A 144,179-nucleotide genomic window follows, 5' to 3' on the forward strand; every position below is an offset into this window, starting at 1 on the left:
CCCGGGCTGGAGTGCAGTGGCCAGATCTCAGCTCACTGCAAGCTCCGCCTCCCGGGTTTACGCCATTCTCCTGCCTCAGCCTCCGGAGTAGCTGGGACCACAGGCGCCCGCCACCTCGCCCGGCTAGTTTTTTGTATTTTTAGTAGAGACGGGGTTTCACCATGTTAGCCAGGATGGTCTCGATCTCCTGACCTCGTGATCCGCCCGTCTCGGCCTCCCAAAGTGCTGGGATTACAGGCTTGAGCCACCGCGCCCGGCCCAGACTGCTTCTTTAAGTGAGTTGCTGAACTGTTTCTCCTCACTGGGCAGGACCTCCTAACTGGGGCCTCCAGCCACCCTGCCAGTGTTCTCTGGCTAACAGAGATTAGAAAACTTCCTAAGACAAAGCTCCTAAAGGGAGGGGTGAGTTACCATCTTTGCTATTTGGGAGACCTAACCATTCCAACCTCTAGGCGTTGAAGAGCCCAAGCCAACTGGGAGTGGAAGTATATCCCAGCACAGCATGGCTGCTCTATAAAAGCGTGGCCAGACTGCTTCTTTAAGTGGGTCCCTGATCCCCTTCCTTCTTACTGGGTGAGATCTACCCAACTGGGGTCTTCATCCACCTTCTACAGGTGTGTTTGAGCCAGCAACAGGTGTGTACCTCCCTGGGATGGAGTTCTCAGAGGAAGGGACAGGCTGCCCTCTTTGCCGTTTCACAGCCTTCACTGGTGATACTTCCAGGTACTGGGAAACCCAAGGTGACTAGGACCAGGCTGCCAGCAAACCACAGCAGCCCTACAGAAAAGTTGTCAGGTTGTTAAAAGAAAAACAAAAATAAAAACAAAAACCATTCAAAGGTCAGCAACCTCAAAGATTGAAAATAGATAATCCCACAAGGATGAGAAAGAATCAGCACAAAATGCTGAAAACTCAAAAAGCCAAAATGCCCTCTTTCCTCCAAATGACCACATCACCTCTCCAGCAAGGGTTTGGAACCAGGCCAAGGCTGTGATGGCTGAAATGACAGAAGTAGAATTCAGAATATGGATAGGAACAAAGTTCACTGAATTAAAGGAGGATGTTGTAACCCAATGGAAGGAAGCTAAAAATCATGATAAAACATCACAGGAGCTGACAGACAAAATAGCTAGAATAGAGAAGAATGTAACCAACCTGATAGAGCTGAAAAGCACACTACAAGAATTTCATAATGCAATCACAAGTATTAATAGTATAATAGACCAAGTAGAGAAAAGAATCTCAGAGCTTGAAGACTCTGTTTCTGAAATAAGACAGGCAGTCAAGAATAGAGAAGAAAGAATGAAAATGAATGAACAAAACCTCTGAGAAATATGAGATTACGTAAAGAGACTGAATCTTTGATTGGTAAAGAGATGGGGAGAATGGAACTAATTTGGAAAACACATTTCAGGATATCATCCATGAGAACTTCCCCAACCTAGCTAGACAGGCCAACATTTAAATTCAGGAAATGCAGAGAACCCCAGGAAGATACTCCATGGGAAGATCATCCCCAAGACACATGATTATCACATTCCCCAAGGTCAAAATGAAAGAAAAAATGTTAAAGGGACCTAGAGAGAAAAGCCAGGTCACTTACAAAGGGAAGCCCATCAGACTAACAATAGACCTCTCAAAGGAAAACCTATAAGCCAGAAGAGATTGGGGACCAATACTTAACATTCTTAAAGAAAATAATTTTCAACCCAGAATTTCATATCTGGCCAACTAAGCTTCATAAGCAAAGGAGAAATAAGATCCTTTTCAGACAAGCAAATGCTGAGGGAATTCGTTACCACCAGACCTGACTTACAAGAGCTCCTGAAGGAAGCACTAAATACGGAAAGAAGGCTGCGCGTGGTGGCTCACGTCTGTAATCCCAGCACTTTGGGAGGCCAAGGTGGGCACATTACTTGAGACCAGGAGTTTGAAACCAGTCTGGGCAACATGGTGAAACCCCATCTCTACTGAAAATACAAAAATTAGCTGGGTGTTATGTTGCACACCTGTAATCCCAACTACCTCAGAGGCTGAGGCATGAGAATTGGTTGAACCCAGGAGGCAGAGGTTGCAGTGAGCTGAGACTGCACCACTGCACTCCAGCCTGGGCGACAGAGTGAGACTCTGTCTCAAAAAAAAAAAATTACATATATATATGGAAGGAGAAGACTGTTACTAGCTACTGCAAAACACTGCAGTACACAAAGCAGTGACACTACAAAACAACCACATAAGCCGGGCACGGTGGCTCACGCCTGTAATCCCAGCACTTTGGGAGGCCGAGGTGGGCAGATCACAAGGTCAGGAGATCGAGACCACAGTGAAACCCCGTCTCTACTAAAAATACAAAAAATTAGCCGGGTGCGGTGGCGGGCACCTGTAGTCCCAGCTACTCAGGAGGCTGAGGCAGGAGAATAGCATGCACCCGGGAGGCAGAGCTTGCAGTGAGCCGAGATCGCGCCACTGCACTCCAGCCTGGGCGACAGAGCGAGACTCCATCTCAAAAAACAACCACATAAACAAGCCTGCAAAATAACCAGTTAACAACATCATCATGACAGGATCAAATTTATACATATCAATAATAACCTTAAATGTAAATGGGCTAAATGACCAATTAAAAGACACAGAATGGCAAGCTGGATAAAGAACCATAACCTATTGGTATGCTGTCTTCAAGAGACCCATCTCACATGTAATGACACACATAGGCTCAAAATAAAGGGATGGAGGAAAATTTACCAAGCAAATGGAAAACAGAAAAAAGCAGGGGTTGCAATCCTAGTTTCTAACAAAACAAACTTTAAGCCAACAAAGATAAAAAAAAGACAAAGGGGGCATTATATAATGGTAAAGGGTTCAATTCAACAAGAAGACCTAACTATTCTAAATGTACATGCACCCAACACAGGAACACACAGATTCATAAAGCACATTCTTAGAGACCTTCAAAGAGACTTAGAGTTTCACACAATAGTGAGAGACTTTAACACCCTGCTGACAATATTAGACAGATCATCAAGAAAGAAAAATAACAAAGATATTCATGACCTGAACTCAGCACTGGATCAAATGGGTGTGATTGATATCTACAGAACTCTCCACACAAAAACAACAGAAAATACATCGTTCTCATTGCCACATGGCACTTACTATAAAATCAATGACATAATCAGAAGTAAAACGCTTCTCAGCAAATACAAAAGAACTGAAATCATAACAATCTTTCAGACCACAGTGCAATCACATTAGAACTCAAGACTAGGAAATTCATTCAAAACCGTACAATTACATGGAAATCCTGCTCCTGAATGACTTTTGAGTAAATAAATGAAATATTTTTTTTTTTTTTTTTTTTTTTGAGACGGAGTCTCGCTCTGCCGCCCAGGCTGGAGTGCAGTGGCCGGATCTCAGCTCACTGCAAGCTCCGCCTCCCGGGTTCACGCCATTCTCCTGCCTCAGCCTCCCGAGTAGCTGGGACTACAGGCGCCCGCCACTGCGCCCGGCTAGTTTTTTGTATTTTTTAGTAGAGACGGGGTTTCACCGTGTTAGCCAGGATGGTCTCGATCTCCTGACCTTGTGATCCGCCCGTCTCGGCCTCCCAAAGTGCTGGGATTACAGGCTTGAGCCACCGCGCCCGGCCTAAATAAATGAAATTAAGGCAGAACTCAAGAAGCTCTTTGAAATTAAAGAGAACAAAGATACAACATACCAGAATCTCTGGGACACAGCTAAACACCCTCATCAGAAAGTTAGAAAGATCTCAAGTTAACAACCTAACATCACAGTTAAAAGAAACAGAGAAGCAAGAGAAAACAAATCCAAAAGCTAGCAGAAGACAACAAATAACCAAAATCAGAGGTGAACGAAGGAGATAGAGACACGAAAAATCATTCAAAAGATAAGCGAATCCAGGAGGTAGGTTTTTTTTAAAAAAAAATTAATAAAATAGATAGACCGTTAGACTAAGAAACAAGAAAAGAGAGAAGATTCAAATAAACACAATGAGAAATGATAAGGGGAATACTACCACTGAACCCACAGAAATACAAGCAACCATCATAGAACAGTATGAATACATCTACACATATAAACTAGAAAATCTAGAAGAAATGGATAAATTTATGGACACATACACCCTTTTAAGACTGAGCCAGGAAGAAATTCAGTCCCTGAACAGACCAATAATGAGTTCTGAAATTGAGGCAGTAATAAATAGCCTAACAACCAAAAAAAGCCCAGAACCAGGTGGATTCACAGCTGAATTCTAGCAGATGTACACAGAAGAGCTGATATCATTCCCACTGAAACTATTTCAAAAGATTGAAAAGAAGGGACTCCTTCCTAGCTCATTCTATGAGGCCAGCATCATCCTGAAACCAAAACCTGGCAGAGATACAACAACTACAAAAAAACTTCAGGCCAATATCCTTGATGAAAATTGATGCAAAAATCCTCAACAAAATACTGGCAAACTGTATCCAGCAGTATATCAAAAAACTCATTCACCACGATCAAGCAGGCTTCGTCCCTGGGATGCAAGGTTAATTCAACAGACACAAATCAATAAATGTGATTCATCACATAAACAGAACTAAAGGCAAAAACCACATGAATATCTCAACAGATGCAGAAAAAGCTTTTGATAAAATTCAACATCCATTCATGTTAAAAACTCTTAATAAACTAGGTATTGAAGTAACATATCTCAAAAAAGTAAGAGCCATATATAACAAACCCACCGCTAACATCATACTGAAAGGGCAAAAGTTGGAAGCATTCCCCTTGAAAGCAGGCACAATACAAGGATGCCCTCTCCCACTGCTCCTATTCAACGTAGTATTGGAAGTTCTGGCCAGGGCAATCAGGCAAGAGAAATAAATAAAAGGCATTCAAATAGGAAGAGAGGAAGTCAAACAATCCATGTTTGCAGATGACATGGATCCTATAGCTAGAAAACCCCATCATCTCAGCCCAAAAGCTTCTTAAGCTGATAAACAACTTCAGCAAAGTCTTGAGATACAAAATCAGTGTGCAAAAATCACTAGCATTCCTAAAAACCAACAGCGGTCATGCCAAGGGCCAAATCAGGAATGAGCTCCCATTCACAATTGCTACAAAAAGAATAAAATACCCAGTAATACAGCTAACTAGGGAGGTAGAACATCTCTACAAGGAAAATTACAAACCACTGCTCAAAGAAATCAGAGATGACACAAACAAATGGAAAAACATTCCAGGCTCATGGAAGAATCAATATCATTAAATTGGCTATACTGCCCAAAGCAATTTATAAATTCAGTGCTATTCCCATTTAACTATCATTGATATTCTCCACATAACTAGAAAAAACTATTTTAAAATTCATGTGGTACCAGAAAAGAGTCTTGCTCTGTTGCCCAGGCTGGAGTGCAGTGGTGCAATCTCAGCTCCCTGCAACCTCTGCCTTTCAGGTTCAAGTGATTCTCATGCCTCATCCTTTCAAGTTGCTGGGATTACAGGTGTGTGCCACCACACCCGGCTAATTTTTGTATTTTTAAAGTAGAGATGGGGTTTCGCCCTGTTGGCCAGGCTGTTCTGAAACTCCTGGTCTTGAGAGATCTGCCTGCTTTGGCCTCCCGAAGTACTGGTATTACATATGTGAGCCACTGCACCCAGCCATCAGTGGTTCTCTCTTATATCCAGAGCTTCAGGGAACTTGCGTGGGGCCTGCCAGTCTCCTGGTGGCCGTAATGTAGGGTGAGAAAAGCAGCTGTCCTTTGCCAATACCACTTCTAGGATTATATTTACTAAAGTTACCTTTTCTTAGGAAAGTAGGTAATTGGTTGTTTTTTTCTCTGGTTTTCATGGTATTCATTCAATTAGTTAATTAAACAAATATTTATTGAGCAGTTACAATGTGCCAGGGATTGTTCTACATCATGGGCATATATCAATGAACAAAATAGACAAAATTCCTGCGCTCAGAAGCTTACATTTTAGTGGCAAAAGACAGATAACAGAATAAATCAGATTATATACTGTAGTATGTTGTAAGAGGGTATTATGGAAAAAAAGAACAAAGAAGAGAACTAAGGAAAAGCTGGGGGATGGGGAGCTGCAATGTCAAATAGGGTGGTCATGGAGGGATTCACAGAGAAGACTTTTTTTTTTTTTAGAGTCTAGCTCTGTCACCCAGGCTGGAGTGCAGTGGTGTGATCTCGGCTCACTGCAACCTCCGTCTCCTGGGTTCAAGTGATTCTCAGGTGCGGGCCATCACGTCCAGCTAATTTTTGTATTTTTAGTAGAGTCAAGATTCCACCATGTTGGCCAGGATGGTCTCGATCTCTTGACCTCGTGATCTGCCCACCTCAGCCTCCCGAAGTGCTGGGATTACAGGCATGAGCCACCATGCCTGGCTCACAGAGAAAACATTTAAGCAGAGACGAGACTCTGGTGAGAGGAAAGTCGTGCCAATATCTAGGGGAAGATCATTCCAATAAGTACAATGATCTTAACTGTGCTTTCCTTGTTAGTTTTTAGTTTGCCATTTTCCTCTCTTTAGATTTGGTAATGATGGGGAATGGGAAACAATTTTGAAGTACTTATTAATTTAGAAATGTTGAATGTCAATAACCTATTGTTTTCTTGGTCTCTTTTTTCCCTTCAGCTCACCTTGAGTTTCTTTATCTATAATTCCTGATAGAGATTCCCTAAATGAGAATAGTGCTGAAGACTAATAGTTAATCACATCTCTTCTTAGGGGGCAGAGATAAAAAGGGCTGGGAAGCCAACTAAAAAAAGAGACCCAATTTCAGTGTTTACTCCTCTGAAACTCCTGCTTGTTGCAAAGTTTGGCATATGAAGGAGGACTCAGAATTCATTGAATGCCAGGGACAATAGGGAAAAAGACCTCAAAAAACAAAACAACAGCAATATAATAATAAATTCTACTCTCATTTCATACATTTAAACACTAAATGGTAACAGTAGTCATTAATATAGTTATAAAATCATAAAATAATATTTCCAGTATAATTTAAAATTCTGAATACCTAAGTGAAAAGTACAACTTCTGCTTATCTCATATTAACTCCAGTTTCAAAAAGGGCCCTTTTATTGCTGTGCTGGTGTCAAGGTACACCAGATTTCTACCTGTAGGGTCAGGCTCTATTATGAAAGTGCCTTGGAAAACAAAACTGTGCTAAACAAACACGAAACACCGCTGTTGTTCACCAGGTGTGTTGTTACTCCTTTTGGAAGTGTGGTCAAGTATTTAATAGCGTTTCACTAATATATATTCATCCATCATGAAAGCCAGACACTTTATGAAAAGTTCACTTTATTCTTTGTGAATGGACACATTATTTAGCCTCTCCGTGCCTAAGCTCCCTCAGCTGAAAAGTGAGAATAAAACCACGCTTATCTGCTTTATTGGGTTAAAGTGAGGATTAAGTGGGATAATTCATGCACATCTCTAAGAACAGTGCCTGACATACAAAAAGCGCTGAAACATGTTGCCAATTATTAACTTCACAAAAATATCTACAGTGGAGCGGCAGCTCCAAGTTCTATTGAGGTCTGGTGTAAGATACATCTCTCATGGTCTCTTGTAAATTTTTGATTCTACCATCATCAAAACTAGCTCAATTAACGTATTAGTTCGGTCATCTCAAGAACATTTATTAAACACTCACTCTGGTTACATCTTGTATCAGGGAATTCGTTGATTTTAATCCAGTGCTTTGTTTTTCACTGGAGGAAATAAGTTCACAGCGTTATTAAGTCCTAAATATTTGCCAGGTGTTGAGAGTTTTAGAAAGCTTATTGTCAGAGACTAAACTAAGAAGGCTTTTGAAGGCGCTCAGATCAGGTGGGAAAGTGAGAAGGGCTGGTATTGTGTTCCAAGTATGTCAAGAAGGAGAGCTCCTGGCCTGGGCCTATTGATGGGCGTTTAGAACCCTCCCGGGCATTATTTCTAGCTGGCGGCTGAATAAGAGGCAAGAGTCACCCTCTTTTTGAGTTAAATCACGTGCTTAATTAAAAGTGAAGGTGGCGGCGGCTGCTGCGCCCTCCCCCTTCGGGCTGCTGGCTGCTTCTCGACGGCGTTCTGGCCACGTCCTGCGCCTTCTCGCGCACCGGAGAGCGCTCTGGGTAGAGGCTGGGCCCCGGCAGCAGGTGGCTCCAGGTAGCTCAGTGGCGTGGCCGTCTCCTCGTCCAGTCCGGAGCGGAGGGGAGGGGTTCAGGTGCGGGCTCTGGGGACGCCCGGGCACCTCGGGGATCCAGAGCCCGCTGGCGCCGCGCCCGGGAGGGCACCCCTGGCGAGGACGAGGCCGCGCCTCCTCCCGGAACTGGCCGGCGCCGCGAGGCGGGAGGAGCAGCGGGAGCCGGGTGGCCGCGCCTCGGGGACCATGGACGTCCTTCCCACTGGCGGGGGCCGCCCGGGGCTCCGGACGGAGCTGGAATTCCACGGCGGCGGTGGCGAGGCGAGGCTGGAGAGCCAAGAGGAAGAAGCGATTCCTGCAGCGCCCCCAGCCCCGCCCCTCCGGGGAGCGGCGGAGCCGCCGCGGGGCTCCCGGGACTCGTGGGACGGCGACGAGGACACGGAGCCCGGCGAAGCGCGCGGCGTCCGTACTAGCCGCACGGCGTCCCTGGTGAGCGGGCTGCTCAACGAGCTGTACAGCTGCACAGAGGAGGAGGAGGCGGCGGGCGGGGGCCGCGGGGCTGAGGGCCGTCGGCGGCGCCGCGACAGCCTCGACAGCTCCACCGAGGCCTCGGGCTCCGACGTGGTGCTGGGCGGCCGCAGCGGTGCCGGCGACTCCCGCGTGCTACAGGAGCTGCAGGAGCGACCTAGCCAGCGGCATCAGATGCGGTACCTGCGGCAGAAAGGTGAGGGCCGGGCGCAGCGGGGTGCGGGGGGCTTCCTGGAACCGGACTGTCCTCGTCCTCTGCCCGCGCTCCAGCGCGCACCTGGGCTGCTCGGCAGAGCGCTCAGATACTGTCTCTTTGGATCTGACGCTGGTACCCACCGTGGCACAGATTTATGTCCACATTTAGTTCTTAAGTTCTCCGGAGTAATTGAATCAAGCATCGTTGATGGAGTGGGCAGTTTCCCCGCTTTTCCCTCCTCCCATCTCCCCTCTCCCCGTGTGTTCGCGGAGGCCCCAGGGGAGAGGCAGCCCAGATTCTAATTTCACCTGAACAGCTGTTAGGACAGGGTTGGAGGTTCTGATACGTATACCCGACCTACCTAGAGGGCGCTGCCAGAATCGAGCCGAGTCCTAGGGGTGTTCTTTCCTTTTTTTTTTTTTTTTTTTTTTTTTTTAAGTCCGCCTTCCCTGGTCACACCACTTAGATAGTGTTTAACTAGTGAGGCAGAATAATTCGATAATGCGGTCTCGAAGCAGAGCGTGTGAATTCTATTTCTGCCAGAACGTACGGTTCCAGGCAGCTCACTAGGATTTTTGTTTGTTTGTTTTCTTTTTTTCCTTCTCGGTGGCAGGTTAGTGGAGGGCCCTAGAGTGTTGAGGTTTATTACAGAATTTAACTGCTGGTAACCTTCAGTTGGCATGGAGAGGTCGGCCTGAGAAAATGGCCTTGGCTTTCAGGAGAGAGGCTAATTTGGTGTTTCTTTTGTTATGAGACTCTGATGCTCGTGCCTTCGTGTCGAGTCACACTTTTTTTTTTTCATCTGGTCATAATAGCTTGCCTTTCAGGCAGCAACACAGTTATTACAGGTGTGTTTTTTTGTATAGAAATATCAACACCTCCATTTACAAAATGAGGTGAGGTATGGAAAACAGATGTCGAGCCACCATAACATTTCTTGACAGTAACGTCCTTGTGCTAAGTTACCAGGGGAGGAAGACAAGACAGTCTCCCAGCTCCCACTGTAAAATTTGGAAAAAAAAAAAAAAAAAAAACTAGGAAAAGAATAAATCTGTCTGCTTTCTCAGACCTACGTAAACAGCTTTTAGCTTCCTCTTTTGACTTCCTAGTGAAGATTTTTTTTTTTTCCCAGCTGATTGTTACAAATGGCTTCCAGGTTCCTCCCCCTGCCTGGGACTTTAGCTGTAGCTGTGCCATTTCATTTTATAGAATTATTTGGTTGTTCTCAGAGTGTCTGTGTATGCCACAAGTCCCATAGGGCAATAGTTCTTTCAGACTCCAACAGAATCAGTTTTGAAGAATTATGATTTATCTTTTTACAAGATTTTACATTTTTCATCACCGAGGGAATTCTGGGAATTAGTAATTTCCTTTTTGAAGAGGAAAATTGGCAAGCTAAAGTTTAAAGAAGTAGTAACGGTACAGTTAACTATGCAAGTGGATTTCGTATGAATGGCCACACAACTAATCATCCACAAGCCCTATAATAGTTCGTTTTGCCTGTTTCAGTCTTATTGCATGGCTAGTTGCCTGTTAAACCTTTCTTCCCTTGTAGTCAACCCTATTAAGATAAACAAAATGCCGTATCATAATAGTCCTATATACACATATGCGTGCTTACGTGTGCACACATACACACACACACTCCCTCTCCCCTTTCTTGATAACATTATTCGTGTGCTAAGATTAAAGTATCAGGTGATGATACAGCTGTCTGCATAAACAATGCTGCTTTTTAGGTTATTTGATCTTTTTCTCAGGTTCAAAAAATATTCCCCTCAATATAACTACTCTGCATTCAGTAAGAATCTCATACAATACTGATAGCCTGTGTATTGTCTCCTGTCACTGCTAGGGATTTTGCTGTAGCACTTATTTAGCTATATATTTAACATGTGTAGGTCCTTTAGGTGAGGCACCAGAATGGTTTCTCAGGACATCTGGACTCTCTTCAGTATTTCCATGGTTAAGGGGATGAATTTTGGAGTCAGACTCCTGGGTTGATATCCGGCCACAGTTCCTTACCAGCTGTGTGACCTTGGACAAGCTATTTAACCTCTCTGTGTCTCATTTTTCTTATAAATAGGGATAATAATAATACCTCAGAGGGCTGTGGTGAGAATTACATAAGTTAGAGTGTGTGACGTGCTCAACAGATGTTAGATACAACTTTTTATCATATACCCTGGAATTCCTTAGGACACTGAGCACAGGCTGTGAGTTGACAATGTCTTTATTTTTCCTGTTAACACCCTGTAAGAGGCTGTGGCTGATGCCATGGAGCATTCAAAGATGAAAGAGACCTGTTTTCATCCCCAGGAGGCTTCTATATCAGCAGATATTGCTATAAAATACATTTTCACCCTCATCTCTGGAAAAATTTTCCCATATTGAACAATAAATGTAATTCAGAGAATTGGAGTTGTAGGCACCTTAGGGATCACTGGAAATGAGATAATGTAAGAACCCTTTTTTAGAGGAAAAGTATAATTTAAATGTTTTGTGATTATATTCCTACCACTTTTATTTCTAGAAGGAAAATATTGATTTGGTTCTTTGTTTTTTTGTTTTGTTTTGTTTTTTTTTTTTTTTTTTTTTTTTTGAGACGGAGTCTGGCTCTGTCAGCCTAGGCTGGAGTGCAGTGGCCGGATCTCAGCTCACTGCAGCTCTGCCTCGGTTCACGCCATTCTTCCTGCTCTCAGCCTCCCGAGTAGCTGGGACTACATGCCCACCACCTCACCAAGTTTTGTATTTTTAGTAGAGATCGCTCGTGTTAGCTGTGATGGTCTCTGATCTCCTGACCTCGTGATCGCCTGGCCTCGCCTCCCAAAGTGCTGGGATTACAGGCTTGAGCCACCGCGCCCGGCCTTTGTTTTTGTTTTGACAGAGTTTTGCTCTTGTTGTCCAGGCTGGAGTGCAATGGCAAGATCTTGGCTCACTGCAACTTTCTCCTGGTTTCAAGTGATGCTCGTGCCTCAGCCTCCCAAGTACCTGGGATTACAGGCATGTGCCACCATGCCTGGCTAATTTTGTATTTTTAGTAGAGACGGGGTTTCACTATGTTGGTGAGACTGGTCTCAAACTCCTGACCTCAGGGAATCTGCCTGCCTCGGCCCTCCGAAGTGCTGGGATTACAGGCGTGAGTCACTGTGCCCGGCCCAAAATATTGAAATATTCAAAGAAAAATATTTCTTCTATCTGAAGGCATCTAAGAATGAAGAGCCTCTGGTCGCCTCTTGTAGGCTTTTTCTCATATTTAGTCATATTTTCATTTAACTTAAATGTTTTCTTTTCTTTCTTTTTTTTTTTTTTTTTTTTTGAGACAGAGTTTCGCTCTTTTTGCCCAGGCTGGAGTGCAATGGCGCGATCTCGGCTCACCGCAACCTCCGCCTCCCGGGTTCAAGCGATTCTCCTGCCTCAGCCTCCCAAGTAGCTGGGATTACAGGCATGTGCCACCACCCCGGCTAATTTTGTATTTTTAGTAGAGACAGGGTTTCTCCATGTTGGTCAGGCTGGTCTTGAACTCCCGACCTCAGGTGATACACCTGCCTCGGCCTCCCAAAGTGCTGGGATTACAAGCGTGAGCCACCGCGCCCGGCAAATGTTCTCTTTTCATTATTTCCTACTATGTTTAAAATTAGGGGGAGAGGAAGAACTAGCCTTTGCCTTCTTCTTTATGGTCATTCCTTATTCTTACTTAAAGCGTTATTTATATTAGTGTTTATAAAGACCATTCCCATTTGTTTGTCAGCATAATCTTTATGCTAGGCATAATTTGAGACTTGGAGCACACTTCCTTGCCTAAAATCACTCAGAGTTGGCTGATCCAAAAGCAATCCTTTTTAACTCAAGGCCAAATGCATTTTCCATGGTGAGGTCAGGTTTGAGAGCCCTGCATTTCTTTGTTACAGACCCCAAAAGTTGACTTTGACTTCTAGAGTACATTTCTACTTTTGAGCATTTCTGTTCTTCCCTTCTGATTCTCTTTAGTTTCTCCAAATCCCTTTAAAAACGAGTAGATCCAAATCCCACAGAGAACCTCTAATGAGGGGCTAGCTAAGGTTAAGTTGAGTGGGAGACTTCACCTGCCTACCAGATCTTGCTCTAGTGACTAATGATATCAAATGTGACCAAAAGAAACCTCCTCCCACATTGTAATGATCATTTATATAAAGACAGTAGACAATTCTGGTTCCCAAATTTGTTTTTACCTGTAGAAAAACTGCTGTTAAGGGGAGGGAGAGCATTAGGACAAACACCTAATGCATGCGGGGCTTAAAACCTAGATGATGGGTTGACGGGTGCAGCAAACCACCATGGCACGTGTATACCTATGTAACAAACCTGCACACTCTGCACATGTATCCTGGAACTTAAAGTAAAAAAAACCCTGCTGTTGGGAATATTAATTTTATGAATGTAGAATTATTATAATTTATCTGTTTAAAGGAAATTTATTTTCTACCGTATCTGAAAAATTGCTGAGGCTCTAAGATGAAATATTGTACCTCTAAGACGAAATGTTTTTAGGCTATTGGAAGACTGGATATTTAAAACAAAACCAGTATTGCCACATTCATCTACTTTACAAAATGTGGTAAAATTATTTACTTTTAGCTCATCATTTATTAACATAGATGAGTACTTTAAAGACTTTTTTGAGATGGAGTTTCACTCTTGTTGCCGAGGCTGGAGTGCAATGGCGTGATCTCGGCTCACTGCAACCTCCTCCTCCTGGGTTCAAGCAATTCTCCTGCCTCAGCCTCCCGAGTAGTTGGTGTCATACGTGTCCGTGTGAAGAGACCACCAAACAGGCTTTGTGTGAGCGACATAGCTGTTTATTTCACCTGGGTGCAGGCGGGCTGAGTCCGAAAAGAGAGTCAGCGAAGGGAGATAAAGGTGGGGCCGTTTTATAGGATTTGGGTAGGTAAAGGAAAATTACAGTCAAACGGGGGGTTGTTCTCTGGCGGGCAGGAGTAGGGGTCACAAGGTGCTCAGTGGGGGAGTTTTTGAGCCAGGATGAGCCCGGAAAAGGAATGTCACAAGATAATCTCATCGCTTAAGGCAAGGACCTGCCATTTTCACTTCTTTTGTGGTGGAATGTCATGGGTTAAGGCGAGGCAGGGCATTTGCACTTCTTTTGTGGTTCTTCAGTTACGTATATGTGCGAGTCACGGGATGCGATGGCTTGGCTTGGGCTCAGAGGCCTGACATTCCTGCCTTCTTACATTAATAAGAAAAATAAAACAAAATAGTGTGAAGTGTTGGGGCAGCGAAAATTTTTGGGGGGTGGTATGGAGAGAGAATAGGCGATGTTTCTCAGGGCTGCTTCAAGCAGGATTAGGGGCGGCGTGGGAACCTAGAGTGGGAGAGATTAAGCTGAAGGAAGATTTTGTGGTAGGGGGTGATATTGTGGGGTTGTTAGAAGAAGCATTTGTCGTATAGAACGATTGGTGATGGTCTGGATGTGGTTTTGTATGAATTGAAAAACTAAATGGAAGACGCAAAGTCTGAATAAGAGGAGGAGAGAAAACAGGTATTAAAGGACTAAGAATTGGGAGGACCTAGGACATCTAATTAGAGAGTGCTTAAGGAGTCTCAGCATAGCCTTGCTAGCAAAGATTATTTATTTACTTTAAGAGGGAGTTAAGAGTGGTGGTTTGGGATAGCACCAGGAGATATCAGCTGTGATGGCTTGGAGAAACAGTGTAAACTAGCAGTGTAAACACGAGCAGGGCATTTATGAGTAGTTGAGAACGGTGAATAGGAGTATGACTAGACAGAAGACAGTAGGAATGACAAGTTTTTTGGGGTGCAGTCCAAGTTGGTCTGGTGTCTGGAATGAGACTGGGACTTAATAAAAAGGAGTGTCCACACAGGAGCTCAAATGGGCTGTAGCATTCCGAGGACAGGCCTGAATTCTGAGAAAGGAAAGTGGTAAAAGTATTGTCTAGTCCTTTTGAAGTTGGTGACTGAGCTTGGTGAGGTGTGTTTTTAAAAGACCGTTAGTCCACTCTACCTTTCCTGAAGATTGAGGATGGTGAAGGATATAAAGGTTTCACTGAATACCAAGAGCCTGAGAAACTTTTTGGGTGATTTGACTAGTAAAGGCTGGTCTGTTATCAGACTGTATAGAGGTGGGAAGGCCAAACCGAGGAATTATGTCTGACAGAAGGGAAGAAATGACTGCGGTGGCCTTCTCAGACCCTGTGGGAAAGGCCTCTACCCATCCAGTGAAAGTATCTACCCAGACTAAGAGATATTTTAGTTTTCTGACTCGGGGCATGTGAGTAAAGTCAATTTGCCAGTCCTGGGCAGGGGCAAATCCCCGAGCTTGATATGTAGGGAAGGGAGGGGGCCTGAACAATCCCTGAGGGGTAGTAGAATAGTAGATGGAACACTGAGAAGTGATCTCCTTGAGGACAGATTTCTATGATGGAAAGGAAATGAGAGGTTCTAAGAGACTGGCTAGCGGCTTGTAACCTAGATGGAAGAGGTTATGAAATGATGACAGAATAGAACGGGCCTGTGAGGCTGGAAGGAGATAATTTCCTTGGTCTAAGAACCATTTGCCTTGTGTGGGAAGACATTGATAGGTGGAGGTTTCAGTGGGGGAGTAGGTGGGAGTAGAAGTTGGAAGCTAGCCGCTTTTTTAGCTAACTTATCAGCATAAGCATTGTCCTGAGTGATGGGACCTGATGCCTTTTGATGGCTGCTTTTTTAGCTACCTTATCAGCATAAGTGTTGTCTTGAGCAAAGATCGGGGGGAAGAAAATAGATTTTGGAAGTTATGAGAACTGTAGAGAGTTGAGCATAGTTTGTGATTTTTGGGGCCTCTAACAGTATTAAAGCGGTGGCAGCCGCTGCATGCAGACATGAAGGCTAGGCTAAAACAGTAAGGTCGTTTGGACAGAAAGGCTACAGGATGCGGTCCCGGCTCTTGGGTAAGAATTCTGACTGCACTAACCATGCTTAGGAAGGAAAGGAGTTGTTTTGTAGAAGGGATTGGGGTTTGGGAGATTAGCCGAACACGATCAGCAGGGAGAGTAAGTGTGTATTTATGATAATTATGTCGAAATAGGTAACAGATGAGGAAGAAGTTTGGGCTTGACTGAAGTAATGGGGGCTGTCCATGAGGCCTTGCAGCAGTACAGACTAGGTAATTTGCTGAGCCTGATGGGTGTCAGGGTCAGTCTAAGTGAAAGCAAAGAGAGGCTGGGATGAAGGGTGTAAAGGAATAGTAAAGAAAGTATGTTTGAGATCCAGAACAGAATAATGGGTTGTGGAGGGAGGTATTGAGGATAGGAGAGGATATGGGTTTGGCACCACGGGGTGGATAGGCAGGACAATTTGGTTGATAAGGCGCAGATCCTGAACTAACCTGTAAGCCTTGTCTGGTTTTAGGACAGGTAAAATGGGGGAATTGTAAGGGGAGTTTACAGGCTTTAAAAGGCCATGCTATAACAGGCTAGTGATAACAGGCTTTAATCCTTTTAAAGTGTGTTGTGGGATGGGATATTGGTGTCGAGTGGGGTAAGGTTGATTAGGTTTTAATGAGATGGTAAGGGGTGCATGATCAGTTACCAAGGAGGGAGTAGAGGTATCCTATACTTGTGGGTTAATGTGGGGGGATACAAGGGGAGGATGTGAAGGAGGCTTTGAACTGGGGGAAAAGGCAGCAATGAAGTGTGGCTGTAGCCTAGGAATAGTCAGGGAAGCAGATAATTTAGTTAAAATGTCTTGACCTAATAAGGGAGCTGGGCAGGTGGAGATAACTTAAAAGGAATGCATAAAAGAATGTTGTCCAAATTGGCACCAGAGTTGGGGAGTTTTAAGAGGTTTAGAAGCCTGGCCGTCAATACCCACAACAGTTATGGAGGCAAGGGAAACAGGCCCTTGAAAAGAAGGTAATGTGGAGTGAGTAACCTCTGTATTGATTAAGAAGGGGACGGACTTACCCTCCACTGTAAGAGTTACCCAAAGCGTCTGTGATGGTCCAGGAGGCTTCTGAGGCAATGGGGCAGCGTCAGTCTTCAGCCGCTAAGCCGAGAAGATCTGGAAAGGAGTCAGAGAGCCTTAGGCCGGAGTTCCAGGGGCTCTGGGAGTGGCTGCCAGGCGAGTTGAACAGTCCGATTTCCATTGGGGTCCCACACAGATGGGACACGGCTTAGGAGGAATCCTGGGCTGCGGGCATTCCTTGGCCCAGTGGCCAGATTTCCAGCACTTGTAGCAAGCTCCTGGGGGAGGAGGTTCTGGAGGAACCCCTGGCAGCTGTGGTTCAGGTGTTTGGAGTTGTGTGCTGGAGATATGGCTGGGGTTTGTCTCACAGTGAAGCAAGGAATTGCAACTCAGAAATGAGTTGTTACTTGGCTGCCTTTATTCTATTACTGTACACCTTGAAGGCAACATTCATTAAGTCGTGTTGTGAAGTTTGAGGGCCGGAATTTAATTTTTGGAGCTTTATTTAATGTCGGGAGCAGATTGGGTAATAAAATAAAATGCATATTAAGAATAAGACAGCCTTGTGACCTTTCCGGGTCTACGGCTGAAAAGCGTCTCAGGGTTGCTGCTAAACAGGCCATGAACTGGGCTAACGTTTTCATATTTGATGAAAAAGAGCCTAAATGCTAACTGATTTGGGAGAGGTCGGATAAAGAAACAGGAACGTTAACCTTGACTATGCCTTTAGCTCTAGCCACTTTTTTATTTTTATTTTTTATTTATTTATTTATTTATTTATTTATTTGAGGTGGAGTCTCGCTCTGTCTCCCAGGCTGGAGTGCAGTGGCCGGATCTCAGCTCACTGCAAGCTCCGCCTCCCAGGTTTTCGCCATTCTCCTGCCTCAGCCTCCCGTATAGCTGGGACTACAGGCGCCCGCCACCTCGCCCAGCTAGTTTTTAATATTTTTTAGTAGAGACGGGGTTTCACCGGGTTAGCCAGGGTGGTCTCGATCTCCTGACCTCGTGATTCGCCCGTCTCGGCCTCCCAAAGTGCTGGGATTACAGGCTTGAGCCACTGCGCCCGGCCTTTCTAGCCACTTTTTTAAGAGGAAATTGCTGGGCAGGTGTCGGAGGGCTAGTCGAGGAACAAAACTGTAAGCCAGACCAGGTGTGAGGAGGGGAGGTGATAAAAGAATTATAGGGTGGGGGAGCAGAGACTGAGGAAAAGTTGGGACCTAGCTGGGCCTGGCAAGGAGGGGAGAGGTCAGGCATGTGCTACCACGCCCAGCTAATTTTGTATTTTTAGTAGAGATGGGGTTTCTCCATGTTGGTCAGGCTGGTCTCCAACTCCTGACCTCAAGTAATCTGCCCACCTTGGCCTCCCAAAGTGCTGGGATTACAGGTGTGAGCCACTGCGCCTAGCCTTTAAAGACTTTTTTTTTTTTTTTTTTTTTAAATCAGCTGTTAGGTTTATTATTAATGTTACAGACTAAAGAAGATTCTTTTCTAACAAGCTTACCATCTGAACACTTCAGTGGTACAAAATATACACGCCAGTTTTCAGGCAATGAAAGGTAAGTTTGCAGCCAGAACTAGATATGGTAAAAGCAGGAGTCTTTGCTTACATGTTACAGATAGGCTTAAGGATATATTTACCTTACTGTATCTGTTTCATGGACAGGGCAGATAAATGAGTGCCATATTTGATCAGTATGCCCTAGCTGAATACATGTACATGTAATCTTGAGTGAAAACCTAGAATTAGTTGGTTTAAATGGATGTTCTATTTATCTTTGGACTAATATCACATTGGAATTTGTATTCCTCTCAAGGTATTAATCGTTATTCTTATTTTTCTTTACTGATAGACACTAATGAACTGAAGGCGATCCTTCGAGAGCTAAAGTACAGAATTGGCATCCAGTCGGCCAAGTTACTTCGGCATCTGAAGCAGAAAGATAGGCTTCTGCATAAAGTGCAGAGGAACTGTGATATTGTGACTGCCTGCTTGCAGGCTGTGTCACAGAAGAGAAGTAAGTATTGGAATAGGGTTACTTCTTTTGCCACATGCGACTAGAATGTTAGGAAAGCTGAGCCAACAGTCTGTGTTTTTGAATATATTGAAAACTTTTAAATGCAAGCTTATACCCTCAGAACTAAGAACAAGGAACAACTCAGACAGCTTCCTATTTTTCAGTTAAAATGTATACTTCATGTCTAATGTTACAACCTTAGATTGATTATTCTAGATTTGAGGTAGTACTTTACTTTGATAATATTTTTACCTCATGCTGAATAATGATTAAAATTTTATTTTATTTATTTATTTTTTGAGACAGAGTCTCGCTCCGTCGCCCAGGCTGGAGTGCAGTGGTGCGATCTTGGCTCACTGCAAACTCTGCCTCCCGGGTTCAAGCAATTCTCCTGTCTAAGCTTCCCGAGTAGCTGGAACTACAGGTGCCCACCACCAGGCCTGGCTAATTTCTGTATTTTTAGTAGAGATGGGGTTTTACCTTGTTGGTCAGGCTGGTCAGGCTGGTCTCGAACTCCTGACCTCAGGTGATTCACCCTTGGCCTCCCAAAGTGCTAGGATTACAAGCGTGAGCCCCTGTGCCCAGACAAATTTTTATTTTTATTTTTATTTTTATTTATTTATTTTTTTTTGAGACGGAGTCTTGCTCTGTCGCCCAGGCTGGAGTGCAGTGGCCAGATCTCAGCTCACTACAAGTTCCGCCTCCCGGGTTTACGCCATTCTCCTGCCTCAGCCTCCTGAGTAGCTGGGACTACAGGCGCCCGCCACCTCGCCCGGCTATTTTTTGTATTTCTTAGTAGAGACGGGGTTTCACCGTGTTAGCCAGGATGGTCTCGATCTCCTGACCTCGTGATCCGCCTGTCTCGGCCTCCCAGAGTGCTGGGATTACAGGCTTGAGCCACCGCGCCCGGCCACAAATTTTTATTTTTAAAACAGCATCACTGGCTGGGTGCGGTGGCTCACGCCTATAATCCCAGCACTTTCGGAGGCTGAGGCTGGTGGATCACCTGAGATCAGGTGTTTGAGACCAGCCTGGCTAACATGGTGAAACCCCATCTCTACTAAAAATTAGCTGGGCATGGTGGCTGGCACCTGTAGTCCCAGCTACTCAGGAGATTGAGGCAGGAGAATCGCTTGAACCCGGGAAGCAGAGGTTGCAGTGAACCGAGATCACACCATTGCATTCCAGCCTGGTGACAACAGTGAAACTCCATCTCAAAATAAAAATAAAAATAAATAAATAAAACAACATCACACAGACATAGCCTAAAAGGCATGTCCTTGTTCTCTTATTCTGTGTGTTGCTACAGTAAGTGAATTAAATAATTGATTTAAATAAATAGATTCTTGTAACAGGACCTTAACAACTTGCTCTGAAATCTGAAGATGGCAAAATATTTTAGCAAATGTAACCTATTTCTTGCATACTCATAACTAAGAACTGTGTGGGAGCTGTGTGGTTTGTTAATCAATTAAAAATAAATTGCTAAATTGCTGATCCATATTAAATACTAGGTATAAAACCTCGTGAATTAATTTAAAAATTCTCCATGCAATAGCCTTATGTTTTATTCTGCTAATATTTACCTATTTTTGTTTTGCATTCTTTATTAACATGCAGCATGGCAGAACAGTATGCTAAGGTATGGTAAATATAGGCACAATGATGTTTTTGATAAAATGCCTGACAGCTTTTCAGGTGATTGTGGAAGTTGCCTTTTGTTGCTCTTTTACTCTGTCACATTTTATATGTAAATTGACATGTGCTAGAGTGCTTTTTTTTCATAATTGCAAATTAAGATGTGTTTGTTTTCATGAAAAAATTTTTGGGGTTTGATTAGTTTCTGGTAATGAAATTAATTGCTTAAATTTCATTCTTATGTTTATTATTAAAAATCCTGTATTTTCTTACTTCTATTATATTTCTGTTTGTTATCCCTAAAGTATTATTTATGCTGTTTATTAAAGAAGGTTTTACCTAATGAATATTAACAGATTGCTGCAGGCCAGGCGTGGTGGCTCACGCCTATAATCCCAGCACTTTGGGAGGCCGAGGTGGACAGATAACCTGAGGTTAGGAGTTCAAGACCAGCCTCGCCAACATGGTGAAATCCCATCTCTACTAAAAATATAAAAATTAGCTGGGTGTGGTGACACATCTGTAATCCCAGCTACTCCTGCCTGAGGCCGGAGAATCACTTGAACCTGGGAGGCGGGGGTTGCAGTGAGGCAAGATTGTGCCGCTGTACTCCAGCCTGGGCAACAGAGTGAGGCTCTGTCTCAAAAAAAAAAAAAAAAAGAGTGCTGCTTGATTATCGTAATATCACTATGGTTCATACCAAACAGGAATGCGATTGAGTAGACTTTGAATAGGCTTTTCTCCAGAGTCAAGCACTTGTCTGACATAGCTAGAGAAGGGTGTGTGTGTGTGTGTGTGTGTGTGTGATTTGTGTGTAGCTATTGAAAGTTGGCGTGTATTATAAGTATTTGATAGTTTTCCATTAATTCTGATTGATTTACACGTCAAGTTAAAAAATGTTTTCCCCTTCTATTATGAGATACCTTGGTTTTGAGTTTTCTCCTTTCAACTATGTTTGTATCCTACTCATTATTATTGTTTGTAGCAGCAGCTAAAAGCACAGAATGGTAAATGCATGGGTTTTTGATGTGTGGGAAAGTATAAGGGAGGGTGGAGCAAGTTCAGGAGACAGAGAGGAATGTCAGGCTAGTGCAGGGCCACAGATTGGTGGATTCTATTTGGTAGTTACTAGGGACTGATCATCATTTGGAATTGAAATTTGCTTGATTTATGGAAGGGCTGGCATTTATGTTATTTTAGAAAAATGTGCCCACAAGCTCTCAGCGTAATTCACGAATTTGTCAATGCATCCTTCCTGTGTATTTTAGAGTTTGTCTCTTTAATTACAGCCAGGGTTTTGCATTTCAGAGAATACAGGGCTGTCTGGCACCTTTCCCTGAGAGTTCAATTCTCTCTTTGCTAATAAGACCCTATTTAATGGAACAGAATGTTTTTTGGTAAGAAATAACTGCATTAGAATTATTACTCTCATCATAGGATACTGTATCTTGATATAGACACTGTCAAAAATTTGACTACATGGTTATTTACCTATCTTAAAACGCCAGAGGTTAGATGTTTCATGACTAAATCCCTGATTCCAGTAGTTGCATGTTTTGCCTCTTTCCTCAAAGTCAACTAATTCTAAAGAATTGAGATTTTTTAAAAAGTCGAGATTTTACTATCACACTGAATAACATATTGAGTTTCTTGTATTTAGTATGCAGAAGTTCAGATAATCCCCATTTTGGCCTCCACATAGATTTGATGTTTATAATTCTTTGCATAAGTGATTTTTCCCCTTCTTTTTATTCTTCTTCTTCTTTTTTTTTTTTTTGGAGACAGTCTCATTCTGTTGCCCAGGCCCAGGAGTGCAGTGCTGCAGTCTTGGCTCACTGCAACCTCTGCTTCCTGGGTTCAAGTGATCCTCTTACCTCATCCTCCCAAGTAGCTGGGACTTAAGTGGGTGCCAGTATGCCCGGCTGATTTTTGTATTTTTTGTAGAGACACAGTTTCACCATGTTACCCAGGCTGGTCTTGAACTCCTGGGCTCAAGCAATCTGCCCTCCATGGCCTCCCAAAATGCTGGGATTACAGGTTTGAGCCACCTCACCTGACAGGTTTTTCTCCTTCTATAATATGCTATAGAATAGAAACTATTTTATTGTTTTATTAAATTGGGTTATTTCTTGTTAATACACAAAAGGGACTATAGTAATTTTGAAATAAGAGTCAAAAGTAAATATAAATTATGAACCAAAATGGCTAGATCATTTTTATTTCTAACACAAATGATATAGCTACTTACATTTTATGGTTTCCTACACCAAGCCTTACAGTAGTATCTCCTTGTTTTAAAACTGGACTGGGAATAAGAAAGACAAGATCAATATTGTGTTATAGAAGAGCATACCTTTTCCCCCCCATTGTCATGCACGTCCATGTGAAGAGACCACCAAACAGGCTTTGTGTGAGCAACATGGCTGTTTATTTCACCTGGGTGCAGGTGGGCTCAGTCCAAAAAGAGAGTCAGCCAAGGGAGATAAGGGTGGGGCCGTTTTATAGGATTTGGGTAGGTAAAGGAAAATTACAGTCAAAGGGGGATTGTTCTCTGGTGGGCAGGAGTGGGGGTCACAAGGTGCTCAGTGGGGGAGCTTTTTGAGCCAGGAAAAGGAATTTCACAAGCTAATATCATCGCTTTAGGCAAGGACTGCCCATTTTCACTTCTTTTGTGGTGGAATATCATCAGTTAAGGTGAGGCAGGGCATTTGCACTTCTTTTGTGATTCTTCAGTTACTTCAGGCCATCTGGGCATATACATGCAAGTCACAGGGGATGCGTGCAAGTCACAGGGGATGCGATGGCTTGGCTTGGGCTCAGAGGCCTGACATTCCTGCCTTGTTATATTAATAAGAAAAATAAAACAAAATAGTGTTGAAATGTTGGGGCGGCAAAATTTTTTGGGGGGCGGTATGGAGAGAGAATGGGCGATGTTTCTCAGGGCTGCTTCAAGCAGCATTAGGGGCAGCGTGGGAACCTAGAATGGGAGAGATTAAGCTGAAGGAAGATTTTGTGGTAAGGAGTGATATTGTTGGGTCATTAGAAGAAATATTTGTCGTATAGAATGATTGGCGATGGCCTGGATGCGGTTTCGTATGAATTGAAAAACTAAACGGAAGACACAAGGTCTATAACAGAAGGAGAAAAAACAGGTATTAAAGGACTAAGAATTGGGAGGACCTAGGATATCTAATTAGAGAGAGCCTAAGGGGGTTCAGCATAATGACTTGGTTGGTGAGTTTTTAGGCTCTAAGTTTTTGGGGTGCAGTTTAAGTTGTTCTGGTGTCTGGAATGAGACTGGGACTTAATAAAAAGGAGTGTCCACACAGGAGCTCAAATGGGCTGTAACCTGTAAAATTCCGAGGACAGGCCTGGATTCTGAGAAAGGAAAGTGGTAAAAGTATTGTCTAGTCCTTTTGAAGTTGGTGATTGAGCTTGGTGAGGTGTGTTTTTAAAAGACCGTTAGTCCATTCTACCTTTCCTGAAGATTGAGGACGGTGAAGGATATAAAGGTTTCACTGAATACCAAGAGCCTGAGAAACTTCTTGGGTGATTTGACTAGTAAAGGCTGGTCTGATATCAGACTCTATAGTGGTGGGAAGGCCAAACCAAGGAATTATGTCTGACAGAAGGGAAGAAATGACTGCGCTGGCCTTCTCAGACCCTGTGGGAAAGGCCTCTACTTATCCAGTGAAAGTGTCTACCTAGACCAAGAGATATTTTAGTTTGCTGACTGGAGGCATGTGAGTAAAGTGAATTTGCCCATCCTGGGTGCGGGGCAAAACCTCCAGCTTGATATGTAGGGAAGGGAGGGGGCCTGAACAATCCTTGAGGGGTAGTAGAATAGCAGATGGAACACTGAGAAGTGATCTCCTTGAGAATAGATTTCCATGATGGAAAGGAAATGAGAGGTTCTAAGAGACTGGCTAGCGGCTTGTAACCTAGATGGAAGAGGTTATGAAATGATGACAGAATAGAACGGGCCGTGAGGCTGGAAGGAGATAATTTCCTTGGTCTAAGAACCATTTGCCTTGTGTGGGAAGAGATTGATAGGTGGAAGTTTCAGTGGGGGAGTGGGTGGGAGTGGCCGATATGAAGGAGGAAAACTGCCGTGAGGGATATAAGTTGGAACCTAGCTGCTTTTTTAGCTAACTTATTAGCATAAGCATTGTCCTGAGTGATGGTTGGGGGAAGAAAATAGATTTTGGAAGTTATGAGAACTGTAGAGAGTTGAGCATAGTTTGTGATTTTTAGGGCCTCTAACAGTATTAAAGCAGTGGCAGGCACTGTGCGCAGACATGAGGGCTAGGCTAAAACAGTAAGGTCAAGTTGTTTGGACAGAAAGGCTACAGTATGCGGTCCCAGGTACAGTACGTGGTCCTGGCTCTTGTGTAAGAATTCTGTCCGCACTAACCATGCCTAGGAAGGAAAGGAGTTGTTTTGTAGAAGGGATTGGGGTTTGGGAGATTAGCCGGACACAATCAGCAGGGAGAGCACGTGTGTTTTTATTCGAGAATTATGCGGAGATAGGTAACAGATGGGGAAGAAATTTGGGCTTGACTGAAGTAATGGGGGCTGTCCATGAGGCCTTGCAGCAGTACAGCCTAGGTAATTTGCTGAGCCTGTTGGGTGTCAGGGTCAGTCTAAGTGAAAGCAAAAGAGAGGCTGGGATGAAGGGTGTAAAGGAATAGTGAAGAAAGTATGTTTGAGATCCAGAACAGAATAATGGGTTGTGGAGGGAGGTATTGAGGATAGGAGAGGATATGGGTTTGGCACCACGGGGTGGATAGGCAGGACAATTTGGTTGATAAGGTGCAGAGATCTTGAACTAACCTGTAAAGCTTGTCTGGTTTTAGGACAGGTAAAATGGGGGAATTGTAAGGGGAGTTTACAGCTTTAAAAGGCCATGCTATAGCAGGCGAGTGATAACAGGCTTTAATCCTTTTAAAGCGTACTGTGGGATGGGATATTGGTGTTGAGTGGGGTAAGGTTGATTAGGTTTTAATGAGATGGTAAGGGGTGCATGATCAGTCACCAAAGAGGGAATAAAGGTATCCTATACTTGCGGGTTAAGGTGGGGGGATACGAGGGGAGGATGTGAAGGAGGCATTGAACTGGGGGAAAAGGCAGCAATGAGGTGTGGCTGTAGCCTAGGAATAGTCAGGGAAGCAGATAATTTAGTTAAAATGTCTCAACCTAATAAGGGAGCTGGGCAGGTGGGGATAACTAAAAAAGAATGCATAAAAGAATGTTTCCCAAGTTGGCACTAGAGTTGGGAATTTTAAGAGGTTTAGAAGCCTGGCCATCAATACCCACAACAGTTATGGAGGCAAGGGAAACAGGCCCCTGAAAAGAAGGTAATGTGGAGTGGTAGCCTCCGTATTGATTAAGACGGGGACGGACTTACCCTCCACTGTAAGAGGGTCTGTGATGGTCCAGGAGGCTTCCGAGATGTGGCAGCGTCGATCGTCAGCCGCTAAGCCGAGAAGGTCTGGAAAAGAGTCAGAGAGCCTTGGGCCAGAGCTCCAGGGGCTCTAGGAGTGGCTGCCAGGTGAGTTGAACAGTCCGATTTCCATTGGGGTCCCGCACAGGTGGGACATGGCTTAGGAGGAATTCCTTGGCCCAGTGGCCAGATTTCCAGCACTTGTAGCAAGTTCCTGGGGGAGCAGGTTCTGGAGGAACCCCTGGCAGCTGCGGTTCAGGCATTTGGAGTTGTGTGCTGGAGATATGGCTGGGGTTTGTCATAGTGGAGGCAAGGAATTGCAACTCAGAAATAAGTTGTTACTTGGCTGCCTTTATTCTATTATTGTACACCTTGAAGGCGATGTTCATTAAGTCGTGTTGTGGGGTTTGAGGGCCGGAATTTAATTTTTGGAGCTTTATTTAATGTCGGGAGCAGATTGGGTAATAAAATAAAATGCATATTAAGAATAAGACAGCCTTGTGACCTTTCTGGGTCTACGGCTGAAAAGCGTCTCAGGATTGCTGCTAAACAGGCCATGAACTGGGCTAATTTTTTCATATTTGATGAAAAAGAGCCTAAATGCTAACTGATTTGGGAGAGGATAAAGAAAAAGGAATGTTAACCTTGACTATGCCTTTAGCTCTAGCCACTTTTTTAAGAGGAAGTTGCTGGGCAGGTGGCGGAGGGCTAGTCGAGGAACGAGGAACGAAACTGTAAGCTGGACAGGGTGTGAGGAGGGGAGGTGATAAAAGGATGATAGGGTGGGGGAGCAGAGACTGAGGAAAAATTGGGACCTCGCTCAGCCTGGCGGGAGAGGGGAGAGGTCAGATGGGTCTGTAGAAAGGAAGATTAGAAAGACTCCGCGACGCCTGGGGTTGGGACTGAGGGGACAGGCGGGAGGGAAAGAAGGAAGATTTGGGACGAGTTGCATTGGGAACAGAGACTAGGGAGGGAACAATGTGTAAAAGAACGCCTGGATGGCAGGCATCTCAGGCCATTTGCCCGTTTTACGATATGAATTATTTAGATCTTGTAAGATAGAAAAATCTAAAGTGCCTGTTTTCTGGCTGTTTAGAGCCATTGTCAAGTTTGTATTGGGGCCAAGTGGTGTTGCAGAAGATGATAAGGTGTTTAGGTTTTAAGTCAGGTGTGAATTGAAGAGGTTTTAAGTTCTTGAGAACACAGGCTAAGGGAGAAGAAGGAGGAATGGAGGGTGGAAGGTTGCCCATAGTGAAGGAGGCAAGCCCAGATAAAAGAGAGTAGAGACACAGAGAGGAGTTCGGGGGTTCTTGCCCTCCAGAAAAGTGGGAAAGGGGTCGGTGCGCGGAACTAAGTTATTGGAGCGCAAAAATAAGAGATTGGGGCTCAAAAATAAGAGGGGGTGCCGGGCGTGGTGGCTCAAGCCTGTAATCCCAGCACTTTGGGAGGCCGAGACGGGCGGATCATGAGGTCAGGAGATCAAGACCATCCTGGCTAATACGGTGAAACCCCGTCTCTACTAAAAAATACAAAAAACTAGCTGAGCGAAGTGGCGGGTGCCTGTAGTCCCAGCTACTCGGGAGGCTGAGGCAGGAGAATGGCGTGAACCCGAGAGGAGGAGCTTGCAGTGAGCTGAGATCCGGCCACTGCACTCCAGCCTGGGTGACAGAGCAAGACTCCGTCTCAAAAAAAAAAAAAAAAATAAGAGGGGGTGTAAAAATAAGAGGTTGGGGTTCTTGTCCCTCCCCCAATAGAGCAGAGAAGGGGTAGAAACAGGGAGAGAAGGGGTCAGGGTGCTTGCCCCTCCCCCAGAAAACCAGAGAAGGGGTAGACACAGGGAAGGTAGGGGTTGGGGTGCTTGCCCCTCCCCCCGAAAAGCGGGACTTGCCACTTAGGGTGAAGGACCAAGGCAGGTGTCCCTGCAGCGTGGTCAGACACCTCTAAAACGTGGGTGAGTAATCAGAGAGGTGATCCCTGCAATGATTAAACACCAAGGGAAGGCTGCCTTCCCCAGTCTGTGACCGGTGCCGGCGTTTTGGGTCCACGGATAAAACGTGTCTCCTTTGTCTCTACCAGAAAATGAAAGGAATTGAAATTAAGAGAAGGGAGAGATTGAAAGGTGGTGCCAAGATTGAAAGGAGAAAGAGGTCGAGGGATAGTGAGAGAGGTTGGAGAAGAGAGTCAAAAGAGGCCGCTTACCTGATTTAAAATTGATGAGATGTTCCTTGGGCTGGTTGGTCTGAGGACCAGAGGTCATAGGTGGATCTTTCTCACAGAGCAAAGAGCAGGAGGACACGGGATTGATCTCCCAAGGGAGGTCCCCTGATCCGAGTCACGGCACCAAAATGTCATGCGCATCCATGTGAAGAGACCACCAAACAGGCTTTGTGTGAGCAACATGGCTGTTTATTTCACCTGGGTGCAGGTGGGCTGAGTCCGAAAAGAGTCAGCTAAGGGAGATAAGGATGGGGCCGTTTTATAGGATTTGGGTAGGTAAAGGAAAATTACAGTCAAAGGGGGGTTGTTCTGTAGTGGGAAGGAGTGGGGGTCACAAGGTGCTCAGTGGGGGAGCTTTTTGAGCCAGGATGAGCCAGGAAAAGGAATTTCACAAGATAATATCATCACTTTAGGCAAGGACTGGCCATTTTCACTTCTTTCGTGGTAGAATGTCATCAGTTAAGGCAAGGCAGGGCATTTGCACTTCTTTTGTGATTCTTCAGTTACTTCAGGCCATCTGGGCATATACATGCAAGTCACAGGGGATGCGATGGCTTGACTTGGGCTCAGAGGCCTGACACCTTTATTTAACCATTTATCTAAGGATAACCATGGTATAAACAATTTAATACTAAAAATTGATAATAAGAGTAGCAGCAGCTGTTACCATTCATTGAGTACACACTTTTTGCCAAACTTGCTTTTATTTCTCATAGCAACTCCAAAATGGTATGTAGCTCAGGCATAGTTTATTAGGAAATTGATTCAGAAAGGTTAAGTAATTTGGCAAGCATCACACAGCTGGTAAGTGTTTGAGATGGGATCTGAAGATAGGTATCTCAAAAGTCCACACTTTCCGTTATAAACTGTGACATGAGAGGGTTCTACTTTTTCTTGGCAATTAGATAGATAACTGTAATGTTATTGGAATACAACTGAGCAAGAAAAAATTTATAACATGAGTTATAAATACAGAGTTTCTGGTTTATTAGAATGTGCAGCTTTAGCATAGTTTGCATATGAAATCAGTACTTTATCTTTCCTGGGCCAAATGGATTATTGAACAAATGTAGCTTGGTGTGCAGGAAAATACACCTAAAAGCTTCAAGGCACAATTAGAAGAATACAAAGAGTATTTGGTCAGGATTTCTACCCAAGAGAATTGAAGACATATGTCCCCACAAAAACTTGTTGATTTTGATGTTAGGATTTTTAAGTGGTTTGCTTAACCTGTTTCTCATGAAAGCAGAAGGAAGGTCATATTAATTATTAGCATTGTATAGTTTTGCTATTTCCTGCATTGGTATAGTAAACGTTTAAGTTATGCTGGTTGAATTTGTGAAATAGTTTTACAGATCAAGTGATAAAATCTAGCTGTCACTTGAAAACTGAAAAAAAAAACATGAACAAAATGTGAATATATGCAGAAATATTATCTTTATTTTAGCTTTGCTGATAAATATAAAAATTTTAGACAGCTTATAGTCTAATTTTGTTAATGTGTCCACTCTCACATCCTGATAATAATGTGATTAACTCTTACTATGATAAATACCTAAAATGCCTGGTAGAGACTGATGATTTGTGAAATAGGTGAGTAATCTTTTTCTTTTCATAATGAGTGTCTTCTCTTCATTAATACCTTGTCCTCTGTGGCAGGAAAAGAATTTGTGTGGTCCCGAGTTTGATGGCACTGAAACTCAACATTTTCCACTAAAAAACAATTCTCTTTGTAAAATTATAAAAATAATCTACCCAACCGGCATTTTGAGTCCTAGATTTCTACGCAAGAGAATTGAAGACATATGTTCCCATAAAAACTTGTACAAAAATGTTCATAGCAGCATTGTTCATAATAGCTAAAAAGTAGAAACAATTCAAATGTCTATCAATGGATGAATGGATATATCAAATGTGATTATTATTCATATAATTGAATATTATTCAGCCATAAAAGAATGAAGTATTGACTCATGATACATCATAAACCTTGAAAACATTATTCTAAGTGAAAGAAGCCAGACACAAAAATTACCATATTGTATGATTCCATTTGGCAAATATGTAGAGACAAAAAGTAGATTAGTGGTTGCTAGAGGCTGGGGGTGGGGGAATGGGCAATGACTACTAATGGAATGGGTTTCTTATTGGTGTGGTGAAAATGTTCTGGAATTAGATAGTGGTGATGGTTGTACAATTTTATGGCATGTGAATTATATAAAATATGATAAAGTGTTAAAAATGTAATACACCCATGGAAACTTTGGAAAATACAGAAATGTAAAAGGAAGAGAAAAAATTATTTTTAAAAGACAGTCCCTTAGAATATTGAAGTGGTGGGTTTTTTTTTGTTTTTTGTTGTTGTTGTTTTTTTTTTTTTTTTTTTGAGACAGGGTCTTGCTGTGTCACCCAGGCTGGAATGCAATGGTGTGATCACAGTTCATTGCAACCTCTGCCTCCTGGGCTCAAGTGATCCTCCCACAGCCTCCTGAGTAGTTGGGACTACAGGTGTGTGCCACTACACCTGGCTAATTTGTGTGTGTGTGTATATTATATATATATATATATATTTTTATTTTTTATTTTTTATAGATATGGGGGCATGGAGGGGGTGATGGGGGAAGGTCTCGCGATGCTGCTCAGGCTGGTCTTAGATTCCTGGGCTCGAGGGATCCTCCTGCCTCGGCCTCCCAAAGTGCTGGGATTACAAGGCGTAAGCTAACATACTTGGCCTGTAGGAAGGTTTTAAATTATCGATCCAGCTTTTAAAATAACTACAGGATTATTTGTATCTTCTGTTTCTTCTTGCATCATCCCTGGTGTATTATATATAATTTGCCATAACTTTTCTTATTTGCAGGCATAAAATTATTAAGAATATTTTGGGTGATCCTTTAGTTTTTCAAGATGTTAAAACAATTTCACTGATTTTAAACAGGAATTCACTTACTACTTAAAATATCTTTTATTATAGAATGTATCATAAACAAGAGAATGTAATACATATATGCATTTTTTAAAGAATAAGTGAACAAAGGTGTATACATGTGGATATTCACCGGTCAAGGTTGAGTAACAAGTATCACTGGCATGTTGAAAGCTCCCTGTGTGCTCCTTCCTGGTTGAAATCTCTCTCCCCCACATTTGTGTTAACCATTACCTTGCTTTTCTTTATACTTTCTCCACTTCCTGTATAGGTTCCTAAGCAATATAGGGTTCTGGAAAATAGAGTAGCAAGCACAAGCCTTGTTATGTAGGGAAAGGGTAATGTTGCTCTCTTAGATAAAACCTTTCAGAAGATAAACTGTGCTGTCTCTGGGTCCCAACCTGGTTTTAGGTTCCCTTCTGGAGAAGTCAAAGGGCAAGGTTATAAATGAACCATGTGACTTCCACCAGGCTATGCTTTAGGCTAGTATTTATTTATTTATTTATTTATGAGATGGAATCTTGCTCTGTTGCCCAGGCTGGAGTGCAGTGGTGCGATCTTGGTTCACTGCAACCTCTGTCTCCCGGGTTCAAGCGATTCTTCTGCTTCAGCCTCCCCAAGTAGCAGGGATTACAGGTGTGTGCCACCACGCCCAGCTAATTTTTTTTTTGTATTTTTAGAAGAGATGGGATTTCACCATGTTGACCGGGGTGGTCTTGAACGCCTGACCTCAAATGATGCACCTGCCTTGGCCTCCCAAAGTGCTGGAATTACAGACATGAGGTACTGTGCCCAGCCTAGGCTAGTTATTGAATAATCAACTAGGTTGGGGGAGAGGCTTGCTTTTTATTTTTTATTCAAAGCTCACCATGGCCTTTCCATGCTCTCCTCTCCATTCCCACAGAAGTATTGTGCTTTGGCCTACTTCTAGGAGCAGGAGCAAGGCCATGGTGAGCTTTAAATAAAAAATAAAGAGCAAGCCTGCTGGGTGTGGGGTCTCACACCTGTAATCCTATTACTTTGGGAGGCTGAAGTAGGAGGATTGCTTGAGCTTTCGAGTAGAAGACCAGCCGAGGCAACATAGTAAGATCTCATCACTACAAAAAATAAACAAAAATGCACTGGGCGTTGTGGCATGCATCTGTAGTCCCAGCTGCTCGGGAGGCTGAGGCATGATAATTGTGTGAGCCTGGGAAGCAGAGGTTGTAGTGAGCTGAGATTGTGCCGCTACCCTCCAGCCTGGGTGACAGAGTGAGACCCTGACTCAGTAAAATAAAAAATATAGGCTGGGCGCAGTGGCTCACATCTGTAATCCCAGCACTTTGGGAGGCTGAGGCAGGAGGATCATGAAGTCAGGAGTTTGAGACCATCCTGGCCAACATGATGAAACCTCATCTCTACCAAAAATACAAAAAAAAAAAAAAAAAAAAAAAAGCTGGAAGTGGTGGCACGTACCTGTAATCCCAGCTACTCCGGAGGCTGAGGCAGGAGAATTGCTTAAAATCTGGGAGGTGGAGGTTGCAGGAAGCCAAGATTGCACCACTGCACTCCAGCCTGGGTGACAGAGCAAGACTCCATCTCTAAAAAACAAAAACACAAACAAACAAAAACCACAAGTACAGATCAAAATATGGGCGAGTTCTCCTGGGCATTCTGTCCTTAAGTTAGAAAGATGGTCCGGCAGCAGGAAGCCTCTTGTGTTGACTTCCCTCACACGACTGTTGATACTGTTGATTGAGACACGCAGCTCCACTCCCGACTGGCTGGCTCCATCTGCCTGCATTGCCATCCTGGGTGCCTCATTGTGGAGGCTTTCTTTGTCTCTTTCCTGTGTTGGATCTCTTGTATCCTGGCTCTTATATTTCTTTCTTGATTATTCTTTTTATTTTGTTTCCCATATCCCCTTGAGAGAGAGGGCTTGTGAAGTAAATTTTTGGTAACTGTGCACGGGTGAAAATGTCAAATGTCTTGATTCTGTATAGGCGCTTTGATCGACTATTCCATACTTGCTTTATTGCCTTCTCACTTGTCTTGTTGCTCTTGAGAAGGCTGAAGTTTTTCTGATGCCCGATCCTTTATCCGAGACTGTTTATTTTTTTTTCCCTTTGGCTTGTGGAATATTCTCCTTGTTCTTGGTGTTCCTGAAATACAGTGATCATGTTGCTTGGAGTGGGCCTGTTTTCACTCAGGTCATTGTCACTGGGCCTAGACAGGCTCTTTCAATCAGGCAACTTTTGTCATTCAGTTCTGGACATTTTCTCTGAATTATTTCTTTGTTGTTTTTTCTCCCTCCTTTTTCTTTTTCCTTTTTCCTTTTTCTGGGGTTCTATTGTTTGGCTGTTGGAACTTATAGACTAGTTCTGTAATCTATCTTTCTTTCTTTCTTTCTTTCTTTCTTTCTTTCTTTCTTTCTTTTCTTCTTTTCTTTTCTTTTCTTTTCTTTTCTTTTCTTTTCTTTTCTTTTCTTTCTTTTTCTTTCTTTCGACAGGGTCTCGTCTGTTGCCCATGTTGGAGTGCAGTGGCACAATCATGGCTCACTGCAGCCTTGACCTCCTGGGGCTCAGGTGATCCTCCCACGTCAGCCTCCTGAGTAGCTGGGACCACAGGTGCACACTACCACACCTGGCTACTTTTTGATTTTTTGTAGAGATGGGATTTCAACCATGTTGCCCAGGCTGGTCTCAAACTCCTTGTCTCAATCAAGTGATCCCCCATCTTGGCCTCCCAAAGTGCCAGGATTACAGGTGTGAGCCACTGCACCTGGCTGTAACGTTTTCTCTCTTTCTCGCTTCCCAACTCCTTGTTCTTTTTGATTTATTTTCTTGGAGATTACCTCAACTTTATTTTCCAGTCCTGTTATTGAGAAATCTTTTTGGGTTGCTGTTTGAATGTTTCTTTTATATGGTATCCTGTTCTTGTTTCATAGATGCAATATACTTTCTTATTGCTCTAAGGATATTATGATAGAGACTAAAACAGACAAACAGAAAACAATTTGGAAGAGATAAGATTATACAGGGAGGAAAGAAACTTTCAAAACTGTATTATATTTAGAAGATTTCCTTACATGTCTGGTATTCCTTGGCTGTCTGCTCATAATTAGGTGTGGGAGTGTAAACGCTGACTTGAACTCTGGGCTCCCTGGCAGGGCTTATTGACTTTGAGCTTCATTGAAGTGCCATCTGGATGGTCCCTTTGCTGTGGAACCCCTCAGGTCAGTATCTTCAAGTCTTTCTTGTGGGCTGGTCAGATTCTTCAAGGAAGAGTCTTCTGATCTCCTGCTTGAAGAGTGAAGGTCTGGCTCCTGGTATTTTGGGAGCCGAGGTGGGTGAAGAGACCTGGGAGTCTCTGCATTCAGTATGCATATGGCCATTGAGTCCCTGTTTTAGGTAAGGTACTCACCCTCCAAGGACTCTGTTATCACTGTCTTAAAAAATAAGACTCAAACTTTTGCAGGGGTGGGAAAGGGGTAGTTGCCAACCTTATGAAGAGAGGAACGAGGGATCCAACTATTTCTCAACAACCTTCTCCCCATATTCCTTGTCAAGCCTTCTGGGGAACTGGTTGCCAATCCCCAAGTCTCTTGTGGACTATGTGGTATAACATAAGTTGGATTTCAGCTTTCCTGTTAGTTTGGGATTTGGCTTTCTAGGATCCTCTGTCAATTTATGTTTGCTTACTTTTCCAGCTTCAAAAATTCATTGCTATTCTCCATGCTCTTTTTTTTCCCCCTTACTCTGGTCCTTGTGGGTTATGATTTAAAAATTATCTTTACAGCCGGGCGCGGTGGCTCACGCCTGTAATCCCAGCACTTTGGGAGGCCGAGGCGGGCGGATCACGAGGTCAGGAGATCGAGACCATCCTGGCTAACACGGTGAAACCCCGTCTCTACTAAAAATACAAAAAATTAGCTGGGTGTGTTGGCGGGCGCCTGTAGTCCTAGCTTCTTGGGAGGCTGAGGCAGGAGAATGGCGTGAACCCGGGAGGTGGAGCTTGCAGTGAGCTGAGATCACACCACTGCACTCCAGCCTGAGCGACAGAGCAAGACTCCGTCTCAAAAAAAAAAAAAAAAAAAAAAAAAAAAATTATCTTTACAATATTTTTAGTGTGATTTTGGTGGGAACCAAAATTAGATGCATTTTTTTTTTTTTTCAATCTTCTGTCTTACCTGAGATGTGCTTTTTCCTTTTTCATAAGCTCATTTCTTTTGAGAGACGAAAAGCAGTTATTCAGATTAGGGTAGATTTGCCTTAAATTTGGAATTTGCCTGCAAAATTGTGAATTTTTATACATTTGTTAATATTGATAACCGTGTTAGGTATGTTTTTGATATATAATTAGCAGCCTGGTCTACCCTGAAATAACTTAGAACATGACTAGATGAAAGAAACTGATTGAGCTTGCATACAGCATATTTTAGCAACAGTTTCCCCTGATTTTCTTTAAGCTCTTTAGCATCTTAAAGTTAAGAGTTGTTTTTTTTTTTCGTTTTGTCATAATTTACTTGTGTTTCTTATGACCTCATTATAAAGGGGTTGATTTGTAGGAAAAAAATCTGAATCTTAGTCATGGTGATTGAGAGCTACTAGAAATTTTTAAAAAATGGTCTCCATTTACTCACAGGCTTTGGCTGAGCAAAGGGAAACTTGGAAAAGGTGAACTTTGCTGAAACTCACTCAGCTGGTTAATGACTCAGGAGTTTTTTGTTTGTTTTCTCTTGTCAGTTATGGCAAGAGAAAACTATATATACAGCCAGCAGGGGGAGCTCTTTCTCTTAAGCTTTCATGAGAGAAGTATTATACTATTTATGTTCTCTGTATTGCTACAAGGGTAAGACAGCCTATAAGACTAAAAGTGATACAACATAAGATAGACACCATATGAAAGAAATACAGGGAAACTTTGTTGGAACTACTATATATATGTATTGTGACCACTTTTGTATTTAGTTATGAGAGAATACTTCTAGAAGTGGGGATATTTTGTCATTTATAGTTTAAAAAGGGGCATTTACATTAAACCATTTTTATAGGCTATCAAGAGTATTATTCATTTAACAGATATTCTGTGTTTACTATTTCCCACACATGATTGTAGGTGCTGGGAATACAGTAACAAGTAGCATATCAAGATTAAGACCTCACAATTTGAAGTTCTTTTATATGAAGTATAAATACAAGCCTAAAAGAAATACTTTTTCCCCGAAAGAATTGATTCTTTAATTTGGTAGGACAATCAACTGCATTTTTCCTATGTCAGATCTTTAATCAACAGCAAAATAAATATAAGATGATAATATAACTTATACTGAATGCTTACTTTTAGGAATTTCACACAAATCTTCAAATACCATTGTCTTCTGCAAAAAAAAAAAAAGACTATTCCAGTGTTCTTAAGCTTTGCTGCATATTGGAATCACTTGAAAGATTTAAAAAGGCTATTAATGCATGGCTCCCCAGCCCAGACATTCTGGTTTAACTGGCATGGAGTGTGGTCTGAACATTGTGATTTTTAAGCTCCCTGGGCTATTCTAATGTACAGAAAAGTTTGGGAACTGTTGGACTGTTTCCTAATAGTGACAGCTTCCTGAAGACAAGCTCCTTTGAATCCCTATTCTTCCTGTTCTGTCACTTTGCACAGCGTATTTGACCTAGCAGTGATCAATAAACATCCAGTGCTTGGTTTCCTACTAACTCTGCTTCGAGTTTTTGGTCATCAGCATAACGACTCACTTGTGTACTTATTTAACTTATTTATTCCACTCTTCGTCATTTTCACCTTGCAAAACCCCAAGCCTGATTAAACTCAAGTCTCTGCACATTCTGTCTCTGCACCTACCTAGCTGACTGCAGCTGCAGAAAGACATATCATGGGGATGACTCTTTAAATATGTGACCACCAGCCTCACAGACACCCTTGGTGCCACCAGCAATCCTATTGTATTTCTTCAGTCTGTTCTTACACCTCTCTCTCTCTCTCTCCCCCTCTTTTTACATCCTGTTTTCTCCCATCACTCTCAGCTGGTGATTTTTTTTTTTTTTTTTTTTGAGACGGAGTCTTGCTCTGTCGCCCAGGCTGGAGTGCAGTGGCACGATCTCGGCTCACTGCAAGTTCCACCTCCTGGATTCACGCCATTCTCCTGCCTCAGCCTCCCGAGTAGCTAGGACTACAGGCACCTGCCACCGCACCCGGCTAATTTTTTGTATTTTTAGTAGAGACGGGGTTTCACCATGGTCTCGATCTCCTGACCTTGTGATCCGCCCGCCTCGGCCTCCCAAAGTGCTGGAATTACAGGCGTGAGCCACTGCGCCCAACTCAGCTGGTGATTTTTGCTGTGTATTTTAACAGAGAAAATGTAAGCAATCAAAAGTGAATGTCCTCATGCTCCCACCTGTGTAGGTGACATTCCCCCGTAACTCGAGATGAACTGTTCAGCTCTTCTGGGATAGCCTGCATCCATCTTTTCTTCCCCACTCAAGGAATCACCCTTCTTCTTGTCTGTCTTTCTTCATCAGGTTTTCCATGTCTGCTGGATTACTTCAACCAGGATAGAAGCATGCCATTTTATCCTTAATCTAAAACCAAACATTAAAGTCTTATCTCCACACCTCTATTCAGCCATCATTCTGGTTTTCTGTGCCTCTGCTTTTTACCTGTAAAATGGACAATAATATTGGCCCTACTTATCTCTTAGGAATGTTTTGAAGACAGAATTGAAAGTACTTTGAAATGTTAAATGTGTACATGTATATATGTATTTGTTTATAAATTCAAAAGTTCTGCATTGAGTACCTGCTGGGTGCTAAGGTGCAAAGAAGAAGAAAAATATGCAGCATCCTCAGTGAGCTTTCAGAATAAAGTCAGAGAAGCCAATAAAAAATTACAGTATAATAGTTCTAATGGAGGTTGTGGTATATTGAAATAGATTTTTTGACAACTCCCATTTTTACACATCATGTGTTGACATTTTGAAGTATTCTGAATCCATCTTTCCAATATGATCAGCTAACGAATGGTGGTTTTAACTGTACCAGGTTTCAGCTTGACATTCCAATGAGTCTTATACTATTTCAGGATAGAATTATGTATTTTTATGAAATTGGAGGAAAATGCTTAGGAGAAGGTGTTGCTGACAGAGGAGAATTTCAGGCAAGTCAAGGCTGATTTGATATTCTCAAGACAAGGACTTGTTTGAGTGGTATTAGACTACCGGAAAGACCTCCTATTGTAAAATTTAAAAACCTTGACGTTTGCTCAGTTATGCAACAGAGTTATTCGGGGGATGAGTGGTAGAAAGATGGAATGGGAGCTCAGAGTGTTCTCTGTGTGTACAGATCCCCTTCTCTTCTTGCTCCTCTTTCCTTGGACCACTTCTTCAGGGTACAGACTGGGCCCCAGCATCTGCCAGGCTGGAGTCTGGCTTCAGGCACCTTTCTTAAGAGCGGGAATGGAGAAAGGTGAGAGAAGCCTGGGCTTCTGAGGATGTGCCTCTGGAGAGCTGATGGGATGTGAGACGGGCGCATTGGTTGAGAACATGGACTCTGGAGCCATGTCCCCTGGGCTGAAATCCCAGTTTTGCCACTTACTAGTTCTACAGTCTCTTTTTTTTTTTTTTTTGAGACAGAGTCTCACGCTGTCGCCCAGACTGGAGTGCAGTGGCGCGATCTCGGCTCACTGCAAGCTCCGCCTCCTGGGTTCACGCCATTCTCCTGCCTCAGCCTCCTGAGCAGCTGGGACTACAGGCGCCCGCCACCGCGCCCGGCTAATTTTTTGTATTTTTAGTAGAGACGGGGTTTCACTGTGGTCTCGATCTCCTGACCTTGTGATCCGCCCGCCTCGGCCTCCCAAAGTACTGGGATTACAGGCGTGAGCCACCGCGCCCGGCCTAGTTCTACAGTCTCATGCAAGTTCCCAACCCCTCTGTGTTTCAGTTTTCTCATCAGTAAAATGGGAATGATGATGATTTCACTTCATAGGATGGTTATGTGAATTAAGTGAGTTAAAGTATGTAAAATGTTTAGAACACTGTCTAGCTGTAGTATTTACTGCCATTGCAATAATTCCCACCGTGGGAGGTTTAGAGGTTGCCTTTGCCATCAACATTTGCATCCTAGCCTGTGTAAGGCAATTATAAAGGTTGCTGGGCTTCTCGCTTACAAAAAATTGATGAGATGGGTTATTTGAGGAGCAGGTGTTGAATAATCAGTTAGGGATTATATAATTTTTTAACTCTTCGGGAAAGGATTGCTTCCTCTTCTCCAGTAACATGCAAGAAGAGTGCTCTTCCTCTACGTGTTTCCATTGAGAATGTGATAGGTAAATGTGTCTTGGGGATACATGTTATATCTGATGGTCAGCCTTGTGTGCACAAAGGGCAATAGGAGCAAAGGTGGGAACCACCCAGATCTTCAAAGCACTAGGGAACATGGGGAAGTGCGATTAGAAAAGGCTGACAGAGGCTGGGCACGGTGGCTCACGCCTGTAATCCCAGCACTTTGGGAGGCCGAGGTGGGTGAATCTTGAGGTCAGGAGGAGTTCAAGACCAGCCTGGCCAGCATGGTGAAACCCTTTTTCTACTAAAAATACGAAAAGTTAGCTGGGCGTAGTGGCAGGTGCCTGTGATCTCAGCTACTTGGGAGGCTGAGGCAGGAGAATCACTTGAACCCAGGAGGTGGAGGCTGCAGTGAGCCGAGATTGCATCATTGCATTCCAGCCTGGGTGACAGAGTGAGACTCCATCTCAAAAAAAAAAAAAAAAAAAAAAAAAAGGCTGATAGAAATGTGCCTTGTGGACAGGGTTAGGAGGGGTGGCAGACATTCCAGGCAGAGATAAGGGCACAGAGGCTGAGGGTGCATCAGGTATTTGGGATACTCTTGGTAATCAACAAGTGCTAGACACAAAACTGGAGGCTGGAGGGAAGTGGCAGAAGTTGAGACTGGAGTTTAGATTGTGTGTTCTGTAGCAATATCTCCCTGAGCACAAGAGTGACGTGACCGTGACTGGATTTTCATGTTTCAGAGGTCATTTTGGCAGCAGTGAGGACAGGCTGGATAGGGTGAGTGGATGTGAGGAGTATTGGGAGAGGTGAATGGAATCAGCCCATAGAGTCGATGGGCCCTGGGAAACGGGCTCCTGGAAATGGAGGAAAGGCAATGAGATATTTAGGAGGGAGATTCAGTGGGACTGGAGAGTGTGATATGGGAAGAGGAGGAATCTGGGTTGATGTGAGGGCTTGAGTAAGGTGTGGGAGGCTGCAGCAGAGATCCCTCAGGTACCACAGGGAGACTGCAAGGAAAGGGAGTGACCTGTTAGAGAGGGCAGGACCCTGGGAGAGAGAAGAGCCAACAAGGAGAGCAGCGTGGAAGACGCTGTGGGAGGCTAGAGGCCTTCATTTAAGAAGAGTTTCTGTTTCACGCAATGGTGGGGACAGAAGCCACATTACACTTGGTTTCTCAGCAAGGGTGTTAGAGTCATTCCGGAGTTTTTTGGAGATGAGATGGATGAGAACTAGGCTTGTTCTGTGCTCCTCGTACAGAGCTGTTTCTGTCCCTCTCCGCTTGTTAGAATTGATGAATTTTTCCTCCTCTGAACGTCACCATTCCCTATACTTACTTCTATTAGAGTGCTAATTACATTTCATATTTGTTTCTTTATGCATCTGTCTTCTCTCTCCCTGCCCATTAGACATAGATTTTCTGGAGGAGGGGCTGATCATTCATCTTCTTTTTCTCAGCATCTGTTACACAGCTTCATTACAGTGGGACTCATTGAACATGTGTGAGATGAATGGATAGATAGGTGGGTGGATAAGTTAAGAGGTTGGATCAAGGTTACTGTGTGTGCGTGTGCATGTGTGTGCACTCGTGAAGCAGGTGATTTGGCTATGAAAGCAAGAGAGGCAGGTGGGGTAGGCTCAGCACTTATGAACAACAGTACATATTTATAATCATCACTTTGACGAACAGGAAAGGGACTGATTAGGAAGAAGCACCAACAGGGTCCTGTTGAGATCGGAGCTTCTTAGTTCATAAACATGCAGGAATTTTATGGAATTGTAACAACTCAGGATTTTGGAGCTAGAGGGAGCCGTAGGGTTAATCTAGTGCCACCTCCTGTTGAACACAGGGCACTAGTGTATGTGGGCTGCCTTCTTAGCTAGATTAAAAGCATTTTGAGAGTATGGCCATTATCCAGTAAACATTTATTAATTGACAATGTTAATACATTCTTTACATGAGGAGGGGATGCAGAAAATTAGGCTTATCATTTACTTAGAAAGAAAGACTGAAAAATAGTTCAAAAACCTATGTATCAGGCAGCAGGAGAATAGCAAAGACAGGTAAATTCAAATGTGTTCTGAGGGCCTCCTTATCAGCACTGTGAAATGTTATTTACCCAGTCTTAAATTTGCATCTAACCTTATCCCCTCCCCAAACTGCAGGAGGTTTTCTCCTACTTGCTTCTTGGCATTTTTGCCGTGAATTTTTACTTTCAGTGGATTGTATACTATGGAACAATAATGTAGCATCATTTTTTTTTTCTTCTGGTACTGGCACGAACAAGTACTTGTTTGTAATGGACTCTGTATAGAAATATATTTTGACATGTGTGTTGGAAAATAATTGTTGCTAATGAATGCGCATTCTATCCCATGCCTAGCCCATTAGAGCTCTTTTTTGGCTCTGTACAGTATTGCCTCCCCGACACCATTTGCAGAAAGGGATGTGCCAGGATATGGTCATTAAGGAAGCATTAAAGCTCGCCATTTGGCCTGTGATCTTTCCCAAAAAGCTTTGGTCATGTATGAATGTTGCTGTCGGCTGGGCACCTTGTTTTGTTTTTGGCATATCTGGGTCCTCCAGCTCTGGGTGGAGACGAAAAGGGTCTCCCACATTTTGCTGCTGTTACCTGGGATGGCCAGCAGAGGGCAGGCTGGCTCCTTTCCCTGATCCAGTACCTGGGACTCTTCTTCCTGCCCTGTTGGTCTCTGATCCCCACAGATTTTCTTTTCTTCCTTTTTCTTTTCTTTTTTTTATTATTATACTTTAAGTTCTAAGGTACATGTGCACAGCGTGCAGGTTTGTTACATATGTATACTTGTGCCATGTTGGTGTGCTGCACCCATTAACTCGTCATTTACATTAGGTGTACCTCCTAATGCTATCCCTCCCCCCTCCCCCCACCCCACAACAGGCCCCGGTGTGTGATGTTCCCCATCCTGTGTCCAAATGTTCTCATTGTTCAGTTCCCACCTATGAGTGAGAACATGCAGTGTTTGGTTTTCTGTCCTTGCGATAGTTTGCTCAGAATGATGGTTTCCAGCTTCATCCATGTCCCTACAAAGGACATGAACCTCATCCTTTTTTATGGCTGCATAGTATTCCATGGTGTATATGTGCCACATTTTCTTAATCCAGTCTATCATTGATGGGCATTTGGGTTGGTTCCAAGTCTTTGCTATTGTGAATAGTGCCGCAATAAACATATGTGTGCATGTGTCTTTATAGCAGCATGACTTATAATCCTTTGGGTATATACCCAGTAATGGGATGGCTGGGTCAAATGGTATTTCTAGTTCTAGATCCTTGAGGAATTGCCACACTGTCTTCCACAATGGTTGAACTAGTTTACAGTCCCACCAACAGTGTAAAAGCATTCCTGTTTCTCTACATCCTCTCTAGAACCTGTTGTTTCCTGACTTTTTAATGATTGCCATTCTAACTGGTGTGAGATGGTATCTCATTGTGGTTTTGATTTGCATTTCTTTGATGGCCAGTGATGATGAGCATTTTTTCATGTGTCTGTTGGCTGCATAAATATCTTCTTTTGAGAAGTGTCTGTTCATATCCTTCACCCACTTTTTGGTGGGGTTGTTTGATTTTTTCTCGTAAATTTGTTTGAGTTCTTTGTGGATTCTGGATGTTAGCCCTTTGTCAGATAGGTAGATTGCAAACATTTTCTCCCATTCTGTAGGTTTCCTGTTCACTCTGATGGTAGTTTTTTTTGCTGTGCAGAAGCTCTTTAGTTTAAATCCATTTGTTAATTTTGGCTTTTACTGTCATTGCTTTTGGTGTTTTAGACATTAAGTCCTTGCCCATGCCTATGTCCTGAATGGTATTGCCTAGGTTTTCTTCTAGGGTTTTTATGATTTTAGGTCTAACATTTAAGTCTTTAATCCATCTTGAATTAATTTTTGTATAAGGTGTAAGGAAGGGATCCAGTTTCAGCTAGCCAGTCTTCCCAGCACCATTTATTAAACAGGGAATCCTTTCCCCATTTCTTGTTTTTGTCAGGTTTGTCAAAGATCAGATGGTTGTAGATGTGTGGTATTATTTCTGAGGGCTCTGTTCTGTTCCATTGGTCTATATCTCTGTTTTGGTACCAGTACCATGCTGTTTTGGTTACTGTAGCCTTGTAGTATAGTTTGAAGTCAGGTGGCGTGATGCCTCCAGCTTTGTTCTTTTGGCTTAGGATTGTCTTGGCAATGTGGGCTCTTTTTTGGCTCCATATGAAGTTTAAAGCAGTTTTTTCCAATTCTGTGAAGAAAGCCATTGGTAGCTTGATGGGGATGGCATTGAATATATAGGTTACCTTGGGCAGTCTGACCATTTTCATGATATTGATTCTTCCTATGCATGAGCATGGAATGTTCTTCCATTTGTTTGTGTCCTCTTTTATGTCATTGAGCAGTGGTTTGTAGTTCTCCTTGAAGAGGTCCTTCACATCCCTTATAGGTTGGATTCCTAGGTATTTTATTCTCTTTGAAGCAATTGTGAAAGGGAGTTCACTCATGATTTGGCTCTCTGTTTGTCTGTTATTGGTGTATAGGAATGCTTGTGATTTTTGCACATTAATTTTGTATCCTGAGACTTTGCTGAAGTTGCTTATCAGCTTAAGGAGATTTTGGGCTGAGGTGATGGGATTTTCTAAATATAGAATCATGTCATCTGCAAACAGGGACAATTTGACTTCCTCTTTTCCTAATTGAATACCCTTTATTTCTTTCTCCTGCCTGATTGCCCTGGCCAGAACTTCCAATATTATGTTGAATAGAAGTGGTGAGAGAGGGCATCTCTGTCTTGTGCCAGTGTTCAAAGGGAATGCTTCCAGTCTTTGCCCATTCAGTATGATATTGGCTGATCCCCACCAATTTCCTGATGTGTCAGATCACACAGACTCTGGAATCAGTTATGTAAAGAAAAAACTAGTGGGAAAGCGGCACAAAATTCATTTTATTCCTCTAAACGACTTGAGGTTTTTGGGGAAGATCTCTTTTAGCCCACATTGGTGGCCTTCTCTGAGCATTTTCTGCCCTAATTCTCCTAAAATCACCCACAAAAGGTTTATGGGGCTCAACCCTCAACCCTGTGATGCGGGGAAGTTTGTAGTCTTCAGGTGTTGGATGATGATTCTTAGAACCATTAAAGAGGCTTCTCTTGGCTGGATGCGTGACTCACACCTGTAATCCCAGCACTTTAGGAGGCTGAGGTGGGCGGATCACCTGAGGTCAGAAGTTCAAGACCAGCCTGGCCAACATGGTAAATCCCTGTCTCTACTAAAAATACAAAAATCAGTCAGGCTTGGTGGCGGGGCCTTTAATCCCAGCTACTCAGGAGGCTGAGGTGGGAGAATTGCTTGAAACTGGGAGGTAGAGGTTGCAGTGAGCTGAGATCACGCCATTGCACTCCAGCCTGGGCAACAGAGAAATTGGGTCTTCATTCTGAAGACTTTAAAACAAAATAGAAAAGAGGCTTCTTGTGTTTGAGGTCCCACATTAAGGTCTGCAGCGCACCGCACTCCTATAAAAAGACACGGCCTTTATGGAGCTAAACAGTCTTTATGTATCCATGTTAATAGATTGTTGTTGTTGTTCTTGGAAAAATGTGATAGTAATAGTCATCCCTTTTAGAGGAAGAGCTAAATTTGTGAACAGTGTTGGGCTATGGGTTCTGGAGTCCTGAATCCTGTTTTTGATGCTACTGGTTTTTTCTGCACATCATCCTGTTTGTGTTTGTTGACTTATTGGTGACTCCTCTTCAGTGTGTCTCATTGAGAAAATACATTTCTTGGCTAGGTGTGGTGGCTCATGCCTGTAATTCCAGCACTTTGGGAGGCCAAGGCAGGCTGATCACCTGAGGCCAGGAGTTCAAGACCAGCCTGGCCAACATGGTGAAACCCCATCTCTACTAAAAATACGAAAATTAGTCGGGCATGGTGGTGGGCACCTGTAGTCTCAGCTACTTGGGAGGTGGAGGCAGGAGAATTGCTTGAACCCAGGAGGTGGAGGTTGCAGTGAGCGGAGATCTTGTCATTGCACTCCAGCCTGGGTGACAAAGTGAGACTCTGTCTCCAAAAAAAAAAAAAAAGGAAAATACATCTCTTCTTTTAAGATTTAGTTACCATAGTAAGGAGGATTAATCCTATATCAGAAAATGTAACTGCTTTCTTGGGGGGAATGAGCATTTCTCTCTGCCATCCCAGTCTGTCCACTGAAAAAAATTATTTGCAGTTTATTTCTGTATTAAGAGTGAATATTGAACAATGAGCAGAAGGTGTGTCTGTTGTTGTCATTGTTCATTCAACCCCACCAGTGGGAAGACCAGTGGAATGTAAAATTGCTCCAGCTATGTATACTGTTCAATTTCAGCATCCATTGACATCTGTGTCTTCTCCATGGAAGGCTGGGGCTGGACTTTCTTCAACTTTCCCATTAAGTTAATGCTCCTTGCACTTGAATTTCAATCTGTGTTTTACTTGAAACCATATCCAAAGTGTGTGTCAGTGCTTTGAATATAGTTATTAAATGAGAGCTTCAGGAAATGACATGACTGAGCTTTCCTGGAAAATGAACCTAATCCTTCTCTCAGTTCATGGAATAATGAAATTTGAGATCCTTGGGGGATAATCTAGTCCAATTTGCTTATTTTACAGATGAGGAGATTGAAGGCTCAGAGAGTTGAATAAGATGCATACAACCAGCTCACATCCATTAGGAGCTCTGTTATTATTTTAAAAAATCAGAAAATGACAAATGTTGGCAAGAATGTGGAAAAACATTGAAACCCTTGTGCGCAGTTGATGAGAATGTAAAATGGGGGAGCTGCTGTGGAAAACAGTATGGTGGTTCCTCAAAAAATAAAAATAGAATTAGCATATGATCCAGCAAGTCTATTTCTCGGTGTATACCGAAAAGAATTGGAAGCAGGGTCTCAAAGAGATATTTGTACACCCATGTTCATAGCAGCATTAGTCACAATAGCCAAAAGGTGGAAGCAGTCCAATTGTACATCAGTGGATGAATGGATAAACAAAATATGGTACAGCATCTACATACAGTGGAACACTCTTCAGCTTTAGAAATGAAGGAGACTGACACATGCTATGACGTGGATTAACCTTGAGAACACTATGCTGAGTGAGATAAGCCAGTCACAAAAGGACAAATACTGTATGATTCCACTCATAAGAGGTACCTAGAGTAGTCAGATTCATAGACACAGAAGTTTAATGGTGGTTTCCAGGGGCTGGGGAGAGAGAGTGAGATGGTTTGGCTGTGTCCCCACCCAAAGCTCATCTTGAATTGTAGTTCCCAGAATCCCCACGTGAGGAGGGAGGGACCCAGCGGGACGTGACTGGATCATGGGAGTGGTTCCCCCCATGCTGTTCTTATGATAGTGAGTTCTCACAAGATCCGATGGCTTGATAAGGGGTTTTCCCCTTTTGCTCGGTGCTTCTTCCTGCCATCATGTGAAGAAGGACGTGTTTGCTTCCCCTTCCACCATGATTGTAAGTTTCCTGAGGCCCCCGCAGCCATGCTGAACTGTGAGTCATTTAAACCTCTTTCCTTTATAAATTACCCAGTCTTGGGCAGTTCTTTATAGCAGTGTGAGAATGGACTAATACAGAGAGGAATGGAAAGTTGTTGTTTAATGTGTATAAAGTTTCACTTTTGCAAGATGAAAAGAGTTCTGGAGATTGGGTATACAACAGTGTGAGTAGTGCCTAACACTAGTGAAGTGTACACACAAAAGGGGTAAGATGGTAAACTTTGTATATATTTTACAACAGTGAAAAAAAGATGCTCTCAAGTCACATGGGTAGTTGGTGCTGTATTTGCTCTCAACTCCCTGTCCTGTGGTTTTCCTAATATGCCATTTGTGGCATTCTTTCTACCAAACTAATCATGGATCAAAAGCTAAAGCATCCTTCCCCCAACTGGTTTATTTACCACCCAGAAAAATAATTTAATTTCTTAATTTTTTAGAGACAGGGTCTTTCTCTGTTGCCTAGGTTAGAATGCAGTGGCATAATCATAGCTCACTGTAACCTTGAACTCCTGGGCTCAAGGAAGGCATCTTCCTTCCCAGCCTCCTCAGTAGCTGGGACTACAGGCCCATGCCACCCTGCCTAATTTTACATTTTTTTTTTTTTTTTGTAGAACTGGGGTCTTCCTATGTCTTCCAGGCTAGTCTCAAACTGCTGGCCTCAAGTGATCCCCTCACCTCAGTCTTGGAAAGTGCTATGATTTAACAGCATGAGCCACCATGCCCAGCCAGAAAAATAAATTTCATTGTTTGAACTTGGCTGCTGTTTGACTCTCCACTTTCCTCTCTCCTTCAGATGGCTCCTTCCCACTCTGTGCTCCAACCAAGCAGAATGAGTTACATGCAGTACTTACAATTTATCACATTCTCTCTTGCCACATGCTATTTCCTCTGCCTGGTACTCTTCTGCACTACGTCTATATAGTACTTCTATTTTTAGGATTCAGCTGAAGCACCATCCCTTTTGAAAGTTCTTTTGACCACATAGTCTGAATTAGGTGCTTACTACTTCCAGGGTCATCCTGGCCACGTGGCATTGCCATACTCTGTTTCCTGGTCTGTGTCTCCCACTGGACTGTGCCATGCCTATCTCAGTGCTCTGTGTCTAGCACGCTGCTTGCACAGGGGAGGTGCTCGAAAATGTTTGCCATAAGATGAACTATACCTTGGAAGATACTGCTATAAGAGAGACATACTCAAAATTGTCAACTGATTTGCATCTCTCTGGCTTTCCTAAGGGTATCTCTTATTTTTATTGTGGTAAAATGTATAAAACAGAGATTTTACTACCTTAACCATTTTAAGTGTGCAATTCAGTGACATTAGGTACGGTCACGCTGTGTATTCATCATCACCAGAACTCTTTTCATCTTGCAAAATTGAAACTCTGTACCTATTAAACAGTAATTCCCCATTCCCTCCCTCCCCAGCCCCTGGCAACCCCCATTCAGTATTTATCCTTTTGTGATGGGTTTGTTTCACTTAATATAATATCATCAAGGTTCATCCATGCTGTAGCATGGATTATATAATATAGTAATATGTCCATGCTACAACATGGATATTTAAGGCTGAATAATATCCCATTGTATGTATTACCACATTTTGTTCATCCATTCATCCATCCATTCATTCATCTGTGGGCATTTGGGTTGCTTCCACCTATTTGGCTGCTATGAACATGGTATAGCTCTGTGTTTTAAAACATGGCAAATCTGTCTTTGTGTTATCCATTCAATACCGCACAAAACTATACTTCTAATAACCGAAATTCTTGTTGTGAATTTTATTTAAATAGTTTTTGGGGAATAGGTGGTTTTGGTTACATGGATAAGTTCTTTAGTGGTGATTTTTGAGATTTTGATGTACCGTCACCGAAACAGTGTACACTGTACCCAATGTGTAGTCTTTTATCCCTTGCCCCCTCCTATTCTAACCCCCGAGTCCCCAAAGTCCATTATATCATTCTTATGCCTTTGCGTCCTCATAGCTTAGCTCCCACTTTATAAAGAACAACATATGATATTTGGTTTTCCATTACTGAGTTACTTCACTTAGAATAATGGTCTCCAGTTCCATCCAGGTTGCTGCAAATGCCATTATTTCATTCCTTTTATGGCTGAGTAATATTCCATGGTGGAATGTTACTTTTGTTTATCTACTTGTTGGTTGATGGGCATTTAGGTTGGTTCCATATTTTTGCAGTTGTAAATTGTGCTGCTATAAACATGCGTGTGCAAGTGTCCTTTTCATATAATGACTCTTTTCCTCTGGGTAGACACCCAGTAGTTAATAACCTGAATTCTTTACAGCTTGCATTCTGAAACATTTTTCTGGAGCTATCTGCCTTCTGGCCTGTTCCACTCATTCTGGCTTTCATCTTGATTTTTCTTAAAACTTTCTCCAGCTTCCCTCTGCATCTGTGATTCATGCTCTGCCTCTTTGTGGCTTTGGATCAATAATGCTACAGATCTAGTCTAATTAATCACGGATCAAAAGCTAAAGCATCCTTCCCCCAGATGGTTTATTATTAATACCATCCAGAAAAATAATTTATAATTTAATTATCTACCTCATAGAGTTTGGGATCTTTGGCAGAATGTGTTCCCTTCCCCCTTTCTTCTTCGCTATTTCCTCCTCTTCCTCTCCATCAAAAGTGGCTTTATCTCTACTTTAGCAGCTGACAGCAAATCTCCCATGCTCAGTTGATGAAGCCCTCCTTTCTTACCCCTCGTCCGTATGGCTCTCCCTCCACCCTGCTCCATCTCCTGTGATCTCAAGGCCTTGGAGAAGTGATCTCAAGGGCTCAGAGAAATGAAAAGTAACCTTTGGTATTCGAGACAACCAGTAGCAAAATATAACTCCCACTTCCAACAGCCCATATTGATGGGGGAGAGATTTGCTTCATATGTGGTCTATGTTGGGCCATTCTCCTTCTCCATATTTTCTCTGTTCTTACAGCACCATCTTTTTGCCTCATTTCTTTGCTCTACTCTGTTCCTCCCCCATCATCTTCTCGTGACTCACACTGTAATCCTAGCACTTTGGGAGGATCACCTAAGGTCAAGAATTTGAGGCCATCCTGGCCAACATGGCAAAACTCTGTCTCTACTAAAATACAAAAATTAGCTGGGCATGGTGATGGGGCACCTGTAATCCCAGCTACTCAGGAGGCTGAGGCGGGATAATCACGTGAACCTGGGAGCCAAAGGCTACAGTGAGCCAAGATGGTGCCACTGCACTACAGCCTGGGCAACAGAGCGAGACTCCATCTCAAAAAACAAAACAAAACCAAACCCCAAAGTACTACTGACCTAATGCTATGTAACAGTTTACAGAAGGCTTCAGTGTAACATGGAGAGAAGCTGTAACGTGAAAGAAAATAGGCAATGGCTAACTACTGAATCAAATCCTAGACAATTATTGTTCTTAAATGGCCTTTGACTTTCTTCTCCTGGAAATTCCTCCTGATAATCTTTTCCTGTAGGCTCTACTAATCTATTCTGTTGCTCAGCCATCCTTACTGTTAGGAAGCCAGAAGCCCCAGAGCCTAGAAGGTAAACTCACATCACTGGCCTAATCCAATTTTTCCCTCATGGAGGGGAGTCAGCCATAGATAAATTTGCTGCCTAGTAGCTTCACTCTGTGTCATTCTAACTCACCTGGATAGCATCAGGCAGGATAGAGGAGGCATTCTAAACATTTCTCTTTGAACAAAGTTCATTTGGAATCAAGTTGTATACCACATTTTGTAAATGCAAGTCTTAGACATATGGCAAGGGAACATCTGAAATGTTGACTCACTCTATCAAAATGTCAACATCAGTAAGGAGTTAATGAGATTTTTATGAGATTTAATGAGTAAGTGTAATATAGTGCAAGATTTTTAAAGCATTTTAAAAAAGTCTTCAGACAGTTTTGTTAGAATCATCTCAAAAGTTATCTTAACACAGATAGTGATTATGACAGCTGCTCCCTGCATGGGAGGGAACACAACAATGGCACAAAAATTATTCAAGGCCAATTATACTGAGTCTGCATCATTGAACATTTTTTCTCTATGAAGAGGATCTTCAGTTTGTTGCTTTTTCAGCTAACTAACCAGCTTCCTGTTTCCTTTCTCACATTTGGCAAATTAATTTTCGGGACAAACTATGTCTGCAGTTTCTAAGGAAACATCAAGGGGCTCAGATTTCTCCCAGGTGGGTTACAGGGTGGGTTGATGCAGAAAGGAGTGCTCTGTGAGGTGCTCACCAAGCCCCATCCCACTGTGTGCCCTAATTGACTCCTGTATGTCCAACCATGGCGTCGTATTAGATAGCGCCAGTATTTGTAGTCCTCACCTGAGAACTTCACTTGTTTGTTCTGTTATCTTGATATTTTTTTGTTAACTGGCAGTGCTAGGCTGACCTTGTTGTTGCTGCTGCTTTGCTATTTCTACCAGTACCTTGTTTGTACCAGTAGTTAAATAACGGAAGAGGAGTTTTTGGAAATGATGGACATTTCGTTCAGTTGGTGACATAAATGGGGGCTGTGAACAAGTCTACTTTCAGAACTTCTAAAATGTTTTGATCCTGCTAAGATACAAAATACCTGATTATATTTTATTAACTTAGTAGATAGAGTATGGCTTTCAAGTGAGACAGACCTGGGTTCAAATCTCAACTTCACCACTTAGTAATTGCACGACCTTGGGAAAGTTATTTAACCTCCTGGTCAGTTTGTTCATTCATTTGTTCATTCTTTTTTCTTTCCTTCCAGAATAAAAAAATTAGAAAAGTAGAAGGAAAAATAGAATAATTTCCCATATTCTTACTACCCAGAATTATCTACTTATATTTCCATGACTATATTTTCCTTTAGTTTTTTTTTCCTATGCCTAGCAAAAAATTACCCTGTTGATATATGCATAGACTCCCCTTTTGCTTCTTGTTTCTTGGGAAATAATATATACTTTGTTGGGCTAAACAAAATAAAATAAAGCATCCTTCTCAGTGTCTGATCCACAGTAAACAACTGGTACATGGCAGTAGTTGTTATTATTGTTAATCCTCCTTCTATATTTGTGCATTTCCATTGGAAAATATAGCCCTGGTAAATCAACAAACTTATAAAAACAATTGTTTTTGGACAAGCTATTTCTCCTTCTACGATATATTTGTAAGCCACAACTGGAAGAATTGGTGTTAATATATGTAGGAATGTAGAATACTTTGTAAAACCTATTTATATTGCAAATAATGAGAATGTATTCAAGACCAGACCTTTTTCATAAATGATGGACTGCACTTGGTAAACTTTTAAAAAAAATGGTTGAACCAAATTTTAGAAAATTGCATGCATTATTTAAAAAGCTATGATGTTGGAGGAATAGGGCAATTGAGAAGAAAATTGCTTACTTAAACTCTGCTATTAGAGATGGATTTTTCTTTTTGGTTTGCAGTGATCTTGCAAAGCCAGTGGCTACTGAGTAATTAATGCTGGGGCTTTATTAATTTATGAAGAACAGGAAAGGGTTGGCTTGTCTGCATTGTAGCTCATTCTTCTCAAGTAACATGTTAAAAAAAATCAAGATGATGAAATATGGGAGCAATTTGTCAATTTAAACAAACATTCTTTTTATGGGCTTCCTGGAGTGATCTTGCATTAAATTTCTAGGTCATATTGGGTGGTAACAAAATTAAAGAGCAAAGAAGCTTGGGTGACCTGGTGGCATTGTTGGTAATCTATGACAAATGTTGTAAGGTAGGTTTAAATGTCCTTAAAAATATTGTAGGGTTGGACATGGTGGTTCAGGTCTGTAATCCCAGCACTTTGGGAGGCCGAAGTGGGCAGATCACTTGAGCCCAGGAATTTGAGACTAGCCTGGCCAACATGGTGAAACCCGGTCTCTACTAAAAATACAAAAACTAGCCGGGAGTGGTGGTGCATGTCTGTAGTCCCAGCTACTTGGGAGGCTGAGGCAGGAGAATTGCTTGAACCTGGGAGGTAGAGGTTGCAGTGAGCCGAGATCGCGCCACTGCACTCCAGCCTGAGTGACAGAGCAAGAGTCCGTCTCAAGAACAACAACAACAACAACAACAACAACAGAAAATCCCTATGAGTTAGGTACTTTTGCTGTCCCATTTTCTGGGTGAGCAAACTGAGACAATGAACTTACCCAGGTTTACATAGCCACTGACTGTGGGAGCCAGGTTTCAAATCCAGGCAGCTGTACATTTTAGCTACTATTCTATGCTGACTGCCATTATATCTAGAAATTCAAGAGCATTTTCACCTGATGAGTAGAGCAAACATGTGACATTTGAGCATCACACATTTTGGAAACTTGTCAGGGAGACTAAGAATAGTGTTTGAATGTTTTATTACGTGATGTAAATCTTAGTCAAAATAACCATTTGTAAATACATCTACTAATTTCTCTTGTAGTTGGATAAAAAGTCCTTTTCTAATGAGTGGGTTGGTATGGTTTCCTTCTTGATATGATGAGCTCATGATTTTCTGTCTTTTTAAAGTTCATGCTGACTGTCAAATGTGTACAGAGCCCCATGCTAGCTGCAGGCAGGGGAGGAGAGAGATACAACAATGAGTAAGACTTAGTTCCTGTGTTCACAGGAGTTTATGATGTATTGTGAGGAAAGAGACTGCCTATGAATAATACAAGGGCGTGGATGAATCAGGTGTGGGAGTGTGGAAAAGTGTACCATCTGGAATACAGGTGTTAAAGAAGGTACTCTTTTTTTTTTTTTTTTTTTTTTTGAGATAGGGTCTGGCTCTGTCACCCAGGCTGGAGTGAGGTGGTGTGATCTTGGCCTACTGCAACTTCCACCTCCTGGGTTCAAGTGATAGTCGTGCCTCAGCCACCTGAGTGCCTGGGATTACAGGCGAGTGCTACCACGCCTGGCTAACTTTAGTATTTCTAGTAGAGATGGGGTTGTGCCATGTTGGCTAGGCTGGTCTTAAACTCCTGGTCTCAAGAGATCTACCTGCCTCAGCCTCCCAAAGTACTGAGATTACAGGTATGAGCCACCAAGCCTGGCCAGGAAGGTACCATTTCTAAATGTCAAATCAGCAGGATCCCAATCTGATGTTCTTCATGTGCCATAGATAAAATTAAAAAAAAAATTTACTGAGAGCCTAGTTTGTGTCAGGTCATGTGCTAAAAAACTACTTTGAATTTTTAAAAAACACACCGTGGGTACTTAGTTTTCAAGTATCAGGAAGGTTTAAAATGTAGTGAAACTAGAGGTAATTTTTTAAAAAGATAGAATGTGGCCTCCTGAGGAGCTTGCATATCTGATTGATGCTGGCACTGGGCCATACTGATGCACTGCCAAGTGACACTCTGTTGTAAGCACGGACTAAAGACGGTGGTAATTAACAGTGCTGGCGCTGCTATATTAAGTACGTGAGTATAATAGGCCATGCTTATGCTGTTTCTAAAAGAGAAGGAGAACATAGAAAGTGTATTTATTAAGAGCTGTCTGCTTCCTTAGGAGTTTTTCTGTACTACCAAAACTTGAGATTGACTTTCAAAAACAAGACATAAATTTGACCATTACCAGGGCCCACTATTACTGGTGAATTCTTATATATTTATGATGGTGAAGATTAAAGTGAATGTAAATTACCAGATATGCTGCCTTTTGAAATGCTGAGGCCTATAGTGACTGACATACCGTTAAATTCCTCTTATCCCCGAATATCTGTCACCTGTGTAATTCAGGAGACATGTACGTTCCTTTTCATGTAGATGCTGATGTGATTTGAAATCCCTTTATGTTCACTCCTCTATAATTCAACCACAGCCGAATGTTCTGTTAACCTTTATCTTTAGAACACAGTAAGGGAAAACATTAGATAATTCTGTTAAATGTTTCTTTTGAGTAAATTTTTTAGTATTGACTTTTGAAATACGATGCCAATTCTTTTTACACAGATCTTAGTTTTACTTGTGGGAGTTAACCTGCTTAGTATGACTTGTTGGTTCACATTTTTTTCTTTCTGGTTCTCTGAACTGCCTTGAACATAAGTTTTATTTGAAGAAATAAAATTCCCAGCTACTTTATGGTGTTTCTAGAAAAAGCAATAACAGAAAAGTATATGTGAAAGCAGGAATTATGAAGTTTAGCTATTAAAAAAGACGTTTTCAAAGGGAGGTTCTGTGAAGAATCCTGAGACTCTGCTTTCATTTTTAAAATTAAATGTTAAATTTATCGCAAAGTAAGACTACTGTAGCAGCACCTCATTGCATTGGAATATGACAAATGTATCCGTAGAGAAACCATGAGGAAATAAATTCATGAAAAAACTCATAAAGCATTTAGTATTATATGTATATATACAATCATGCATAAATATATTTTTTAAACTTTCATATTTCAGATGATGACTTGGGTTCAGCTTTACTACATGAACTTTTTTTTTTTTCTTTTGAGACGGAGTCTCGCTTGTCGCCCGGGCTGAAGTGCGGTGGCCGGATCTCAGCTCACTGCAAGCTCCGCCTCCCGGGTTTACGCCATTCTGCTGCCTCAGCCTCCCGAGTAGCTGGGACTACAGGCGCCCGCCACCTCGCCTGGCTAGCTTTTTGTATTTTTTAGTAGAGACGGGGTTTCACCGTGTTAGCCAGGATGGTCTTGAACTCCTGACCTCGTGATCCGCCCGTCTCGGCCTCCCAAAGTGCTGGGATTACAGGCTTGAGTCACCGCGCCCGGCTATTACATGAACTTCTTCTAATACTTGTCCTGGACTCTTAAACAATGAGAGTAACGATGTAAAGATAATGTAAGATTCTTTTTTTTTTTCTTTTTTGAGACAGAGTCTTACTCTGTCACCAAGGCTGCAGTATGGTGACGTGATCACGGCTCACTGCAGCCTCGACCTCCTGGGCTCAGGTGATCCTCCCAAGTAGCTGGTACTGTAGCCATGTACCACCACGCCTGGCCAATTTTTTTGGTAGATTTTGTAGAGACAGCATTTTGTCATGTTGCTGAGGTTAAGGTTAGTAATAAATACATGAAAATTTGATTTGTTCAGAATACTTTTTTTTTTTTTTTTTTGAGATGAAGTCTTGCTCTGGTGCTCAGACTGGAGTGCAGCAGTGCTATCTTGGCTTGCTGCAACCTCTGTCTCCTGGTTCAAGTGATTCCTGTGCCTCAGCCTCCCAAGTAGCAGGGATTATAGGCATGCACCACCACGCCTGGCTAATTTTTGTATTTTTAGTAGAGATGGGAGTTCACCATGTTGGCCAGGTTGGTCTCGAACTCCTGACTTCAGGTGATCTACCTGCCTTGGCCTCCCAAAGTGCTGGGATTACAGGCATGAGCCCCGGCATCTGGGCCCAGACATAGCATTCTGAAATTTTAAGTCTAAGAGCGTGCCTCACCATAGCTCCCATTGTAGAAATATCTAACTTAGCCATGAGGAGCTGACAGCAAAACGGATTTCACATTTGTTTACCAAGTGATTCAGTTTATCTGAGGAGTATGACACGAGCAACTCAGAACTGTATCCTGTCCAAGTCAGACTTGCCATGTGGGCCAGGACATTTATACTGGATTGAGGAATTCTAATAGAGTAATAAGACTGTCTGAATATCAGTTAAATTGGTGTCAGAGAATACTAGGGTTGGAAGCTGCTCTACTTGTATTGCTAGCTCCGGCTCTGCACCGTCACTTTTATAATGTCCTTTCACATGCATCACCGTCAACTGCAAATGGGCATTGCAGCCTTTGCCTGAGAACTCCAAAGGAGAGGACATTTATGATCTCCTGAGGCTGGATGTTATATTACAGTCACAGCATTCTTTTTTTCCTTTCTTTTCTCTTTCTCTTCTCTCCTATTCTCTCCTCTCCTGTCCTCTTCACACGTCTCCTCATCGGCCCACACATTCTACATTGTTTCTTCTGAACTCAGCCTGGAGAGCGAAGGCTTCCAGACCTGTCAAACCAACATTATTGTTAATTCTAATCTCTCTCCTGTTCCTGGTACTTCTCTCTTCTCATCACCAAAATTAAGCATATTACATTCAAGGGCATCACCCTTCTCCTGTCTAGAGATACATTTCTAAGTCAAACAAATCTACCTCAATAGATATGAGAAACTTCTCCTTTCACACCTCTCCTCAACGGGGTCAAAAGAATCTTAGGGCCTGGCACATGGCTCATGCCTGTAATCCCAGCACTTTGGGAGGCCGAGGTGGGCGCATCATTTGAGGTCAAGAGTTAGAGACCAGCCTGGCTAACATAGTGAAACCCTATCTCTACTAAAAATACAAAAATTAGCCAGGCATGGTGGTGTGCACCTGTAATCCTAGCTACTCAAGAGGGTGAGGCACGAGAATCACTTGAACCCAGGAGGTGGAGGTTGCAGTGAGCCAAGATCCCACCACTGTACGCCAGCCTGGGCAACAGAGCGAGACTCTGTCAAAAAACAAACAGACAAACAAACAAACAGAATCTTAGAATGGCTTGGTGTAAGGTTGGGGAATCCCAGATAAATGGTTCATCATGACCAGGTTAAACAGTTATTTCATCTTCTGCAGTGATGAGTGTGAATCTTCCAGTTGTATTCCTGATGTGGAACTAAAGAGCTGAATACCACAACTGTAAGAAGAGCATACATGAACTTTGTCCTTGGCCTGTTTTCAGGTGAAATTTAGTAGCTCAATGAAATGGAGCTCTGGGAAAACATTGCCATATATTTAATACTTAAGATGTAGCAAGAATGTTATCTCTCCAGTTATTCACATAGTATTTTAAAGGACGTTTCACATAGGCCTTGTGTCCTTGTCACTCTTTTTTTTTTTTTTTTTTTCCTGAGACAGAGTCTCGCGCTGTTACCAGGCTGGAATGTAGTGGCGCAATCCTGGCTCAGTGCAACCTCTGCCTCCCTGGTTCAAGCAATTCTCCTGCTTCAGACTCCCAAGTAGCTGGGATTACAGGCATGTGCGACCACCCCAGGCTAATATTTGTATTTTTAGTAGAGACGGGGTTTCACCATGTTGGCCAGGATGATCTTGATCTCCTGACCTCGTGATCTGCCTGCCTCGGCCTCCCAAAGTGCTGGGATTACAGGCGTGAGCCACCGCGCTCTGCCAACTGTAAACTCTTTGAGGGTAGAGTATGTACTGTGTTCATAATTGTGTCTCTCATAGTTCTTAGTACAGTGCCTTTCCCACTGCATCTGATTAATGATTTTTTCATGAATAAATGAATAAAAGAAATATAAGGATGTCTTTATATGGTCAATGTCAATCTAGCTCAATTAGTAGTGAGTCAGTTTCAGTCATTTTGAAGGAAGAAAATACTTAACAGGAAATACCAGGACAAGAAGAAGAATATGATGATTTCTAAAATCTTTGGTTAATTATGCATCTGAGGTTACATGGATCTGGCAGCAGAGTTGTAAGTACATTTCCATATGACATTCTGAGTGTGATTTGGTGTTGGAATTTTTAAATCCTCTCTGTTCCATGCTTGACAGAGTTCTTTCTCTAAAATTAACAGAATACAAAAGCTATACCTGATTGTCTTAAAGGATGCCTGTATTTAAATAGAGAAATTATTTTTATGACTAAGATAAGAAAATCATATAAATAGAAAATGTCCCATGTAGGTAATGTGATCTGTCAAATAATTTTACAGTTTTTTTCTTCCCCCTCAGTTTCCTCCTGCTGCCCTGCCCCTGCATCTCTGTCATGAGGGAGAAACTGTTACAATGCTCATAGTGTGTGGACTCTGTCTTGGATAATGAGTTGAAGGAACTACATTTTTTTTTTTTTTTTTTTTTTTTGAGATGGAGTCTCACTCTGTCACCCAGGCTGCAGTGCAATGGCATGATCTCCGCTCACTGCAAGCTCTGCCTCCCAGGTTCAAGCGAGTCTCCTGCCTCAGCCTCCCAAGTAGCTGGGATTACAGGCGTGTGCTGCCACACCCAGCTAATTTTTGAATTTTTAGTAGAGACGATGTTTCACCATGTTGGCCAGGCTGGTCAGCCTCCTGAAGTGCTGAGATTATAGGTGTGAGCCACTGCACTCGGCCTTGAAGGAACTACTTGTTAAGTCTCTACTTTTAGTAGGTCTGAGGAAAGTGTTAACTTCTTATGGAAGTGGCCACAGATCTTGTCTGTTTAGGAGATGCCACTTTCACTATTCAGGAGCCGTTCACACATGTTAAAAAAATTGTGTGATGAGGAGAGAGGAGGAAGACTGGCTTTTATGCCACCAGACCCCCGCTCTTTTTATTATCACAGGTGCAAAATGTCCCCATCTCCTGCCCAATGGGAGACACCACTAGATCTGGTGGTCTGATGAGATCTCCTCTGATGCTCAGCTTGTGTGCTCATCAGCACCTGCCAGGGAACTCCACAGCTGTACAGATGAGTTCCAGGCCCACTTCCCCAGAGCAGGCTGGCTCCCTGTGGTCTCTCTCTCCTCACAGCAGGCTTCCAGGGCCTTTTCTCTTGGTAATTGTCAGTTCCTGAAGATAAGCACGTAGGCCCTTTTTACTTTTAGACTTTACTGTTAAACAAAAAATAGCAGCATTAGGAAATCACAAGTCTCAGACCCACTTCCCATTCTGGAAGCCCCTCGGGATGTAGTTTTTAATTCCTTGTGTTGGGCTTTCTTTTCTTACTGACTTCTTCCCCCTTCTCCCATTAAAGGAAAAATTCGCTCTCAAGGAAACCTCATTCCCAGCACGTAGGCCTGAAGATGCAGGGTATGGCGAATGGTCCATACTTTTTTGTTTCAGCATGGGTGCTCACATCTGTGGGGGATGTCCTCAGGTTATTAGCTCTGAGACATTTGGGGGGCATTTCCTCAAAGCTTTCATTTTCTTTAGCAATCCAAATAACATTATCTCATCCAGTGTGAAGTGTTCATTGAGCCTTCCTTCCCCTAAATTCAGCATAAGTCATAACCATTCTAGACTGTGACAGTGTATAATTTGCCCAAATGTGAATTCACTATTAGTTTGATTGGTAAAAATTGCTTGATTAGTAAAGAATGATGGTAAATTGGCCTGGCTCCTGAGATTCTCTGGCAAAGTCCATGCTGGCTTGAGTTCTCTGTAAGTTGACTTTAGATGACATCTTTCACGTTTGGAAAACTATTCCGGACATGAAATAAGAAACTGTGAGTCACACAATCAACATAATACTAGGCTTGGGCCATGGCTGCTTTTAGAGTATTGTGTTTTAGTGCTCATTTAATTACCTGTTTGCTATAAAAGTTGGCAGTCCTGACTTTCCTCTTCAATGTAAACAAAATAATATTGTCTAATTCCTTTGCTACTTATTGCCATCATAGCAGAAACTCTTAAATTTTATTTTAAAAACAGAGTTAGATTTTCCTCGTAATAGATCTAAAAGAGGTGAAATTGAATGTTCCTTTTGCAAGCAAACAAGCTTCTGTCACTACTAGTAAGAAAAATATTATAACTAAAGAAGAATCTAAAGAGAGGTCTTTTTATCAGTCATGACACTTGGGTGCGTTGAGAGCCTAGAGTCTAGATGTCAGCTTTGGCAGTCTGGAAATTTGGTATCTTCAGGTTACTGACTGCTGAGTGAACTCAAGGGTATTGACTGCTATTAACTGGTCAGTATATTCTCTGGACTGCAGCAGAGTCTATATGGGAAATCAAATGACAATCCAAAGTTTGCTTGGTGAGCATGATGTCACAGCCAAAGGGAGTTGGATGGTCTGAGTGGCATGTGTCACAGCCCTAGGGGCAGAATGTCCTCCTCTCCACTCCAGAGACAGTGTTGTAGAGCAGAGCTGATTGCTTGTCCTCTTGGCTTGCCTAGTGATGGAAACTGAGCATTAATAGCCTCTCTTGTTAAAATAGAACACAAAACCCTCTAAGGTTTGAGCATGTGAGAGGTCTGGAAGACGCGACTGTGCATGCAGTTACCAACTTGTCCTCCTGGATTTTCCCTCTCCTGCCAGTTCCTTCTCTTTGCCTTTGGGTATTCACCATCTTCAGCCCCAGGATATATTGCACCCTCTAAAAAACTGGTCAAAGGGAAGCATCAGACCTCTTGCTATGGTTCTCAGTACAGCTGAGATAGGCTGCAACAACCAATGAGTGTCTTATTAAAATTAATAGAAAGCTGAAGGATACAAACATGTACCAAAACTGTAAAAAGTTGATGGTTGATGGAGAATAAATTTCTGTACCGGAGCTCGCAGCAAAAGGTTGGGAAATCTAAGCCAAGCAATTAGTTATGACCAGGTTAAACAATGACTTCATTTTCTAAAGTGATGCCTTTTCAAAGAGTACTGCCCTTTTGAAAGCATCTTTACCTCTGCCAGGCAGCTACAACTGAATAGCTTGCATGTCCTTTATTAGCCTGCTTTACTTTTGCAGATGGCTCATCTCATTTTTAATAGATTCTTACACAGCTCATTCTTAGGGTTGCACCATTTCTCACATTGTCCTCAAATTCTGAGAAGAGTCATAAGAATGCCTTCTTTTTCTGGCTTGTTTAGGCTATCTTTATGAAGGCATTTAAAGATATTCAATATTGTTTACAATCAATAGCAGCATTTTTTTTTTCTTTTGATACAGGGTCTTGCTCTTTCACCCAGGCTGGAGTGCAGTGGCCCATCATAGCTAACTGTAACCTTGAATTCCTGGGTTCAAGCGATCCTCCTGCCTCAGCCTCTCGAGTAGCTAGGACTATAGGCACACACTACCACACCTGGCTAAATTATTTTATTTTTGCAGAAACAGGGTCTTGCTATTTTGCCCAGACTTGTCTTGAACTACTGGCTTCAAGTGATTGTCCCACCTTGGCCTCCCAAATCACTGGGATTACAGACCTGACCTGACCCAGCAATTGTTTTTTGTTTTTGTTTTTATTTCTGAGGCAGGGTCTCACTGTTACCCAGGCTTGGAGTGCAGTGGTGTGATAATGGCTCATTGCAGCCTTGACTTCCCTGGCCTCAGGTGATCCTCCCACCTCAGCCCCCTGAGTAGCTGGGACTACAGGTATGTGCCATCATGCCCAGCTAATTTTTGTAGCTTTTTTTTTTTTTTTTTTTTGTAGAGATGGGGTTTCACCATGTTGTCCAGGCTCAGCCACTGTTTTTCAAGTTCAAATGGTTTCATTTTCGGCCAATAGGAAGGAGCCTATTTATGTGAGTCTTGTGTCCTTTTGACTTGACCCCATTAATTGTGAAACATTTCCTGTCTTTTTGAGGTCATCAAAATGTTTCAGGGTCATCTTGTACTTTTTCTGACCCAAACCTGGAATCAGTCACTCCTCAAAGGAGCCTTAGTTCCTTTGAGTGGGAAATGGTTTTTAGAGACCATAACCTGGGTGCTGGGAGTGTTCATTGCTGCTGAGTTGTCCTTACTTCTAAACCTAGTCAATGGCTGTATATATATTTTTTTGAAAAGAAAAAAAAAATGAGTTCATACTAGTGTTTCCCATGTAAATATATTATTGTAATATTTTAAAGAAAACTTAATTACTTTGGTTGTACACTTATATTTTCTGTTACACTGAAAACATCTTGGCTCTATTTGATATTAGCATAATTATTTATTTGCTTTATCCTGTAGTTGATTTAAGAATTTAAGAAATATGAATATTATTAAGAATACTACTGAATGAAATGTAAAATTTCTTTGCAGTTTTATTTGCTCTGGGAATATGTACCACTGTTGATGTGCAGTCATAGTAGTGTATTCTATGTCAACTTAAGAGAGAGAATTATTTTTTTCTGTGTTCTTATGCTATCAGTGGGATAGTCCATTAGATTGATTTGTTTCCATTAATTTTCAATTGTTAGAGTTTTCTTTTACAATTTAAAAATACTTTATTCATTTATAGTCAGGGACTAGGTCTGTTGCTCAGGCTAGAATGCAGGGGTGCAATCATAGCTCACTGCAGCTTTGAACTCCTGGTTTCAAGCCATCCTCCTGCCTTGATCTCCCAAAGTGGTAGGATTACAGGTGTGAGCCACTGTAACTGGACTATTTTATGTATTTTCAAAATTTATTTTTATTTTTATGTTTTTTTAAGAGATGGGGGTCTCACTGTGTTGCCCAAGCTGGCCTTAAACTCTTGGGCCTAGGCAATTTTCCCACCTCAGCCTGCCAAGTAGCTGGGACTATAGGCATGCTGCTCCATCATCCTGGGTTTTTTTAAAAAAAATTAATTTGTTAATATTATGTTATTCCAGAGCCAAAACTGCAGAAGGCACATCAAGAGAGGACTCAGTTTTCCGTTCTTGTCTCCTCCACGATGTTCCTTCTCCCATACAAGTTTCTAATTTGTTTTTTGGTTTATCCATCTAATGTTTCTTTTTATAAATATTAGCAAACACAAATACTTTTATATCTCCCCCCCACACCCTTTCTTTCATCCATTTTAATGGTAAATATTCCATTGGTGAATATTACTGTTTGAGAATGACTTTTTTTTTTTTTTTTTAAACCATAATGATGGGCAGTAGTTCAGAACTACTGAAGTCTGGCTGGAGAGATGAGGAACTATTACTTTTTAATACTGCTTGAAATGGGAACACTTTTTTCTGGAAGCCCATTTTTCTAAAAGAAACAATCATGTTTTTTCTTCATTTTCTCCGCGCCTCTAATCTGCCAGGAAATAATTCAACGCATTTCGTGCTGAAGCATGTGCCTCGCTGCCTGTGGTTGGGTCACCGTCCCTTCTGAGGCTGCTCGGAGGAGGGAGAGGACACTTGCCTTCGCGGGTGTTCTGCCCCTGAGACTGACGCTCCTTGGTGCTCTCTCTGTTCCCTCCCAGATCTTGGGAGAAGCGCGGACATCTCTGTTTCTGCTTTTGGTCCCCGAATGCAGTTGCTCGCCCACCGGCCCCCTGTTTCTGGTGCCCCTGGGCGCGGGGGAGCTGGGGCCGCCCCGCCTGCGCACGGCGGTGCCGGGATTGGGGGCGGGCGCGCCGCCTCCGTCTCCCGCGTGCTCGCTCTTTCGCTCACTCGCTCCCGCCCTCCCCGCCTTGAGCGATCTCCTGCCTCAGCCTTGCAGGCTCCGCACTGCAGATGCCGGCGGCTTCCCTGTGCTCGGCGGCTCCCGCGGTGCCCCGCAAGTCCCCGTGACCCTCCAGCATCGGCTGTGCGCTCCCTGCTCCCAAGGGCCGGTCAGCTGCGGACACTCACCCAGCTCCGCGAGCGCAGCCGCTCAGCCGGTGAGGCAGCGGGGACCGAGACGGACGGTGGCCGCGCCAGAGCCTGGGGCGCTCCCGGATGCGGCAGGACAAGCTGACCGGGTCTCTGAGGCGCGGGGGGAGATGCCTGAAGCGGCAGGGCGGCGGCGTGGGCACCATACTGAGCAATGTGCTCAAGAAGCGCAGCTGCATTTCCCGAACCGCGCCCCGGCTGCTCTGCACCCTGGAGCCGGGTGAGGACCCAGGGCTGCAGATGGGGCGCTGGAAAGTAGCGCTGGGGCTGCCCGCGCTTCTGTCTTAGCCTGACTCCGTCTAGGCCGGGGAGCACCGGGGAGAGTCCGCTTGCCACCCGGTGCTGGGCACTGCGTTGGCACCTGCAGGGCGCAATCGGTCTGGAAGGGCAGAGGGCAGATGGGGGCCTGGGCGGGGCAGCGGCCTCCCCAGGCACGGAGAACCCTCTTTTTCCACCCACTGCCCGCGGACCCCCACCCTGCGGCCTATGCGCTCGGCCTTCTCCGCGTGGCGGGGAAGTGCGGGTGGCTGCCCGGGCCATCAGAGGCCGCACCACCTATTGTGTTCCAGGTTCGCAGGAAGCCAGACCTTGCGAGAGGTGGGGGCGGAGAGAGGCACAGGTTTGACACTGGAGGTCGGAAGGGGAAGGCAGTGAATTGGGTGTTATTTTCCCAAGCGTCCCTTCAGCGTGAGTGCCGGGGTCAGCTTGAACTGGAGCCTGTAATTTGTGAGTGTGGGTGGCGAGCAGCAGGAGATCCTTTTCATAGGTGAGGTCCGGGAACGAGCCTGGCCGTGCTAGGCAAGGCCCTTCCTGCAGTCAGCCTGTGTTTACCCATCCCTGCTTCTCCAGGCTGCATAACTCCGCGTCTGCTCTATCACCAGGCATCCCTCCCCGGGATTTTAAGATCCCAGCCCTAGCGCGGGCTCCTGGGCATGGAGGTTTCTGGCAAGGAGTGGCCGCAGAGGGAGTTGGCTGTACTCTCACTGGTGCTTGGCGCTCACCTGTTCCCTGGAGTGGCACCAGCTGGGCTCCAGGCGGGTTGGCGGTCTCTGGTCCCCACCCCCCAGCGCCTTGGGGACCTGCTGTAGTGCCGCAGGAGAATCGAGGCGCCGAGTCCCAAAGGGTGGGATGCGGCTCTGCCTTTCCCAACCTCGTGGTTTCTTTGTTTTTCTCCCCTAGGAAGTGTCTAGTTGCAGAGGCTGTAGTCTTTCTTCACTATCTTCCTTTACCTCTTTTTTTTTTTTTTTTTTTTTAAATCTCCTTCCCACGTTAAAAGTAAACGTTTTGTATTTCTGAATCCGGAATAGCCGTGATTATCAGATGAAACATAAACCTTTTCTCTGCCCGTATTCTGTTAGAAGAAAAGGGGGGTGAAAGTGACCTGGTTTAAGCTTTTGCATGCAGGCGACGAATCAATTTCAGTTAAATCCTCTTGCTCATTTTTGATCATGAGAGGATAGTTGTGGTTTTGGCCAACTAACCCCTGCTGGGTTTCACTATGGGAAGGCAATCGGCATGATGCCCAGCAGGTGCCCCGGAAAAGTTAGAAGAGCACATTGGTCAGACATACAGGGAATCCTTGTAGTGCGGCAAGAATGTCAGCGCGGGACCGAATTTCCTGGTCTTTGTTATCAAGCAAACGTCATGAATATACGCTCCTCCATTCAGCACCTCGCGTCTGGACAGCAACCTCACTTCTAGGTCTTGTTTCAACGTGCCTTAAAGTATGCGCTGGGCTGGAAACACTCCTGTGGCCATTGTATCACCGTGCTACGTTTGGGCAGGACTTCATTTAAACCACCTCAGAGAGAGGCGGATCCATGGGGTACTTAATATTCCTTCGGAGAAAAAAAAAACTTACCTGTCCAGGCAGAGTATGGTTATGGCCCTGAAGCTTTAAAAAGAAATATCAAGGCATAGATTGGATGCCTGGGATTCTCTGTCACAGCTTACTTTGGAAACCTAGGACCCGACTCATGCATTTACAGTGCTCTTCCAGGGTTCCAAGAAGAATACCTACATACTGTCATGGGCTTGCAAAAATCAGCTACATCTCTTTCCAGCTTCTTGACTTCACATATACATATTTTTTAAAAGACCAGTCTGCTTGCTTACTTACTATTATTTCATAAATTCCAAAGATTGTTCCTATTCATACCAATCTCTAAGAAGTGGAAGTTGTGGAGAAGTTTTCAGTACACCTAATCTGCTATCAACAATCTTAGAAACAAAAATGCCATCATTTGATTTTTGCAATTTGTAAAATTTAACGTTATTGATAATATTTGGCATTTCTTGGTCCTTGAACTTTTGAGCAATAATTCCTTTAAAAAGTGGGGCTGGATGCGGTGGCTCATGCCTGTAATCCTAGCACTTTAGGAGGCTGAGGCAGGTGGATCGCTTGAGGTCAGGAGTTTCAGACCACCCTGACCAACATGACGAAACCCTCTTCTACAAAAAATACAAAAACAAGCTGTGCGGGGTGGCACGTGCCTATAATCCCAGCTATTTGGGAGGCTGAGATGGGAGGATTGCTTGAGCCTAGGAGTCCAAGGCTGCATTGTGCTATGACTGTGCCTGTGAATAGCCACTATACTTCAGCCTGGGTGACATATTGAGACTCTGTCTCTTAAAAAGAAGAAAAGGAATTGAGACTGAGATAGGTTAGATAAATTGTTTCAGTCTAGGAACCAAGTCGAATGGAGGACTGTGTGACTCCAAGTTTGCGGTAACATTTTTTTTGTTTTTGTTTTTGTGGTACTCCAGGCATCTATGTAAACCACCATCATGTGTAGTAAGGCACATTCTATTGCTGTAGGTATTTTCCTATTTTAAGAATCAATATGCTTACCTTTTAGCAAAATTGACTAAAATTTAGTAAAGATACATACTTTAAAAAAATTTGTGATGATTCAGCAGAATCAAGCTTTTACTTGTATTTTTGATATAACTTGTTATAGTCTCCAAAAATAACATCTATTATGTATTTCTCTTTCAGGAGTTGATACCAAGTTGAAATTCACTCTTGAGCCATCTTTAGGTCAAAATGGTTTTCAGCAGGTAACTTTGGTTTTGAAAAGACTCTTCTTTTGGGGGTACCAACAGGGCAGGCACATTGAGATATATTCTCAAAGTGGAAATAATGTGTTCTTTGATATGAATATGAAGACTAGTCACTTCAAAAATATTTCGGGTAAAGTAGCCTTTGAGCTACAAGTGACCTGGGTTTATATTTGCAATGACAAATTTTGCACTTTCTATTAATGGTACATGTGTGAAAAAAATTTAGAGTGAATAAATTTCACACCTGTACCATAATGTCTATTATTCTGAACCCCATAACATATATTTTGGCTTATTAACCAGAGCTTCCCAGCCATTTTGTGTGTACTGCAAAGGGGTCACAGATGTGTTAAGGGTGCCCAAGGGATGGGACGTGGCACAGTAATAGCCATGGACTGATCAATTCTGTCTGAAAGAAGCTTTGACTGTTTACCCCATTGTGCTGTGCAAATTTAAATGCATTCTGTGAATGTCATGATGGGAAAAAGATTGAAAAGTGCTTATCTAGGTCACTGTGATCACCTCCTGGGATTTCTTCTTTGTTCCTAGTGGTACGATGCTCTCAAGGCAGTTGCCAGGCTATCCACAGGAATACCAAAGGAATGGAGGAGAAAGGTAAGGGGGACTCATAGGGCTAGAATACAGAAGGATCATCTCTGCCCTTCTTTAAAGCCTCTGGAATGTCAAAAATATATTCTAGGTTTAGTTACTTGAAAACCTGTCTTGATTATTCATTCATGCAATAAATAATTATTGATTATTCTGTGCCAAGTAACGTTCTAGGTACTAGGGATAGAGCAGTGGAAAAAAACAGACCAAAGTTTTTTGTCCTCATGGAGCTTACAATGAATAAAATATAAAGTATGTCAGATGGTAATAAGTGCCATGGATAAAAATGTAGAGAGAAATAAAGAGTGTTTAGGAGAAAAGGGGTAAGGAGGTGGAATTTTAAATCGCAAGGTGACATTTGAATAGGCCCCTGAAGGAGGTGAGAAGCCAGCCATGCAACTACCTGGGAGGAGATACTCCAGGCAGAGGGAACAGCCAACGCAAGCACCCTCAGCCCTCAGGTGGGAGCATCTCGCATCTGGGTTGTATTCAAGCAAAGATGGGATGGAGCAGGGTGGAGCGGGGCTGGGGCACAGTGAACAAAGGGGGAAGAAATAGGAGAGGGAGTCATAGAGGTAATGTGGTGGGTTGAGGGGGTGGCAGATCATGGAGAATCTGGGAGGCTACCACAGGTCTTGGGCTTTTGCTCCGTGTGAGCTAGGAAGCACTGGGAAGTTTTGAGCAGGGGAGTGACATGATGAATGGGCTACTCTGGGTACTGACTTGAGAATATGAGAGACAAGGGCTGAAATAGGGAGACCAGTAGGAGACTTGCAGTAGCTCAGGCAACAGATACATCAGGGTTGTGGTAGTGGAGATGGAGATCCTAGATATATTTCGAAGACTGAGCTCACATGAATTCCTGTTGGACTGAATATAAGGTATAAAAGGGATGTCAAAGATGACTTCAAGATTTTGGCCTGAGTGATTGGGAGGTAGAATTACTCTTCACTCAGATGGGAGGAGCAGGTGTATGTATGTCTGTAGGGTGGATGGTGGAGTAAGTGATTGGTTTTGGATCTGTTAAGGTTGAGATGCCTATTAGATATCTAATTTGAAGGTATCAAGTGAGCATTTGGATATATGCTTCTGAGGTTAGGAGAGAAGTCTGGCCAGATATATGAATCAATGTTTATTCCTGCTAAATCATGTTTAGATACCAAAACTTGAAATACATGCTTAGGATATTGATTTATAAGCCTAATCTTTGTATTTCTAGAATTTGAAAATGGAGGGTTCCTCAAAATATTCATAAAAATGACATTATGAAATACAACTTTCAGAAACAGATTTTCTGGATAAAATAATCAAAGGAGTAAAAATATCCAGTGGCTCTTTTTAAAAACTTATTCATTATGGGAGCCCATCTGTCAGTTTTGTGTATGTGTGTGAGAGGGATGGTTTAAAGGCAGAAGCCACTCCATGGTGAAAAAAAGCCCCATTCACCATGAGTGACCAGATGGTTCTTGCCCAAGTATGGAGAGCAATTGAGAGTCAAGTAAAATAAGCTTATGAGATTATACAGGTTATTCAATGAACAGAAATAAAATTTGAAAATCTTCTTGGTTTGTCTTCCTAACAGTATCCCTAATGCCTGGATTGCTGCTTGACACATAGTAGGAACTCAACAAATATTTATTGAAAGAGTAAATGAAAGGCTCTAAATGGTACAAATCAGTAAAGCAAAAATTTCCATGAAGCTCTTGTAGATTTCTACTTATGAGCAAAAGCTGGTCTAGGGGACACTTCCCATTTTCTTGTTGAATGCAATAACTACTTTCTAATAAAGTTGAAATTATATATTCTACTTTGGCATTCTCCTTTGTCTATGTAATATTTTAGGTTTGGTTGACCTTGGCAGATCATTATTTGCACAGTATAGCCATTGACTGGGACAAAACCATGCGCTTCACTTTCAATGAAAGGAGTAATCCTGATGATGACTCCATGGGAATTCAGATAGTCAAGGTAATGCCCCTGAACTTGGCCTGTCATCCTAATACAGAAGAAAGACTCTAAGAACCAGTTGCTTTTTGGACAGAGGATCGAATGATCTCTACCTTCTGGTTTGAATATCTGTATATTTTCTGCCTTCTCATTTCATTGGCTTTTTCATGGGGAACCTTGACAATGTGTTGTCTGCATAAATTTAAATGTTACCAGTAAGAAGAAAATGTTTGCGAATGAACTTTCATTCATATTCAACTTATTAATCTTCCTCACACTATAGGAAGGACCCTTTATCATGGGTCAATAATGCCAACTGGATTTTTATATAAAAGTCACTGATTGAAAAAGTTAGTTAAGTATATTTCATATGAGAATCATTTGGTTCTTATTAGGGTCTTTCATAGTTTCTTAACTGCCCATTTCTAAAGACAGGTTCAGAGGTGGGGTCTACTTCCAACCAAATACTTGTGGGTTCAAGCCAGCTGTGTAGGCAGTGGCTTGCTTACCTGGATTATTACGGTTGAACAGAGCCTGGTGCTAAAAGCCAAGGATACTGATTCTGTTTGATCCCAGTATTATCCTCTTACATAAGGCTCTAGAACATGGTTTTTGATTTTATATGAGTACATTACAGTGTGATACTAAGCTGGGGTTTTAAAAGGAAAGTTGTTTCATCCAAATTTTGGCCACCTCAAGATGGCTAATGTTTTGGCATATTTGGAGATTTTTTTAAAGGAGGAAGTACTAACTAAAATCAGCTACTTTCTGTTCTAACTTCGTCTGTTTCAGACAAATGCTAAAAAAGTTATGCAATTTTACATTGTGTACTAAAAAGCCTTTGCATTATTCACATTTAAGCTATATATTTGGAATTTTAGAATATGTTTCACAGAGATGAAGTATCTCATATTTGAAATGTTTCCTTTTTGTCTAACTGGTGAATTAAGGCAATGCACTTTTTGTAACAATCATCTTATTAAGAGGATCTTTTGTTTTCTCATTGAAGTGAATCTTATGTCAGTTAATGACTTCAACTCTTGAAAATTATAGTCCCTGCTTAGTAATTAAATTATAGATATTGCCTTCATTAAAGCACATCAAGTATTTCTGTCTTTCTTATATAAATTCATAAAATAATTTGAATAGAATGATTTTTCTCTCTATAATCACATTTTTTGCTATTTTGATTTCACTCCTTTATGTTATTTAGAGTTTTGATAGCTAAATATTATACTTTATTTGTAGAAAGGAAGAATGTTACCCTCATACATGTATTGTGATGGCTATTGTTTTATCTGAGAAATATTATTAAAACAAATTATCAATTTATATGAAATTATAATGTAATTATTATTAATTCTGAGCTACTTTTTGTGGTAATCCTGGAAACATTTTAAGTTGAAAATTTGCCTGACTGAAATTCCCCTTGCAAATCTCTCTTAAACAGCATATTACAAAATATTATGAAAAAGAAAGCTAAAAATGCATTTTGGCTCATATGTATAACAACATACACATTTTTGAAAAATAAAATTTATGTTGATAATTTGATTCTGTTTATTGAGTCAAAAAATAAGGTTTATTTTGAAATAATATTAGGAGTTGTGTTTTTGAAAATGTTGTTTCCCTTCCATTTTAGGACCTTCACCGCACAGGGTGTAGTTCTTACTGTGGCCAGGAGGCTGAGCAGGACAGGGTTGTGTTGAAGCGGGTGCTACTGGCCTATGCCCGATGGAACAAAACTGTTGGGTACTGCCAAGGCTTTAACATCCTGGCTGCACTAATTCTGGAAGTGATGGAAGGCAATGAAGGGGACGCCCTGAAAGTGAGTAGCAGGCTCTAACAAAGGCAATGGACATTCTTCTGAGAGTGAGAAATTGGAACTATAATCTCTCTTCCTTGATGTCTCATCCTTTTCCAAGGTGTTTGTCACTCCTTTGTAATGACCTATGATAGCATTTCCTCCAGGTTGGAGTCATGTCAAGTGACAGACTTATGTAGCTGCCAACTGTGAGGCAAATTGTTATGTGCTTAGTATCATTTATAAGACAACATATTTTAAAGCAAGTTAAATATTAATTGTATTGGTTATTCATTGCTATTCAACAAATTAGCTGCTTAAAACAGCAAACATGTATTATCTTACGGCTTCTTTGCATCAGAAATCTAGGCATAGCCTAACTGCCTCAAGGACACATTGCTGTGGCGGTTAAACTGTTGGTTGGCGTTGTGGTCTCATCTAAAGGCTCATTTGGGGGTGGGCATTGGCTTTCAAGTTTGTTTATGTAGTTGTTGGCAAGATTTAATTCCTCACAGGCTGTTGGACTGAGGCTCCAGTTCCTTGCTGGCTGTTGACTGGAGGCCTTTTATAGTTCCTTGCCATGTGGGCCTCTCCATCTCCCAACCCAGTGGCTGGCACCCCCAAAATGAGCACGAGAGTAAAAGATAGTGAGCAAGGCAAAAGAGTTTAAGTTCCAGATTTGTAGCCAAACATCAGAAGTGACATCCCACTATATTTCTGTGTTCTGTTCTTTAGAAATCAGTCACCAGGTTCAGCTCATAGTCAAGGGGAAGGGCTCATACAAGGGTGTGACTGTATTGTGTTAGAACTGCCTCCCACACCAGTTATGCTTCATTCTGATTGGATTGCATTATTGGGCTGTTTTACTCTTTCATATTTGGAGCAAGATATGGAGGAGTTGGATTGAGAGTGAGTGTCTATGGAAAGTGTTTGCATGGAGAAGCATTATGGAATTGACTTACATTAATATCTTTTAATCTTTGATGCCTAGGACCTTTATTAGTTAAATTTTAAAAATGTGTTGAGATGGGGCACTAGTGATTTAAGCTCATTGGTTTGCATGTGAGTCAGTGAGTCACCAGAAATAGAGTGCTTATGAGAAACGAAGCATTTTAAATGTGGAGGCTAATGCCTATTTGCTTAAGGCAATGTGGGGTTACTAATTCATATTTGAACCTTTAAACTGCTCTTGACTGCAATGCTTTGTGATGTATGAGATAGATACTTAGTCTTCGTGTTGAAGAACCACCCCTGCCACAACCCTACTCCCAACAACTTGTGTTTGACTATGGTTAATACCTTATTGATGCTGTCAATCACTGATTAATGTGATGTGGAAAAATAAAAAAATGTTCCTCTTGGTTTTATACATATCATGGTGGACAAGTTATAAATCCAGCTTGACATGATCTAAATCTGTGTTCAACCTCTCACTTTTTCCATTGATGTATTTAAGGAAGCAGCTTTGAAGTTACTTGTTCATCACAAAGGCACGGGTAGGAGAGGGAGGAAGGCAGTGACAAATACATGACTTTAAGATGTTTTTTATTAAGAAGGAATTTTGTTTACTCAGTCTGTCAGCTTTCATCAGTTTTTTTCCAGATGTAATTGGTATGACTATAAAATGGGAATTTTCTTTAGAGCAATTGGAATAAGTGAATCAAGTTAGGGGTGGGATGGAGATGTCCAAGGAAGGAAGTGTACATCCCAATCAAATTATGAAAGGGCTCAGTAATACTTGAGAAACTAGAAATTAAAAACTCACTTACAAATATGGATTAAAGATGAGAAACTGAGTATTTCAGCCCCCACGAAAAAGAGCTCCATGCAATGAGATGATGTGATCATCCTTTAAGAGTGTATAGATCTTGTGTTTAGACATTTAATACGCAGAGGAAGGTTGGCTTCATGAAGAAACACTTCTGATGTCGAGGAAAATATTGTATGTCTGTTTTTCCAGCATAGACTCTACAAGTCATAATTACTAGGGAAATATATAGTTTATTAGAAATAGGTGAACCATTTTTTCCTGCTATTAGCACTTAAGTTTTTACTTAGCAAATCTTTTATTTTTGTTAAAAATTCAGAGCTCTCCCATTATTTAGCCAAATCTTTTTTTTTTTTTTTTTTTGGAGACAGAGTCTTGCTCTGTCACCCAGGCTGGAGTGCAGTGGCATGATCTTGGCTCACTGCAACCTCCGCCTTCCAGGTTCAAGCAATTCTCCTGCCTCAGCCTCCCGAGTAGTTGGGATTACACGTACACGCCACTACACCAAGCGAATTTTTGTGTTTTTAGTAGAGATGGGGTTTCACCATGTTGGCCAGACTGGTCTCAAACTCCTGACCTCAGGTGATCCTCCTGCCTCAGCCTCCCAAAGTGCTGGGGTTGCAGGCGTGAGCCACTGTGCCTGGCTTTTTTTTTTTGGATCTAAGAGTTGACCTTGGAAATACAGTGGTGGGTCGTTTGAGTGAGCTGGCTCTATGTCTTCACATCAGACATTGAGATGCCTTCAGACAGAGAATTTCACTGTCACAGGAATTAGTATGATAATTGAAGTTTTTTTTTTTTGCTTGTTTTCACGTAATTTTGAGGAATCATAATTTCTCAATAAAAACCAAATATCTTTCTTGGCACTACGTATCTTATCCTTAGATGAAAAATACAATAGTTGTCAGTGTATGACCTTTACGTCTGCATTCATGATCCTGTAAATTCCTCTAATTCTGATCCATAGAGTGCTAGGTTCCTGCAAGGGTACTCCGCCATGCTGAAACTTGCTCTCCTCATCAGCTGCTGCCTCCCAGAACCTCCTCTCCCCACAAAGACAGAATTTACTCCTTTTCTTGTTGCTGAGCTCCTATTTCCAAGATGATGTTACATTTACCTGGTAAATTTTATCCTGACATAAGAAGGCTAAGGCCCAGTGGGTCTGGCCACCTTATAACAAAGGAGAAGGTCCTCCTCAAGAGCATGCCCCTGCCCTACTGACTCGTTCAAAACTATGACCCTGAAAAGTAGAAATTATAAGCTGAGGAGGAGGGAAAAATGGGCCCTTGGCAGGGCAGGGAGATTTTTTTTGGGCGGGGGGTGGTGGGTGGAAATAGAGTTTTACAGTATCCTGAATGTCAAAACGTGAGATAGCTACTGTTCTACCAACATAGAGCCCGTTATGTATATAGAGCCAGTTATGATTTTGTTCTTAATTTTGTTTTTCTGGTGCTTTGGGGAAGGAGCTAGTCTTTTAGGGAGTGGGTCAGGTACAGCATGCCAGACCTTTTAAGAATGAAGCCGCCTGAATTAGCACCTGGATACTCTTCAGAGAACTGCAAACAAAGAAAGTGGAGATAGTGATTCAATGCTATTATAACTCTGAAAATATCTGACTTCTCCAATTCCACTGTACAAATGAGCCTAAACATTGAATGGAAATACATGGTTCCCGGTATTTTTGTTGGTAAGAGTTTGGTGGGAAAGAACCAGGGATTGATTTACAGACCTCATGTGTGTTTGGCTGGGTCATTCTAGAGGTTCTTGACATTTTAGGAAAGGTAATACAAGTAGAAAAATCAAAATGAAAATAGCAATTTGAAGAACTTCTATAACAACCTTATGAAAGAAATACAGATTTTGAAAAGTACTATTTGTTCAAACAAAGCATAGTTGCATTTTCCCAGGAAGTGGACAAAAAACCAACATGAGTTGCTCTAATAGCCCAGGTCGATGGTGAGTAAGTCTTGAGAGCTGCTTCTGTGGGGGTGTTTTATGATAGGCCTGCTCTTAGTTTTCATGTTGAGGTTGTAAAACTGTGCTGACACCAAGGAGCCAATGCTGAGGCTCTGCTGGCTGCTGCACAAGCTTGGGCTTTGTCATTTCTCAGAATGATGCTAAGGGTTGCATAATCACAGCTACTTATGGGCCGAACTCAGGTCTAGCAGCCCATCTAGAAATTTCAGACAGCAGCAGACTTGAGGTCTGAGTTGCTTAGATGATTATGCCACATGCTCCCTAGCCAGGCTGTAGGAGAGCCTTGTAAATCTGGAACATTTCGTACTGATGCATTTAAGGATAGTGTGCTTTGGCTAACAGCGTTTTATCTATTTGAATACTTATTTTCTCTTTAGGACATGTTGGGATCCCAGTTTTTACAAAGCAGTCTTAAGCTTTATCTTTTTTTCTTTAGATTATGATTTACCTTATTGATAAGGTACTTCCCGAAAGCTATTTTGTCAATAATCTCCGGGCATTATCTGTGGATATGGCTGTCTTCAGAGACCTTTTAAGAATGAAGCTGCCGGAATTATCTCAGCACCTGGATACTCTTCAGAGAACTGCAAACAAAGAAAGTGGAGGTAGGATTCAATGCTCTTGTAACTGAAAATATTTGTCTTCTCTGATTCCACTGTACAAATGAGTCTAAACATTGAATGGAAATATATATTTCCAGGTATTATAAGAGCTTGGTGTAATGAAACAGATTTTTAGAGAATGAAAACAAAACTGAAAATAACAAAAGGCCACATGTTGAACCTCTAACTGGTCATAGTTAGGAAGTCAGTCAAGAGCCTAATACTAGTACCAGATCAACAACTGAAATGATGTACTCTGGATGGAGTACCACGTACACATCTTACTATCTAGTTAAATTGCTCTAAGCTGGCACCAAACTTGCAGGAGTCTTTAAAACTGAGCTACAGGTACAATTTAGTACAAACTGGTTTTACCTGAACCATTGAGATTATGAAAGAGTAGCTAAGAGCCACTGCTATCTAGTGGGCATGATCCAGTTTTTGGAAGTATCTGAGCTCATAGCTGTCATTATACGCACTGCTTGTACTTCCCTGGCTGTGTGTACAGAATAGTCAGGAGTTTGTTGTGTTTCCTCCAAGCCAGTGGTCCCCAACCTTTTCGGCACCAGGGACCGGTTTCAGGGAAGACAGTTTTTCCACAGACCAGGGCTTGGGGGATGGTTTCAGGATAATTCAAGCACATTACATTTATTGTGTACTTTATATATATTATTATTACATTGTAATACATAATGAAATAATTATACAACTCACTGTAATGTGGGATCAGTGGGAGCCCTGAGCTTGTTTTCTTGCAACTAGATGGTCCCACCTGGGGGTAATGGGAGACCGTGATGGATCATCAGGCATTAGATTCTCATAAGGAGCGTGAAACCTAGATCCCTCACATGCGCAGTTCACAATAGGCCTTGTGTTCCTATGAGAATCTAATGGTGCTGCTGTGTTGGAGGCAGAGCTCAAGTGGTGAGCAATGGGGAGTGGCTGTAAATACAGATGAAGTTTTGCTTGCTGCTCACCTCCTGCTGTGTGACCTGGTTCCTAGCAGGCCACAGACCCAGAGATACCTGAGTGTCTCTAGGCATTTCCTTCTAAGCCATTTGAATAATCTCATTTAACTTGGCTCTGCAGTATAACTGTGTGGATTTTATAATGCTTCCAGATAGGCCAATCTTCCCTGTCCCCTAGTCAAGACTCACTTTAGTGAGCTACATGTTTTTACCCAAGTGCCTTGCACTTGGCTGTGAGGAACAACCTCAGATTCTAGTCTGTGAACAAAGATACTCCCATTGTTCATAGGTAAGGAGGAAGAAAATGAATATAGGAAAACAGACATCTTTTTGTTTACACTTAGGTAATTGTACATATTGGCTATAATTTGGAGGGAGGATCGCTCTAAATATTTGAATTTTTATATCACATAAAAATACATACTGATCACATAAAGTAAGAGAGAGTACTATGTTTTTAATAAATTCAGAAATTTCAAAATTGGCTGGACCCCAGATCTTTAGTTGGAAATACTTTTAAATGTAATGTTTATTCTCTATTTTGGGATTTGCCAACTATCTTTCTGTTAATGATTTCTAGTTTAACTCCACTGTGGTCTGAGAACTATGTATAACTTAAGAAGTTGATAGATAATTTATAGTGAGCAATTTTATTCTTATCAAAGCAGCATTTGAATATAAGTGGGCATTATATGATTTCGAAAATCTGATGGCTTTTGCTTTTGAGAGACTGAAATCCTTTCTTTTTCTTCTGTTTTTGGTGAGGAAAACTTTCTCCTTAATTTTCAGCTCACTACAATAGGCAGAGCCAAAGTAAATTTTAGGTTAAGATTTCTGAAGTATTGTAAATATTTTGTGAAGTTCATATTTATAAAGCATACCTGTGTTTTTCCAGAAACATGGCAGGAAAAATAGGAAGAAAGAACAAGAGTTTAGAAATATGAGGAAATCAGTCAGGAAATACAACACATCTGAGTGGACATGGAAGACTAGAAAAGGGTATCTGCATATGTGGCCAATCATCAGTTCTGAAGGAATTGAATGTGTTTGTTTTGTTTCAGGTGGATATGAGCCCCCACTTACAAATGTCTTCACGATGCAGTGGTTTCTGACTCTCTTTGCCACGTGCCTCCCTAATCAGACCGTTTTAAAGATCTGGGATTCAGTCTTCTTTGAAGGTTCAGAAATCATCCTAAGGGTGTCGCTGGCTATCTGGGCAAAATTAGGAGAGTAAGTGAGTTCCACATTCTGCTCTGTTCTGTGATGTTGAGGGTCTTAAGCAGTTTTTGTGCTCTAATATGTAAAGCATCGATATTTAAGTGAAAACAGAAAGTTGTGAACTTTTAAAATTGCTTTAGCCTCTTGAAATCTCAGCAGGCTCATTGCTGGCACATGCAGTCTATTTTGGAGAAGGGGGCAGACTCCTTTAGGCCTTCAGATTCTCCCGCTCCTCCTCAAGTGCTTGTGTCCTGGCTGGTTCACTCCTTGTCAGCATCTCTGTGGACACTAGTTGGGAAGAGGGAGAGGAACTTAGGTGGCAGAGAAACTGAAAGATGTGGTTAGGAGTAGGTGAATTTGTTAGTTAATATTACAATTTGGATTATTGATGAATCTTTATTTTGTTCTGCCTTTCAGGGCTGTGATAAAATTAAATGAGATAACAAGGTATCTAGCCTGGTAGAACACATAGAACTTCTTTCCTTTCGTTAAGAATTAATACTCTGTTGGAATCTGTCACTGCCAAAACATATTACCAAATAGATTTTGCTTATATTCTTTACTGGTAGCAGGGCTGAAAAAGATAGGGTGTTTTTCATTCATCTTTGATATATTATGACTACTACATAAATTTCGTACCTTCTGGGTAACGGAAGAAGCATTAAGTGGTGAAGTTTTTACCATTTCTCTTCTGGAGCTATAAATGACGAGTGGGTTCCCATAGACAATATGTCACAAAACTAGTAAATCACTGGCACTGTTTTGTTTAGAAAACCTTTTAGCTAGCCTTTGTATTTATGGTAAGTTGTTTCCTGGGAAACTTCTGGCATTTTTAACAATTTTGCAAAGAAAGATCCACCAACTATCAATTCAGGGACTTAAAAAATTATTCTTGTGTGTATTTTTAAACATCACCTAGCTATCTCCTTTGCCTTGGTTTTGTTGTACATTGCTCTTCAGCTGGGTAAATAAATTCATCTGTATGGGATTTGGTGTGCTATTTACTTATCTCTCATTATCTCCCAGTAACTACCTCTTGCTGCAGCCATGTATTTCCAACTTACTCTATACGTTGTAAACCCTTTGAGTTTTGATAGTTTCTTTGGGTGTGATAGTCCAGTTGCTGCATGGCTGGTTTATAACATTAAAATAGTAAAGCGCTTTACTGTATGATGAGCCAGTTATAATTGCCTTTGTGTTGGTTCTTCATGAAGGAGCAGGAAGAAAAGAGGTGATCCTGGTTTTACTCCTCTCTATCCATTAATCTGTAGAATCAGAATTAATTCCTATGATCATTCCAGGGATGTCACACTGTTGAAATAATAATAGCTGCAACAAAAGCCAATATTCATTGAGTGCTTGCAATGAACAGGAACTGTTCTAATTACTCTGGATGTATAAACTAATGTATTCTTCATCATCCTGTAAAGTACGCACTGTTGTCATCTCCATTTTATAGATGTGAGAATTGAGGCACAGAGAAGTTCAGTTAATTGTCTAAAGTCACCCAATTACTAAGTAGAATGGCCTGAATTTGAACCCAGGCTTTCCTAGCTCTAGAGCCTGTGCTTTTAATAATGTGAATCTACTGATAATAAATGACTAGTCTTTTTGAAGTTTAGGGGATATATGAATCAGAATGGTAGAATTGTAACTCTGTCAGTTTTTGCTTATTACAGTCTGTATGTTTTGAGCATGCAGCTTGTTAAGGGAAAGGAAAGGCAATTGACATACATCATAAATGTCTGCAGTGCCTGCCATTGTGTTAGGCAGTTTAAACACATAATCTCTTTCAGTTCTCCCAACAACCCTGTGAAGTAGGTAGGGTTGTTCTCCCTGTCTTTTCCGTAAGAAAATTTCCCCAGGAAGGTTAATTAGCTAGTTCATAGTCACGCAGCCAGTGAATAGCAGAACTGGGACTTAAATTTGGATCTTTCTGATTCTAGTGCCTATAATCTTCCCCACAAACTTCCTGTTGGAAAAACCATAAAAGCATATAGGTAATCTCCAGTTTATGTACACCTGAGTAACATGTGCCTTATATATGGTTATCTAGGACCTCTCCTTTCACCTGGCTTCTGCAACTTGGAATTTCTACCTTTCACTTCACCAAGGGTACTCTGGAATATGTAAATTGTAGACCATTAGCACACTATCACTAGCATCTCTTTATGTGTCCTTTCTCCTCTGCCCCTGCTGTTTTGGTTTCCTCCCTCATCACCCATGCCTGGCCCACTGTGGTATGTCCTCCTTGGTTTCCCCATGGTAACCCACATTTGCCGTGCCACCTCCAGGCAGACCTTGCCAAGGGCACAGCTGTTCCCTCATTCCCTACTTAAAGCCTTCTCATGACTCATGCTCTGTAGAGGCTCAGCTGCCAGGTGAGGCCTTTGCTCTCTGCTCTCAGTAGCTCTCTTCCCTCAGCTCTCACTGGCTTCCTCTGGTCCTGCAACCACTTCCCCCATGCTGGTCTCGCTGGTTGTGTGGAGCTACTTGCAGTTCCCCAGATGAGGCCTGCTGTCTCTTGCATCTGTGTCTTTGGAATGCTTATTCTTCCTTGTCAGCCTGAAAAACAATTTCATCTCAACATTATTTCTCTTCCTTACCTCCCGGGGTAAACTTAAGCACCTTTCATTCATGCCCACAGGCTGCTCTACACTTTTATAGTAATACTTCAGCAGTTTATTCCATTCATTTATTTACATGATTGTGGCAATGGGATTAGAACAACACTCCAGAACTATGGTTTTTCCGTAATCATATTATTTTGGATGGCTTTACAGAAATCCCCCAGCATTAGTGTATATCTTCTGGTTAGTGGGAAACTAGAGTTATCCTACAATACAAAGAATGTTGTCATATAAAATGGAAATACCTAGGCTGGGTGCTGTGGCTCATGCCTGTAATCCCAGCACTTTGAGAGGCCAAGGCAGGTGGATCACTTGAGGCCAGGAGTTTGAGACCAGCCTGGCCAACATGGTGAAGCCCCATCTCTACTAAAAATACAAAAAATCAGCAGGGCGTTGTGGTGGACACCTGTAGTCTCAACTACTTGGGAGGCTGAGGCAGGAAGATTGATTGAACCCAACAGGTGGAGGTTGCAGTAGGCTAAGATCACACCACTGTGCTCCAGCCTGGGCGACAGAGGGAGACTTTGTTACAATAAATAAATAAATTGGAAATACCTGGTACTCTTTGCTTTGGGCTCTTCCGTTTTCCCCTTTCTAGAAGAAAGATTGAAGTCCAACCTGGCTCACAGGTAGCCAAGTGAGTGTCAGATTCTTTATTTACATGTAGAACTGAATGCAGGAAAAGGTGTAATCTCCAGCTAGCAGCAGCACCCTGAGAAGAACTCACAAAATTCTGCCTGTGAAAACTCCCCATGGACTGATGAAATATGCAGATGCAGTTCTTGTAATTTTCATCTTTTATTCCTACTGTGGTTTGGTTTTAAATCTATTATATTAATGATATCACTGTTTGCAGATTAAGACCAATAGACTCCCTCAAAGGAGATAATTGTTCTTTAGTACCCAATTTCATGGTTATGATTTCTAACCAGTGGTGGGAATTCTGATGTGTAGATTGTGTCCTGTGGAAACAATAAAGATGCCACAGCTGGGATTGTGAGGCTGGGGGAGCCAAGTAGGAATGACAGGACTTATCCAAAACGAGTACCTTAAAGTTGCTTTTAGTATTTTTAAATGTTTCACCCACAGTGGGCTTTAGGAATATCAGGATTTTGATATTCATTGATTGATAACTTGAGTTATTTGATGGCAAAAGGCCACTGCCCCCCCCCTTTTTTTGAGACAGGGTCTCACTCTGTCATCCAGGCTGGGTTGCAGTGGTGCTATCATGGCTCACTGCAGCCTTGGCCTCCCAGGCTCAGGTGATCCTCCTGCTTTAGCCTTCTGAGTAGCTGGGACCACAGGTGTGCACCACGATACTCAGCTGATTTTTAAAATTATTTGGAGAGATGGGGTCTTGCTGCGTTGAGGCTTCTGGCCTCAAGCAATCCCCCTGCCCCAGCCTCCCAAAGTGCTGGGATTATAGGCATGAGCCACCATGCCCAGCCCAATATATCTTATACCTGCAGCATGCACTGTTACACAGCATGGATGCCCTAAACAAGTTCTATTTTCTGTCCTTTCTTTATCTAGGCAGATAGAATGTTGTGAAACAGCAGATGAATTCTACAGCACCATGGGGCGCCTTACCCAGGAGATGCTAGAGAATGATCTTCTGCAAAGCCATGAACTCATGCAGGTGAGTGGGCAACATGGAGCAGCCTGGCTCAGGGAACCCCAGGCACGGTGGGAACAACCAGTGCCAGAGCAGCGGTCTTGAGAAATGTGCTTGGTTAGCTGTCAGACTTAGTTTCTTAAATTGACCAAGAGTCTGTTTACAATTTGATAAGAATGTGTGTCATAAAAGGAAGTAAGAAATGAATGATGGATATTTGTTGTATCTTTCCTTCAGACTGTGTTGCTTAGAAATCATTAGCAGCAATATAAAGATAAACTGGAAAAATACACTGGAAAAACAGAATCACCAAGTGCTTATTCTGAATTTTATTCTTAGCCTTTCTTTCCTTTTTTGAGACTGTCTCATTCTATCACCCCAGCTCGAGTGCAGTGGCACAATTGTTGCTCACTGTAGCCTCTGTCTCCTGGGCTTAAGCGATCCTCCTATCTCAGTCTCCTGAGTAACTGGGACTACGGGCTTATGCAGCCATACAGCTAATTTTTTAGTTTTATTTTTGTATAGATGGAGTCTTGCTATGTTGCCTAGGCTAGTCCTGAACTCCTAGACTCAAGTGATCCTCCCATCGCGGCCTTCCTAAGTGCTGGGATTACAGGCATGAACCATTGTGCCCAGCCTACTTAGACTTGTAGGGGAAAACAGTTAGTGTGGGGAAGAAATTATTGAGGATAAAAAAGATTATTCTCATCAGCATTTTGATTCATTTGTTTTACCCACATTTTCAACTCAGGTAACTATATATTAATCATAAATTTTAAAGTGAAAGACTTGAAGGGTTTGGTTATTTTTTTATGGCATATTACTGTACCTCAATATCATATTCATCAAGTCTTTGAAATTGACAGCAAGTATAGAAAAAATAGCTGGCTTATTAACACTCACTCTTCCATTAGATTCTTTTTTAAATTTTTGTGGGCACATAGTAGGTGCATATATTTATGGGGTACATGAGACACTTTGATATAGGCATGCAATGCATAATAATCATATCATGGTAAATGGGGTATTCATCTCCCCAAGTGTTTAACCTTTGTGTTAGAGACAATCCAATTATACTTTTAAAGTTATTTCTAAATGTGCAATTAAATTACTATTGACTCTAGTCATCCTGTTGTGCTATCAAATACTAGGTCTTATTCATTTTTTCTAACTACTTTTTGTACCCAGTATCTCTACTTCCCTATCAACTACTCTTCCCAGCCTCTGGAAACCATCCTGCTACTGTCTATCTCCATCATTTCAATTGTTTTAATTTTCAGCTCCCACAAATAAGTGCAGACATTCAAAGTTTGTCTTTCCGTGCCTGGCTTATTTCACTTAACATAATGATCTCCATTTCCATCCATGTTGTTGCAAATGACAGAATCTCATTCTTTTTTTATGGCTGAATAGTACTCCATATTGTATATATACCACATTTTCTTTATCCCTTCATTGGTTGATGGACACTTAGGTTGCTTCCAAATCTTGGCTGTTGTGAACAGTGCTGCGAGAAACACGGGAGTGCAGATACCGTTTTGATATACTGATTTCCTTTCTTTTGGGTGTGTAACCAGCAGGGAATTTTTGGATCATATGGTAGCTCCAATTTTAGTTTTTTTTTGAGGAACCTCCATCCTGTTCTCCATAGAGATTGTACTAATTTACATTCCCACTAATAGTGTACAAGGGTTCCCTTTTCTCCACATCCTTGCCAACATTTGTTACTGCCTGTCTTGATTAAAAGCCATTTTAACTGGGGTGAGATAATATTTCATTGTCATTCTGATTTGCATTTTTCTGATGATCAGTGATTTTGAGCATCTTTTCTTTGTTATTGTCGGGTTTTTTTTTTTTTTTTTTTTTTTTTGGAGGCAGAGTGTCACTCTGTCCCCAGGTTGGAGTACAGCGGCACCGTTCAGCTCACCGAATCGCAGTTCAATAATTACTCCTGGGAGCCGGGCGCGGTGGCTCACGCCTGTAATCCCAGCACTTTGGGAGGCCGATGTGGGCGGATCACGAGGTCAGGAGATCCAGACCATCCTGACTAACACAGTGAAACCCCATCTCTACTAAAAGTACAAAAAATTAGCAGGGCGTGGTTGCGGGCGCCTGTAGTGCCAGCTACTCGGGAGGCTGAGGCAGGAGAATGGCATGAACCCGGGAGGTGAAGCTTGCAGTGAGCCGAGATCGCGCCACTGCACTCCAGCCTGGGCGACAGAGCGAGACTTCGTCTCAAAACAAAAAAAAAAAAAAAAAAAAAAAATTGCTCCTGAGTTCAAGCGATTTTCGTGCCTCAGCCTCCCGAGTAGCTGGAACTACAGGTGTTCGCCACCACGCCAGGCTAATTTTTGTATTTTTAGTAGAGATGGGGTTTCACCATGTTGGCCAGGCTAGTCTCAAACTCCTGACATCAAGTGATCCTCCTGCCGAGCTTGGCCTCCCAAAATGCTAGGATTATAGGCGTGAGCCATGGTGCCTGGCCTAGAGCACTTTTCATAAGCCTGTTTGTCATTTGTATATCTTCTTTTGAGAAATGGCTATTCAGATCTTTTGCTCATTTTTAATCAAATTATAAGATTATAAGAGTTATTTGAACTCCTTGTATATTCTGGTTATTAATCCCTTTTCCGATGAGTAGTTTACAAATATTTTCTTCCACTCTCTGAGTTGTCTCTTCATGTTGTTGATTGTTTTCTTTGCTGTGCAGGAGCTTTTTAACTTGATATGATCCCATTTATCCATTTTGCTTTGGGTGTTTGTGCTCATGGGGTATTACTCAAGAAATTTTTGCCCACTACAATGTTTTGGAGAGTTTTTCCAATGTTTTATTGTATTAGTTTCAAGTTGGAGGTCTTAGATTTGAGTTTTTAATCCATTTTGATTTGATTTTTGTATATGGCAAGAGATAGGGGTCTAGTTTTGTTCTTCTGTGTATGGATATCTCGTTTTCCTGGCACTATTTATTGAAGAGATTGTCTTTTCCCCAATGTGTGTTCTTGGCACCTTTGCCGATAATGAGTTCACTGTAGGTATGTGGATTTGTTTCTGGGTTCTCTGTTCTGTTCCATAGGTCTGTGTGTCTGTTTTTATGCCGGTACCATGCTGTCTGGGTTACTATAATAGTAGTATAATTTGAAGTCAAATAACGTGATTCCTTCAGTTTTGTTCTTTTTGCTCAGAATAGCTTTGCCTATTCTGGGTCTTTTGTGGTTCCATATAAATTTTAGGATCGCTTTTCAGTTTCTGGAAAGAATATCGTTGGTATTTTGATAGATATTTTATCAAATCTGTAGATTGCCTTAGGTAGTATGGACATTTTAACAATACTGATTCTTGCAATCCATGAACATGTTGTATCTTCACATTTTTTTGTGTCCTCTTTGATTTCTTTCATTAGTGTTTTATGGTTGTCATTGTAGAGCTCTTTCATTTCTTTGGTTAACTTAATTCCTAGGTAGTTAATTTTGTTTGTTGCTAATATAAATGGGATTTTAAAATTTCTTTTTCAGATTGTTCACTGTTTGCATATAGAGATGCTACTGATTTTTCTTTACTGGGAGACTTTTTATTATGGCTTCCATCTTGTTATTTGTTATTGGTATGTTCAGGTTTTGGATTCCTTCATTGTTCAATCTTGGTAGGTTGTATGTCTAGGAATTTATCCATTTTCTCTAGATTTTCTGATTTATTGGTATACAGTTGCTCATAGCAGTCACTAATGATCCTTTGATTTTCTGTGGTATTAGTTTTAATGTCTCCTTTTTCATCTCTGAGTTTGTTTATTTGGATCTTCTTTTTTTCTTAGTCTAGCTACAGGTGTGTCAATTTTATTTATCTTTTCAAAAAAACCAACTTTTCATTATTTAATCTTTTGTATTGTTTTTTCATTCAGTTTTATTTATTTCTGCTCTGATCTTTATTGTTTCTTCTACTAATTTTGGGTTTGGTTTGCTCTTGTTTTTCTAGTGCTTTACTATATATCATTACATTATTTATTTGATGTTTTTCTTTTTTTTCGATGTAGACATTTATAACTATAAATTTCCCTCTTAGTACTGCTTTCACTGTGACCCCATAGGTTTTAGTATGTTGTATTTTCATTATCATTTGTTTCAAAAACATTTTCAGTTTCCTTTTTAGTTTCTTCATTGACCCACTGGTCACTCAATAGCATACTGTTTAATTTTTATGTGTTTGTATAGTTTGCAAAATTCCTCTTGTTATTGATTTGTAGTTTTACTCCATTGTGGTCAGAGAAGATCCTTGATATTATTTCAATTTTTTGAATATTTTAAGACTTGTTTTGTGACCTAACATACGATCTATTCTTGAGAATGATCCATGTGCTGAAGAGAAAAATGTGTATTCTCCAGGTGTTGGATGAAATGTTCTGTAAACATCTACTAGGTCCGTTTGTTCTATAGTACAGATTAAGTTTGATGATTTTTTTTGTTGTTGATTTTCTGTCTGGGTGATCTGTCCAATGCTGAAAATAGGGTGTTGAAATCTCTAGCCATTACTGTGCTTGGGTCTATCTCTGTCTTTAGCTCTAATAATATTTGCTTTATTATCTGGGTCCTCCAGTGTTGGGTGCATATATATTTGTAATCATTATATCCTCTTGCTGAATTGACCACCTTTATCATTACATAATGACCTTCTTCGTGTCTTCTTATTTTTTGTTTTGAAATCTATTTTTTTCTGATAGAAGTACAGCTACTCCTGCTCCTTTTTTGCTTTCCATTGGCGTGGAATAACTTTTTCCATCCCTTCATTTTCAGTCTATGTGTATCTTTTTTTTTCTTTGTTATACTTTAAGTTCTGGGATACATGTGCAGAATGTGCAGGTTTGTTACATAGGTATATACGCGCCATGGTGGTTTGTTGCCCCCATCAACCTCTCATCGACATTAGGTATTTCTCTTAATACTATCCCTCTCCTAGCCCCATACCCTGTGACAGGTCCCAGTATGTGATGTTCCCCTCCCTCCCTGTGTCCATGCGTTCTCATTGTTCAGCTCCCACTTTTAAGTGAGAACCTGCGGGGTGTGGTTTTCTGTTCCTGTATTAGTTTGCTGAGAATGATGGTTTCCAGCTTCATCCATGTCCCTGCAAAGGACATGAGCTCATCCTTTTTTTATGGCTGCATAGTATTTCAGGGTGTATATGTGCCACATTTTCTTTATCAAGTCTGTCATTGATGGGCATTTGGGTTGATTCCAAGTCTTTGCTCTTGTGAATAGTGCTGCAGTAAACATATGTGTGCATGTGTCTTTATGGTAGAATGATTTATAATCCTTTGGGTATATACCCAGTAATGGGATTGCTGGGTCAAATTGTATTTCTGGTTCTAGATCCTTGAGGAATCGCCACACTGTCTTCCCACAATGGTTGAACTAATTTACACTCCCACCAACAATGTAAAAGTGTTCCTATTTCTCCACATCCTCTCCAGTATCTGTTGTTTCCTGACTTTTTAATGATTGCCATTCTAACTGGTGTGAGATGGTATCTCATTGTGGTTTTGATTTGCATTTCTCTAATGACCAGTGATAATGAGCTTGCTTTCATATGTTTGTTGGCTGCATAAATGTCTTCTTTTGAGAAGTGTCTGTTCATATCCTTTGTCCACTTTTTGATGGGGTTGTTTGTGTTTTTCTTGTAAATTTGTTTAAGTTCCTTGTAGATTCTGGATATTAGCCCTTTGTCAGATGGAAAAAAGTTTTCTGCTATTCTATAGGTTGCCTGTTCACTCTAATGATAAGTTCTTTTGCTGTGCAGAAGTTCTTTAGTTTAATTAGATCCCGTTTGTCTATTTTGGCTTTTGTGGCCATGGTTTTTGGTGTTTTAGTCATGAAGTCTTTGCCCATGTCTATGTCATGAATGGTATCACCTAGATTTTCTTCTAGGGTTTTTATGGTTTTAGGTCTTATGTTTAAGTCTTTAATCCACCTTGAGTTAATTTTTGTGTAAGGTGTAAGGAAGGAATCCAGTTTCAGTTTTCTGCATACGACTAGCCAGTTTTCCCAACACCATTTATAAATAGGGAATCCTTTCCTCATTGCTTGTTTGTGTCAGGTTTGTCAAAGATCAGATGGTTGTAGATGTGTAGCATTATTTCTGAGGCCTCTGCTCTGTTCCATTGGTTTATATATTTGTTTTGGTACCAATACCATGCTGTTTTGGTTACTGTAGCCTTATAGTATAGTTTGAAGTTAGGTAGTGTGATGTCTCAAGCTTGTTCTTTTTTCTTGGGATTGTCTTGGCTATATAGGCTCTTTTTTGGTTCCATATGAGATTTAAAGTAGTTTTTCCTAATTCTGTGAAGAAAGTCAATGATAACTTGATGGGGATAGCATTGAATCTATAAATTACTTTGGGCAGTATGGCCATTTTCACGATATTGAGTCTTCCTATCCATGAGCATGGAGTGTTTTTCCATTTGTTTGTGTCCTGTCTTATTTCTTTGAGCAGTGATTTGTAGTTCTCCTTGAAGAGGTCCTTCATATCCCTTGTAAGCTGTATTCTCTTTGTAGCCATTGTGAATGGGAGTTCGTTCATGATTTGATTCTCTGTTTGTCTATTATTGGTGTATAAGAATGCTTGTGATTTTTGCACATTGATTTTGTATCCTGACACTTTGTTGAAGTTGCTTATCAGCTTAAGGAGATTTTGGGCTGAGACGATGGGGTTTTCTAAATATGCAATCATGTCATCTGCAAACAGAGACAATTTGACTTCCTCTCTTCCAACTTGAATACCCTTACTTCTTTCTCCTGCCTCATTGCCCTGGCCAGAACTTCCAATACTATCTTGAATAGGAGTGGTGAGAGAGGGCATCCTTATCTTGTGCCAGTTTTCAAAGGGAATGCTGCTCCCAGCTTTTGCCCATTCAGTATGATATTGGCTGTGGGTTTGTCATAAATAGCTATTATTATTTTGAGATATGTTCCATCAATACCTAGTTTATTGAGTGTTTTTAGCATGAAGCGGTGTTGAATTTTATCGAAGGCCTTTTCTGCAACTGTTGAGATAATCATGTGGTTTTTGTCATTGGTTCTGTTTATGTGATGGATTACGTTTATTGATTTGTGTATGTTGAACCAGCCTTGCATCCCAGGGATGAAACCGACTTGATTGTGGTGGGTAAGCTTTTGGATGTGCTGCTGGATTTGGTTTGCCAGTATTTTATTGAGGATTTTTGCATCGATGTTCATCAGGGATATTGACCTGAAATTTTCTTTTTTTTTCTTGTGTCTCTGCCAGGTTTTGGTATGAGGATGATGCTGGCCTCATAAAATGAGTTAGGGAGGAGTCCCTCTTTTTCTATTATTTGGAATAGTTTCAGAAGGAATGGTACCAGCTTCTCTTTGTACCTCTGGTAGAATTCAGCTGTTAATCCGTCTGGTCCTGGACTTTTTTTGGTTGGTAGGCTATTACTGCCTCAATTTTGGAACTTGTTATTGGTCTATTCAGGGATTCGATGTCTTCCTGGTTTATACTTAGGGTGTATGTGTCTAGGAATTTATCCATTTCTTCTAGATTTTCTAGTTTATTTGCATGGAGGTGTTTATAATATTCCCTGATGGTCGTTTGTATTTCTGTGGGATCAGTGGTGATATCCCCTTTATCATTTTTTATTGTGTCTAATTGATTCTTCTCTCTTTTCTTCCTTATTAATCTGGCTAGCAGTCTGTCTATTTTGTTGATCTTTTCAAAAAACCACCTCCTGGTTTCATTGATTTTTTTGAAGGGTTTTTCATGTCTCTATCTCCTTCAGTTCCACTCTGATCCTCATTTTATGAGGCCAGCATCATCCTCATACCAAAACCTGGCAGAGATACAACAAAAAAAGAAAATTTCAGGCCAATGTCCCATTTGCGTGGTAAATCTCCCTCCATCCCTTTATTTTGAGCCTGTATGACTCTTTGCACGTGAGATGGGTCTTCTGAATATAGCAAACCAATGGGTCTTGACTCTTTATCCAGTTTGTCAGTCTGTGTCTTTTAATTGGGGCATTTAGCCCATTTACTTTTTTTTTTTTGAGATGGAGTCTCGCTGTATTGCCCAGTCTGGAGTACAGTGGCATAATTTTGGCTCACTGCAACCTCTGCCTCCTGGGTTCAAGCAGTTCTCCTGCCTCAGCCTCCTGAGTAGCTGGGACTACAGGTGCGTGCCACCATGCCCAGTTAATGTTTATCTTTTTAGTAGAGATGGGGTTTCACCATGTTGGTCAGGCCAGTCTCGAACTCCTGACCTCGTGATCTGCCTGCCTTGGCCTCCCAAAGTGCTGGGATTACAGGCATGAGCCACTAGGCCTGGCCTAGCCCATTTACATTTAAGGTTAATATTGTTATGTGTGAATTTGATCATTATGATGCTAGCTGGTTATGTTGCTCGTTAGGTGATGCAGTTTCTTCATAGTGTTGATGGTCTTTACAATTTGGTATGTTTTTACAGTGGCTGGTACCAGTTTTTCCTTTCCATATTTAGTGCTTCCTTAAGGAGCTCTTGTAAGGCAGGCCTGGTAGTAACAAAATCTCTCAGCATTTGCTTGTGTAGGATTTTGTTTCTCGTTTGCTTATGAAACTTAGTTTGGCTGGATATGAGATTCTGGGTTGAATATTCTTTTCTTTAAGAATATTGAATATTGGCCCTCACTCTCTTCTGGCTTGTAGGGTTTCTGCAGAGAGATCCACTGTTAGTCTGATGGGCTTCCCTTTGTGGGTAACCCAACCTTTCTTTGGCTGCCCTTAACATTTTTTCCTTCATTTCAACTTTGGTGAATCTGACGATTATGTGTCTTGGGGTTGCTCTTCTTGGGGAGTGTCTTTGTGGTGTTCTCTGATTTCCTGAATTTGAATGTTGGCCTGTCTTGCTAGATTGGGGAAGTTTTCCTAGATAATATCCTGAAGAGTGTTTTCCAACTCACTTCCGTTCTTCCCGTCACTTTCATGTACACCAATCAAATGTAGGTTTGGTCTTTTCACATAGTCCCATATTTCTTGGAGGCTTTGTTTGTTCCTTTTCATTCTTTTTTCTCTAATCTTGTCTTCACGCTTTATTTAATCTCTGATATCCTTTCTTCCACTTGATCAGTTTGGCTATTGACACTTGTGTATGCTTCACAAAGTTCTTGTGCTGTGTTTTTCAACTCCATCAGGTCCTTTTTGTTCTTCTCTAAACTGGTTATTCTAGTGAGCAGTTCCTCCAACCTTTCTTCAAGGTTCTTAGCTTCATGGTTCTTTAACTCAAAGGAGTTTGTTATTACACACCTTCTGAAGCCTACTTCTGTCAATTCGTCAAACTCATTCTCTGTCTAGTTTTGTTCCCTTGCTGGCGAAGACTTGTGATCCTTTGGAGGAAAAGAGGCATTCTGGTTTTTGGTATTTTCAGTCTTTTTGCACTGGTTTTTCCTCATTTTCATGGATTTATCTGCCTTTGGTCTTTGATGTCGGTGACCTTCGGCTGGCGTTTTTGTGTGGACATCCTTTTTGTTGATGTTGATGCTATTGTTTTCTAACAGTTAGTTGTTAGTTTTCTAATAGTCAGCGTCTCTGCTGCAGGTCTGCTGGAATTTGTTGAAGGTCCACTCCAGACCCCGTTTTCCTGGGTATCACCAGTGAAGGCTGTAGAACAGCAAAGATTGCTGCCTGTTCCTTCCTCTGGAAGCTTTGTCCCAGAGGGGCACCTGCCAGATGCCAGCCGGAGCTCTCCTGTATGAGGTGTCTGTCGACCCCTGCTGGGAGCTGTCTCCCAGTCAGGAGGCACAGGAGTCAGGGACCCACTTGAGGAGGCAGTCTGTCCCTAAGCAGAGCTCGAGTGCTGTGCTGGGGTATCTCACGCTCTCTTCAGAGCCAACAGGCAGGAACATTTAAGTCTGCTGAAGTTGCACCCACAGTTGCTCCTTCCCCCAGGTGCTCTGTCCCAGGGAGATGGGAGTTTTATCTACAAGCCGCTGACTGGGGCTGCTGCCTTTCTTTCAGAGATACGCTGCCCAGAGAGAAGGAATGTAGAGAGGCAGGCTGGCGGTGAGGCAGGAGCGGTGGTGGGCTCCTCCCAGTTTGAACTTCCTGGCTGCTTTGTTTACACTGTGAGGGGAAAACCACCTACTCAAGCCTCAGTAATGGTGGACGTCCCTACCCCCACCAAGCTTGAGCGTCCCAGGTTGACTTCAGACTGCTGTGCGGGCAGCGAGAATTTCAAGCCAGCGGATCTTAGCTTGCTGGGCTCCATGGGGGTGGGATCCGCTGAGCTAGACCACTTGGCTCCCTGGCTTCAGCCCCCTTTCCAGAGGAGTGAATGGTTCTGTCTTGCTGATGTTCCAGGCACCACTGGGGTATGAAAAAAAACTCCTGCAGCTAACTTGGTGTCTGCCCAAATGGCTACCCAGTTTTGTGGTTGAAACCCAGGGCCCTGGTGGTGTAGGCACCTGAGGGAATCTCTTGGTCCGTGGGTTGCAAAGACCATGGGAAAAGCATGGTATCTGGGCCTGAATGCATCATTACTGATGGCACAGTCCCTCAAGCCTTCCCTTTGCTAGGGGAGGAAGTTTCCCGACCCCTTGCACTTCCTGGGTGAGGCGATGCCCCACCCTGCTTCAGCTCACCCTCTGTGTGCTGTACCCATTGTCTAACCAGTCTTAGTGAGATGAACTAGCTATCTCAGTTGGAAATGCAGAAATCACCAACCTTCTTCATTGATCTCACTGGGAGATGCAGACCGGAGCTGTTTCTATTCAGCCATCTTGCCAGCTACCCAAGTCTATGTGTATCTTTACAGGTGAAGTGTGTTTCTTGTGGGAAACAGATCATTGGGTCCTGTTTTTTCATCCGTTCAGCCACTCTGTGTCTTTTGATTGGAGAGTTTAGTGCATTTACATTCAGTGTTATTGATAAGTAAAGCCTTACTCCTGCCATTTTGTTATTTGTTTTCTGGTTGTTTTGTGGGCTTCTCTTTCTTCTTTCCTTCCTTCCTGTTCCTTTTTTGTGAAGATGATTTTTCTCTGGTGGTGTGCTTTAAAATCTTGCTTTTTATTTTTTGTGTATTGTATGTTTTTTGATTTGAGGTTACCATGACACTGGCACATACTATCTTAAGCCTATTATTTTAAACTGATGACAACGTAACACTGGTTGCATAAACAAACGTGCAAAAAGAAAACTAATAAAAACTCCATACTTTGACCTTCTGCTTTTTAACTCTTTGTTGTTTCTCTTTATGTACGATGTCTTAAAAAGTTGTTCTAGTTATTATTTATTGGTTCATCATTTAGTCTTTCTTTTTTTTTTTGAGACCGAGTCTTGCTTTGTTGCCCAGTCTGGAGTGCAGTGGCGTGATCTCAGCGTACTGCAAGCTCCGTCTCCCAGGTTCAAGCCATTCTCCTGCCTCAGCCTCGCGAGTAGCTGGGACTACAGGCATCTGCCACCATGCCCGACTAATTTTTTTGTATTTTTAGTAGAGATGGGGTTTCACTGTGTTAGCCAGGATGGTCTCGTTCTCCTGACCTCGTGATCCGCCCGCCTTGGCTTCCCAAAGTCCTGGGATTACAGACATGAGCCACTGTGCCTGGCCATCACTTAGTCTTTGTACTTAAGTCAAGAGAAGTTTATACATCACAATTACAGTGTTATCCTAAATTTGTGTTTTTCTGTATGCTTCCTATTATCAGTGAGTTTTTTACCCTCACATGCTTTCTTCTTGCTCATTAACATCCTTTTCTTGCAGATTGAAGAACTCTCTTTAGCATTTCTTATAGAACAGATCTAGTGTTGATGAAATCCCTCAGCTTTTGTTTGTCTGGGAAGGTCTCTATTCTTCCTTTATGCTTAAAGGATATTTTCGCTGGATAGACTTACTATTCTAGGGTAGAAGTTTTTTTTTGCTTTTGGCAGTTTAAATGTGTCATGCCACTCTCTCCTGGTTATGCCACTCTCTCCTGGCCTGTAAGGTTTCCACTGAGAAGTCTGTTGCAAGACATATTGGAGCTCCATTGTATGTTATTCATTTTTTTTTTCGCTTGCTGCTTTTAGGATCATTTCCTTACCCTTGACCTTTGAGAGTTTGATTGTAAAATGCCTTGCGGGAGTCTTCTTTGGGTTAAATCTGTTGGTATTCTATAACCTTGTACTTGACTGTTGATGTAATCCTCTTGGTTTGGGCAGTTCTTTGATATTATCTCTTTGAATAAGCTTCCTATCCCTATCTCTTTCTCTGTCTCCACTTTAAGGCCAATAGCTCTTAGATATGCCCTTTTGAGGCTATTTTCTAGATTCTGTAGACATGCTTCATTATTTTTTATTCTTTTTTCTTTTGTCTCCTCTGTGTATTTTCATATAACCTGTCTTCAAGCTCACTAATTATTCTACTTGATCAATTCTGCTATTAAGAGACTCTGATGCATTGTTCAGAGTGTTGATTGCATTTTTCAAGTCCATAATTTCTGCTTAACTATTTCTTTTTATTAAATTTTTATGATAGAATTCTGAATTCCTTCTCTGTATTATCTTGAATTTCTTTTGAATTCTCTGTCTGAAAGGTCACATATCTCTGTTTCTCCAGGATTGGTCATGGGGCTTTATTTAGTTCATTTGGTGAGGTCATGTTTTCCTGGATGGTGTTGATGCTTGTAGATGTTCTCTTGTGTCTGGACATTGAAGAGTTAGGTGTTATGGTCTTCACAATCTGAGCTTGTTTGTGCCTATCTTTCTTGGGAACGCTTTCCAGGTGTTAGGACAGTCTTGCATTGCTACAGAGAAATACTTGAGAATGGATAATTTATAAAGAAAAGAGGTTTAATTGGTTCATGCAGGCTGTATAAGCAGCATGACCCTGGCATCTGCTTGGCTTCTGCGGAGGCACAGGGAGCTTTTAATCATGGCAAAAGGTAAAGAGGGAACAGACATGTCACATGGCCAGAGCAGGAGAAAGAGAGAGAGTTAGATGGTGAGTGGTGCCACACACTTTTAAATAACCAGGTCTTATGTGAACTCAGAGCAAGAGCTCACTTATCACCAAGGGAATGGCCCAAGCCATTCATGAGGGATGCAGACACCTCCCACCAGGCCCCACCTCCAACATTAGAGATTACAATTCAACATGAGATTTGAGTGACAAAAATATCCAAATTATCACTAGGTATTAGAAGGGACTTGGGCCCCAAGCCCAGTAATGCTGTGGTTTTTGCAGACTTGTAGAGGTACCACCTTGGTGGTCTTTGAGAAGATCTGGAAGAATTCTCTGGATTACCAGGCAGAGACTCTTATTCTTTTCCTTTAATTTCTCTGAAACATGTGGAGTTTCTCTTCCTGTGATGAGCCCTCTGGAACTGGGGGTGTGGTGATGCAAACACCCCTGTGGCCACTACCACTGGGACCGTGCTGGGTCAGACCTGAAGTTAGCTCAGCATTGGGCCTTGCCCAAGGCCCTTCCCTTCAGGACAGTGAGTTCCCCCTAGGCCCCACGTGTGTCTAGAGTTTTTTTCTGGGAGCAAGGGATTGGAGTTAAAAACCTTAGCAATTTACCTGATATTCTATTCTACTGCAGCTAAGCTGACACTGAAACTACAATGCAAAGTTCTTCCTGCTCTTCCCTCCCCATACCACAGGCAGAAGAGCTTCTACCTGTGGCCACCACCACCACTGGTCCATAAGGAGTTCTGCTGGGCCACCACCAATGTTTGCTTAAAGCCCAAGGGCTCTTCCATCAGCTTATGGTGAATGCCGCCAGGCCCGGGATTCACCCTTCAGGGCAGTGGGCCCCCCCGCCCCAGGGCAGGTCCAGAAATGCTGTCCAAGAGCCTGGGCCTGGACTCAGACCCAAAGAGCCTGCTTGTTGCTCTACCCCACTGTGGCTGAGCTGGTATCTAGGGTGCAAGACAAAGTCCCCTTTACTTTTCCCTCTGCTTTTCTCAAACAGAATGAGTTTTTCACCATAGCCACCATAGCTGGGAATATCTGGGTCTCCCCTGAAACCAGCATGTCTCAGAGCTCAGGGCCCATGGCATACTCTCTGGATATGGCTGGTTGTTATTCAGGATCCAAGGACTCGTTAGTCAGCAGGTGATGAATCCTGCAAGTGTTGAGTCCTTCCCTTTAAGGCAGTGGGTTCTCTTTTGGCCCAGGGTGTGGCTAGAAATGTCATCTGGGAGCTAGGGCCTGGAATAGGGGCCTCATGACTGCCTGGTACCCTATCCTGCTGTGTCTGAGCTGCTATCCAAGATACAAGACAAAGTCCTCTTTACTCTTTATTCTCCTCTCCTTAAGCCGAAGGAAGGAGTCACTTTCATTGCTATGAGCTGCACTGCCTGGCGTTGGGGGAGGGATGGCGCAAGTCCTCCCGTAGCCACACCAGCTTGTGTCTCCCGAGGTCATGTGCCACCCTAGTTCACTGGCTCTAAGCCCAGCCTAGCACTAGGAGTTGCCTAGGAATTGCAGTCCTTGTGTCCCAGACTGCTGTTCAAGTTTACCTAGGATCCCAGAGCACTTTGGCCTGCGATGGCAAGGCTTGCTGAGGAAATCGAGTTCAACAGCTGAGATGGGCAATTCCCTGCTGGCTAGGTCTGGTTCAAATGCTCCCTCTGAGTGTGAATGCTGACTGAGCCCAGCACAACTTTGCTCTCCACTGTGACAGAGCAGCACTGAGTTCAGTGTAAAGTCCTCCAGTCACTGCACTCTCTCATCCCCAAGTGCACATACTCTTTCTCCATGTCTTATGGCCACTGCCAGGGGGATTGGGGAGGGGTGGCGTCCATGATTCAAGACTGTCTCTCCTCCCCTCCTCAGTGCCTCTTTCCATGATATGGAGTTCAAATCAGATATTGTGATTATTCACCTAATTTTTGGTTCTTATTATGGTGCTTCTCTGTGTACAGACAGTTGTTAAAATTTGGTGTTGCTGCAGGGGGCATGAATGGTGTAGGCTTCCATCTGCCATCTTGCCTGCCCCTCCATTTCCATCAAACTTATTAATTCATTAAGCAAACATTTATTGAGAATCCATGGTTAGTTTTCTGCCTTTTCTTTTTCAATCAATGTTGAATCAAACCCAACTTGTAGATGATGGCTGTGTTTCTAGATTCCCTCTGCTCTAATACGGAATGAATCTTTTACCATAGCCACTACAGCTGAGAATATGCTGGGTCTCCCCTGAAGCCAGCGTGTCTCAGAGCTCAGGGCCCATGGCATATTCCCTGGATATTGCTGGTTGTTACTCAGGGTCTTTAGTCAGCAGGTGATGAATCCTACCAGTGCTGGGTCCTTCCCTTTAAGGCAGCGGGTTCCATTTTGGCCCAGGGTGTGGCTAGAAATGTCATCTGGGAGCTAGGGCCTGGAATAGGGGCCCAGCATTTTGCTACCAGAGTAATGATCCATGCTTACTGCTTTGGTCATTTCCTTGCTCTACACTAAGTCCTTCAGCACTTCCTTAGTACTAACTACAGTAAATAAAATGCTTCAGCCTGATTTTCTATGCTCTGTACTAACTTCTCCAAATCTTTATCGAGCACCTCTAAATGTCAGGTAATGTGCCAGGTGCCAGGGACACAGAAGAAAGCATGGGCTATGTCTTCGGGAGCCTATAGTCTCCTAGAGCACAGTGTGGGGAGTGCACCGAGGGAGGTTTGCAGAGGGGCTGAGGGCTGAAGAAGAGAGAAGACCTCATCTAGCCTAGGGGGCAGGGATGGAGTGAGTTGGAGGAGAGGAAGTTAGGAAAGCCTTTCTTGAGGGAATTCATGTCTGGTTTTACCTTTACAGAAGAATAGGAGTTGACTAGGCTATGCGTGTGTGTGGGCGTGTGTGTGTGTGTGTGTGTGTAGGGGTGCACATATATGCAAGGGTGGTTGTGTGTGTGTGTGTTTGTGTGTGTGTGTGTTGAAGGCTCTTGTGCAGAGTGGAGAGTCAGTTCGTGTTTGAGAGAGAAGCATGTGTGAAGGACTATTGATAACATACTACATAAGTGTGAGGGGGACTGTCAGAAGGCTGGAATTCAGGGACTGGCTCATGGAAGACCACAATGCCTGGTAAGGCGCTTGGACTTGATGTTTCAGGTCAGTGATTGAGAGATTGTACTTGCTGGAGTTCTAGGGCTTCTGTGGACCCTTTGGAAAGGGGAATAGAAGAGCTGTGGACCTGAAAGATTTTAAGGAGAGGAGGAAAATGTTTGAGTTTTGTTTTAAGTCAACTCCACGGGCAGATCTGTGAAGGATGGATTTCAAAGGGACAAGTCTGACAGCAGGAAGGCCTGCGAGGAGGCAGTGAAGAGTGGAAACAGACTGGAACAGAAACAGCACTTACAAGGTGAAATTGACTGGACTTGGCCATGGAAAGGGATACAGGGGTGAAAGAAAAAGTAATGGGAGAGAGAGGGCAACGCATAATCTTCTGGCTTAGAAGGAAGAGGGCAAGTTTCTGAGGGGAGGAGGATGGGCTTGTTTTCAGATACGTTGCTTTAGAGGTGTACTTGGACTGCCCCGTCTCCGACCTATCCAAAGGTGTTCCTGCTATTTCACAGACTCTATGGCACTGGTCATAGCTCTGTTCCCACCCAGGCCTCTGTAGGCCATTGCTCATTCCTGTGACAGGGCTTGTGGTCCCTCTGATGCTGCATCTATGAAAATCCTATTTGCCCACCTGGATCCTGGATGCCACATGCCACTCAATCTCTTCTCTCTCCCACTCCCACGGCCCCTGTTATCTCGGAACTCATGGATGATGGCTTTTCTGTACTCCTCCAGTACTGAATATTCTTTTTTTTTTTCCAAACATGGTCTCACTTTGTCACACAGACTAGAGTGCAGTGGCATGAGCATGACTCACTGTAGTCTTGACTTCCTGGGCCCAAGCGATTCTCCCACCTCAGCCCCGCAAGTAACTGGGTCTACAGGCATGTGCCACCAGGCTGGGCTAATTTTTAAATTTTTTGTAGAGATGGGGTTTCACCATGTTGCCCAGGCTGGTTTTGAACTCTTGGGCTCAAGCAGTCCTCACTCCTCAGCCCTGCAAGTAGCTGGGACTACAGGTGCATGCCACCATGCTTGGCTAATTTTTTAAAATGTATTTTAGAGATGGAGTTTTGCCATGTTTCCCAGGCTGGTCTTGAAGTCCTGGGCCTCAGGCGAGGCCTGCCTTGGCCTCCCAAAGTGTTGGGATTACAGGCATGAACTACTGCACCTGCTCTCTTTTTCAAGTATATTAATTTTTTTTTCCTGTAAATAGCAAGTTCCTTAATGTTAGGGGCTTCAGCAACATCTAGCTTAGTGCGAAGAATACAACTGGTTACTCAGTGAATATACAGAATCATGGAACGTTAGATCTTGAGGCTGTGGTTTTCAAACTGGACTGTGTAAGAAACATCCCAGGAGTGTATGAAAATGCAGATATTTGGCCCATGGGTGGTTCTGATACAGGTGGTTTTCAGAAAACACTTAGAGAAACACTGGCTTAAAAGAAACTTAAAGATCAATTAAACTAATTCTGTCACATTAGAGAGAGGAAACTATGAGTTGGAGTGTCAGCAACTTGTCGGTTTCTCAGGTTGTCTAGTGTCAGACCCAAGACTGCCCCCAGGTCGCCGACTCCTAGCCGAATGCTTTTCCTCACCACCCAACACACTGCTTCCACCTATTCAAAAGATGTCTTTCTAAAAGCTGAAATCCTCTTTAGAAGAATAAGGCAACTTCTCATTTCACTTACAGTTTAAACGTTGCCAGAAGGAATGAGATGTGTCAGATGCCATCTTTGTCCTCTAGGAATTTCCAATCTTAGGTATTAGGAGAAGGAACCACTTCTTGATGCTGCTTAAAGCAGAAGAATCCTAGAGGGAGAATTGTAGGCTGTGGATTGATTGATGGGATTCCATTTCAGTAGCATCCCTCCTGTCGAGGAAAACATCTGCGTGAAGATGAACTAAGCCTAATTTTGTGCAACTCATGTTTTCATATTTCTTGTAAAGCATATCAATAATTACAAAATATAATGTCTTTTCAGTGCCTAAATATAAATGTCTATTTAAGTGTATGTTGGTAGTTCAGATAGTAAATAGACTTGTTAGTTTTCCTTGACATCATAGAATGTTCAGGAGAGAAATGGTGAATGTCATTTCAAGCCATTCTCTTTCCTATATTCATTTTTTTTTAATTTAGTGCTGTCAGCAAACCCGAAATAGCACCAGACGAAAAATGTGGGCTGAATGTAAGGTCTTTATTTTTGAGCTGAAGAGATGACAGCATTCTCCCCTTTCAGTCTTTTCCCTTTCTTTCAGTTCTAAGTGCCATACTGAAAATCATATGCTGGGTTTTCCCCCTTGTAGATCACTGTTTTCTTATTAGCAATGGTCATTTTCATGTTTGTTTGGTTTTTTAAAATTGATAGGGTTAAAGAAACTGGAGGAATGCTGATTAAATAATGTACCTGGATATCAGTAGGATTTTTGACAATGCCTGTTGTAAATTCCTTGAGGGCAGTGTGGAGAAAAGTTAGTTAAGATGCTATTATTAGGGTTTGTAGGTGCTTGGGAAGCCTAACTCAAAGTGTTTGTGATTGATTTCCTGTTGTCTGGTGGGAGATCTCATGTACTGAGAGGCAGGACTTTCCTTTGCACCCACTCTGTTCACTTTTTTCCGTCAGTGATGGGGTGGAAATTACAAGGGTATGGATGCTTGTTCAATACAAGGATCATGTTTGATTAATTAAATTGAAATCGTCTGTCCTGCAAAACTGCGTGTGCCCGTAACTGAAAGTGCTTAAGCTGTGCCTTTGTGACCATCTGTTGGAGATGCTCTGGAAGGGACTCCTGCTTGGGAGGGAGGTGGAACTAATATATTTGAATTCCTTTCTAACCCTATGATTATATTACTGTACCATATTTTGGCTCTAAGATGATTAGTCAAATCTCTTTCTTGGAATCTGTTGCAAATTTCCGACTTACCAAGGTGGAAGCCTAAAGGTTTTGGAGACCCTGAATGCTATGTCCGTGTGCCAGGGATGCTTATGCTCCTGGGATAAAATGCCTTCAGACGTGAGACCTTCAAGTAAGTGAGTGAATATTTGGGAAGAACTACTATAGACAACTTTGTTTCAGGGATACTGATTTCTTCTTTGAAGGACTAACTAAAAGTCAATGACAGAGAAAGGAAGACCTGAAGTGGAGGATGAAAGTGCAGTGGAGCTAGTTTTCTTTTTGGTCAGGTGTCTTTAGCTGAGTGGCCCCTGAGGGATCTTGCTCAGAACCTAGACCATCAGCCCTGGCGCAGGGCAGGGTGCAGTAGGGGGCGGATGTACTTCCCTGTTCCTCTTATGAACTTTCTTCACAAGGCTGGATGAGGGAATTTACTGATAGCTTGTTACAAACTGGCAAAATGAAACACAGGTGAACCTTTAGCTCATCATCCTACTTATTGTCTTTAATAAGTTATCTTATTTCACTTGTAAGGAATTTTGAAATTCTTAGCATCAAAAATCTCATCTTTTAAAGTCGAATCCAAAGGACATGGGTTTCTTAAATGTCTGAACACATTTCTAAACTGTTAGAGAGGAAAAAAAAGTTACATGAATGAGAGTTGATTCTTGGCCCAACTGTGGGATCGCAGTTGGTGTGTGATGGTCAGACAGTTAGCGTAGTGCAGCTCCTACCCAGTCCCTAGGGAAGGTGCTGTGCTCTGGATTGGCTGCTGAGGAGAGGATTTCACATCTCTTGCGTTCCCTCAAAAGGGTATGTGGAGCTAAGACATGATCGTAAGAGCAAGTGGGGAAGAATTCTGCAGTGGCAGCGAGGTAGCTGTTGGATACCTTTGTGGGATCAAAGAACATGAGAGTGCTTCTGACTACATTATTAATAAAATTATATGAAGTATTTTGGGCATACAGATGTATTAAGAATAGTACAATAATATCTACATACCCCCCATCCAATTTAAGAAATAAAAATTAACAACCACAGGAAAACACCCTCATATACTTCTCCCTGATCTTATCCCCATCTCCTCTCAGAGGTAACCACGATCCTGAGTTTCACACCCTTTATTTTTTAAATGAGGAAAAGGAGGCCCAGAGAAGTGGGGAAGTAGTTGAATTTCACACTTAAGGCTAGTGAGAGCCACAAGATGCTTTCTGCTTCTTTTCTTGGGGCATGGTTTATTGTTAGTAAACCTGTACTCCTCAGCCTTTTGGGTATAATCAAGTCTGGAGTGTCTGTGATAAGACAGCTTAGAGATTATGTTTGCAGTCCTTATAAGCTTGTAGCTTTGCACAGTAAGCATGGAGAATTGAAGAGAAGGAATTTCAGCCAACACCTATTTGTTTGGAATCTTGGGCTGGTACCGTAAAGTATAAAGGGATACTATGACATCTGGGGACAGTAAGATGTACAGGTTGTTAGAATAAAATTGCAGGGGACTGTCACAGTGGTGGCACTGAGCTATAAAATGAAAAAGCATCACAATCAAACCCCTTTCACACCCTTCCTTTTGCTACATGCCAAATTAGACATCTTCTAAGCCTTCATAAAAACAGTCCTGCTAAAATAAAAAATACCATTTTAAAATATTTTCCTAGGAAAACATTATCAGGCTATTTCTTTAGCTTCCTAGGAGAAATGAACATGTGATTAATATATATTTTCTGGTGAATAAGTACCAGGATTGAAGAAACATGTTTGGAGCTATTAAATTTTAATAAAAATAAGAAAGCGAACAATATTACTTTTCTGTTGCTGATAGAATGATACATAATTTTGAAATTCTGGTGGAAGCATGGGTGCTTTTCCGCATTTTTATTTATAGAGTTTTAACAGCCTAAGGTTTACACCTTGTCACTTTTTTCTTGTCTTTTTTTTTTTTTTTCCCTTTCAAATAACACCTAGCAATTTTCACCTAGAACTCATCCACAGACATTTAAAAAGGTGGTATCTTTGGAGAAAACTTGTAGTTGATCACAAGATCATCCACTAGACTTAATTTTATCTAGAAGGCTGACCTGACATTAAATGTCTAAAAATCATCTAACAGAGCTGTTAAAAGTAAGCACTACGTAGGAAGAACATTTTTGAGTATTTGATACAGAAGACATAGGGAGCTGTGGATTTCTGCATTAATCCATTTATCGAACAACAGAAGGAAATCAGACTTGCCCGTGATTGCCCACCCTTGTTTACCAGTTGAATACCCAGCTGCAGCGGGGTTGATTTGAGAGCTCACTGGGTCGGGTTTAATCATCTTCTTTTGTCTGTCTTGAAAGCAGATGTTGAAGTGTAATCTCTCCACCTGCTGTGTAAGGAGCAGTATCTGCCTCTTCACACTCGACTTCATAAAACTTTAATGTCTTTCCAGGATTGATAAGAGTTGGTGAAGGCTACTGTTTCAGACTTGGCATTTTTGCTTTTGTTTTTCAGACTGTTTATTCCATGGCTCCGTTCCCTTTCCCACAATTGGCAGAGTTGAGGGAAAAATACACCTACAACATTACACCGTTTCCAGCCACAGTTAAACCCACCTCAGTTTCTGGGTAAGATTTTTAAATTCCTCATTGTTTTCATGATGGAAGACTTAATATCTTAATTTGTTATTGTAAATTAATATTTATGAAGCCCCAGAGATATGTTAAAGTAATTTGACGCTTAGAATCTGAATGTCCCTTTCCAAATGGTTTTGATTTAAACTCAAGAGAGATTTTTAAAAGTGTACTTTCCAGAGAAATTTGGAACATAAACTGAAGAGATGTTTAGCAACCCCAAAACTTACCTAATGATATCAAGTATTAAAAATCTCAATAGTTAAAATAGTGTGGAACCTGTATACAAGTACACAGATGAGCTGATTTAAAAACTGTGAAGACCAAAAATTGACAGTTGATAAAGAGTTTATCATATGAAAAATAAGCATATTGAATCAATGGTGAAAAGTTACACTATTTAGTAAATGATGATGGGCTAATGGGAACTAATTTGGAAAGAAAATGAGAGTCAGACCTCATACTAGATGCCAGGATAAATTCCATATGGATGAATGTGTTAAATAGAAACAAATCATAAAATTAGCATAAGAAAATGTGGAAGAATTCCTTTAGTTCTTTGGAATTGGGAAGGCCTTAATAACTGACTCAAAATAAAAAAAAATAAAAAAAATAAGTACTTTAAATATAATTTTCTGGATGACCCAAATGGAACAAAATCAAACCTCTATAAGTAGACTCAAAAATATCTATGGAAGGATATTTTTAACTTACTATACAAAATAGGGATGGATATTGCTAATATATAAAATTCCTAGAAATTGATAAGAAAATTGCCATCCAAGCTGGGTGTGGTGTCTCAGCACTTTGGAAGCTGAAGCAGGAGGATCACTTAAGGCCAGGAATTCGAGACCAGCCTGGGCAACATAGCAAGACTCTGTCTCTACAAAAATTATAAAAATTAGCTAGGTGTAGTAGTGTATACCTGTAGTCCTAGCTACTTGGGAGGCTGAGGCAGGAGGATTGCTTGTGCCCACGAGTTTGTGATAACATATTATTGGAAACCACTCAAGTGTATACCATTAGCAGCCTGGTTCCACACTATGGGGTGTGTACATCCAGTAGAACTGTAAGAAAGCATAAGGAAGCTCTGTGTATGAATATGGAAAGGTTTCTTTCTTTCTTTCTTTTTTCTAAACCTCGCTTTGTCACCCAGGCTGGAGTGCAGTGGTACAATCATGGCATACTGTGCGGCCTTAACTTTCAGGCTCAAGTGATTTTCCCATATCAGTCTCCTAAATAACTGGGACCACAGGCACGTACCTCCATGCCTGGATAATTTTTAAATTTCTTACAGAGACAGCATCTCGCTGTGTTACCCAGTCTGGTCTTGAACTCTTGGGCTCAAGCAGTCCTCCTGCCTTAGCCTCCCAAAGTGCTGAGATTACAGGTGTGAGCCACTGTGCCCAGCCCGTAAAGATTTCTTATATGAATAAAGGCAAGATGCAGAAGAGTATATATAGTATGCTAATAGTTATCCAAAAAGAAGAGAAAAATAAAAGCATGTAGTCATATTTGCTTATGTGTGCTCAGAGAAACTGAAGAATATGTAAGAACAAGTAACGATGATCACCTGTGGGAGTTAGATGGGAGAGTCTCACAAGTGACCATGGTTACTAGTTTCAATGGGCAGAAGTTGGACAGAGATGGGAGGGAAACTTTTTATAAGTCATGTAATTATATATAATTCTTTTTTTTTTTTTTTTTTTTTTGAGACAGAGTCTTGCTCTGTCGTTGCCCAGGCTGGAATGCAGTGGTGTGATCTTGGCTCACTGCAACCTCCGCCTCCCGGGTTCAAGCGATTCTCTAGCCTCAGCCTCTCAAGTAGCTGGAATTACAGGTGCACGGCACCACACCAGGCTAATTTCTATATATTTTTAGTAGAGATGGGGTTTTACTATGTTAATTATATGTAATTCTATGTTAATTATATATATGGCATTTAAACCATGTAACTGTATTATGTTTTGAAATACCTCTGGTTTTCTTTGTATATTTCTTTTTTGTCTTTTATGTTTTTCAAGACGACATAGTAAGGCCAGAGACAGTGATGAAGAGAATGACCCAGACGATGAGGATGCTGTCGTTAATGCAGTGGGGTGTCTTGGACCTTTTAGTGGGTTCCTGGCTCCTGAACTGCAGAAGTACCAAAAACAAATTAAAGGTAAAGAGGTGGCTCTTGATTTAGATTATCAAGATGTATTGGTTTACTACAATAAGAGTAACATTGTGTCCTGTAGATGCCTCAGTAATTTTCTGAACTGGTTACAACTATTAAAAGTCTTTATTAGGCTAGGCATGGTGGGTCATGCCTGTAAGCCCAGCACTTTAGGAGGCTGAGACAGGATGATCATTTGAAGCCAGGTGTTCAAGACTAGCCTAAGCAACATAGGGAGACTCTGTCTCTACCAAAACACAACAACAACAACAACAACATTAAAAGTCGTTACTAGGCTAGGTGTGGTGGCTCACGCTTGTAATCCCAGCACTTTGGGAGGCTGAGGCAGGTGGAGCATGAGGTCAGGAGTTCGAGAGCAGCCTGGCCAATATGGTGAAACCCAGTCTCTACTAAAAATGCAAAAATTAGCTGGGTGTGGTGGTGTTTGCCTGTAGTCCCAGCTACTCAGGAGGCTGAGGCAGGAGAACTGCTTGAACCCGGGAGGTGGAGGTTGCAGTGAGCTGAGATCATGCCACTGCACTCCAGCCTGGGCAACAGAGCGAGACTCCATCTTAAAAAAAAATTGTTACTAAAAGCATCTTCTCTGTTACTTTATCTTTTTATTATGTAATAGTTTCTCTCTGTATTATGTGTTACATGCATAATACACATTTCTTTTTCTCTATGGTGACTTTTGCTCCCGTTCATTGGATTCAACTTTGTATGCTCAGTTCCTTAGCACAGAGCCTGGCATATAGTAGATGCTTAATATACTCCATCTGAGTTTAATTTATTCCATACTGGCTTCTCTTACAATAGGATTACCCTTTAAATCAGAACATTATGGTGACCTCTACTTGAAATTTCTTGAGTGACAAGAAACTCAGTATTTTACAAGACACTTTGCTAGATTCTTCCCCTTAGTCCATGGTTTCTAGTTACAAAGAGATAACTTCCACCTACCCATTCTACTAATAGTTCTTCTCTTTGCTTTTTTTTTTCCTATTTGAAGCCATCACTGTTTATTAACTGACCAGATTACAAAAATAATCATGGTAGACCCCTTAGTTCATCCGTCTAATAAGCCTGTAGCTCTTCTCTTTGCTATTGCCAGCATTTCTACCTTCCACAAAATAGGAGGTCTTTTTCTTCATTGCACCTTATGGAGAGGATAATTTAAGGGTCACAGGAAGTTACTGGCTTTTTTGAAGCCTTTCCAACAGTGTAGATCTCATGAATCAGATCCTCCATGCAGACGATGTCATATTTACCAAGAGATTGAGCAAAGTGTTATCTGTCATGGCAATTTGCTTCTTATCAATTTTGCTATAAAACTTTAGGTTTGGGTACGCCCATGCAATGTATGGTTCTCCAATCCTCACCATGTTAATTGAAGCCTTGCTGAGCTTAACAAAGGTTTCATTGAAGATCTGATGAAGACAAAGAAACTCCAACACCTTTCAGACCTTTGGGCTCACACAATTGATACCTCTGATCCTTAGGGAAAGTGACAGTTTGGGTTCTGTAAGAACATAGAAGTTGCCAGCTTTTCTTGCCCTCCTAGCCATTTGAACCTCAGTTCTGTCCATCTGCCTGTATTCCTTGTGGCTATGTTTAGCTTTTTCATAGATAAGCTTCCTCCTTGCCTTTTGAAGCATCTTTTCAGCAAACTTCTTTCTCAGGTGCTTGATCTTCAGCTCTGGCAAAATTCCTTTGCTTTTTCTTAAGGGTTTCTGGCACAGCAGGCACCTTCTTTTTCTTCTCTTCGACACCATCCGTGGTTCCAGCTGGAAAAGAGGATTCTTCCCTTTGGAAAAAAACAGAACAAGAGTGCTTACTCCCTCTTCTACCTGACATCTCTTCAAATCTTTGAGGACAGCTATCATGTCCTCCAAAGCTTTCTCAAAGGCCCAAGTTCAGTATTTCTTTGAGCATGTCTCTTAAGTTATGACTTCTGGACCTCCTAACATTCTATTAATTTACCTCTAGATATCCTGTAATTTGGTAATGTTCCTCTTAAAATGTGGTGCTCTGAATCACATGCCATGTTTTATTTCATTTTTTTTTTCTATGCAAAATAGACTTCTGTGGTCTGGACATTATCAATGATATGCACTGTTTTAAAGTTTGTGGTTCTCTGTGTCCTTTCTTGTCTTGGGTGGCAGCTTTTCTTTTAGGATATTTATTCTACCTCTTCTAGTTTGAAGACCATTCTCCTTGTTCAAAGAGGTTAGAAATATGCTGAAAGAGGACAGAAACAGAATAGATGTCAGGCACCTCTGTGTTATCTTTGTCATCTGCCAACTTTGTACCACCTTCTTGAAGTCATGGGGCTATCTTCTCATTTTTTCGGTTCTTGTTTGGAAGGTAGGAGCAGTGGCAGCAACTGCTGCTATTTCTAACTTTTGGTTGTGATCTTTTGGAGTATTTCCTGCAAGCCTCAGCTTGTTTTGAGTTTTAACCTTTTTAATGGCTGGGCTCATGCTGTTTTGTGAGTATGTCCTTGGTATGTGCTCTCCTCTCATCCTTTTAAATGGCTTTTAAAAATCTGAACCCAACAAGAGTCTTCTTGATTTCTGCAATGCCTTCTACCCCCTTTCTTATTGCTTGAGTTTCAGCTTTTGATTTCTAGCCATAGGATCAATATGTATTTTAATGGTAAAGTTTTTGAATCTGGGTTTCTGTAGCCTGGGTCTATGTTTCATTTTTTTCTCTGTTTTTCTTTCTGTGCATTTTTGTGCTCTAGGATGACATGATTACTTTCTCCTAAATTTCATCATTAGTCTTTCTTGTTGATTTTGCTCTGATTAGCAGTTTCTCTTTTAATTTCCTTCTCCTTACAGAAATGATTACAGTAAAAAAAATGAAGTAAATTTCTGAGATGTTTAGCCTTTGTCTGAATAACACTGTCAGCAGACGTTAGGATAGTTGGAATCTCTCCGTCTTTTTTTACTGTGGCTCCCATGTCAGTTTTACAAATTGTGCTGGAGAAACTTGCTCTCTCCCACTTTGGCCTGTGCAGTCTGTGGGTTACTCCCACCCAGTATTGTTTCTCTTTCTTGGAGGTCATCTCAGTTTTATTTAAGAGACAAATCTGCTAGTTGTAGCTGTCACAGGAGCAGACACCACATCAGACATAACAACAGAGTGGACAGGAAATGTTTGTTAAATGAACAAAGCATTCATTTTAGTGATACAGTGGTCTGAAGTCTTGATAATGTTATAAATTGTGTTACTATTTTTAATGTAAGAAGAATGCACTTTTAATGACTGTCTAAACTCTACAAACCATCAATCCTATATAAATCCTCATGCAGTTGTGTGGAAATCTGTACAATGATTTTAGAAATTAGGAGTTATATCTTTCTAAGGGAATCTTAGAAAATGGCAGTGATTTTTATCTGGAAGCAGTTGATGTTATGTCTATATAGCTAACAAACTGGTAACAGAATCAAACACTGAACCCACATAGCTCATGTCAGACCCACAGTTAGGTTAATAAGAAAATACAGAAATATTTTCAGGAGCACATCAAAATAAGCACTAGACAAACTCTAGTATGCATTTTTTTCCTGTGGTTTAGAATTTAATGGAGGTTAAGATACTGCACTGGGTTGTAGTGTAATCAATTTCCATTTACTCCTGTTCCCCTCTGCCGACCATCTCCTTCGAGTGCAGAGCCAAATGAGGAGCAGAGTCTGAGATCTAATAACATTGCAGAGCTGAGTCCAGGAGCAATCAATTCCTGTCGAAGTGAATACCATGCAGCTTTTAACAGTATGATGATGGAACGCATGACCACAGATATCAATGCACTGAAGCGGCAGTACTCTCGAATTAAAAAGAAGCAACAGCAGCAGGTGCATCAGGTGTACATCAGGGCAGGTAATGTGATTCTTCATCTGAATCAGTTTCAACTCTATCTCAACTTGTGAAATGAAGAACAAATAATCCTAGTAAGGCTTTGGAATTACTAACTGTAGCTCAGTATCTGTCAACACAGCTGGCTTGAGATAATAGCATATTTAGCAACTCATTTTAAATTTTATTTTATCAGGCTCTAAAGAAGAAAAAGACTGCAGGTTCTTTTTAGGCCCCAAGGACCAGGCAGTTGATGGTATTAAACACGTCTCTACTATATGTGCTGTGGAGAAGGGTTTACAAATGATTAAAGTGTTGCAAAGCCATGCAGTCCTTGGACTTGAGAAATTTTGGAGCTTTTGCCCCATAAATTTTATGCATCTGAGTATAGAATTTAGCTATCTGCACACTAGTAAATTAAGCTACATACTAGTCATTTAGGTGATATTATAACAGATGTTGTGATCAGAGAAAATGGAAAAAAAAACATTAAAAAGCCTGTGCTTTGCTGACGGCAAGTATCTTGGGAGTATACTAAAAAGAATACAATTATAATGCAATTGGAAATGCTCTTTTCCAAGGATTGCCAAGCTTTTTTCTTTTCATTTCCAAAAATCTCAGTGAACAATCTGCTTTATTGTTTAATATATGCTGATTTGGGAGTTGTTTATTCTTGCTTGAAGTGAATATCCTAATGAAAATGATGCTTGTCCAGAATTAACCAAAATATAAATTTGATGTGTTTTTAAAGTGGCATGTGAGCATGTGACTGATCTTGCACAAAAACTGAATTTACCTTCCATTTATCAGAGAAGAATAGTTGACTTCTTGACGATTCTCACTTTATCCTGAATCATTAAGAAACCAGTCACAAAATAAATGAACAATTTCACTTTAAGTTTCAAAAACATTGGCACATACATTTCCTCATTTTGTCCTTAAAACAAATCAATGAGGAAGGCAAGGACAGATAGTCTCATCTTCTTCCAAATGGTGTGGAAATGGTGATTCAGGAAGGCTTAGCAATTGTCCAGGGTTATATAGCTGTAGTGAGTGGTCAGGCCAGGGAAGGCTTAGCAATTGTCCGGGGTTATATAGCTGTAGTGAGTGGTCAGGCCAGGGAAGGCTTAGCAATTGTCCAGGGTTATATAGCTATAGTGAGTGGTCATGCCAGGGCTAGAACACAGGTGTTCTGATTCTTTGTACAGTCCCTTTTTAACTACACTGTACAAGTCTTTGGGTGTGATGGTAAACAATTGCTCAGGGTGCTAAATTGACCCAGTGGCTTGTATTCTCATCAGGGATCAGCAAACTGTGATCTGTAGGCCAAATCCTGCTCACTACCTGTTTTTGTAAGTACAGTTTTGTTTGTTTGTTTGTTTGTTTTGAGATGGAGTCTTACTCTGTCATTCAGGCTGGAGTGCAGTGGTACAATCTCAGCTCACTGTAACCTCCACTTCCCAGGTTCAAGCAATTCTTGTGCCTCAGCCTCCCAAGTAGCTGGGATTACAGGCATGCACCACCACGCCCGGCTAATTTTTGTATTTTTAGTAGAGACAGCGTTTCACCATGTTGGCCAGGCTGATCTTGAACTTCTGACCTCAGGTGATCTGCCCACCTTGGCCTCCCAAAGTGCTGGGATTACAGGAGTGGGCCACCGCACCCAGCCTGTAAATACAGTTTTATTGGAACACAGGCACGCCCTTTTTTTTTTACAGGTTGTCTAAGGCTCCTTTCACACTACAGTGGCTAAAATATTTACAGTCTGGTCCTTTACAGGAAAAGTTTGCTGACCCTTTCTCTAGATCATGGTTGGTGTGGTTATCTTTAAGGGAGAGATTGCCGCTCAAAGGCAAAGCTCTAGAGCATTGGTTCTTGAAATTTAATGTGCATAGAGATCATTTGGGGATCTGCTAAAATATAGACTCTGTTTCAGTGGGTTTGGAATAGAGCTGAAATTATATGTTTCTAACAAGCCCGTAGGCACTGCTGGTGCTGCTGCTTGGGGACTGTATTAGTCTGTTTTCACACTGCAAAGAGACATACTTGAAACTAGGCAATTTATAAGAGGCTTAATGGACTTACAGTTTCACATGGCTGGGGCAGCCTCACAATCATGGTGGAAGGTAAGGAGGAACAAGTCACATCTTACGTGGATGGCAGCAGGCAAAGAGAACTTGTGCAGGGAAACTCCCATTTTTGAAATCATCAGATCTTGTGAGACTTAGTCACTATCACGAGAACAGTGTGGGAAAACCCACCTCCATGATTCAGTTATCTCTTACTGGGTCCCTCCTACAACACGTGGGAATTATGGGAGCTACAAGATGAGATTTGGGTGCAGACACAGCCAAACCATATCAGGGACCATGGTTTGAGCAGCATGGTTTTAGATGAGATGGTATACGATAGGATTAGCAACACAGGGGGAGAGACTGAACTTGAACTAGAGGCAGAAAGACCTTAGCTTCTGAGACTTAATGGAAGGTGGTGAGCATGGCGGTTGAGGTATCAGCTTCCGAGGTTAGGGAGGATGGGAAATAGAGGCCTTTCAGACTTGATAGCTTTTGTTTTCATGGAGAAATTGGGGGAGAGTTGTTTGGTGGGAATAAGATGGGGGTTGGGAGTACATGAGAGGTTAAAGAAAGTAATGAAGATTTAGTTAGGTCATTGAAAGGAGTGAGACAGGGAAATGAAAAGATTGTTTGGCATTGAGGACCCAGTGAAATGAGAGGTCATGAATTTGAAGGGCTCAGTTTCAGAAAAGAGAATGTGGATTATGGATCCCAGGTTGGGGCTTTACTAGCAATGTGTGACAAAGAGACAGGGATGCCTATGAGGCAGTGATCTAAGAGGTCGGCCATGCATCTGGCAGGGTAGGGGTGTCAGTGGGCCGAAGACACATGAGGGGTTATGAGGAGCCTGAGGAACAAGGAGCCAGAAGTCTGTGTGGTTCATTACCACATATAGTTAGACTGGGAGCCTGAGAGCTGGAAGAGCCAAAGTGAGGAGTATTAGAATTAAATATTTTCACATAAGGTGGAGCTGGGTGATAAGGTTTAGGATGGAACTGGGGAGGCTGAGGAACTATGAGAATGTAATGGAGGGCCAATCACAGTGACAGTCAAATAATTGGTGAGGTGGCAGGAATGTGGTGAAGAGGAGACAGTTATCAACATTTTCAGTTGATATTGGGGTATGACCAGTGGTAAATGACAACAGTAGAGAAGGGTGGAAGTTAGTTCAGCCAGATGACATGGACATCAAGGAGGAAGGAAACTCACACACAGAGGGAGAGGCCTTCTCCCTACAACTTCTCTCTGCTGCTGCCATCCTGGGACCGTGTGTGTTGAATGCTGCATTGGAAATAGGAGCCTGGTCATCGCCACAGGAGGTCAACGATAATGCCATTGACAGTGCCTTCTAGAAGAACAAAGCTTTTTTGTTTGTTTGTTTTGAGAAGGAGTCTTGCTGTATTACCCGGCTGGAATGCAGTGGCGCGATGTTGGCTCACTGCAACCTTCACCTCCCAGGTTCAAGCAGTCTACCGCCTCAGCCTCCCAAGCAGCTGGGCCTACAGGTGCGCACCACCGCACCTGGCTAATTTTTGTATTTTTAGTAGAGACAGGGTTTCATCATGTTGGCCAGGCTGGTCTCGAACTCCTGGCCTAAAGTGATCCTCCTGCCTTGGCCTCCCAAAGTGCTGGGAATTACAGGCATGAACCACGGCACATAGCTGAGGTCAAAGCTTTTGGTGCTTTTCAGTTTTCAATTGGCTTTCAAAGTCCATTGAGGACACAGGAGTGGTTTTTCATCTCTAGGGCTAGATGCTGGATAGCTGTGATTTCACTGCATTCTCATTACCTTTTTATCACTTCTGTCACTCTGCTGGATCTCACTTCATAATATGCAGTGTGTTCTTTTCCTACCTCTCAGAGGCTGACAGATGATAATCCATATGGTCGTAGTGTTTGTTGTGTTATTATTTTTTTAAATCTGCAAAGATTTTTCTAGGTACAGTACCTCTGAAGTTGCTACTCAGAGACAAGAGCTCTCAGTAAAAAAAAAACATTAGGGGGTCTAGGCCCTAATTATGAATGAGGAGTCAGATGTTCCTTTTTGTATCATCACCTTGCGGTCCCTTCTTCTTTAAAGAAGAGAGCATTGGTATTCCAGGCTCTTGGGTTGAATTCGGTTTCTGCTGTCTGCAGTCACATGCCTCTGCCCCTCCCTGGGGAATACATGGGAAGGGATGTGGTGGGCCAGGCTAGGAGGACCTCTGTGTGATTTCTGTTCCATGATGGATGTGTTTCTCTGTGGTGCACTTCATACTACCTTTCAACATTTCTTTCAGACAAAGGGCCAGTGACCAGCATTCTCCCATCTCAGGTAAACAGTTCTCCAGTTATAAACCACCTTCTTTTAGGAAAGAAGATGAAAATGACTAACAGAGCTGCCAAGAATGCTGTCATCCACATTCCTGGTCACACAGGAGGGAAAATGTCTCCTGTCCCCTACGAAGACCTTAAGACAAAGCTCAACTCCCCGTGGCGAACTCACATCCGAGTCCACAAAAAGAACATGCCAAGGACCAAGAGTCATCCGGGCTGTGGGGACACCATAGGGCTGATAGACGAGCAGAACGAGGCCAGCAAGACCAACGGGCTGGGGGCAGCAGAGGCGTTCCCCTCTAGTTGTACAGCGACAGTTGCAAGAGAAGGCAGCAGCCCCGAAGGCAGTACCGGGAGGACGATCGAGGGGCAGTCTCCAGAGCCGGTGTTCGGAGATGCTGATGTGGATGTGTCTGCGGTTCAGGTGAAGTTGGGGGCCCTGGAACTGAACCAGAGGGATGCTGCAGCTGAAACTGAGCCCGGGGTGCACCCACCCTGCCAGCGGCACTGCCCAGAGCCGCCGAGTGCACCTGAAGAAAACAAAGCCACCAGCAAACCTCCCCAAGGCAGCAACTCAAAAACCCCCATCTTTAGCCCTTTCCCCAGCGTCAAGCCCCTGCGGAAATCTGCTACTGCCAGGAACTTGGGATTATATGGCCCTACAGAAAGAACGCCTACTGTGCACTTTCCTCAAATGAGCAGGAGCTTCAGCAAACCCGGCATTGGAAACAGTGGCACTAAGAAACGATGATGTCTCCCCGAAACTTTGTATCTGGACTCACCTTTTCACAGTAGTGTAAGGGTTGCAGCTGAATGGCTCTAAAAGAGTTCTATTTGTCCAGTGAAAATGAGTAGGTTCAGGGATGAGCAACAGCCCATAAAAAATGGGAACTGGAAGTTTTATAATAGGAGTTAGAAACAGGGCTGTTTTCCCATCTACTTGCTAACTGATGAAGTGGATTCTTGTGGCAAAATAAATATTGTGGTTTTATAGTGTGAATTTTTCCCAATTTTTCATTGTGAGCTATTTAAAAAAGACTATATATCTAGACTGTTAACTCTCATCCATCCTTCTGTTCTGGGGGCCTTCAGAGTCCCTGTGACAGTGCCCCCAAACCTTCTAGTTCTCTGGGTATTACTAATATTCAAGCATGCACATACCAGCTTGCTAGGACAGAAACTGTAAAAAGAAAGTGTCTTCGTTACAAAAAACTTCCTGATTTTCCTTTTCATGGTTTACGGAGGGGATTGTGTCCTGTGAGATTTCCTACAGTACGAGTCTCAATTTTTTAAAAAAAATTCTTATGCTAAATCATAGGAGAAAAATCTAGATAGCCTTTCTTTAACTGTCTATTTCTACCTGCAAAATGAAGAAAACCTTTCATCTCTTGAAATTTCGGTCGATAACCCAGCTGAAGATCTTATGCACAGGACACACTTGGCATATGCTTTAAGCAGTTGCTCCGGACAGCTTGCTCGCGCCACTGAGCTTTTCCTGAGGTTTGTGTTCTCCTCTCGAGGAGAGCTTTCATCCTCAGTGGTACGGATGACTTGATGGGCTCCACACAGAGCCTGGCCTGCATCCCCTACCACACAGCTCACTCACCCACCAGCTCTCGACTGCAGACGCACAAGGCCTCTGTTCAGAAGCCAGAACATAGCACCTGTGACTCTGGTACTTGAATTTTGTGCTTTTTGATTGGAGTCCTTTGTTGAGTACTTTGTTACTTGAACACTGCCTTTCTCTGGAGAAGGCCCCAGTGCTTTCTAGCTCCCTCTCACTCCTGCCCTTTCTAGCTCTCTCTCACCCAGCGGGTCAGGGATAGCACCTCTTGTCTCCACTATGCAGATGGGAACTCTGAGCCACACAGAGGTGAAGTAGCACTTCAGTTACTCAAGGTCAGTACTCCCGGTATTCCAAGTGACTTAGCCACATTTCCTTCAGTGCAATAGGCAGGTTTAATGCTCTTTGTACACAGAGGCATTGGCTACATAGCTTGTAAAAACCAAGACTGGGAAGCCATTCACTAAAATCCCTCCTGACTCAAAGGACCTGTCTCCAGATGGTACAGAGTCCCTTGATGGTGTTTTACAAAACCAGCTCTGACTTCCTTATCCTGAACAGGGAGTTTATTTTAAGAATGCTTCATGCACCTGTTACTTGGCTGAGCAACAGGCTCACTCCTCAATCCCTTCTGCCCGCCGTCATTAGAGGAATAGACTCAGCCTTCATGTCTGTCTCTGGAAGACTACTGGCAATACTTTCAGGAATATTGTTGGTGCAGCCAATATTGATTTGAGCAAATGGATTGTTAATTCTGAAACGAAAACTGTAATTGTAGAGCAGGCTTTTACTATGAGAGGTACTAATTTTTATAATAGAGAATGTGGTTGTGTGGGCTTTTTTTGAACAGAAAACACACAATGACCTATACCATGAGAAAAGCTATTTTATCCTCTTCGTGGTATTTTTAGCCCCAAAGGAACTGAAGATGGAAAATATGACTAATAAGTTATTACAGTTTTGGTCTTGAATTCTGTGCCATCTGAAGTTAGCATCCAGCTTCTTAAAAAGCAGCCACGCCCACAGCCTGTTTTTTGGGAAGGGTGTAGGTGGAGAGATGGGCTTATTTTGCATACCACCCTCAGGGCCCAGAGACCCACTGCATTTTCCAAAGTTAAGCAAATGACACCATTTTCTTCCATCAGCTAAACTTTACAGATAAGAATGATTCCACCTCATATCCGTTTCTTTGCCCCTTCCCAAATGAGTCAGAATAGTCATGTTCCCCTTGAGGGATGTCTGACTTGAATGGAGAATTGTTCTTTCCTCTTTTGAATCAGCTCACTAGCTCCCTGATGGTCTGGGTTCAAGGAGTTGGTTAATGAGGTAGAGGCCACTTATTCAAGTCCTTGGGATTGCACCATTGCTGTCCACAAACAGTATCAACAACACATGCTGTGCCCTGTGAACACTCTCCTCTCACCCGTTTCCAGGGTTGGTCTTCCTGAGAAGGGGATGGAGGAGATAACACACAGTTTGGGATAAGTATCTGTTGAATGAATGAATAACTGAATGGATAATAATAGTCCTCTGAGACAAAAATGGCCTTGTCAGAATTTTGAAAATCCAGCAGATTCCTGTTAAAGCACTCTGTGTACCAATAACATGCATGCATTGTACCAAGTAATCACAATGTGAATTGGTCAATTAATGAGCCTTGCCTACTTTAGAAAATAAAGAAACCTGCAGTAGCCTCTACCACACAGCATGTACAAAGACCAGTATGGACTTGCTCTCTTCCCTGTGTATTGGACACTGTATGCAAACACCAGAAGTACTTAACAAGTAGTGGTTTCTTGATTTTTAGATATGTCTGTAGCCTCTTAGCACTTTTGCCGGGAATCAACTCATTTTGATGCCTCTGCACCTCAGTTCCTCTTACAAAAGCCTCCAGATGATCTAAATCTAGTTAGCAATGTCAGCCTATGGACTGTAACGGTTTGGGACATTGTATTCCTTTGTTTGTCTCTTGTTCTGAAGGATTGTATTGATCACAAAGTTATATGCATAAAGATTCTCATTGTTGTAACTGTTGTGCCATTGTCTGAGTGCATGCATGGAACACTGTTGTGACCGTCCCTTCTCCCTTCTTCCTTCACCCCCAACCCCAGACCCCACTTGGTCACATGAACCAGGGAAACAGCCCGATAAGCTCCATCTTCCCCAGTCTAATCACTGGGTTGCAGGGTGGCCTGTGACCTGCTCAGCATTTGCAGAATAGCTGGTTCCTGAGTATGAGTAAGCGTAGAGTTTAAAACTAAGAGAGTTTACCTAGAATTAACCTTTAGATCTACCATTTATTTTTGTCTTAATAAAATGAACAATAAGAATACAGTTTAGCTGCATGGCATTAAGGATTCTGTATGAATAGATGTATAGTTGCTACCATCTCCCCATATAAAATCTCTTTTTACAGTGTTTCTGAGCCACTTTCTTTACTGCCTACAGCATTTGAGGCAGCATTTAAAATATATTGTTTTTCCTAACTAGAAAAGTAGCAGGTTTTAGAAAATTGGGAAAACAGAGCATAAGGAATCATCAATATTCTGTATAGATCTTTCCAGTACGTTTGTGTATGTGTGTACACGCCATTATCTACAAAAAAAGGTATTTTGAACGTGGTAGTTTAAGCTGTCTTTCTGGTAAATGCTCTTATACAATATGATTTTTAGTGACTAATATTCCTGCATGTGTTCATGCTGGAATTCACATAACCAGTACCTTGTCAAATAGGAGGTTTCTGACTAGATAGTAGTAGAGACAGTAACCTGTTACATGTATGTACATAGCCCAAATTATTTTCTTAGGATATGCGTATAGAAGTGGAGTTGAAGGGTCAGGAAATATGTCCATTTTTAAGACACATATAGCTCCAAATTGCCATTCTTAAAGGTCGAAGTTTACAAGCAGTGAATCAGAATGCCTGCTTCTCTACATCCTGGAAGAGGCAGCAATCTCTTTCCTTTTTTTTCTTTTCTATGACTTCTAGTGTTGAAGTGCCAACAGAAGTGTTTTAGAAGCAGTGATAATGGACACTCATAACACCCATATCTCATTCCTGACTTTTAAAAGAAGCATTAAGTAAGATGTTGGCTGAAGTTTCTGGTAGGTGCCTATTATTAGGTTAAGAAAATTCCCTTTTATTCTTTGCTTGCTAAGAGTTTTTTTTTTCATCAACAGGTATTGACTTTCATAAAAAGAACTTTAATTGTATCTTTTGAGAAGGGAATAGTGTTTGAGACTTGGTATCCTGAACGCAAAGAAATAGCCATTACTAGGTTTTGTCAAAGAATACCAGATATTTTAGAGTTAGAAGTTATGCAGTAAAAGCTTTATGTGCAACATGTTCATTGAAGTATTAAATGTACTAATGGAAACTTGAAAACAATGTCAACATCTGAGAATAAGGGAGATGTTTGGGTGAATTATGATTCATCCCCAGGATGGAAATGTGAAGGCCAGTGAGTATTTGGGCCGCTGAAGTGGGAGTTATCTGTTATCCACATCAGGCAGCTCAGAGTAAAGTCAGCAAGTCTACAGTCATAGAGCCACCAGGATACAGTGATGGATGGGAGGCCTCCTGGCTGAAGGTAGAACTGTGGGAGTGGTTCTTCCACAAAGGCAGCCAGTGCTCACCTGAATGGGGACTGGTACTGTAGGTGTTGGGTCAGCTTCCGTGCAGTTCCCTGCTGGCCATCTCCCAATGCTGAATGTCTGACTCAATTCAGGCTGCTGTAACAAAGTACCATAGACTGAGGTGGCTTAAACAATGGCATTTCTTTCTCACAGTTCTGGAGCTGCGAAGTCAAAAATCAAGGTGTCTGCAAATTTGGTGTCTGGTGAGGAAGGGCCCTCTTCCTGGTTTGCAGATGATTACCTTCTTGCTGTGTCCTCACACGATGGAGAAAGGGAGTATGTTCTGGTCTCTTCCTCTTCTGATAAGGGCACTAACCTCATCATGAGGGTCCCATCCTCATGATGTCATCTAAAGCTAATTACCTCCCAATGGCGCCACCTTCAAATACCATCACCTCGAAGGTTGCTTCCTTCCTGGTGGTTTGCTCTGGTCAGACCAAATGACCTCCTGCAAAGTGCTACTCGATCCCATTCTCTCCATCCCTTCCATCCCAGGCAATCTTTATCTGGCTATGCCAACTGTGCCCCAGGGGCTTCAAGAGTTATTGTTTTAACATTAAAAAAACCAGAAAGTTGACTGTTTCTTAGTGTTTACATTCTTGCCATAACAATTCTAGTTTGCCTTTAGGCAATGCTGATCACTGGGAAGGAGGTGGATCGATTCTCCTATGGTACCAACAGTTTTTCTGGGAGGAAACTTCCTGATACCTCAACCTGGGAATCTCCCTATCCCTGGAGGGTCCAGGAATCTGTATGAAAACATGAAACAAAGCAAAAAATTTTAAAAAACCTCCCATAGTAATTGTTTTCTTTTTGAGACAGGGTGGAGTGTACATAGCCCGAATTATTTTCTTAGGATATGCGTATAGAAGTGGAGTTGAAGGGTCAGGAAATATGTCCATTTTTAAGACACATATATCTCCAGGCTGGAGTGCAGTGGCACAATCTTGGCTCACTGCAACCTCCACCTTCCGTGTTCAAGCAATTCTCCTGCCTCAGTCTCCCAAGTAGCTGGGACTGCAAGTGTGTGCCACCATGCCTGGCTCATTTTTCTGTTTTTAGTAGAGATGGGGTTTCATCATGTCCACCAGGCTGGTCTCGAACTCCTGGCCTCAAGTAATCTGCCCGCCTTGGCCTCCCAAAGTGCTAGGATTACAGACGTGAGCCACTGTGCCTGGCCTTCCTTAGTAAGTTTAACGTTGAACTAAGTTTAGCAACCACTGAACAAGTTGACTAGCCATATGTCACCTGATGACAGGGGTAACGATGGGGAAATTGTTAGGTAATTTCAATGATGTGGAAATATCATGGAGTGTGCTCACACAAACCTAGATGGTATAGCTTACTACACACCTGGGCTATATATGATGTGGCCTATTGCTCCTAGGCTACAAACCTGTATAGCAAGTTACTGTGCTGAACACTGCAGTCAGTTGTAACACAATGGTAATTGTCTATCTAAACATATTAGAAAAGGCACAGTAAAAATACAGTATTCCAATCACCCAGGACCACCATAGCATATGAGGTCCATCGTTGACTGAAACATGATGTGGCACATGACTGTATTAAAATGGTCTCCTAACTGGTCTCACTGCCATCCATTTTGGACCCTCCCCCTGCCCACCCCACCTCTCTGCTACTTGGCTATACACTGCTGCCAGAATGATCTTTCTAAAATGAAAAACTAATTGGGCCATCCCTCTGGTCAAAATCCTTCTTCATTTTGTGGAGGGTAAAAGCTAAAATCCTTATCTTAGCGTGATTTGACCCATGGTTAATTTTCCGTCTTATTTTCCCACACCTTCCCCATTCATTACCTCGTGCGACCTATCCTCACCAGTACCATGACATCGACCATCTGTGGAGCTCCTTGAGCTCAGCACTATACCAGCTCCTTTGTGCTATCTCACTCATTCCTCTCAAGAGCTCTGTGAAGCTTACTGGCACTATATTACAGATGATGAAGGCAAAGTGAGCAGTTACATCCTTGGCCACTTGGAAGGAGGTGGATGAATTCCCCTATATGACCAACAGTTTTCTGGGAGGAAATTTCCTGATACCTCAACCTAGGAATCTCCCTATCCCTGGAGAGTTCAGGAATCTATATTAAAATGTGAAACAAAGCAAAAAACAAACCTCTGTTAGTAATTATTTTTTGTTTTTGTTTTTGAGACAGAGTCTTGCTCTGTCGCCCGGGCTGGAGTGCAGTAGCACAGTCTCAGCTCACTGCAACCTGCTCACTGCAACCTATTGAACTGGTAAATGACTTCTGGATCCATCTGACACCAGAGCCTGAGCTCTTCCTTTGCTACACTGTCTTATAACTTTGCCCATAACTCCAAGTTCCCTGAAGGCCCCCCACTCCCCTAATGCCCTCATACTGCTGTGTATTCATAAATCCTCGCTTTGAGCACCTTCCTTGCTCCAGTCTGCCTGGCAGATACCTACCTATCCTTTTTGTCTCATCGCACACATTAATGGCGTAAAATCCAATCTATACCATTATATGATTTGGGGCAAGAGTCTTAACATCTGAGACCTTCAATTTCCACATCTGTACAATGAGAATAATTTCAATCTCATAGGGTTCATTGTGGACAACTGCCATCTTCGCTGCCTAGAATTTACTATGCTTTGGCAACACTGCCCTACTTTTGCTTAGGGAGCCAGCCCTCCTCCACCTCTGCCCAAGTACTTCCGGTGACAGTGATGGCCCTGGAGGGAGCATAGTGCCTGAGCTCAGACACTCAGGACTCTTCCTCCTCCTTGCCATGGTGTCTGACCCATGGATGAGCCACAGGCAAAGAAACTCAATTCCTGGGCTCTTGTTTTGAACTCTCAGGGAAGCAGACTCACTCGTTTCTACTGGATTTGGTCCTAAGTTGCTAAGGTTTGGGGAAAATCGGGTTACAATAGCTTATGTGATAAACTCCATAAATGGATATGCAACAGAATTTAACCTGGAAGGAAAAAGCCCAGGAGTTGTTGCTGGCAGCCATCTTGTAACCATGAGGGGAGAGCTTGTGGGAGAAGAGTTAACACTGAGCAAGCAGAGCTGAGGAACAGAGAAACTAGGCTGCTTTCAGGCCATGCCTGAAGCCAATTTGTCTCATTCTATTTACTATATCAGCTAACATTCCAATTTTGGGCTTTAACCAGTTTGGTCAGATTTTCTACCACTCATGTTGAAAATTAATTGGAACAGAGGTGTTGTGAAGATTACAGATGATAAGGGCAAAATGGTGGCTATATCAGTGCAGTAGTCAGGATTATTTTTGCTTTCCAGTGACTCAAACCTCTCCTAAACTGCTCTCTCAGTTTTGGCTCCGTCTTCCCATCATAATAACAGATAGTGTAGAGAGGTGTAGAGAGGTGACAGAGTCAAGGAACATGGTTCTTGTTTTCTGAAGATGGTTCTTTCCTCAAGCCCTTTGAGTTCTTCTTTGGTCTTATATTCTTGTCACAGAAGGAGAGATGATTTTGAGTAAAAACTGTCTTTCACTAGTTTTGTGTACCATTCCGACTCCATCTGCATTCCTGGAGGAGTCCTGTTGAGGACAGAGTGACTGTGAGCAAAACGTGAAGAGCTGTGTCACCAAGTTCCATAAAATTTGGGAGTCCAAGCAGCGTATTTGTGGGATTTGTCTGACAGAACACAATGGAGACAGAGTGTGGCATTCACTCCACCTCCCCCAGGTGACCGGCAGCTTTCTCACAGAGGAGGGGCTCTAGCGCATCCCTAATGGCATCTGCGGGGAAGCAGCAGGGCTGGGTGAGAAAGTGGGTCTCAAGGGACCTGCAGTGTTCAGCAGAGCCGTGGGAGGACCTGCTGGGAGCACACTTGTTTAGGAACACATGAGAGGGGCCCCGTGAAGATTTCAAGAAAACCTTGCCCAGTTAAGGGGATGGGAGGACTTTATAGGTCCTGTTTCAAAATATGTCTGTGAGAACAGTGTTGAGTCATTGTTGCTACAGGAACCCTATCTGAACCAAGAGGTTGCTAAGGTCTGGGGAAGGTTGAGCTACATATAACTTATGTGATGAACTCCACAAATGTCTATGCAACGGAATTTAACAGATGGTGAAAAGCATAAAGATTTTTGTTGCATGTACAGCTATGGAGCAGAATTTCTATACATTAAAAAGTGCTTCTATCACAATAATAAACATTACTCAGTGGCAATCCTAGGCATCATGTAGCTCAATGATTTTCAAAGGTTTTAAAGAAGCCGAACATTATAAAATTATTGTTTAGACTTTTATTTTAATTAGATAATATTTGCACATGGTGAAAATTTAACATGTACAAAAGCACATAGGAAAACTAGGTCTCCCTCTACTCGTTGACCCCGTCCACCCAAAGCCTCTACCCACAGGAAACTATTGTTACTCCTTTCTTTTGTATCCTTTCAGAGATGTTTTATGCATATCCAAGCACATTCTCACACACACACTTTTGTAAGCAGTAGCACAATAACCTTCTGAACTTTGCTTTTTCACTATGTACCATGGAGATCGTTCCAGAACAGTGCAAGTAGAGCCACCTTGTTCTTTTTTACTGCTGCATAGATTTCCATTTCAGGTCTGTGCACAATACATTTATTCTCTAATCTATTATTAGATTCCTTTTGTTTGCTTCCAATTTCATATCTATGGAATATGCATATCCTTGTACATATGATGTAATACTACAAATGAGCAAGTTAGCTAAGGAATACATTCTAAGATATGGAATTACTTGTCAACATTGCTCATTGAAAATTTTGATACATGTTGCCAAATTGCTCTCCACAGATGTTCCATAAGTTTCTACTGCCATCAGCAATGTATGAAAGTGCCTAATTCCTCCTACCCCCCACATCACTCAGTATCTTATCAAACTTTTTGATCTTTTCTGATTGGGTGAGTACTTAATGTATATTTGAAAAATATGCATAAGGTTGACATATATTTAGAAGTTATTTATATGTCCTTTGTTCATAGCCTTTGCTCATTTTTGCTCTTTTTTTCTTTTCTTTTCTTTTTTTTTTAATTATACTTTAAGTTCTAGGGTACATGTGCATAACGTGCAGGTTTGTTACATATGTATACTTGTGCCATGTTGGTGTGCTGCACCCATCAACTCGTCAGCACCCATCAGCTCGTCATTTACATCAGGTATAACTCCCAATGCAATCCCTCCCCCCTCCCCCCTCCGTGCTCTTTTTTTCTTACTGATTTTTTTTTTTTTTTGAGACGGAGTCTCACTCTGTCGCCCAGGCTGAAGTGCAGTGGCATGATCTCGGCTCACTGCAAGCTCCGTCTCCCAGGTTCATACCATTCTCCTGCCTCAGCCTCCCGAGTAGCTGGGACTATAGGCGCCCGCCACCATGCCCGGCTAATTTTTGTATTTTTTTTTAGTGGAGATGGGGTTTCACCGTGTTAGCCAGGATGGTCTCGATCTCCTGACCTTGTGATCTGCCTGCCTCGGCCTCCAAAAGTGCTGGGATTACAGGTGTGAATCGCCGCGCCCGGCCTTTTTCTTACTTATTTGTGAGTTTTTTACGTGTTAAGAAAAATATCCTTGTCTGTAATCTGAGTCACAATATTTTTCTCATTTTGTCAATTATCTTTTGACTTTGTTCATGCTGATTTATTGCCATGTATATAGATTTAAGGTCATTTTTATTTGGTTATTTTTTTAAATCTTTTTATTGTATTTATCTTTTCTATTACAGCTTCTGGGTTTTGTGTGGTATTTGGAAGGCTCTCTCTACTTCTTTGTGGTTATTTTAAAGTTCTTTAATTTTTTCCTTCTACTAGTTTTATGGTTTCATTTTTCATGTTTAAATCAGACTCATTTGCAATTTACTTTTGTGTAAGTTGGGAACTAAGATTCCATCTTATCATTTTTTTCCCCCAAATGGTTACCTAGTGGTCCCAGCACCATTTATTAATCTTTCCCCTATTTATTGAAAATGCCACCTTTATAATCACCTACTAAATTCCTATATGTTTTAGGGTGAATATCTGGACTTTTGGAGTACCACTGAACCACTACCCTCATTAAGGTGAGGGCAGAGAGGCCAGAGCTCTGCGTACTGGTTTCCTCTCTCGTTGCCAACATTACCCCTGAAGTTGCTTTGGGGGAGATCTTGGGGTTCTGGGGAACAGATTTTGAAAACTACCAGTCTGGACCACTCTCTTTTTCACTGATGAAAATCTGTAGCTTGGTGTAATTAAGTGACTTAAAATAATGTTCTGACATTGGCAAGTTGCCGTATGCCCCCAACCCCTTAACCCCCCACCGTGTGCGTGGAGTATATCATTGGTGTAGGAGTCGCACTGATATGAGAATCACAGAAAGTTGGCCAGGGAGCCCACAGCTGCTGTTAGGGACTGCTATAGTGTCAGAGGGCCTCATCCATGTATTTGGGGGAAAGAATGCTCCAGAAAAAGGAAACAGCAAGTACAAAGTTCCTGAGCTACATACGTAGAGAGATATGGGTATAGGTATAGAAATAGTATAGATAATTTAGAGAGACAGAGATGGAGACAGACCTAGAGATGAGAATGTGCTTCAGCTAAGAGTAGGACCATTTTTACTTAGCATGCTTTTCATATTATTAAGTTGCTGTTACAATTTTCACAGCCAAAAATCCATACATGATGTTATTTGTATTGTTTATGTTGTTTTATATATTGTTTTTATTTATGCTTATATTTTCACAGCACTCCTAAATTGAGTGGAATGATTGCAAAGTGTTTCTTTCTTTCTTTTTTTTTTTTGAGATGGAGTTTCACTGTTGTTGCCCAGGCTGGAGTGCAATGGCGCGATCTCGGCTCAGTGCAACCTCTGCCTCCCGGGTTCAAGCGATTCTCCTGCCTCAGCCTCCCGAGTAGCTGGGATTACAGGCATGCGCCACCACCCCGGCTAATTTTGTATTTTTAGTAGAGACGGGGTTTCTCCATGTTGGTCAGGCTGGTCTTGAACTCCTGACCTCAGGTGATCCACCTGCCTCAGCCTCCCAAAGTGCTGGGATTACAGGCGTGAGCCACCATGCCCGGCGCAAAGTGTTTCCAATAAATGAGGATACTCCACCCCTTGCTCTCCAAAAGCTTCTCTTCAATTTGGGTTTTGGTGCCAGCAATTTAGTCTTGACTGATACAATAACGTTTCAAATTTCTAGAAATAGTTGGGGGAGGGGAAGACTAGCCTGTGTTGTAGAGTTTTGAGGACAGAAAAACAGCTTTGTACCTGATGCCTCTCCCTCAGAAAGTAGTGAGCCCCAGAGAGCCCCAGTTCCACCTTCTTTTGAAATTATTTTAGAGGTAATCTCTGGATCCCCTCCAGGAGGGACTGTCCATCCCCAACAGGTGCAGAGAATGAACCACTGCTTAAGTTTGCCTGGTAAATGGTTTAAAGTGTCACTGCTAGATATGGTGGCTGTGATGTCACTACCGTGTGTATCTTGAAAAGTCAGTAAAGAATAAGTAAAACATTTGAAGAGGTTCTTATTCAGCAACAATATTTGTTTAAAGGTTTGCCAAAAACACAAAACAAAGTCTTAAACCCCAAACCTTTAACAGTATAAAAATAACAAGGCTTAAGTCATAAACATGGGATTTCCAGAATTTAAAAAGATAATTTTTGAAAAAGGAATTACATCAAGGAAAGATTTTATTTTTTTGAATTGACTCTCTTCTAAAACAAATTAAAAAACAAACAAACAAGAAAAGCAATAACAAAAAAATGTTGCTATCATCAATCCAGAGAAATGGATGGATTCCAATATTTTATTCACAAACAAGCTTCATTCCAAACGGCAGAACAACAGGGGTCTGGCCTTCTGCATGGCTCAGGCCTGAGTTTCTGAACCGGAGGTTATATGGCGAGGCTGAGATTAAGGGTTTTCCTGTCTCATTTAATCAGGGCATAGTCACAGTTGCACCAGCAGTTGTTTTCACGTCCAATTCTGTTGGCTTTGTAGTCTGGTAAAATTCTCCCACCTCTAACAATGAGCTGACTTGGAACTTGAGACTCTGCCGTGCTGATATATTGACACCAGAAAATCTGGACACTGCTCCGGGGTTCTTTCACAAAGTCCGAGAGGTCATACTATTTTCACAGCAACACCAGGGCGTGATTTGCCTTTTTCACTCACATTTTCTCAAAAATATACAAGGAGGTTTTCAGAGGCTGCATAATGTGTGATATCACAACAGATTGAATGCAGGAGCAGATAGGAGAACCCAGCTGTCTTCTATTAAACCAGATATGAAAGAGATTTGCAAAAATGTAAATCAATGCTGCTCTTTTGCCAAATATTTTTGTTTTGGAAAATGTGGTTATTTTTCATAGAATCTTATTTATGATAAAGTATCTATTGTATTTTTAAAATAATTAAAATATTTTGACTTATAATACACTAAATAAAAGATATCATGTATAAGCTCTTTAGGGTCCTCATAATTTTTAAGAGCTTATGTGAAATTTAAAGTTTGTCTAAAGAGGTTCAGAGACCACAAATTTTGAGAATTATGGGTCTATGGGATAGTGAAGGAAGATAAACACAAAATAACAATTAATATTTATTGAGTGCTTCCTGTTTGACAGGCACTGTGCTAAGAGCCTTACATGGATTGCCTCCTTTAATTCTTGTAATCTCCCCTCAGAGTAAGTACCAGTGTTTCTTCTTTTATTTTTAAGAGACAGGGTCTCACTTTGTTACCCAGGCTGAAGTGCAGTGGCACAATCATAGCTCATAACTCAAACATAGCTCAACGTAATCTTGAACTCCTAGGCCTGCCTCGGCCTCCCAAAATGCTGGGAATACAGGTGCATGCCACCATGCCTGGCTTTAGTGTTCCTTCTTCTGCAGTAGATGAGGAAACTGGAGCTTGGAGAGGATGTTACTTTCTCAAGGTCATAGAGCCAGAGAGTGGCAGAGGATGGAATTGAACCTGGGAGTGCGGCTGTAGCTCCCTTCTTCTTTTTTTTTTTTTCTTTTTTCTTTTGAGACAGAGTCTTGCTCTGCCGCCCAGGCTGGAGTGCAGTGGCGCGATCTCGGCTCACTGCAACCTCCACCTCTCGGGTTTATGCCATTCTCCTGTCTCAGCCTCCCCAGTAGCTGGGACTACAGGCGCCCGCCGCCACGCCCGGCTAATTTTTTGTATTCTTTAGTAGAGGCGGGGTTTCACCGTGTTAGCCAGGATGGTCTCGATCTCCTGACCTCGTAATCCGCCCGCCTCGGTTTCCCAAAGTGCTGGGATTACAGGCGTGAGCCACTGTGCCCGGCCAACTCCCTTATTCTTAACCACTTGGTGGTGGTCCCTCTAAAAGCCTGTCCCCCCACCCCTTAACCCGCTGTACTACTGCGATGTAATGGAAGATTGTGGTCTGGGAGGCAACGGGAGAGGATATTGTACTACAGGCACTCAGAAGATCTTTCCCTCTCAGAGTCGGGGTTGGACTGGACAACTGCTGGCCTCTCATGGTGTGTGGACACCACATGGGCAACTAGATCCTAAAATACAGAGACCCACACTGGTGTCCCTCCTCTTTTAAGCTGCTTTGGGAACAAAAAGGCCATGATTATTAAAAAGTCATAGTTTTGCAGGAAATGAAAGCCAAGACCCATTAACAGGGGTACAGCTAATGGGCACGGTGTATGAAAGAGGCAAAGGTCGCTTGGCATTGTTTTTCACTCTTAGATAAGCCGAAAAGGACCTCAGAACAATGGTGTGTTTTAGCCTAAAGAGAAAAAAAAGTGTGCTTCTAATCTGAGGGGAGAATGATGGTGTGTTAAAGAATACGAATTAGTGGATGCTAAAGAGGTCTGTTATTACTCACAAGGACTAATATTCACACAGAATTGAATTTGACTAGGCCAGCGGAAAAACTTCCAAATATTCCTTTCTGTCCAATGCAGGGATCAGCCATTATTGCCCCAAGGCAGATTAGCCTTAATTGGTCATACATTTGCAAAAATTAGCATAATGCCTTTCCATTTCTTCTATTATCTTAACTAATTGCTTTACATTGGCTCTCCTATTGTCTTATCTTTCTTGCCAATAGCACTTGATGGCCCAATGAAAGGCACTTGACTTCCCTAACGGTATGCAAACTTCATTAGCCTTGGTTCTTTAAAGGTGTTAGGCTACGTTTTCGGGTCAAAAGTCTGGGATAGTGTCAAGGGATGGGTGGACTGTCAGGGTAAGAGACACCATGGGTTTGCTCCTTGGCTTCCTTAGTTAACACACTGTGTTTTGCCACGTGAGGGGAGAACTGACAAGGTGTTTGGGAACTGAAAAATCATAGTTACAACTGAGTTCACAAAACTCTGAGCTAGAGTTGGACACGACCTTACTGGCTTTTCCTGGTAGACGACCTGTGCTCCCCAAGGTCTCCCAAAGGCATGACTAACTACTCAACTCGGTGTCATCCCAGTTCTCCAGTGAGCCATGGCCTCATTTTATTGACACTAAGAGCAACGTTCTTAGGCCAGGACAGCACTCTGGAGCTTCACAGACCAGAAAAGTCACATTCTTCCCCTCACAGAGTTTAAAGTCCCGCAGGGAAAGGTAGATGGGTGAAGGAAAAGCAAACACCAAATGGCAAATGCACACTTGGGAGCTTCCTCTTCTTTGAGATAAGAAGGAAGGCTGAAGAAACATAAATGATGAGAAGCTGGCGTGGGGAAGTACAGCAGGTAGAGGTGGGAGAGAGTGAAGGAATCTCTACTCCAGTTGAACAGGAGATGGGAGTTTGGGCTGTAAGTGAAGGAGGTAGGGGGAAATTGCACTGCAGAAAAGTGAAAGACAGGTGAAATGAAATAAATGCGGTGGGCGTTGGAAATTTAAATCGGATCTTAAAAAAATACTCCTGCCCCCTAGCTTAGGAAAAAAATGAACGTAGGTAAGCCTTAAATAACCATCTTCCTTCCATTTCATTTGTTCCAGTTTATGTTTGGAGGATTTGTATGTGATCAGATAGTTAATAAACAGGTGAAATATGAGTACAAAGAGAAAGAACTGCAGTTCCTGTAAAATCTAAGATAAAAGCTTTGGAAAACCTCGATAAAACGGAGTTACCAAAAAAGCGTCATTGAATAAAAGGTAAGAGAGACAACTGTAAGAAAAAAAAAATCATAAAAATCAGTGGAGGCAATTTTGTTTCACAAGTGTCTTAAGGTTCTCACCATATTGTAAGTAAATGCTGGACACTGTAATGATGTACAATGGTTTGATTTATGCAACAGAGACTAGCAGCAACTTGGTGAATCTGCATTCAGGAAAGAGACCCTGGCCCCGCATCGCATGATTGGTGAATAAACGCATAGTTAGATGTGTGTTTTAGGTTAAAGTCTTTAGTGAGCTCTGCATGTATCATTTTATTGATTCTCTGTTCTGGCTCTTCTGATTTTTCAACCAGTTCCCTGTCAGGTATGGTTGGATAAGAGGTGTAAAGGGAGAGTAAAAAGGCTTGGGGTTTTGTTGTTTTCTTCCCCCTCACTTGAAGTGAGCAGGCATGTGATTATTTCATCTGACCACTAGATGCCACTATTGCTTCATGGAAATCTTTTCCAGCTGCTTTGGCTCTAGCAATTTACGCTGGATATTTTACTCTTAACTGAGAGCTTGTGTGAAGAAGGGCAGAATGGGTCCCATTGTTACCTCCTTCACCTGTGCTCAAATCTAGCAAAGTTTAAAAAGTATATAGACATGGCATTTGAATAAGGGGCACCCGGGTACAGAGTTCTCAGTCAAGGATCATTATTTCTTGAAGAATGACTTTGAAAACGGCTTCTTTTTATTTTATTTTATTTTTTGAGATGGGGTCTTGCTCTGTCACCCAGGCTGGAGTGCAGTGGCGTGATCTCAGGTCACTGCAACCTCTGCCTCCCGGGTTCAAGCAATTCTCCTGCCTCAGCCTCCCAAGTAGCTGGGATTACAGGCGAGTGCCACCACGCCCAGATAATTTTTGGATTTTTAGTAGAGACAGGGTTTCACTGTGTTGGCCAGTCTGGCCTCGAACTCATGACCTCAAGTGATCCGCCCACCTTGGCCTCCCAAAGTGCCGGGATCACAGGTGTGAGCCACCTCACCTGGCCCAGCTTCCTTTTAAGGTAAGTAGAATGACTTATTGTAAGTGAGGGAAAAGAAATGTTCTGTCTGATTTAGGGTATACACACTACCTTGTGTCCAGTGCAGGTCACTCTGTCATAACAAGCCCCACCAGGTGGCTATCCCTGGCTGCACAAAGGGTAAAGCTCCTGCTGAAGCCCAGCACCCCTTCCCAGTGTGAGCCCCTACTCTATATGCTGAAGAATTCCTCAGGTCAGTAAAGTCACCTTCTGAGGAATTCCTCAGCATATAGAGTAGGGGCTCACATTGAGGAGGGAGGAGGGCCAGCTCTACAGTGTCCTGAGCTGGCTATGGAGATCCTCTCTATAGACTCTGACATCTGTTTCAGGGACCTCAGAACTGAAAGAGCTCTTCGAGGTCAGCTGCTTCAGTCTCCCACTTATTGCAAGCAATCCTTTGGTAATATCCTTGGTACAGGAGCGCTCACCTGCTGGAATACTCTCTGTACTAAGATCCCTACTTGGTTGGGCATTTCATTTTCTTGTGGGGCAGCACTGTTAGAAAGCATATTCTATATTAAGCCAAAATCTGCCTCCCTTCAACTTCCCTTAGTCATTTCTCATGATTCCCAGACTCCTCATCAATTCAGGAGATAAGAAGAAAGGATGAAGGATTGATTTGGGATAATTCAGTCCTTATTTATTGAACAGCTTTAGGGCCAAGGCCCTGTGCTAAGCAATCCAGAGCATCTGCTGAAGACAGCTGGGATTGTCAGTGTTCTTACTGTGTCTTTCCTGGAATGAGACATAACATTCCAGGTGAGGTCCAATTCATGCAGGTATAGGGACCATTACTGCACTCGATCTGGAAGCTTCCATCGAGTAAGATTATGTTAACTTTTTATACACTATAACAATACTGGTCCATTTGCGGTTGAGGTAGATTTAAATTCTCAAATCTTTTTTTTTTTTCCTCAGGATCAGTGTCAAGCAATTTTTTTCCCATTGTGTACTGCTTATTTTTACTTTTATTTTTGGAGACAGGGTCTCACTTTGACATCCAGGCTGCAGTATAGTGGTGCCAACCTGGCTCACTGCAATCTCCACCTCCCAGGGTCAAGCAATCCTCCAGCGAAATGTTTCTGAGAAACCACTTATCTGTTGTGAGCTAGAACTATATCACACATCTCTTTTCTTTTCTTTTTTTTTTTTTTTTTGAGACGGAGTCTCGCTCTGTTGCCCAGGCTGGAGTGCTGTGGCCAGATCTCAGCTCACTGCAAGCTCCGCCTCCCGGGTTCCCGCCATTCTCCTGTCTCAGCCTCCCGAGTAGCTGGGACTACAGGCGCCTGCCACCTCTCCCGGCGCGGTGGCTCAAGCCTGTAATCCCAGCACTTTGGGAGGCCGAGATGGGCGGATCACGAGGTCAGGAGATCGAGACCACCCTGGCTAACACGGTGAAACCCCGTCTCTACTAAAAAACACACATCTCTTTTCTTACAAAGACATTGACTGGTTCCAAGTCTGGTTTTGTTTATGCCTTGCTACAACAACCCATGAATGTCACACTGGCCAGCTAAATACTAATCTATATCACTGGAAGAAATAACCAAGTCAAGTGGTTCCAAGAACCCAGTAAGTGTTGGGCAAAACCCTTGAAATTAACTGAATAATTAATATATTGTCTGACAAAATACTAGATTATTAAATATTAGCCATTATGTGTTTAAAAGGGTTTGTTGTGATGAAATTTAGAGTTAGAAATAGCTCCCCCAAATTTTGGTCCTGAGCTACTCATTTTGGTAAATGATGAGATTAATATCATTAGGCAATTTAATTGCTATATTTCAGATATTAGTCATCTGTGTCAGTTTGATATTTCTATATATATATGCCCTATTCATATTATACCTAAGCTTCCAGTTTATTTAATTAAGTTGTGACCATCATAAGTAGGAAAACAGATATTAAATGAAGATGGGAATCTGAACCACAAGAACTGTATGTGATAAATTAATGGGCAATATAGTGCAGCGATGAAAGATATTTACATTGCAGGCTGCATTTGGAATGCAAATAGTTTGATTATACATTTCCTGGAAAAGTCTCTAAGAGGAATCTAGAATTTGAGGGAAACTTTTGACTCAGATTTTGTTCATAGAGACTGTTTTTTACTCAGCTTATAGGATATGACACACACTTGGTTTTCCTTCTACATCACTGATTCCTGCTTTTCAATCTCCTTTGCTGGTATTGTATCAAATTTAGCCTAAAGCTGCCTCCTTACATATTTTAAGTTTGGCCTAAAGTCTCTCTGTACCTTGTGAACTATAACACGCGGGGGTGTAAACAGACCCATATCCTACACTTGTGCCAATCACCAAGTCTTGGCCAATCAAATGTAGACAACTGTTCAAACCATGTTCAAATAAGGAAATGCTGAGCCGTAACCAATCCAGCTGTTTTTGTACCTCACTTCCGTTATCTATACGTCACTTTCCTTTTTCTGTCCATAAATCTTCTTCCCCCACATGGCTGCGCTGAAATCTCAGAGCCTATTCTGGCTCAGAAGGCTGCCTAGTTCACGAATCATTCATTGCTCAGTTAAACTCCATTACATTTAATTCAGCTGAAGTTTTTATCACTGGTTTCTCCTTTTCTTCCCATCCATTTAATACTGAGGTGCTTCAGGGCTCAGCCCTAGCCCCTCTTTATCTGTGTCTACTCCCTTGCTGACCTGTTCCAGGTTCATGTCTTTAAATACCATCTTTATGCCAACAAGTCCCAAATGTGTGCCTTCAGTCCAGAACTCCCTCTGAGTTCCAGACGTAAGAACATTCAAATATGAACTCCTGATCTTCCTTCCAAACCTGCCCCACCCCTCAGCTTTTTCATCTCAGTTAATGATAACTAAGCATCGCAGTTTATTAGGTCAGAAAAGTGACAAGGGACTTGCAGAGACTTGTGTGGAGTTTGAGTTTTCTCTGAACAAGATAAGGAGACAGAGGGTTTTGAGCAAGAAGTGGAATTATCTGGCATATTTTAAAAGGCTCATTCTGGCTGCTTTGCAGAGAGCAGACAGCGGAGGCACGAAGATACATCAAGAGAGACCAGTTAGGAGGCTGCTGCCATAACCCAGGTGTGAGAGCACGGCAACTTGGATCAGGGTAGTAGTAGTGGTAAGAAGTGGTCAGATTCTGGATATGTTTTCAAGGTAGAGTTAATAGGATTTCTTGGCAGGATGCAGGATGTGAAAGAAAGAGAAGTCAGGGATGATTCCAAGACTTTTAGTTTGAGCAGCTAGAAGAGTGGTGGTGTTACCTTCAACTGAGATGGGGAAGATTGCATAGTGAGTTTGGGATGTCCACTAGATATTGAAGCAAAATGTTTGAATGGGAATTTGAACATTTTAGTCCATTTGAAGTTCAAAAGAGAGGTCTGGACTGGATATGTAAAATTGGGAATCATTGCCTTACAGATAGTATTTAAAACCTCAGACTGGAAGAGATCACTAAGGTCTTAGACACTTACAGTAAAGAGAATTTCCTATAGACCTAGAGCATTGGTTCTCAACCAGAGGTGTTTCCCCTGGGGATATTTGAAAATGTCTAGAAACATTTTTGGTTGTGGGGATTCGTTGCTACTGGGACCTACTGGACAGAGAACAGGGATGCTACAATATATATCTATCCTGTAATGCCTAGGACAGCCCCCAACAACAAAGAATTATCTGGCCAAAAAGTCAGTAGTGTCAAAGTTGAGAAACCCTTGTATAGATGGAAAAGACCAAGGACAAAGCCTGGGACACTGCAATATTTAAGAAGTAGAGAGGAAGAGGAGGAACCAGCAAAGGATACAGAAGAGTAATCAGGCAAATAGGGGGAAACTAAAAGTTGTAGATCCTGGAAGGCAAGTAAAGAAGGTTTATCAACAAGTAGGTGTGTCGAATGCTGCTGATTAGGGGCATGGTGTCAGTTGCCTGTAGTTCCAGCTACTGGCGAGGCTGAGGCAGGAGGATCGCTTGAGCCCCAGAGTTCAAGGCCAGCCTGGGCACCTAGTGAGATGATATCTCCAAAAAAAAAAAAAAAAACAACCAAAAATGCTACTAAGTCAAATTGGATGATAACTGAGAATTATTCGTTGTATTTGTCAACATGCATGTAATTTATGATCTTGAGAAAAACAGTTTCAGTGTATGTGTTGGGTGGATTTAAGATAGAATGGAAGGAAAGGGAGATTGCAGACAACTAGTACGTAAAAGTTTTGGGAGAGGTTTTGCTGCAAAGGAAAACAAAGAAATGGGGCAGTGGCTGGCCAGAGGTAAGTATCAGAGAGTTGAGCATAAGTTTAGAGTGCTGACTGTCAGACCACATCAAGGGCCTTTGAATCAAGGACAAGGCAGATCCAGGTTGAAATGATTCTGGACACAGGTGTAGAATGAAAAAAAGGTCTAGAAATTAATTATGTTTTTGGGTGACAGCTTCATGAGTCAGAGGCAGGTCTGATGACTGGGGCCAATTGTACCAGATGGTTCTAAGACACACTGTTCTTTATATTCTATTCTTTTCTGTCCAAATAAAGGACTGGAGCTGGCATATGAATTCTTCGCAATAACTCAGTACAAGATTCCCTGCTGTCTCTGACTTCTAGGGGTAGGCTTATTCTTATTTTATGTGGCTCCAAGGGTGCAGGTAAGTTTCGGGACCCTCTCTGTCTGGACGATTGCAGCAGTCACTTATCTGACTCCAGCTTGCTGCCTTTCACTCCCTTCTCTATTTCCAGAGTGATCTTTCTAAATGCAAATCTGAGTCTATCATTCCCCATCTAAAAACTGTGTATAGCTTCCCATCCTAATCAAGATAAAATTCAGGCTCCCTTGTGTGGCATACAATATTATCTCAGACTTAGTTTTCCCTGTGTTTTCCAGGCTTGTGTCCAGCTTTTCTGTGCCTTGCAGTGGATGTTGGATTTCTCCACATCCATGGTTCCATGTACTCACCATGCAGAGTCAGACCTCCAAACCTGTGCTTAACTTGTTTACCCTTCTATAACACCCTATCTACTTTTCTGTGTTTGGTTAACTCCTGCTCATTGTTCAAGACTAATTTCCTTTAGGAAGTGGTGTACATTAGAATTCAATGGGGTTACAAGTGACAAAAAATAACTGGCTCTGTTGCTGCTCTGGAGTAAACATGAGAAAGAAAATGATATTCTGGGGTCCATGGAGAGGAACGTCAGATGCCTCTCTGAATGGGCACCAGGCCCATTTTAACCATTTTTAAGTGCACAGTCCTGTGATGTTAAGTCATTTGCATTGTTGTGCTTTCCTGGTACTTCTTGAGCTCTTTTTATCTGTAGACATTGGTCCTCCCTTAATTCAAGATAATTATCTTCTAGCATATCTTAACAATCTGTTCTTGGAACCACTATTATTCAACTGGGACTGGCAAATCCCGGCCTGATCTTTCTTAGATTTCAAGACTATGATGTTCCTGCCTGGTATGTGCCTTCAACTCTAGGGAATTAAAGTCATGTATGTTGCTTTGTTTTGTCTCACATTTTGCCTGAGCCTTGTTTTAGATTAACTGGTCACTTCATTAATTCATTCAATGACTGATTCACATACGGGTTTGCTGTAACTTACTATGAAAAAGTCTGTTTCTTCTGGCTTAATCATCAGGGTTTCTGGAGGTGTGGAATAGCAGACTAATTATCCCTCTGTAACCACTCATGTTTTTGAGATGAATTACCTGTAGTATGAATTCTTTGCTCATTCACCGTATTATTTGTTTAAAAATAACAATTGGGCACTTGTCACTTACCAGACACAGTGCTTGGTGCTCAGGATGGAGAATGAAAGACATTCCTTGTCCTGAAGGAGCTGCAGTCTAGTGTCAGGGTAGACAAGGAATGCAAGAGTGGAGCATAATAAGTTCTTAGGTCAAGATATACCTGAGGTGTTATGAGAGTCCGGAAGATGGGGCATGTGACTGAGACTTGGAGTCAGGGAAAAACCTCAAGAGAAAGTAGTGCCTGGAGGTTGCAGTGAGCCGAGATCATGCCGCTGCACTCCAGCCTGGGAGACAGAGTAAGACTCTGTCTCAAAATAACTAACTAACTAGCTAACTAACTAACTAAATAACATAGTGCCTGAACTGAGTGATGAGAGACCTAGGAGTCAACAGGAAGCTAACATGGGCTGAACCAGCTTGATAAAAATAAAACTCTCCACAATTTCATCAATACTAACCCACACTATTTCAAATAAATATTCAAAGTAAAAAAAAAATGTGCTTGTTAGGCAACTTTATCATAAGTTCCCTAATCTCCATCAACCCACCCCAACGTTACCCCAATTAAATACATAATACAAGTTCCTCAGTTTCAACTAGATCCCCACCTGGATTCCTATCCCTCTTCTAGAGACTTCTGGAATGTCACTGCCCTATTTTCTTCAGCCCACTCCATCCCTCAAACTCACCCCTCTCCCTGTTACCTACAAATCAGCATCATCCTTGGGCTCATCTAAAGAAAGTAATGAGAGATAGGTGGAGTTAAAGGACAAGGCAAAGTTCAGGGGAGAGATGAGGCTTTAGGATGAAAAAGGACCAGGATTGGGGTGGGGATAACTTCTGCACATATCCTGTGGTATTGTGTGGCATTAGGAGTTGGCCTTATACCTTAGAAGAACTCTTTTCTCCATCTCTGGTGGTAGGGTAGAGGATAAAGTGGAGAGAGTCTTACTAGTGCATCTTGCCAAGGGCTTTTTTTTTTTTTTTTTTTTTTTTGAGACAGGTTCTAGCTCCATCAACCCAGGCTGGAGTGCAGTGGTGTGATCGTAGCTCACGGCAACCTTGAACTCCTGGGCCCAAACGATCCTCTTGCTTCAGCCCCTCAAGTAACTGGGACTACAGGCACGTGCCACTATGCCTGGCTAATTTTTTTATTTTTGTAGAGTTGAGGTCTCACTATGTTGCCCAGGCTGGTCTCAAACTCCTGAGCTCAAGCAATCCTCTTGCCTCAGCCTCCCAAAGTGTTGGGATTACAGGTGTGAGCCACTGCACCAGGCCCATTTTAACCATTTTTAAGTGCACAGTCCTGTGATGTTAAGTCATTTGCATTGTTGTGCTTTCCTGGTACTTCTTGAGCTCTTTTTATCTGTAGACATTGGTCCTCCCTTAATTCAAGATAATTATCTTCTAGCATGTCTTGATTTTTTTTGGCCACTTTTGTTGTATGTGTCAGAGTGTGTGTGTGTGTTTTAACCAGCATATCAAATCGTGAGTCTACCTTCTGAGGAGAGTGCAGCAATGTGGGTTCTAGTGGTTTCCTTCTTCTTATTCTCCTGGGCTGCTTCAGAATTTAAGTGTTTGGTTTAATAAGGTTAAGGAGCTGGTTATTATTATTATTTTTTTTTTGGAGAGAAGTCAGCAAAACGCTCTGTGGATAAACCAAGAACTTAGTATGCAAAGGGCTTTTGGTAGCCTGGGCACACAACCCGAGCACACATGGTATGAGTGAGTGTCCACACACAAGCATGCCCTTGCTTTCCTAGGTCACCTGTGGAGAAAGAAACATCATCTTTCAACAGAGGATCATTCCTCCGTTTGATGATACGTGCATCCTGGCATCTGGAATTCAATTGACTATTCTGTCTTAGAGCCAAGAATCTAGAAAGTGAGTGGAAACATCAGATGTGAGTCAATATTTCATAATGTCGTTTAAGAGAACATATCAACACTCAGTTAACAAGCAGCAGCCCTGTGCGGACGATGATGAAGGCTGGACACATATGAGGGTGTGAATGTGGAAGAGGGCTGGGGCTGGGGACTTTTATAAGAATATTTCCGTGCCTAGCTCAGTGCTGGCCACATGTTTAGTTAAGCAGGACATTTCCTTACTGGGAGTCCAGTTGGAATTGATTTTCCATTAACTATTTATTTTGATCTTTGATTTTCTCCATTTTAATAGGTTGTTAGCAAAATCAGCTTAATGCTGGTCACATACATTGATTAACTGTTTCATTGATCATACAAACACAACCATTAAATACTTGTGTGTTACAGAGATAATTATTTTAACTATATTCATACTAGAGGGATAGACCAACAATATGCTGGGAAGGAAGTTTTTTTCTTCTTTTTAAAAGAAGTAAATTTGATACTCAAGAGGTAGTGTGGTGGACTTAGAATGCCCCTTCCTACTTTGCTCATCCTTCAAGGTCTGAATGAAACATGACCTCCTTTCCAAAGCCTTGCACAATCTTCCCAGGCCCTATCATGGTTCCTTCCTCAGCTTGTGCGTGTTCTCACAGGACTGCATACAGCTGCATATTTACCCAAGGCAGGAAAGTGACCCTTATTTATCTTTTGCATATAGTACAAATCCAGTATATTCTGACTAGTTTTTTGTTTTTGTTTTTGTTTTTCTTTTGTTTGTTGTTGTTGTTTTTTGAGACAGAGTCTCGCCCAGGCTAGAGTGCAATGGCGTGGTCATAGCTCATTGCAACCTGGAACTCCTGGCTCAAGCAATCCGTCCACTTCAGTCTCCCTAAGGGCTGGGATCATAGGTGTGAGCCACCATGTCTGGCCTTTGATTTGGTTTTTATTTCAATCTTCAAAAAGTAAAAAGAAGGTTTATAGTTTTTGCTAATTTTATAAGTAACCAGGCTCACTGGATTGGGATTAGACAATAAAGTAGAACATGCAGTCACCTTCAGCCTATCACTTAGAGACAACCATTATGAATATTTTGGGATATTTATCTCCAGATCTCTCTGTCTCATATATGTGTATATATATATTTATTTATATTTATAAACTTAGAGGTAGAGATTATTCTTTTTTTTTTTCTTCTTTTTTTTCTTTCTTTTTTCTTTTTTTGATGATGTCTTGCTCTTTCACCAGGCTGGAGTGCAGTGGCATGATCTCTCCTCACTGCAACCTCTGCCTCCCGGGTTCAAGCAATTCTCCTGCCTTAGCCTCCCGAATAGCTGGGACTACAGGCATGTGCCACCACGCCCAGCTAATTTTTGTATTTTTAGTAGAGGTGGGGTTTCACCATGTTGACTAGGATGATCTCGATCTCTTGACCTCATGATCTGCCCGCCTTGGCCTCCCAAAGTGCTGGGATTACAGTTATCAGCCACCGTGCCCAGCCTGAGATATAGATTTTTCTAAATAAAAATGGAATCACATTATAACTCCTTCTTCATCAGATGCTCTTTTAACTCAATATGCCATAGGCATCTTTTCCTTCCTTCCTTCCTCTCTCCCTCCCTCCCTTCTTTATTTTCTCTTCTTTTCTTTTTTTTTTTTTTTTGAGACGGAGTCTCGCTCTGTCGCCCGGGCTGGAGTGCAGCAGTGCAATCTCAGCTTACTGCTCACTGCAACCTCCACCTCTCAAGTTCAAGTGATTCTCCTTCCTCAGACTCCCGAGTAGCTGGGACTGCAGGTGTACACAAGTTTGCCCTTGCTTTCCTAGGTGACCTGTGGAGAAAGAAACATCATCACCACGCCTGACTAATTTTTGTATTTTTTTTTTAGTAGAGATGAGGTTTCACCATGTTGGCCAGGCAGGTCTTGAACTCCTGATCTCAAGTGATCCACCCACCTTGGCTTCCCAAAGTGTTGGGATTATAGGCATGAGCCACCATGTCTAGCCGCCATAGGCATTGTTCTGTTTGAATAAATATAGAGCTAGACCCACTTGTTTAACCAATCACCGTATGTTGAAATTTTAGGTTATTTCCAGTTTTTCATACTACTATAAATAATACTATGCTAAATATCCCTGTATATATATCTTTGTAGCCTATTTTCATTCTATTTACCCAATTACTCTTTAAAAAAATCTTTTAGGATATTGTCAATATTTTCCTACTGCTATAAATAATACTTGGATAAACATTTTGTACATACATCTTTGTCCCCTTTTCAATTTTTTTTTTTTTTAGGATAACTTCCTAGAAGTAACCTCATTGGTTACCCATTGGTCAAAGGGCGTGTACTTGTAAAACTTTTGGATACATGTTGCCAAATTACCCTGCAAAAGGTTGTGCCAACTTGCACAGTTATTACCTGTATGTAAGAATTCCTCTTTCACCCTACTCTTGGCCACAATGGGATTTGTGAACATTTAAAAAACTTTGTTAAGTATATTTTGTGAACTAGGTGCTAAACTTAACCACAAACAGCACAGTTTCTCCAGGGAAGTGTGTCCCATCTAAACAGCCAATTTAGAAATAGCCTTCCTCCATCAGCTTGTGGTTACCTGTGAAAAATACCCTGAAATCTTTCTCTAACACCACTCATTAAAAAATGTACCAAGGTGTGAGGTGGGTCCCTCCAAACTGGTTAATTACTGTGTACCAGAGGATATGAAAAAACAAAACAAAACAAAAAACCAACAACAGTCTCTTCTTTAAGGGAGTTTTCGGCCATGCAATCTCATGACAACATTATCAGGTTGTTCTAGGGGATATTTATTATTAATTAATGGAGTCAACAGGTCAGTGGTATTTAGAACTATACCCAAGACCCCTTGAAAAGATTCAGGGCAAGAGATAAATTGATGAGGTCCTTCCAAATATGGCTTTTCGTCCAGTAAATTATGTTTAGACACCCAGCACTAGAAATATGTAGACAAATTGGAGAGAGTTCAGAGAAAGGCAATAAAAAGATGAAGGGAATGGAGGGACTGATTTATGAGGAGAGATTAAAGAAACCAAAAACACAGAGCCAGGACCCAGAAATGACTTCAGGGAGCATGAAAACAAACAGCAAATACGTTTCCGTGTAAACCACCAAAGTGGGGACTTGTTTAGCTTGGTACCAAGAACGTAAGTAGTGGCAGTGAGGTGAAATGAAAGAGAAGAATCCGACTTACTAATTTATTCAGGAGTGTCTCTAGAGAGAGGTTAGAAGTTCTCTGGCTGGAAACGTTTAGCACCAGACAGCTCTCAGCTCCCCCAAGGAGAGGATTCTAGACCGGAAAACAAGAAAATAGACTTGCAGGTTAGATCATGCCAAGCCTTGGAACCCTTCCACATTGTTACCTCATGGCGACTGTATAAATATACTATCTCGGGTCCCAAAGGTAAACTAATACAGCTCATCTCTTTTTCATTTCCTGACTTTAATGCCTCTTTAAGTTAGCAAGTTCAATCAGGTTTGAACATATGCTTTTTCAATCAAGTCTCTGCACAGTGTCTTTGTGACAGAGGTGGTCGCCGAAGCTGGGGTTCAGGTGACCGCTGGAGATATCTCTGGGCTCCTTTAGTGCCTGTCTGAAATAGCCAAGGAAGAGAGGAAAGAGCCAAGCAGCTGGGAATACAGCCCACCTGCCCCAAGTCAGAGAGAATGTCTCGCATCAGTTAGGCCTCATAATTTTTTCCCTAAATCTCATCCCCATAACAGCAATGTAAGAGCTTTGTCTCTTCAAAAATCCACCAGGTTCCAGAGGAGATGGAGAAGGCATGTGGGGGCCTACTTGGGGAACATGATCTTCATTTTGGTTTCCTTGTCCTTCTGTCAATAACAGAAAGTTAACTTGCTTGGATTTGCTCCAGCCAGTGTTTGGTGATCCATAAAAAGGGGAATGGAATAATAAGAAAAATGGAAACAACACTACACACACACCACACTCATCTATTGTTTAAAGCATTTTACTCCTTCACAACAAGCCAAGTGTTTCCTAAGCCACTGTCGTGGGCCTGATGCTGAGTTGGCGCTGTGGGGAGTGCCCATGCAGGCTTTTTGTGTGATGCCCAGAATCAGTGCTGGTGCAACCAGAGGTGGTAAAAAGAAAGTGAGGAGAACCAAGGTTGACTGACTGTGCTGACATTCCTCATTAGGGTTGCACGTGGGAGAGAGAGAGAACTAGTGTTCAGGTTAGCAGCTTGAGCTTTGACCATAGACAAGTGTTTCTCCACTAACTGTGTGACCCTGGTCAAATTATTTAATCTCTCTAGGTCTTGATTTGTTCATCAGTAAAAGCAGAGATAAGAGTACCTAGCTCATAGCAGATTGCTGTGATGATAACTTAAATAAATAAAACACATAATGTGCTTAACCAGTCTTGCACAAAGTAAGCACTCAATAAATGTTAGCTATAAGAGTCCCTCCTCTTCCTGCATGCACACACAGAAACTCCTATCTCGAAGTCCAGGGGGCCTCCGGCACCACCTGTGAGAAAGGGAAGGTGATCTTCCCCTCTATTGCTTAATTTGCTGGCCATGGATTCCCAGGGAATCCATCATTTCAGTGAAAAGTTTTAAATTTTGACTTTTTAATTTCAATATTTTATTACTGAATACATTTAATGTCTTGATATTTTAAAAAACCAAATCTAACTTGATTTTGGATCACATCTATGACTACCTTATAACCAAACACTTAACCAGTGCCATTTAATTTTAGTGCCCACGTTTGCTTTTAGGTTCATAACTGTGTTGACACTAAGTGATCACAGAAAACCACAGCTTTAAACTTTCCTTTACACTGAGCTGTGGGCCTGTATTTTTCTGTATTTCTTAAGTTTGAGGAAAACTGAGCAACGACAAACACCATGGAAAGTAGGAGTGGGGAATGTGGGAGGCCATGTCTAGGGATGTTCCAGGAGTATCTCCAAAATGGAGAAAGTTCCAGAAATAGGAGGCAGCATTGGGTAGTGATGAGCTGTGAGCCAGGCTAATTTGGGTTCAAAGGTCAGCTCAGCCACCTAAGCTGTGACCTTGG

At 42.1% G+C, this 144,179-nt stretch overlaps 1 protein-coding gene across 6 annotated transcripts; it reads left to right on the plus strand.

Annotated features, from left to right (window-relative positions):
* Positions 1 to 6,325: 6,325 nt before the first annotated feature.
* Positions 6,326 to 117,770, plus strand: TBC1D30 (TBC1 domain family member 30). Of its 6 annotated transcripts, XM_021922563.2 has the most exons (14): positions 6,326 to 8,871; positions 18,681 to 18,845; positions 67,059 to 67,120; positions 67,673 to 67,738; positions 69,575 to 69,700; positions 71,322 to 71,507; positions 75,665 to 75,833; positions 77,860 to 78,028; positions 82,180 to 82,285; positions 103,649 to 103,761; positions 105,792 to 105,931; positions 109,604 to 109,810; positions 109,983 to 110,042; positions 114,141 to 117,770. In XM_021922563.2, the coding sequence occupies exons 1-14, from the start codon at positions 8,394 to 8,396 to the stop codon at positions 114,926 to 114,928; spliced, it is 2,835 nt and encodes a 944-aa protein (XP_021778255.2). In that variant the 5' UTR covers positions 6,326 to 8,393; the 3' UTR covers positions 114,929 to 117,770. The 6 variants fall into 6 exon arrangements, with proteins under 6 accessions (XP_021778255.2, XP_021778256.2, XP_009179401.2 ...); XM_021922564.2 differs by lacking the exon at positions 109,983 to 110,042 and having other exon boundaries at positions 6,327 to 8,871; positions 114,213 to 117,770; XM_009181137.4 differs by lacking the exon at positions 109,983 to 110,042 and having other exon boundaries at positions 8,394 to 8,871.
* The last annotated feature ends 26,409 nt before the right edge of the window (positions 117,771 to 144,179 follow it).

Source organism: Papio anubis, chromosome 9, assembly GCF_008728515.1.
Source record: "Papio anubis isolate 15944 chromosome 9, Panubis1.0, whole genome shotgun sequence".
Taxonomy (NCBI): domain Eukaryota; kingdom Metazoa; phylum Chordata; class Mammalia; order Primates; family Cercopithecidae; genus Papio; species Papio anubis.

Coding starts and splice junctions, on each gene's coding strand:
- TBC1D30 (XM_021922563.2), top strand. CDS start 8,394: ATGGACGTCCTTCCCACTGGCGGGGGCCGCCCGGGGCTCCGGACGGAG. Junction 18,846..67,058: donor GGCTGTGTCACAGAAGAGAA/GTAAGTATTGGA, acceptor TTTCTCTTTCAG/GAGTTGATACCAAGTTGAAA. Junction 82,286..103,648: donor AAAGCCATGAACTCATGCAG/GTGAGTGGGCAA, acceptor TTTGTTTTTCAG/ACTGTTTATTCCATGGCTCC.